This window comes from Hemicordylus capensis, chromosome 3, assembly GCF_027244095.1.
Source record: "Hemicordylus capensis ecotype Gifberg chromosome 3, rHemCap1.1.pri, whole genome shotgun sequence".
NCBI classification, from domain to species: Eukaryota; Metazoa; Chordata; class Lepidosauria; order Squamata; family Cordylidae; genus Hemicordylus; species Hemicordylus capensis.
Genome location: NC_069659.1, coordinates 254759602 through 254903780, shown reverse-complemented (window position 1 = coordinate 254903780; position 144179 = coordinate 254759602). Strand labels below are relative to the sequence as shown.

Sequence of the window (144179 nt, the reverse complement as noted above, 5' to 3'; positions counted from 1 at the left end):
GGCCAGGCCTGTTGGCTACTGAGCACGCATACCACACTCCTGTATTTATATCTAGAATATTTATATACAACTTTTCAACATAGAAGTTCTCAGAATGGTTTACATAGCAAAAGAATTTTATTTTTAAAATGGCTTCTTGTCACAAAGAGTTTCACAATCTAAAACAAAGACACAAGGGAGCAGCAAGCCCTTGAACAACTACTAGAAAAAAGTAGGGATGTGCCAAATTGCGATCCGGCTGCCAAATCGTGGGGCACATCCCTTTAAAACTAAGGGCTTCCACTGCCCCTTTAAAGTGGAGGAGAGCAGGTCCATACCTGCTCCTCCTTCACTCGCCAGCATTGCCCTCATCCTGGCACTTTCCCCAGCATGTGCTGGCATGCTGGCACTGCCGGCATTCAGGGGCAGCTGGGAGACGCCCCACTGACAGCCAAATCACGATTCGGCACATCCCTAAAAAGAACCTATGCTTGGATGAATAGGGACAACTGCTATCATGACTGTGCATGTAAGGAGAAGATCAGTCCATGACAGAGCAGCCTGTCTGCTCTTACTATACTTCTCATCAAGTATAAGCTTCCCAAACACTCCAGTGTTACTTCGAACACAGTTTGAAATCTACTAGGGTAAGACATTTATTTCCTCGCCACTGAACGCCAGTCCGTTGCCTCCCAAGCAACATCCTTTTGCATGCCCAGTACAACAGATGTGTATGGAGAAGCCTGTTTTCCATACTCCAGTCTGTTCATGCAGACTGCATTTCTTGCTCAGAGCATTTATGTACCAGAAGAACTATAGATGGTCATTTTACTGTAGATGGGGGAAGACAAGAGAAGGAGTGAGGGAAAAAGAATCTGCTGCCAAATTTCAAATTCATCAGGAAAAAAAGTGTAGAAGGGTCCAGGTTGTCTCAGATTTACTAATGCAATTGGTTCTGCATGTTTACTTACTGTCTTTGTGCTTAACATTGCCCATTGAGTGTGCAAGGGAAGTACTTCTGTAAATGTACATATTATATGGATCATTGACCTTCAACAGTGGAACTGTTGAAGCAACTGTCCGTTTATCTGGAAAATTACCACATGTTAAGATCACACTTGACAGTTTTACAAGGTCTGTTCCAGCAAGCGCCTATTACAGTTAGACACCGGACAACACACATTTCTCCACATTGATTATCACCAGCCCCTTTCTGCAACTAAATATCAGAAGAATGAAGGGCACTGAGGCTATAACCACTGTTACCCCCTTTTTATAAATCTTTAGATGTTCAAACATTCTAAATGACAGAACAGCTGCAATTCTAAATCTACATACTCTGTTGTGAGAAATATAAGCATAAAGATTTTGGTCATTATTCCAAGGAAAATATCCAAAGTTGCTACTCACAGAAATGGCTAGAGTAGGCTGTCAAATGGCAACATGGTTCTTTTCTACTTTATAGGGTTTGATGTTACATACCAGATCACAATCTGTTCAGGAGAAAAAGGTTTTTGATAGAAATTTCATATCTTGGGGCAGGGAGAATCCCAGTTGGAACTACAGGCCCTCAACAGGAAGATCTGTGTTTAACATTTTGGGAGGGGAAGGGAGATTTTACTGACATTTAGAAAAAATATCGAGGCAATGGTACCAACAGGAGCAGTAATATGATTCACAGGGGCTATGCATGCACAATTTGGGAGCAGTCTAGAAGCAACCAAAATCAAGATAAAGTCAATCAATCCAAACCCCAAAAGAGTGCCTTTTAAATTTTGATCTGATTTTAACTGATTAAAAATGTCTTTTAAATTGTTTTGTATAGTATTTTGTATTTTCTCTTCCCCCTCTGCTTTTTTGGTCTGTTATGATTTAATGTGTTGTGTGTTTTTATCTTATGTTTTAATGTTGTGTTGTAAGCCTCTTGGAGAACAATTTGTTATGGGATGATTAACAAAGTTTATTATCATTATAATTATAAAGTAGGTTTGGAGATAAAAACATATAGCACATTAAATCATAAATGGTACATGTACTATAAATGGTACATGTTTCTGTGACGTTTGCATGGTAAATGTACTATAAATGGTACATGTTTTGGTGCATCGGCTTGTCAGATCCAGCTTCTGTGCTGACACAAGCTGACACAGTCTTGATTAAATTAATTAATTATATTTGTTATAGTCAGCAAGAGTTGCTATCCTAACAGTTTAGACCAGCAAGCAAGGATCTGCTCTGGCCTATTTGTCTCTTGAATTTCCTCAATTGGTCATGGCTGGGAAATGGTACACAAACGGAATCCTTGTCACCAGTTCAAGACCAGTTGCAGCCTCAAGTTCTGATACTGCTGTAGGACATTACTATCTTCGGGGACTGTGGACTACTTCTTCAGGCCTAGCCCTACCATGCAGCAGAATGAAGTGAGTCATTTCAAGTGATGCATTTTGGAAGAGTGGCAGATTTCGAGCTGCTTGCTTATCAGTGCCATGGCTGGCATATCCCATCCATGAGATGGATCAGGTCCAGCATACCTGCCCATCTTCAATAGTCTGCAACATCAGATTTTGCAGACTGCCAAAGACCATTAAAAGGGTCCCCAGAAGTTTGCTTTCTTTTTCATTTTTAAATGGAAGCTGAAATTCTTTGGAAGCTGGATTCTGCACAATTTCTGCATTCCCCCCCACCCAAACACGGAGGCGGGGACGGGGGATGCAGAAATTGTGCAGTGGAACAACTGTGCAAAGTGGAATCCTGGAATACAAACACCAGTGATTACAGCAAGAAGACTCTGCAGCTTTATCTGCAGGCATAGAATCATTAAGATGGTTTTTATTCTAAGGAGCTAGGACAGTATTAACATACCTCAATCACTGTATATGATAATATATTATATTTACGTATAATGTTACGTAAAACGGGCTTGCAGTGTGCAAGCATTCCTCCTGTACCACGAAATGACCAGGCACTCTTCCTTCGCTGACTGCTAGTTGATGACCAGAAGAGTTTCTTTGTTTTAAGCACGTAATAGTCTTGCTGCCAAGAACCCCTAAAAAGAAAAATTCTAGGATATTGAATAAGATAGACAAAAGAAGATCTCTAGTGCAAAATTTTGTTTGGGCCTGGGAATTTCATGTCAGTAAGTGAGTGAGTGAGGAAGTGAGGCCCAAGCAGCTTTATATATAGTGATTATATGTCAGTGAAGCAAGTTTGCAAAGTTTTCGTGTGAAATTATTCAAAGGATCTCAGTGAGATGGAAAGATCTGAAGCTTTCAATTAACATTTGCACTTGAGTAATCCCACTGAAGAGCAAAATATGCTACCAAATTACCAGACCATAGCTGTTGGGGGGCTAGAGCAGGTACAGCCCCCTTAAAGTTTTCTCTGCCCCCTAAGGATTTTTTAAAACAAATAATATTAAATCACTAAATGTTGCTTGAATGTTATCTTTAAAAGGCCAGATAAGCTGGCCCCCTTCCTTTTTTTGGTACCCCCCTTTAGGCTTAGTGACCATGGATAATGGGGGGAGGATTGTCTCCCAGCTGCCAGGGCTGGTGGCTCTCCCTCGCCCTCAGCCAGGGTGCAACCAGCCAGAGAATAAAGTACTCGCTGGCTGGGAGCGTGAAGCATGAGCTCTTCTCCCCAGCCTGTGTTTGACTGAAATGCTGGGTGTGCTGGGGAGAAAAGCACAGCCAGCCAGTGTTTCAATGAAACACTGACTGGAGAGTGTTGGGGACACCTCCCCCCCAACATTAAACCCAGAATACCAACCCAGAATTGTGTAGGATTCAGGCCTGTGTCTGATTCCATTTCATCAAGAGTTTAATTAATTAATTAATTAATTAATTAGATTTCTATACCGCCCTTCCAAAAATGGCTCAGGGTGGTTTACAAAGAGAGATAACAAACAAATAAGATGGCTCCCTGTCTCCAAAGGGCTCACATTCTAAAAAGAAACATAAGACACACACCAGCAACAGTCACTGGAAGTACTGTGCTGGGGGTGGATAGGGCCTGTTACTCTCCCCCTGCTAAATAAAGAGAATCACCACGATAAAAGGTGCCTCTTTGCCCAGTTAGCAGGGGAATTAAATGCCTGAACTCAAGGTGAACTGACACCCAGGTCTCATGACTACCTCTGCTAACTGCTCTGTGAAAGAGGAGGCAATCCAGCATTGTATTGTGAAATGGGTACTCAAAGAAACACAAGGGCTAGGCCTGAGCTATCAATATGCTAAATTGTAACTCACTATTAGATAATGTCTGTGGAAGAGGCCAGAGGCTGAGCTCCTCTTTCCTGTTGCAAGAAGTCTATGTTAATCCTTGTCAATGATGGCTCTGCTCTTCCCAAAGGGGATACTCAATTGCTGTCTATAGAAATTCCACTCTAGGTAAATGCAAACAAAGAAAACACCTATAGATTTTAATTCTTATTTTACTAACACCTTTTAACACTTTCTGGGACCAGGCCCCAAATCTGGGGACAAGAGAAGATGCCCATTTGTAGCTCAGAGATGCAGATTTGCTTTGGGCAAAATAGAACTGTCCCCTCCCCAAGATAGCAGTTTACAGAAGATGGGATTAACATCTCCCTGGACTGCCTGAATAATTAAAAGACAATATCCAGAAGGTAACAGCAAACTGTCACCTTTTGGGGGACCCAAGAAGGGTGAGGATATTTTGAATAGACTCTATGGAGATCAAAGGAAGATACAACTATAAAGAATGAGGCTTACTGGACAGAGAGCTAGCAATCTTGCCTAACAAGCATACTTGCTCAAGAGCCATCTCACAGTTTGCTGCCAAAGCCGCAGGGCAACAAGCAGGAACTCTGTCCATGGACAGGAACTGTCTGTGACTTCTGCTGCACAGTAAGAAGTCAAGACTTCCCCAGCCATGGTACTCTCACTCTCTGCCTCACTCTGAGTGAACTGCCTGCTTGACCAGCCTGCTTGACTGCTAGAAGATTGCATTGCTCCCAAGCTGCTGTTCCCAGCTACAGCATCTCTCCTTCGGCTGAAAGCCCCACCGCTCTCAAGCCTCTGATCCTGGTAATATGCTGCCTTCACAAGCCTTGGATCCCTCTTTCCTCCTTTCTGCTAATCACTGCCAGCCCTCTCCTAAGCCCTCCCTTCTTCCTTCTTTCTCTGCTTCCCTCTAAATGTGTTATTAAGATTTCTTAGACTATTAGATCGCTGTAATTACTGATTGCACACACATATGTTAGTTAGGCACGTTACACTACACTTTGAATCGGAAACATGTTTTTAATGTGGATTATTTTATCCTGATGAGCAACTTTTTATAATAAAGCCCATTGAACTTTCTGAGTGTGTCTGTCTCTGTTTGCGCACCCAGATCCTACATGGTCACCGTCTCCAAGAACCAATTCAGTTTGTGTATGATGTGACTTTCCCTCTTTCCCTCTGAGCATATACAGAGTGCGAAAGCAGGTGTAGCTCACATCAAGAGGGATAGGAGAGGGTCCGATGGATCCTCTCCCAGGTATTGGCCCTGCCCCTGTATCTGATATCAGATGCCTCAAGGAGGCAGGGAAAGGAGCTCTTTTTAACTGATCCCATGAATGGTTGACAGGTGAAGGGAAGCTCTGCCGGGGCTGGCCTTGTTCTCATCATTAGCCCCACCCCTTGCATCTGATGTCAGACTCAAGGGGGAGGGGCTTGGGGCACACTTGCATTGTGTGCATGATGTTAAAACCTAGGGGTGGGGGAGTTTCTAGAGGACTTTGTGGTGAAGCTCCCTACTTGAGACTAACATGTACTTCACTCACTGCTCTGCTCTGCAATCTGCATTGCAAGGTGTTGTAATCGGTCAAAATATGGCTGAAGTTGCTCTAGTTGAGCATATGGCTATGCTTGCTGCTATGTAAGTGTGCTGCTGTGGCAGCTGTTGTGCCAATGATGTTACTTATGCCAGTGATGTTACTGCCACACAGGCAGAGTGGCTGGCAGCCGATTCTGGGTCAGTGATTCTTTTTTGGCCATTTTGGACTGTGCTTGAAATGTGTGTTCTGTGTTGGGAGGGACAGATTCCCTTTTACTTATGTGTGCTTCTGCAGTGTTTTTCAAGGCAGGGTTGCAAAATGTATTGCACATTGCAATGCAAACTTCTGTATAGTGCACTCTGTGATTGCAGCTTGTTCCAATATTCCATAGGGAACATTGGAGAAATTCAAAACACTTCATTGTTCCCCATGGGTAGCTCCTGTTGGGGATACCCTGACCCCAATATTTAAACCCAGAATTACCAACCCAGAATTGTGTAGAATTCAGGCCTGTGTCTGAATTCGATTTTATTAAGGAATTAATTAATGCCTGAATTCAGATGAACTGACCAGTGCATGACACCCAGACCTCATGACTGCCTGGTAAATGATTTGTGAAGGCAGGGGTAATCTAGCATTGTGTATCAGTGCTTGTGAAACTCACAAGAGACACAATGGGTCTGCTTAATTACCAGTCGCACACTGCTGAAATTAACATGCTTTCAGGTAATCCCCTACCTCCGCTGGAAAGGATGCTTCTGCCTTAGTAAAATGTATTGATTAACCAGCCTCAAACCATGCACCCCTTTGTTTGCTACTTTAAACATTTTTTTTTGTTATAATTACACACTAGATAGATGTATTCAAGAAGTAATTTAATTGCTGTCTCACACAAATAGATCTGATTCTTTCACTAACACCTCTGACTTTTAACATTCTTGGGACAAGGCAGGAGAAGATGTAGATTCGTTTCGGGGAATGACAATATAACAATACAATAGTGCAATATCCTGTGTTCCTTGACTGACCAAATATCCTGAGCTAATTTTGATAATTAAAAGACAATATCTAGAGGATGACAGGAATGGACATCAAAGGGGGAAGCAACTACAAAAATGGAGCTCACCAAACAGAGAGCCAGCAAGCTTTGCCTAACCAGCAGATCTGTGCTCAAGAGCCATCCCAGAGTTTGCTGCTGAAGCTGCAGGGCTAAAAGCAAGAACTCTTTCCATGGACAGGAACTGTCTGTGACTTCTGCTGCGCCGTGAGAAGTCCAGACTACCCAGCCATGGTGCTCCACTTCGCTCTGAGCAGCTACCCCCAGCCTGCTTGACTGTTTGAAGCTTGCACCCCAGGCTCCTGTTCTCCAGCACCTGCGTTTCTCCTCCATCTGAAGTCTGCATCGTTTCCAAGCTCCAGCAACAAACAAGTCCTTTGAAGCCTTCTTCATGAACCTGGTGAGATGCCTATTCAATGCTCAGCCTCGCCTGCTCCCCACTTCCCTTCTCTCTACTAATCACTGCCACCCCCTTCCTAAGCCTTCCCTTCCTCCTCCTCCTTTCTCTCTTTCTCTGTAAATGCTTTATTAGGATTTATTAGACAGCTGTTAATTATTGATGGCACACACATATGATAGCTAGGCACACTGCATTACACCATGAATCAGAGACATGTTTAATTTGGATGACCTGTTTGAATTTTATCCTGATGAGCAACTTTCTATAATAAAGAATTATTTAGGAGTGTTTTGGTCTTCTTTCTACCTTTGCACCCAGACTATACATGGACACCATATAAAAGAACTGGTCACTTTGTGACACTGGTGAAGCCAGCCGAATTTCATATGCTAGCTCCTGAGCATATCTAGTATACAAATCAGGCTTGGTTCACAACACTCCTAGGGACACCAGGGTAAGTTGGGTGGTAGGGTATGATGAGTGCTACCTACCAACCAACTCACAAAATGGGCAAGAAGGCAATTAACAAATCTTTAACCTTTCTCCAAAAGCTCAATAGGATCCTGTTGGGGTTTTGTGGAAAAGTTAAACATTTATTAAAAATCGCCCGCATGCCTATTGCTTTTCTGGGTTGGGTGGTAGTAGCACATATCATGCCCTACCATACAACCCACTTTGGTGTCTCTAGGAGTTACCTATGGGGTGTTTTGAGTTTCCCCATTGTTCCCTAGGTCAAAACACTCAAAGCATTTCAAGTTTGTTTCACTGAAACAACTGGGGTTGTTAACCGCTGTTTTGAAGAAATGTTTCAGCCAGTTGCATTTTGTTTCCAGCTTGAAACAAAGCGCAAAATCAGTTTCATGCACATCCCTAGTCCCTTGCTTTTGCTTTATTTTCCAATGAAAGCTTAGGTGAAAGGGTATGTGTTTCACAAACATTCTTGGGCAGTGTAGAAAAGTGTTCTTCTCTTTTACTAATGATTTTGGTAATCATGCTGAAAAGGGATAAAAGTGTGTATCTATTCAGAGTTAGGATAAAGCTTTGTGAAACTAGCATCAGTTGTCCTAAATAATGTCAGTACATAGCCAAATGTGATTGACTATATGATGTTGATTGACATAATTCTATTCACTATATGGAATGCTTACGATTCACTGATGCTCCTCTGTTGTCTAGGATCACCTGTGTAGCTGTTTCAGAAAACATTTTTCTCAGTATCAAATAGCTTTGTGTGCCTTCAAAGACATAATCATATTGCCAAATCTAATGGGTTACACTGCGTTTCAACACCATTCAATTCTCTATGTGATCCCTTATTGGCTTGGGTCACCTATGTGATTAATCTAGAAGGAGGAAGATATAGTAATAATAAGGAAAACACTTAAAAGAGCAGCAACCGGTGGAGTGAAAATGACAGTGAAAAGGATTTTTTTAAAGTGAACATTCTTAATTTAAGGGTTTTGGATATTTGGAAATATCCACTCCAAGTACTACTTTTTACTTGAAAATTGATATGGGAGAACACTGGCCCAGACGTATCTCCAGCCTGGCCATACCTTCAGCCAATCTATTATTTCTAGTGACTGGCTTCTTAATTTTTAATCTCTTAACCTTGACCATGCCTGTTTAATCTCTCTAGCTTTTTGCTTGCTCGAAGGAATTTTCACCTCTGACATTTCTAATGATCCTGTATACAGCTATGCTTTTGAGATGATGTCTTGGCCTCACATTTGCCATAACTAACTCTTGGCCCTGATTCTGCAAAGACTGCCACAATGGCTCAGATTCTTAAGCAAGAATGTAGTGTAATGTACTTTTGGGTTCAGTCCGAAGCCCATTAAAACCAATGGCAACATTCCTATTAAGGAGGCCTCTTTTCCCCAGCACCTCCATTACAGAACATATGTTGACCTTGCTGTTGGGCCCTAAAAATTTAGTTTTCCATGCCACATGGGTCTGCTAAATACTTTCAGGATTCTGTTATAGCATGTTGCATCCTATAACCTGCATGTGTCTTTCAATTTTTAATTTCTGTTTTAATTTGTTTTATATTGCTGTAAACCAACCAGAGACGGAGTTTTGGGGTGGTGCAGAAATATAACAAACAAACAAATAAATAAAACAAAAGGAATATTGATTAAAATCTACTACTACTACTATGAATATTTATATACCACTCTTCAATGAAAATTCTTAAAGCAGTTTACACAGAAAAACAAACAATACATAAATAAGATGGTCCCCTGTCCCCAAAGGGCTCACAATCTAAAAAGAAACATAAGGTTGACACCAGAAACAGCCACTGGAGGGATGCTGTGCCGGGGTTGGATTGGGCAAATTGCTCTCCCCCCCGCTAAATATAAGAGAATCACCACTTTAAAAGGGGTTACAAATCTAATAGTCATTCAACTATAATGCAACTCACTCAAAGGCTAATTACGTGTTCAAGATGTGCAATGGCTTTCAAGTGAACTTTTCCAACTGATGTTTGTGCCATATATATTTAAGGTTTTGAAATAACTAATGAGAGCCAGAATGTAAGAACCTACCAGGGTTTTGGCAGCACCTGGCTTCCCATCTTGTCTCTTTTATTGTGGACCAGAGAGCCTGTCCTGCTGTGGTTCTGGCACGATAGGGTTTTTTCCTCCAAATCCCATCTTTCTTGCTGGAGGTAAGGGAGATGTTTCTACTTGCTTTTAAACTTTTTTGCATCTGGTTTGACTCAGTCGCAAATATTTTGTCCAATACAGCTGGGTTGAGCTTAAAGAAGAATGTATGTAAGCACTCAGAAGACTGTCCTAATACAATAAAACTTTCCAAAGGCATGGCAGCAGTTTTACTGATCAAATTCTATTCACATAAGGAATATCTAAAACACAGTGTTTGTCTTGAGATTACAACCAAGAGCTGCAGTTTTATGTATAAGTGTGTAATCTTTAAATATTTGCATTTTATAAAGTCTCTGTGTATCTGAGGGTGAGATCAAGCTGAAGGAAGAGGCTATTTATTTTGTTAGGAAGAAGAGTTTTTAACAGGCTTCATTTTCTCTGAATAAACCAGCAGGTGATCTCTTATGCATCTGTTTTCCCTTGATCTTACTGTGTCAGCGACACTTGCTTTACACTAGCATTACCTGTCAAAATATTATTTAGCTAGTCTGTGCCTTAGAGCAAGTTTTATTAATAAAAAATAAAAAAATGTAGTGATAATTGAATCTCTTTATAGTCCCTATGTACCAGAAAGGGAGGAAGATGGTGCTCTGACCTAAGGGGAAAACACATCTGGATTTCCTCTTTGCCCTAAGATCATGTCCTCTCTCATACACTATAATAGCTTTGATTCACTATACCTTAGAGGGAAATAAAATTTGCAATGTGTGCATATGATCTCCGAAATGCAACAGCATCCCTCCATATCTTTCTTCTTTTACCCCTACAGGAATCACATTAAATAAATATATAGCAACCTGCAGTGTCGCAACAAGTAGACGTACAATTATGAGGCCAAATACCCAAAGGAAATCAACACAAGACTTATTAATATCCAGACCCTACAGAAGACAACTGTCAGACAATTGGTCAACAAGGTACATTGTATCTGTTAGGTACTGACTAACCCATTATGATCTTTATGGAGTGTCCTTTTGGGGTCTAGATCTTCAAATATGAGTTGCAAGACCCTTTTCTTTTATTAGTTGCTAAGCTCTTTATACTTTTACCATATTGCAGCAGGTTAGAAGTCTGAGCTTTATTGTCTTATGTTATTGAAAATCCAGATTCCCTCAGCCTTCTCCCTCAGGTCAAGATTTGTCTGCGAATACATTCTCATTTCTCCATGTACAAAGGCTGTCTGGAGAGAGGCAGAAAAAGATTATGACTGTAATATACTTAAATCCAATTTATTTGCCTGACTAGAAACTTCCACACTTCACAATTGCTTCCTACAGAAGATTTTGTACTTAATTCTTTCTTGGCAGTAAAGAGCAAGCCTGATTCTGCTCATCTGACAGGTATATACAAGGCCCACACCTGAGCCACATGGAAAGCACTGGAAGTGATGGGAACAAAATAGCAAATTTGCACATTTACCATGACATGTTCACACTTTATTTTAATTTAAGTACGATTAATTCACTTGGTAGAATAGCTTTTTAAAGCTCATGTGAAAAGCTGGTGTGATGGCAAGAGGGATGGCTTTTTAACTAGATAACCAGACACCGGACGCAAAGGAATTCCATACAGATGTACAACTGTTTGCATTTGGAACTGAACACAAACCTCTTCTCTTCTCTTCTCTTCTACAATGCAATACTCAGTTACTGCTGAATTTTCACTATGCCTTAAAGGAGTGCATCTATATCGCCTGTATTACATTCTAGAAAGGGGTGGGGGAAATGCTTTGAAAGGGATTAACCTGTCAAGAATACTGGAACTCAAACTGGGCCTGCAGACCTATCTGGAAGATGGTTTTCATCATGGATCCCAGCTCCAGGCCACAATGAAAGCTGTAATCTGATTGGCTGGCACCCACTTTTTAAGGTGACAGCGAGGATCTGTACCTCTGCAATGAGCTAATATTCTGTTGCTACTTGGGCTCTCTTATGCACCACTGTTCTAGCCTGGATGCTTCCATTGTTTAGATCTAGTTACTGTCAGAGGCGCTCTTACTCCAGGAATTCTGGGCGGAAGTTCAGGGCCTCCACACCCCTAAATCCTCTTTAGTCTGTCCCGGATGGTTTGTCTGTGCCTTGCTGCTGGCCTGCACTGCGCCGGGTGTGACTGTGACCTGTGCTGGACGACTGAATATGACCTCTGCTTTAGACACAGAGGGGGGAGTGGGGAAAGAAATATGTGGGATGGGAATATGTTAAGTTGCATGTTGAAATGTTTCTGCTAATGCATATCGGCATAAATATACCTGTTTTATATTCTTACATTCTTGTGAGTTCAGTTGCTGTTTGTGCCCTCAAGAACCCGTGTGTTAAAAATACTGTGTGTGTGTCATTTGTGTGTGTGTGTAGGGGATGATGCTTAACTTGCAGTCGGGGCTGGGGGCCCTCCAAAGGTCTTTAAATCCAGGCCCCAAAATTACCTAAGTGCACCTCTGGTTGCTGTTGTTAGCTTTTCTGATGCCTTTCCCTTTGCCTTCCTCTGCTTTTGTACTGCTCGACATATTTGGTGCTCATAAATTTGCTTATTTTCTACCTATCCAGACAGAGTTTTCTTTTGGAAATGATTGCTTAATTAGTCCATCATCTGATGTTGTTTTGATTTGATGAAGGAGAGCTGGTCTTGTGGTAGTGAGCATGGGTTGTCCCCTTTGCTAAGCAGGGCCCACCCTGGTTGCTTATGAATGGGAGAATATATGCATGAGCCACTGTAAGATATTCCCCTTAGGGGATGGAGCCACTCTAGGAATAGCAGAAGGTTCCAAGTTCCCTCCCTGGCATCTCCAAGATAGGGCTGAGAGAGACTCTTGCCTGCAACCTTGGAGAAGCTGCTGCTGGTCAGTGTTGCTCAACTTTGGCCCTCCTGCAGGTATTGGACTACGGTTCCCATAATCCCTTGCTATTGGCCACTGTAGCTGGGGATTATGGGAGTTGTAGTTAAAAAAACAGCTGGGAGGGGGCTAAGTTGAGCAAGCCTGGTGTAGACAATACTGAGCTAGATGGACCAATGGTCTAACTCACTATATGGCAGCTTCCTATGTCCCTATGCTATGATATGATACTGGACCTGCTCTTACCTGGACACACAATGAGCCTGGATTCAACATATATAACTGGTGCTAACTGAATATAACCCCTTCTAAGTGAGTAAAGAGACACCTTTTACACTGATGAATCTCTTATATTTAGCAGGGGGAGAACAACTGGGCCTATCCAACCCCAGCACAGCTTCCCTCCAGTGGCTGTTGCTGGTGTCTACCTTATGTTTCTTTTTCGAGCCCTTTGGGGACAGGAATCCATCTTATGTATGTATTGTTTATTTTTCTAGGTAAACCGCTTTGAGAACTTTGGTTCAAGAGCGGTATATAAATATTCATATTAGTAGTAGTAGTGGTAGTATAAATAAATAAAATTCAAGGTCGTCTGTTGGCACAAGCCTTGGAACAAAGACAAGCAGCCCTTTGCAGTCTATTATACTAACAGAGAACAACAAAAACTTGGCTATTTTTCTGAGTATGCTGAGGCATACAGGTGACTGTCTCTACTGTCTGGTCCAAAAATAGCTGGTACTACCAATACTAGAACCACATGGATATAAGGTTTGTTTTTAAAAACATGTCTAAAAAGTAGTTTTTAATTCTTATTGATCTGACTGGTAAATTTTAACCAGATAAAATAAAAATTGTGGATTAAGAGAAGGTCAAATTTAAATTGGTGGCTCTGAAATGGAAGGGCACACCACACTACCATACAAGCGGCACAAATATTTGATGAAAAAGAATAAAGATTTTTAAAAAGCATTTTAATTTAATTTAAAGATTCATTTACTTCCAGTTTAACTACCAACTTTAACTAGCGGAATTAGAGGCTCTCATGCATGCTTCCTTTAAGCTCTAGAACCCAGATATAACTGAGGCTGGCAATAGTTGAACCAATGCCAAGAAAATCTGGGTCTTCTTCTAGTGTATTGATGGGTCTTGAACTGATTTTTAAAAAAACAACGTCTGATGTGTTTCTATAATAATATGTCCGTACACTAACAACAATACTCACAAGAGAAGTGAATCATGTATTGGTATGCCAGCAGTATGGTTTATTTTTCTATGGTCATTGGCAGACATCTGTGTGCTAATTCAGTCTCAGAAAGCTAGTCACTGTGACTGTGAGCAGGGGACCACTGGACATGTAGATGCACCTGAGTGTGGTCAGTTAGGGTAGTAGGTCAGGTTGGGGTTGCAGGACCTGAGATCGCTTCACACTGGCAACTGACTCCAACAGTAGCCCTATTCATACATTAAGGTCATTCTCACGACCAAATGCAAGGAGCAGAAGGGAAGGAAGGCCCCTACCTTCCTGCTCTCACATGACATAAGCCTCCTCTGGGCTATGTCGCATGTATGCCCACATGAGTAGTGTGGTGGTGAGCTCCAGTGCTCTGATGGGGAGGGGGACATGTGCCGGGTCCTCCAGGATCCCATAATGCACTTGCGAGCAGCAGAGTGGCTGCCCTCAGCATTGTAGCAGCTCGACTCCCCCCCGCCCAGTTACCATGTCTGCCGGTCACCCAGGAGAAGTTCTGTAAGCGGCAGCAGTGCAGATGGCCAAAGGAGGAGGTAAGAAGGGCTTTGTTCCCCTCCTACCTTACTTTAAACCTGGGTAGCTGATCTGAGTTACCTAGGGATGGAGTTTCTGGGTCAGGTGGTGTAGCGGATTAAAACCTTTGTCTCAGAGCAAGCTCACATGAGGAAAAGAAATGCGGAATCATCCCTGCGGAGGTGCCTGACTAGGCTTCTCTTAAAACTCTTCTGTATTATCGGTAGGTACAAAAGGCTGCCACCACCACTCCTCTATTTGACAGAGCTTGAACCTCACTGGGCTTGGGGTGGAATTCCAGGGAAAACTCTCTTTATTTTGCTCTTGGATAAAAAATCGTGGTGAAAAAACTGATAGCTGCTGAACGTCTGAGGATGTTTTTGCACTAGAGAAAATCCCCCTTTGCCCCCCCTTTTCCTGAAAAATCAACTCAGAGAGGCTTGTAAAAAGAAAAAAACTTTTAAAAACCCAGTTTTATTTAATTACTACAGACTGCTTCTGTCTGAGGCTTTCTCAGCTTTTAGAGAAAGTTAAGAATACTTAGTAAGATTACAAAAATAGGTTGTCTTAGGCACGCTTAAATGTTTATAGAGTCTTTTGCAATGCCCTAGGTAGGGTTTGGCGTAAGCCAAAGCCCAGGCTTCCTTTCCTTGAACTCATCAAATTTCAGATGAGAATTCAAGCTTCCTGCCCACCTATCTTTCAAGGGTCTGTAGAGTCATTCTTCTGCAGCCAGCCTCCATGGCCACATGTCCTGCTGAGCACGTCCAGCCCAGCTTCTTCTCTCACAAAGAACTCCCCTCTTCCTGGCAACAGCTTTCTAGGTCCCACCCAGCTGGTGTGCTGATTGGCTGAGCCCTGGTGTTCACCAGCCTTTCAGTCAAGACAGCATTCAGCTCCAGTTAACTCTTTAGGGGGAAAGGAGGCTGGTCACTACAGGAGGCTGCTGGTGCCCCAGATGACCATAGAGTTACCTGGGATAACCCTCCCATTCCCAGGTACCTCTGGTCATGAGGATAACTCCATATTTTCAAAACTTGTGCAATCTATGGTACACAGGTTTAATTATTCACATGTTATGTTGAACACAGCGATACACTTCCTATCTGTACCATGCATTTGAGGAGGGCTGTACTCAGGTTCACTTTTAAAAGGTACGCAGGTACAGTCCTTCATACAAAAATATGTACAAATATATAGACATCTGTACATTCATACAACCCAATTTCTGAAGAGGGCTAATGTTTGAAGCTTATCTGAGGCCTTCCTTTGCTCTTGGGCCAGATGATCCCTCCCAGATGCCATCCCACCCGCTTCCTGAAGAGTAGTAGAGAGATTTAAAGGACAATCCTATGGACTATAAGCTAGCACTCTGTTGCTTCTCTGTCAGTGCTCGTCTAGTGTGTTGCCTCCACTAGAGAGGGAGCATTGTGGAGCATGAGGCCTCTGGTGTGGAGGTAAATTGGCTAAGAGGGCACAGGTTCTGAGCATCCCAGTTCAGGGCCTCTGGCTCAGATTCTAGTTTAGTTTTGGCTGGGTCCAGGTCCAGCATCTCTACAGCTTGCATTGCCTGGCTCTTCTAATCTGGCTGACTCTTCTCCTGTGTTAGAAACCTGCTGCTGCTGGCACAGTGGGGAAATGACTTGATTAGCAAGCCAGAGGTTGCCAGTTCGAATCCCCATTGGTATCTTTACCAGACTATGGTATCTTCCTATATTGGGCAGCTGTGATATAGGAAGATGCTGAAAGGCATAATCTCACTGCACGGGAGGAGGCAATGGCAAACCCCTCCTGTATTCTACCAAAGACAACCACAGGGCTCTGTGGTCACCAAGAGTCGACAGTGACTCACTTTACCTTTACTTTACTCAAAGTTTGGGTCATGACAGTATTCTTATTTACACGTTTCATAGAAATCCAGTCTCACTTCCCACACATATTTCCATTGGTTCTTTCTGCAGCCCCTCCCATTGTCTCCCAGTGCATTTCCAGGGAGTGGAAGGCCTTGGGGCAGATGAGAGGCTGCAGCAGAGTTTAGACCTCTGCTTGCTTCACTCTACCAATCGAAAAGAAAAAAATAACAGACATATGACAAATTCTACATATATTTCTTTAGAAATCTGCAGTTGTAATGCATACCTGTCAAGTGTCAACATGTCCCTATTTTCCCATTCAGGTGAATGGGAAAAAGGACATGTTGGCAGGTATGGTATGTAGATGAGAGCTATAGAGCCTATACTACGTATAAGGCCCCCTCTTGTGGTGACAGTACTACATGAGTGATTTGTGTGAAAGCTAAAATGATGAAAGATATGGATACAGAAGCAGGGATGCATCTTACCTCTTTCCTCTTTCACTCAGCAAACTTATAATGACAAAGGATTTCAATGGTTTTTATTATTTTTAGATGCTTACAGCCTTCATGTGAAGATGCAAAGGCTGTAAGTGTGATGGTGGGTCCGGGTGCTAGAGTTGGAGACTTGGGCACCCAAATCTCCCACTCACAGAAGCGTACATCAGAATGCTTTCTACTACTACTACTACTACCACTACTACTGATATTTATATACCACTTTTCAACAAGGTTTGCAAAGCGGTTTACATAGATAAATAAACAAACAGCCTTTGCTTCTTCAGATGAAGGCTGTAAGCTTGAGTGGTGTGTCAGGAGAAAGGGAGTGAGTGACACACTGGGCGGGACTTGTGGGCCTTTTCCAGAGGCTGTACTCAGGCATCGGTAAAGTAATGTCTGAATGAGGCTATTGTGACTTTTGATTCAGATAACATTTTGGCGTATGCATCAGGTCTGGGCTCGCAGCTGGCAGTTTGCTTTTTTGACCACGGACTCTCGCTCTTTAACCCGACCCCAGTGCCACATTGTAAATGCTGCATTGTTACTGTAAGTCTTCCGACAACTTCTAAGGGGAAGGGTGTTTCAAAAGTATGCGGGGGGCTGCTGGGCCATAAAAGGCATGTGATCAGGTTAAAGCAAGCAAGTCTCAGTCTTGCCAGTGCTTGGAAAGGAGACTGTGAGTTCTACTGAAGCCCTATTCGGACAGTATGTTGTACATGTGTTCAGATATCTGTATATATATGTACATGTTTTTGTATGAATATCTGTACCTGTGAATCTGGGTATGACTAATGATTATCAGGTGAACCTGAATATAGCTCCTTCAAATGTATGGTACAGATAGAAAGTATCCTGCTGAACATGCATTCAACAATAATGTGTGAATAACTGCAAAAGCCATCAAATCTGTATGTCTGTACACTACACAGATTGTACGTGTGTTGAACGTAATGTGTAAATAGGGCTCTAAGCTGCTTTGGGCATCTTGAAGGAAGAGGGGGCTGACTATATATGTGATAAATAACACAAGCAAAGGTCATATGCATGCATGAATCAGGTATACCAAACGTGAGCTTCTTAGATCATGGTCTAGGCCACAAACCTGCTAATATCTAGAGAGTCTTACCTCACATTTATTTCAATACTATTACTTTTATTTTATGTTCAGATTTTTCTATATCATGGGCATAGGTTAGACTATTTAACCAGCACAGACACAAGACAGAGGAAGAATCTGATACAGCATCTCTTATTTTGGACTTAAAGAAACTACCAAACTGCCACACAGATTTCCAGAAACATTTTCAGTATGCAAACAATGTTTTCATTTTTAAACGACAAACAGTGTGCTGATTAGTCTGCTAAGAGTGTTGCATTGCTAAGTTGTAGGCCCCTGGAGTCAGAATAAGACATTTGGAAACCTAAATGAACATTATTTACACATTGTTAAACAAAGTCAAGAACTTCAGACATTTGCTATTCTCTCACAAAAGCAGACAATGAAAACAAAGACATATTTGTAATCATACTTGGTACTCCACTTTATGTGAAGTAATTACGAAAATAATTCAGAGGCCTGGCTCAGATTATTAATGAAAATGATAGCCTGCAAAGGAATATAAGATGCATTCCCCATCTTTTGTAAAACAAGTCAGGAGACTGTATAATGTAATGAATAGCCCTGGGCTTGAACACTGCCAGAACTAACATTCTGAAATCTGTTGCCTCAGCTGATGAGGTCTAAAGGGAGCACAGCCAGAAGGAGCAGCACTGATTTGGTTGCACAGTAGATAGTGATCTTGAAATCTACACTTTCCACATGATGTACTGCTTCCCTTGCTTTGCAATTGTGTGGCACTCAGTGACTACCATATGGTTAGTGCTCAACAGGAAAATTTCTAAGAAGAGATATTTCTATAATTGGAAGAGACCATTGACCTAACACCTACTAGGTGCATACGTACAAGCCCCTGTTGATCTAACAGAATCATAGACACTTTGAGATCACTTGTGCATAGTGATTTTTTTTCCTGCATAGTGATTTTGCATGAACTTTTTGGGGGGTGGAATGTCATAGGTAATGATCAATGCATTTGGTTGTCATTGATTGTATATTAGGGGTGTGCACAAACCAAAAATCATGGTTCAGTTCGGTTTGAATTTGGACTGAATTTGAACTGAATCACCTGTTCCTGAAAGAGTCTGGTTGATCCGACCGGCCAGTGACCAAACTGATTCAGTTTTCGAGGGGGCTGTATTTGTAAAGGGGAATCTGGTGAGGATTTCCCTTTACAAGCAAAGGGATGGGGAAATCCTCTACAGGTGGCCGGGGGTGGCGGTGAGAGAAGTTCTTACTGGCATGGCTGCTGGCGTCGCACTCCCCCCCCCCCAAGGGGCACAGCCCAAGCATGCTGTGGTCCCTCTTCAGCAAGCCGCATGTACGACAGCAGTGCAGCTCGTTTCTGTGGATGCACTGAGGCCATCTGCTGAAGAGGTATAGCCACGTGCTTGGGCTGTGCATGGGGTGAGCAGTAGTGCCAGCAGCTGGTCTGGTCTGGTCTGGTCTGCTAAGACCTTTAAACTACTTCTCTCTCCGTCCCCTGGCCTTCCTTTTGATGCTGAAACAGTCCGCCTGAACTGGGCTTGGTTCAGTTCAATTGTGGGCTGAAGCACCTCTGGTTCAGTTCGCGATTGAACCACCAAACTGGCCCAGTTCTAGGTTAATCAGTTCAGCATTGAATGGTTTGTGCACTCCTCTATTGTACAGAAGTATAGAGAAATGCCATTGATTGTATACAATCAATGAGAAACCAATGGGTTTGGTTGCCATTGATTGTATAAATGCATTGAAATGTTACTATATAATATAAATGAAAAACATACACAGTGGTGTACTATATAATATTAATGAAAAACATACACAGTGGCTGATATCCTAACACTGTGCATGTGCAGCCAAAGGATATGCACTAGCAGTGACTGTGCTCCCGTTTTTGCATGGCGTGCAGGGAGGCATATTTTCTGATCTACCACTCCCCTGGAAATGCTCTGTGGAATGCACAAATATGTTCCTGAGGGCTGTGTGACCTTCAGGGACATATTTGTGGGTTGCACAGAGCAATTCCAAAGGAAGAGGAGATTGGCAAATATTGCCACTGCTTGCATGTGACTGCCCACATAACTGAAGCAGGAGTATAGCAACACTGATTAGGATGACAGCCAAAAGATTCATAATTTACCAAAGAACTTCAAACAATGATATTGTATGCCCTTGCTGTTTTGGCTGTTAGTAATTTTGTGCATGGGAGGAAGTCAAGATAATCGGTTGGGGGCTTTAGGCTATTGCAAAGCTGTTTACTTAGATTTTACTGATTTTTTAAAATAAATCCCAACTCTGTTTTCTGCATCAACTCTTTAGAAAAAGGGCAAGTTGCAGGAAGTCTGTGGTTTGGCCCTGCCTCACTGGAGATCAGATCCCGGGTAAAAAGGTAGCACTTTGTTTCTGAAGGTGAATCAACATCACTCGGCTCAGTAGCTGCAAGGGCCCAGGTCTCTAGAAGGTTGTCAGGAGTTGAGAGTTATTTTCTGGAGACCAGCCCTGCTCAACTTTGGGGGCCCCAGCTGTTTCTTGACTACAACACCCATAATCCCCACCCACAGTGACCAATAGCCAGGGATTATGGAAGTTGTAGGCCAACATTTGCAGGAGGGCTGAAGTTGAACAGCCCTGTTGTAGAGGAATCAATCATTGGCATCTGAGGTTATCAGAAAGGAGAGATTTCCATTAGTGGGTAATAAAGAGGGCTGGCTCCAGATTTCAAGGGGCCCCTGGCAAACTGCTCTGCATAGGCCCTCTCTTACCTGGGTGGATAAGAGATTAAACTCTTACCTGAGTTGGTCTGCTGTCACTACATGAAGGCTATGGGCACAATTAGTCTCAGGAATCAGCAATGGCCCCACATGAAGCTCCTGGGCCCTTGCAGCAGCCAAATGATTTTGATTCCTGAAGATGTCCCTGGCAATTTTCAAGTTCATTTTCAAGTCCAAATTCTAGTCCATGGATATCTTACATTTTTGTTACTCTCAATTATATGAGTTTTATTGTAAGGTGCCCCGAGCAGCAGTTTGCTGGAGGGATGGGATATAAATATTTTGAATGAATAAATGAATGAATCTTAGAAGGTGTCTAGGCTGATTATTATTATTATTATCACCATTTTTTTTTAAAAAAATGCTCTGTAAATAAACATTCCCATAGTCAAATAATAGGTTATCTCTTGCACACTAAATTGAAAGTTTCCTATTGATTTATATGGAACATTAATAATAGGTACAAGCCAGTCAAAGTTAAAAACTTTTCACTCCCAATAGGAGAGATTTGAGCACCCCTGCTAAATGAGCAAAGAGGCAGCTTTTAAAAGTGGTGATTCTTTTTATTTAGCAGGGGGAGAGCAACTGGCCCTATCCAATTCCAGCACAGCATCCCTCCCATGGTTGTTGTTGTTGGCTTTATTATGTTTCTTTTTTAGTGAAATAAACAGGAGTTGAACCTAAGTAATGTTGGCTGGATTGTGTCCAATTTTTCTACTGAAGTTTTAGAATTCTGCTAGATTTTTTTTAAATGATTGTATGGATGTTTAGCTATATTTAATCAACACTACTTGTAGTTCTCAATATTTATTTATTCATTTTAGAAAATGTATATCCCATCTTTCCAGGATTAAAACATTGATAATAAACCAAATAATTTTTTTTTTAACAATGCAGCAAAACAACAAAAATAAGAAAACATGAGAGCTAGCAAATAAATATCAACTAATAAAAAAGGCCTCTGAAAAAGCCAGGTCTTCAATAAAAATTTAAAGGTTGCCAGACAGAACACCATGTGGATCACCTGGGAATTCCAGCTCTTTGGGGCCACCACAAAGGAGGCCTTCTCAATACTTTTAATACATGTCTGAAGAGTTTTAATTCCAGTCTCACTTCAACTGCAGAGCCACAAATCATTGTTATGTGTAGAGATGACATGACTAAAAAGAATCAAAACATCCCAAAGAAAACCACATGTGAGATTTGGTCTTTCAGATCTGTGAAATGTAGAATGCAAATTCCATAGTCCCGTTTTTAATCCCTGCTTATTCCCTAATCTTATCAAATATACATCCACATATCCTGATACACACAAGCTTATTAGTGTTTATAAAGCACATTTTCTTAGTAAATCCAATTTCACAATTTTTTTCCTGGTGACATATTAGCTGGTGACATATTCTTTATACATTAGATGTTCTTATGCTGTTTCAGCTGAAGAAGACAGAACTGAGCTGCATAGCAAACACAGTGTAAGCTAATCACATTGCATTATTATTGTTCTGCAGGAAATGCTTTTTACTAGACATATACATAATGTTTTATGACATGCACCTGGTCTTTCCTCTTATGGCATAGGGAAATGTCTTACTCACTGATACCTATCGTCATGCTGTTTATCCCTCACAGTTACTTTGTGATATCACTGTTTACATCTGAATGGAGGTGCCTCAAGGTTCATAAATCTGTATGCAGTAGTATGGGTTCTCTAACAGCAATTCATTTTAATTATGTGTGACATAAAAGGACCACCTACAGATGAGACAATACAGTTGTAAGATTTTCAAGGTTGCTACAGGGAATACTTCATAACTGAAGTATGTTTTCCCCAAGGAGATATACTACCATTTGATTTAATTTTTAATTTTTACATTTTAATCAAAAATAGATCAAATGGTGCTGGTACCCCCTGGGAAACATACTTCAGATATGAAGCAGTTCGTGTTCCCTTTAAATATGTAAAGCTGCCATTTATGTATAACTCATGAATGACACCCTGTGTTGCAAGCAAATATCAAGCAGCGTTTTCTATACTGTTCCAGTAACAATAATATAATCACATACAAGTATAGCATGATTCAACAAAGAAGAAAAAATGCCACTCAAACATGTTAAGACAAGATTAAATTCAATACAAAGTTGGCCCTGACTGTGCAGCCATGTTTTATAGAAAGTCCAAAGACATACGCTAGGGTTTAATGCAACCCAGAACTTATGTCAAGTAAGCGTGCTTCTTTCTAAACATGTGCAGAACGTCATATATTCACTAATGAGTATCTACAATATGCTGCCCTCCCATATCAGGGTTTATAGGGTATGGCTTCCAGGCACTTTTGAGACCTGCCATTCTTTGTAAAAAAGGAAAATGAGCCCCTAAGCAGGTCCAGCCCATTTTGTTATTTCAAAATGTATTCCAACTCATATTCAGGCATTTCAGAAGATCACATGGCATATTTTGAAAAGCAGTGACTTCAAAAGTACTGTTTGGAGAAGCAGGCTGGAATTTAGACTCAAGGCAGCAGATATTTCAATAGTTAAACCCCAAACATATTTTCTCAGTATCATTTAACATATCTTATTGTTTATCAGGCACCATCAATGTACATGATGTTTAATGGCCCTGATCCTGGGAATGCAGCAGGAGACGACATACCCAGTGCTGTATTCACAGAACTCCTCCCTAACTTAAGATTTTATTGGCCTGTGGAGAAAAGTGTCTGAGTTGAATCTAGTGCCTGCTTACTCATTCCATGGCTTCATTTAATGACAAACACTGTCAGAACAAACTGGATTATTTCTCAAATGATGTGCCTGAGTGGTGCAGAAACACACTGAGGTTGTTCACACAACCTCATGCTGCCACTCAGGAAGGCTGGTGCGGAAGGCAGGAGCTCTTTGCCTCAGCCATGCAGCACGCCCACATGAGCAACAACTTGATGGAGGCCAAAGCTGGAATCGGGAGTTTCCCTGCATCCCAGAGAGCCCTGCACCAGCAGCACAGTGGCTGTTCTCATTCATTGCCTCAATACAATGCAACAATTTAAACCAATTACCTTTTAAAAAAACACAGCAACAATGAATAATGCATGCATAGCTTGCTCCCACCCCAGACCTATGCATTGGAGATAGAGTAATCTGTTACATCGATCAGGTATAATATATTTAGCACTGTAATGTTTTATTTTATTTCAAAGCATTTTAACCCTTCCTTTCAGCTGACAAGGCTTCCAAAGAAGCTTACATAAAATTAATGGCTGACATACTGAACAACATTCCGTCTGCCATCCATCATGAAACTGCATCTGTGCAGTTCTTGTGTTGCATGCAAGAACACTTTTGCACAACTGAACACATGTTCCAAGGCAAATAGAACATTGCACAGTATGTCAGTCAATGAAAACAATAACAAACCATTAAAACAGTAAAAAACATATTTTATCTTTAAAGAACTGGCTGTATAGCAGTTTGCCTCGCTGGCTCCATCTTTTCCTTCTCACAGGCCAGTTTGTTCTTCTTGCCTCTGTGGGATACGGGGCCGTAGCTCAGTGGAAGAGCATCTGTTTTGCATCCCTGGTAGTTTCCCACACTTGGCTTTTAGTTCGCATCTCCTCCGGAATTGAGGTGTGCGTTCCTATATTGGCCAAATTTGCCCCAAAGTCCCTGTGAGTTATGTGTTGGGAATTCTCTCTGGGAATTCTCTTCTAGTATAGCAGAGTGCACAGAGGCACCACACAGCGGAGTCTGCCCAGGCATGCGTGTATGCTAAGATTAAAATAACTTGTATCCAGTTCATAGTTTCAAATAAATATATGGAGTATTTATTAGTGAACTCCATTCTAGATAGTAAAATGGAGAGATAGTATCTCTAATCTAGCTAGCTAGCTGGATGCACATGGATGCATCTCTGCATACACGGTGCAGGGAGAGAGGAGCTTGCATGTTGCAAGGGAGAAGAAAGGAAAGAGAAGGAAGAGGAAGTGGCCAGGCAGGAAGTCCCTAAGAATAGCCATCTACATACCAAAGGGATAGTGTCAGAGCAGTAGAGAAGGGATGACCAATGTCTTGCCCTCTCTTGCCCTCTGAATCACTAGTCTGTCCCCCTCTGTCACTGAGACATGAGACAGCGCAAAGTCCTTCACTTCCAACACTATCAGGGAGCACTTTACACACAATTCAGGTTTTTCATTGTGTGTTAGAGTGTTGCCCGATTTATATCTGGGATTAAAAAAATCTACTTTTTGCGTTGGTTTGGGGGGGCAACTTCGAACTCGCAATAAAGCCTGCTGTCTGCGAAAGCTCCTGGCATTTCCAGGCAGGACTGGGAAAAACTTCTGTATGAAACCTGGGACAGTTGCTGCCAGTCAGAGTAGACAATACTGAGTGAGATGGTTAGAGTGGGCTGACTCAGTATAAGACGAGGAGAGGAGCCCATTCCAACTAGAGAAGCAGGTGGTGGTGGTGGCGGCGAGGTGGAGGTTGTACTTCATCTCATCTCACTAACTTCTTTTAGAATAATCAAAACACTGTGGCTGAGAATGAACTTCTCTTACTCACCTACTCTGGAATCATTCCTTGACAGGTACAATGCTAGAACTAGTGTTATAGCTGTTGTGCCTTCATTTCAAGTTTACATTGGAGGATAATGTGAAAACAGCATTCTCATCTGGCCACTTGGATTATGACAACTGCTATTTATGTAGTGTGCTGTACAACAGTAATTGTGACAACTGTTGCCATTTCTCTCCCACCCTCAGGTCCCCCAAATGCTATCATTCATAATTCAGGCTGGGCTACAAAAAGTAATTAGGCCCATTTAAAATTAGCCAAATAGCCATTAAACTCAGATGATAGGATACTGACAATTACACTTTCTTGGCATGTCTGATTTCAGAATGTGTCACTTACAAAGAGCAATGGTTTAATACCTAGGAATCAGATCTGAGGCCATAATATTCTTATAGGGGCACCTGGTAAAAGAAGAGGTGTTTGTATGCCACCAACAGGATGCTAAAGCAAACAACTGGCTTGTAGTGGATCTATCAATAGACTTGGGAATATGCTGACAAAACAAACCTCAAAAGAAAAAGTGGAGGCCTTAAATGGTGAAAAAAACTCTTTGAGGTCACATCTATTGCTCCAGGGAATTCAGTACAGGTCAATTCCTGGAGAAAGTGGATTGAGGAATGCAGGCTTGAGAAATTCTAGCCAGGCAAGAAGGAGCTAAAAAGGAAAACAAATGTAAGAAGTCGGGGAATGAAGTGGCCCTGTCATGAAACCTAAACCTCAGTCTTGCATATTTTTTCTTGTACACAAAGATGAGTATGGATGCCCTGATTTTTCTGCATTGAATAGTGGATTTTGGACTCTGTAAATACTATGCTTTGGACAAGCTGAAAAAGTTGTTTGCTAAATATGTGATGTCTGCAGAATCTATCACATTGTATGACCCACACATTAAGGGGCATGATCATATATGTCAGAGAAACCTCTCCCTATTGTAATTGTTTCTTGTCCTTATCCTGTGGAAAATCTGTCTGGTGGTGAGTGTGCCCCTTGCGGTTTATATTTAAGCACAGTGTAAAAAAAATAGTTCTGAAAACATGCAGTTACAATCGTAACCCTGGTTTATTTTAGGCGAAGGACATGGGGAAATACTAGCTGTCATCCAGACTAACATTGCACTAGTGAATGGATGATCTTCAATTAGGAATTGGCAGAAGGAGTGTAACTCTGTTTGGTCCTTTTGGACCTCTTGGTGGCCTTCGATACTAGCAATCATAGTATCCTTCTGGAGCATCTGAGGCAGTTGGTGGGGATGGAAGGCACTGCTTTGCAGTGGTTCCATTCCAACCTCTTGGACAGATTCCAGATGGTGTCTCATGGAAACTGTTGATCAAAATCTGAACTTTTATATGGTGTCACACAGGGCTCCATATTGTCTCCAATGCTCTTTAACGTCTACTTGAAACCACTGGGAGAGAGCATCAGGAAATTTGGTGCAGGGCATTAGTATGCTGATGTCTATTTCTCCATGTCATTGTCATAACATCCCTTGATTGTAAATTGATTGATTGTCATAACCTCCCTAAATGTTTGCCTAGAGATAGTGATGGGCTGGATGAGCAATATCAAAGTGAGACTGAATCTAGATGAGAAGGGAGGTACTTATTGTGTGGGGTCACGGGTCAGAACTCGGGAGACGATTTTGATCTGCTGGTTCTGGATGAGATCATGCATCCCCAGAAGGAACAGAGGGATCCAACCTATCCTGGATCCATGGTGTCTCAGGCTGAGGCAGTGGCCAGAGGTTCCTTCTATCAGCTTCGGTTGATATGCCAGCTGTGTCCATTTCTTGAGATAAACTAACTCAGAACAGTGGTATATATGCTTGCAACCTCCAGACTTGACTGCTCTCTATGTGGAGAACACATAGAGAATTCGCTCTATGTGAGGCTGCCTTTGTACATAGTCCGGAAACAGCAGCTGGTACAGAATGTGGCAGCCAGGTTGGTCTCTGGGTCATCTCGGAGAGACTCCTATACTAAAAGAACTACACTGGCTAGCAATAAGCTTCCAGGCAAAATACAAGATGCTGGTTATAACCTATAAAGGCCTAAACAGCTTAGGCCCTGGGTATTTAAGAGAACGTCATCTTCGTGATGAGCCTCACAACCCATTGAGATCATCTGGAGAGGTGTGTCTGCAGTTGGCATCAGTTTGTCTGGTAGCTATGCAGGGATGGGCCTTCTCTGTTGTTGCCCCGAGACTCTGGAATGCACTCCCTGTTGAAATAAGAGACTCCTCTGACAACTTTTTAAAAGTCTCTAAAGATTTATTTTTTCACTGTGGTTTTAAATTCTTTTAAGGTTTTTATTTTTAATCTGTTTTATGTTGTTGTATACCACTCAGAGATGGAAGTTTGGGGAGGTATACAAATTTGAAAAATAAAATAAAGACATGGAACAGCATCTATCTGTAAAAAAAGAGTGTAAAAACCAAACGTTGGGAGAAGATGAATATTAATGTTCTAAATATGTTAATAACCATTGACCTGGCTTTTTGAATGATAAATGAAATAAAACCAATGTCAGCCTTTAAAGTCAAAGTGCTATTTAATTTTCAACTTTCTATAAACTGTGCTTTACAAACCACAAAGATTTTAAAAGTTAAAAAAAAATCAAATTTATGAAATCTGAATTAAAAGTTATAAAAACATTATCTTACATTCATTAAAGAAGTAGTCATAGTTTGTGTACAAAAGGATCTGTATTACATAAAGCATCTAATAGATTTGCAAGGTTCCATCACTATAAAAGAAAAGTTTTTAACACTGGCATTTCCTAAAACACTTTTGTGTTAATTTCCCCCCCTTTTTAAAGTAGGGATTAAAAACAATATACAATACATTCATCATTAAAACGTTTTTAATAAACCTTCAATCCAAAATCAAATGTTTCTACTGTTTGTATACTGGCATATTTATGTAAACATTCTATGCTATATCAGGAAAAATAATTAGCATATAAACTCTAAAAATCATCCATAGCTTTCTAAAACAAAATTAGGGATTTCAAAAGCATAGGCATTATGGCCCTTAGGTGTAATAGTGTAATTCATTGTTTCCAAATTGTTTTGTGTTTTTTAAAATCCATTGTTTCCAAATAGGACATTTCACACAAAAATTAGCCTTTGTATTAGTCCAAATGTAAGGGCCTGTCCTCCTCCCAGAAAGGAATGGGAAAGTGACTTCATTTTTTTGCATGAACATTAGCATCCTAGGTAGAACTAAGTCAAAGCTGCGGATGCTCAGAAGTACATGATAAAATTGCATGTCTTACCCCTAGAAATATGAATGTTGGTCAAAGTTCTAGGATATATTCTTAGATATACAGAAGAATAGCCCTATTCATGTTATGTTCAATACACAGATAATCTATATACAGTGTACACACTCAAACAGCAGCATAAGAAAGAGAGGAGATTACCTCCAACGAGGTGTAGAATAATGTGCAGGATTCATTTAGGAAAAAGTAAACTTAATTTGCCCAACATCTTTCAGTGGCATAGGGTTGCACAAAATGAGAGGTCATGCTAATTCTGTAGGAAGCAGAACAACTTCTTGTCCCTGAAGAAGGTACATTCTATGAAATGTGTTGGGCAAATCAAGATTACATTTTCCCAAATGAGTCATACACATTATTCTGCAGCTTGTTGAATCTTCTCTCTCCTTTTTTTTTTTTGCTGCTCCTATGATGGCAATACAAAACATGCCTTTATTCACATTGTTTCCACATCTACATATTCTCTGATCACAGTGTTTAAGTGTGCACACAGACATGAACATCATTTGACAGGAAAACACGGTCCTTGCATCTAGATTCAACCTTATGTCTTAAAAGATGTGTGGGGGGAGCATTTATTACGAACAAAAACTATGCTAGGTGTTTCTTTAGACATTAATCTTGGGCCAATTTATAAACTTTCTCTCTGTGCTTCAACAGGTACGAAGCTTGTGCAGACATCCCTAGTGCTCATCACCAGTGAGAGATGCAATGTAACACATTGTATGCCTATGTGCTCAGAGAATATTTTGTTCCATACAGGAAGCTCCTGCATACATGAAGCTCTAAACTGTGTTCTTTAAGTAGTGGAATAAGGCTTTGGGAATGACTAAGGATGGGGAATGGCAAATGGGAGAAAATCTCTGTGCTCTGCTTTGTAATCTCCATCTCCCAATTCTTCCCTAATGTCTGTGCTTTGAAACTGGAAGCTTTCTGCCTAAGAACAGGAAAAGAGGATACTGCACGCCTGCACTTAACAGAATAGTAGTGTGGGAGCTTTCTGCTTTCACTGCATGAAGCATCCAACTGCTTGTTTGATAAGTCAGTGTGCCTTCTGTCCTGACCTCTCCCCCTCTGGGGCCTGGAACAAACACAAGTGATTTAAAATATTTTTATCCAGGATTGAACTAAACACTGTGGCTGTTCCACAAACAAAACAAAACAAAGCAGCACAGTGGGAATCTCTGCTCCTCCATATTCCTCCTTGCCTTTCCTAAACAGAGTGCAAAGGGACTGAAATTAAACCACAACTTCAACACTCTGTACTCCCTGGGTTGTAGAAGAAAGTCAATCCTGACTAAGCACTATTTAAATCAATGGGACAAGTAGTTGTGACTAACTAAAGTCCCATTAACTTCAATGGGATTTAGTTAGGATTAACTTTTCTTGAATGCAACCCCATGTGTTCCACCACTGCTGTGGGGAGGGGTGGAAAGGGGAAATTTCATTACTGCTCAATGTCTCTCATGAGGCAGTGTGTTCCAGAAATGACCTCAACACTTGGTACAAGTGAGTCCTAGACTGTACACTGTAGAATACAAATTACAAAAAAGAAAAGTATGTGAAACATGATTAACACTCTTATGCCCAGGGTTGTTAAAAATTTTTTTTTAAAAGGAGAGATTTATTTAATAGTGTATTCTAAAATAATTTCAGTAGCGCCAAGGACATTTTATGGCATTTCCAACAAACATGCAAATTAAAATAATGTTCACAAGCATCAAGCAAGGAACTACAGGCTAAATGAACCTTCTATTTTACTCCTTTTTGACTTGAAGAGAAATAAAGCACCCAGTCCTGATGTAACTCTAAGGCCCCCCGCCACCGCATATAGAAATTTATACATCTGGCTGCTAACAATATAGAAGGGTCTTACAGAATGATCAGCATGTACAATCCAGTGAATGAAGTACCACAAGTGCAGCTAGAGTTTTCCATTATCTGCTATGGAATGGCTTGCACACACAGATCTGTGACTTCTGACAGTGTGAGTGAGCTCCATGTGCGATTCACTGAATCACAGCCTCTGTCACAGATCCACTGCGTGTGATGCATTTTCAAAAGGGGTACCTGAAGGCATCATAAGAACAAAGATGGCCTATAAAGGTAGAAAATCAAAGCTATGTGAATGCAATCAGTAATCAATTCACTGTAACACACAGACATTCCCATCTGTGCATTATCTGAAATGTGGTGAATGATGATATACACAACATGTGAATGTTGACAATCCAAGACAAATGTTGTGAATTACTTAAAATTCATAAGATACATCCATGAATAGTGACCATCACCCAAATGTGATTGTCAATCTTCTTTTGTGTATGCCTTAAAAGTGCAGAAATAGATAACTAGTTGGGAGCCATTTACAAGATTCATCTGGGACAGTCAGTACTGACATACAAGAGTCGGCATTCAGCAGGTGCTTGACATTCATAGAAACTTGTCACTTCTTGGCTTTTTGGCGAAGATCAAGTGTAATAATATGAAAACAATTTCTACTTCCCTGTGTATGAATGGTTAACAACCCACATTTCTTTAAAATGTATGCATGTGTGTGCATGTTTTGCAGGGCACAGTCACTAGGCTGAACATTCTTTTGAAGAAATAAGATGTTTTAGAGTGCGAGTGTGAGTGTGTATATATTCTGATAACAGTTTAAAAAGTAACCATATACTGTAAATCTACATGGTTTAATAGGAGTGTAGAAAACAGCTGTTCATACATATTTTGTTACGGAGTATCAGTGCAATGATGTCCTTAGATCTTCTATAAACCCATAATATGACCAAAGTGTCCCTGAAATACACAGAATAAGGAATAAACAAACTGTAACAAAATCAGCAACCTGATAAACCTATTTGCCTATTGGGCTATTTGTCTAATCTGTCATTTGAGCTATCTAAGGTAATAACTAGAACTATATTTTATGGCAATTTTATTATGCTAACACATAACAGAATGAACCCTAATGCTTTCCATACAAACTAAAATCAGAGATGTCTGTGAAGGGTTCTTATTTGCCATTTACCTTTCCAGGGAATTTCTCTCATGAAGTGATGTATGATAGCTTACTTCAGATGTTAAGTGTAAATGCAAAAAGAAGCAGCAAGTGCTTATTTGTGCTTCTTTTTGCCTCTGCTTATCACAGAGTATGTATGATCAAGCGCACTTACTGTGCTTCCACTGGCTGCTGAGATACTGAAAGAGGAGAGAATCAATGGAGGACCAGCGGCTTCAGGGGCCTAACCACAAGATATACAGGTAAGATGTAAAAGGGATGGGAAGAAATCTATTTTGCAGTGGAAGAGACATTTGGCTGTGGCATTATTACTAATAGGAACCTCATCTGAGTTTATAGTAAATTAAATTGTGACCAAATATATAAGAGCCACTTTATGGGAATTAGTGGGTGCATAGCAGTGGTGTTCTCCATAGTATGTGACAGTTACGTCTTCATTTGGCCTCATCTACACTGCATGTATATGCTGCAGGCAGGGCACCGTAATTTTGTATAGAGTCCCACAGAATGCAAACAAGGTAAAGGGGGGGAAAAGGGAGTATGGATTTATATTTTAAATGGAAACATGCAAAAATATGAAGACATGTGCTTGAAATTGGTATAATGAGTTAAATAAAGCATTTGGATTATTATTATTTTATTATGTTTATATCCTGCTTTGCTTCCATCATGGAACTCATGGGGAAGAACATGGGTCCCAGGAGGACACCCATCCAGGCACTGACCAATCTAGATCTGCTTTAACCCAAGCAAGCCAATGTAATGGGTTTGTAATCCATAACATTGAAACTATATTATACAGACAAGCTCTGAACAAACATTACTTTGTACATGAGTACAAGACTGTACATTAGTACCTCTTTCTGTGTGAATGAAAGATACACGGGGAAATATATGGGTTTATTTTAAAACTGAACCTAGGTAAGGACCACTCTTCCCTCTAACAGAGATTCCCAGATGTTGTTCACTAAAATTCCCAGCATCCCCAGTTGCAATGGCCATTGGCTGAGGATTGTGGGAGTTGTAGTCAATAACATCTGGGAATCCCTGTTAGAGGGAACACTGGTATAGGCCCCCTGATGGAGTGTACTATCATACATACTTTGAACATAATATCTGAATAGGATTATAGCCTGATGTACAGTCAAGGAGACACTGGGTTTAAGTTAATCGATTTCATCCTGATCCAGGGATAAAGGTCCCTCTTCAACAGAGAAGACAGTGCTGCATGGGTAAAGATTTGCATGCACAAAGCTTCCTCCTCTACTGAAGTGAAGAGAGAAGCCTGTATTCATTTTACTCAAGACTGGGGACACAGTCTGACATTAAGAACAGCCTTCCAGTAGTGTGAGATGCACCAGTGTGAGGTAGAGCTTTCCTACTACTGCTCCAATTAAGAACACAAGAACAGCCCTGCTGGATCAGGCCCAAGGCCCATCTAGTCCAGCATCCTGTTTCACACAGTGGCCCACCAGATGCTGCTGGAAGCCACAGGCAGGAGTTGAGGGCATGCCTTCTCTCCTGCTGTTACTCTCTTGCAACTGGTACTCAGAGGCATCCTGCCTTTGAGGATAGAGGTTGCCTATAGCCCTCTGACTAGTAGCCGTTGATAGACCTCTCCTCCATGAAGTGATCCAAGCCCCTCTTAAAGCCATCCAGGTTGGAGGCTGTCACTACATCTCGTGGCAGAGAATTCCACAAGTTCATTATGCGTTGTGTGAAAAAGTACTTCCGTTTCTTGGTCCTAGATTTCCTGGCAATCAGTTTCATGGATGACCCCTGGTTATAGTGTTATGTGAGAGGGAGAAGAATTTCTCTCTCCACTTTCTCCACACCATGCATGATTTTAATAGACTTCTATCATGTCTCCCCGCAGTCTTTCTTCTAAACTAAATAGCCCCAGGTGTTGTAGCCTTGCATCATAAGGAAGGTGCTCTAGGTCCCTGATCATCTTGGGTGTGCATTAAGGATGAACACTGTTTGACTACTCACTCTGGCTCCAGGACTGCTCTGTATCACCTGAAAATGTGTCCCTGAGGGCTGTGCAACTCTCAGCAACACATTTTTGGATGACACTGGGCAATTCTGGAACCAGAGCAAATCATCAAATTTGCTACCTGCACGCCCGAGGCTGTGCAACGAGAGCAATACTGAGGAACTTCTCCCTTGTACCAGTGTGTTGTCTTTTCATGCTACAGGAAGGCTTTTCTGGATGTAAGCCATTGTCTTTCCCTGGAGTAATTCTACTTAGTCCTCAAAAACTTTAGCTAAACTGGGTTATGGATCTGACTGAAAATGACTAAAAGCACTTTGTATATCTAAAACCTCCCAAATATTTTGAGAACAGTTCTAAAAACCTGTCCATAAATATCAAATGTCTCCTAGCTGGACATACTCTTGGAAGAGAGTAAAGCTGTGCCTTTTTAACTTGAATTGAGATTCATTTATGTGACTAAACTCTGCTTTCTAGAGTGCATTTGAAAAATGGGCTCACCGTCTCTATATTTTCAACCTGATGCAGGAAACATATTAGTTTGCACTCTGCTAGCATACCAAGGAAAAGCTAAATCAATCTGCCTCTTTTATTTACATGCTTTATCCCTGAGAAATGTAATTGCGTTTTTTTTATTAACTTTATGTTTTATGGCTCCAATATTTAAGAACAAGTCTATCTTTTATGTCATAGTAAGAACGTTAATATACTTACAGGTTCTCCAGCAATACATCTTGGGCAAGGCTGAGAAGGAGTTCTGGTTTCATTATCCGGAAATATCTGATTAACAAGCACATACACAAAATTCTCAAAGAAACACTCATTGTTGGACATTTTTTATTATGAAATATATTAGCATCTTCTGCTAAAAGCATGGATTTGGATGGCATAAAACATACCATAGAAATTGGCTTTTCTTTCACAAACTGAGGACGAAACAATTCAGTGGGATCTTTCTGTTTCAAATCTTCATCCATATCCCAGTAATCCTTAACACACTTGCTTGGTGGGTGGCAAGCACTGATCTCCTGTGCAGCATTCTCCAAACGTCTACATACTCGTTTCTGAAGAGGGAAAAATGAAAGTGAAGGATTTCCCACTGCACAGACGTCTAATATATATGCATAGTGGCTGGAATGATGTGGATCTGGGAGTTCATCACAATTCAAGTCCTATTTGGGCCATAGGCTCATTGGGTGGCCACGAGCAGTTTACAATCGCCTCAGTCCCCTGCTGAAAAACTGGATGAACTACCTCAGTGTTGTGAGGATAGTAATGACAGAAGACCGTAAAACCCTTTTAACATTAAAATATGATATAAATGGTCAATAAACCATAATAGTGTTCATTTAAAAAATAATATATATATATATATATATATAAGTATTAAAATATGTAATGTAAGACTGCATATGTACCACTGAGAAATCATTTTGATCAAATACAGGAACAACAAAAAAGTCCCTAAAGCAGGGGTAGGCAATCTTGACACACCAGCTATTGTCAAACTACAACTTTCATCACCCCCAACCACAATAAATTGTGGCAGGGGATTATGGGAACAATAGCTGGAGTATGACGATTACATACCCCAGCTCTACAGCAACTCAATTCTGTTGGGCTTTACAAAAACATGCCAGGTATTGTGCTGCTAATGTGCTATCCATTTTCAGATGTCCATACTGGTCTGCTGTGGTGATCCCATGCATTCCTCTTCATGATATATCAACAATTGCCTGACATATGAAGGGACCAAAAAAAATAAAAAAATTAGAACTATGGAAAGAAAACATGTGAATGAGGAACTGCATCTTTGTGTACATAGACCTCATATTTTCCAGGGAGGTACATGTGTGCATGCAAAATGCTTCTGTGCACTCATGGGGATGGCTGTGAATGTATGGCCAGTGTTTACTTCTGAGGTCAGTTTCTCATGTGCTCACCATGGGGGCTGCTCCAGAAGGTCCCCGAACTTTGAGGGGAGCAGAAGAGCTCCAGGAAGCAGAAGCTGAAAAGCCCCTTGCAATGGGGAATGTCATACATTCCAACAATTCACCAATGAAAATAGAGACATATCTGTGAATGTGTAAGGAGCGTGGCCAAGCAACTTAGGTAGTGTGGTATGGTACAAGGCATAGGGGGCATGGCCAAGCAACTTGAGAGACATGACATACAGTTCGGACTAACAGCATCCCACAAATAGAAAGCAGATAATAAAGTGCATGCAAATCAAATTATTTCAGATTACCAAAGCAGATAAACCAATCCCATACCCTCCAACATTTTTCAGATGAAAATACACTTGTTATAACCAATTCTTGTACCAAGGATTAAAATCCCAAGACTCCCACCCGCTATTTTGAATTGCTAAAGACTGGATTCCATCTGCTGCATAGGACCTTAGTGTTGTGCACCTATTTACATGCAGGTGCATTAGAGACATGATGCATCCACCCAATCACTTAAAGATTTAATTCTAGAGACTCTAGGGAGGGTGTTGAATCCTGCAGAATTAATTCTAGTAACTCACATGAAAAAAAATAAATCCAAAAAGATATCCCTAAGAGACAAACATAGGGACAAAATGTGGACAGTGATTTATCAAGGGGGAAATTCTAGAAACTAGGGATTCTTCTTATTTACTAAGGACAGTAGGAGCCTATGAAATATTCTGGATGACACTTTGGATTCTGGCAATTCTGTATTCCATACCAATAAATAAGTGAACCATTTTCATGAATGAGTGGCTTGCTACCAAACTCTCGAAGCGTGGAAACTAAATTTAAAATTTGAATATAAACAAAGAATTCTGTTAGGTTAAAAACAAAGTGGGTCAAGACAAGAAGAATCTCCATGGAGAAAGGGGAAACAAAAACACTATTGAGACAGAAACAAAATATATCTAAAGGAAGTAAATCAGAAACAAAATATGTATTAAACTAAGAGTGTGCAAAATGTAATGATAAAAAAAACCTAAGAAAGTCCTCTGAAGGGAGGCTGCCTTCCACTGGGAAAACATCCGCCTCCTTTGTTACTGCAGAATTTGTCCTTTATTAAAAGCTATGGCATGCAAGTACAAGAAGAATAACTAGCAAGATGCATGAGATGAAGGATAAAAGGAAAAAGTGATTTACTACTATGCATTTGAAGAAATTTTGCTTATCAAAAATAAAATCAGACTATTGATTTGGTTCTAAGGTACTTAGTATCAGAGATAGAAGTTTAGCATACAGAGTAGCTGGCTAAGAATCTTAAAATAATGCAAGCAGAACTGTGGAGGTTTCTACAGAGAATTCCAAATTATTCTGAAATTTGATGGCTCTGGAAACATCCCATGGCACTGCAACAAGACCAACATAGAATTCAGAGCAAGGATGCTGCATTAATAACACAGCGAGGTCATGCACACCACCTTTTTTCTCGAAGCCAAGAAGGGATGGAGGGGGAAGGCAGGATTGCTTGCCGTGCTGCACTCGCAGAGGAGCGCTGATGTGGCAAGCAGCACAGCAGCAGGGAGGACAGGGGCGGGGCGGGAGGCCTCCCTATCTCCAGATATACCACAGTGCACCATGTGACACACAACACACTGTGCGACGAGCATGTTGCACTGGGGAATTCTCCCGAGTCGGGTGCTTGAGCTACATGCAGCCCGAGCACACACGCAACCCTGTACCTGAGTGCACTCGCACCCTTTAACCCAGGTTAAAGCCTGAGGTAAATTCCTGGGCTTATAGGGTAGGCAGTGCCGGGATCAGCATCGACCCTGATGCTTCACATGGGCAGCCAAACCCAGGCATGGCTGCCAAAACTTGGGCTTGGCTGCTTGTGTGAACAACCTAAGGCAAGGTCCAGCAGGGTCAGCTAGCTTCAGACATATATTCCTGTTACCGAATTTCATCAAAATGGTGCATGTGTCAACCCTGTTGTAATAGATCTTAAAAGTTCAAATATGTAAGGTAATTCTTCTGATATGGGGACAAGGACCTGGGACAAGATAACTAGGATACTGTAATGCCTGGTTAGTATGGAAAGATTATTCCAAAGATAAATATACAGATCTGCTTTCACTTCTGGGAACCTAGCAGCAAAAGCTTTTATATGGTACTCTATATGAACATATGGCAGCAGGTAAAGATAAAGTTCAGGCTTCACAAAATGAATGGAATGAATATATAGGAGAACAACAATTTTTCATAAACTATGAGGCTTTTCTCACATCCAGCCTAACCCTGCCTGGGTGGTCCCAAGGGTTAGGCTGCTCGTGAGAAGCGGTGGGATCCTCGCAGATCCCTCCCCTCCCCACACGCCTAACCCCCTTAATAGGCCTAGCTTTTATCCAAGGTTAAGGGTGCTCTTACACCCTTAACACAGCTACCGGGAATCATGCAATTCCTCAGGCTGTGTGCAGCCCAAGGAGTCACAGAGATGGACGGATAGAGCGCCCGTCAGAGAGGGGAAATCCCCAGTGCAATACCCGTGCTGTGTGTTGCTTTGAGGGATGCCTGGAGGCTGGAATCACAAGTTGTGGCCCCAGATCCCTCCGCTCTGCTCTGTGCTTTACGGAGCAGCAAGGAGCAGGGCTGTCCATGTGGGCGTGCAGGAGGCGCCCTGAAGCCGACTTGCTTGGTCATCTGGCAGGGGTGGGGGGAGGTAAATGAAAAGCAGCCTTCTCCCTGCGCTCTCCCCGCCTGCCCAAGGCAATTGTGAGAACTGCCCCTACATCAACAGCAGATATGCTAGGTAATAGTAACTACTGGTTTAAGTTTAAGGGCAAGTCTTGCCTCACTACCTTTTAGAGTTCTTTGAGAGCATCAACAGGCACGTGGGTAAAGGTGATCCAGTTGATATAGTATACTTGGACTTCCAAAACTTTTGACAGAGTTCCCCACCTTGTGTTCCCCACCCACAAGGCTCTTGAGTAAATTTAGCAGTTATGGGATAAGAGGACAGGTTCATCTGTGGATTGGTAACTGGTTGAAGGAGAGAAAACAAAGGGTAGGAATAAATGGATAGTTTTCACAATGGAGGGAAGTAAGAAGTGGGTCCCCCAGGGATCTGTACTGGGACCAGTGCTCTTTAACTTGTTCATAAATGATCTAGAAGTTTGGGTAAGCAGTGAAGTGGCCAAATTTGCACATGACACTAAAACTAAACTATTTAGGGTAGTAAAATCCAAAACAGACTGTGAGGAGCTCCAAAAGAATCTCTCCAGACTGGGTGAGTGGGCGACAAAATGGCAAATGAGGTTAAATGTAAGCAAGTTCAGGTGATGCATATTGGGACAAAAGCCCCCAACTTCACATATATGCTGATGGCATCTGAGCTGTCAGTGACTGACCAGGAGAGAGATCCTGGGGTCATGGTGGACAGTTCATTGAAAGTGTCGACTCAGTGAGCAGCAATGAAAAAGGCCAATTCCATTCTAGGGATCATTAGGAAGGAGACTGAAAATTATTATTATTATTTCTTGTTTACACTGTCAAACAGGTGTTATTGACTGGTTTGTTTTATCCAGACATCGAGTCCTTCCCAAGGACCTGGGATGGCTGAATTTTATTGTCAATGGTTATAGATATCGTCACAGAATATAGGCTGTTCCCAGTAAAGCTGCTTTTTGTAATTGGCTGATGGTGATTTCTGTGGCCCCTATGGTGTTGAGGTGTTCTTCAAGGTCTTTTGGGACTGCACCCAGGGCGCCAGTTACCACTGGGATTATTTTGGTCTTCTTCTGCCACAGCCTTTCAATTTCAATTTGTAGATCTTTGTATTTGGTGATTTTTTCTATTTCTTTTTCTTCTATTCTGCTATCCCCTGGTATTGCTATGTCGATTATTTTGACTTGTTTTTCTTTCTTCTCGACTACAGTGATATCTGGTGTATTGTGTAGCAGATGTTTGTCTGTTTGTAGTCGGAAGTCCCATAATATTTTTACATCTTCATTTTCTTCAACTGTTTCAATTTTATGGTCCCACCAATTTTTGGCTACAGGTAGCTTGTATTTTTTGCAGATGTTCCAGTGTATCATCCCTGCTACCTTGTCATGCCTTTGTTTGTAGTCAGTCTGTGCGATCTTTTTACAACAGTTGATTAGGTGGTCCACTGTTTCATCTGCTTCTTTACAAAGGCGGCACTTGCTGTTTGTTGTGGATTTTTCGACTTTTGCTCTTATTGCATTTGTTCTTAGTGCCTGTTCTTGTGCAGCCAGTATTAAACCCTCTGTTTCTTTCTTCAAGCAACCATTCTTAAGCCATTGCCAGGTCTTGGTGATGTCTGATTTCCCACTTATATTGTGCAAATATTGACCATGCAGGGGCTTATTTTTCCATTTTTCTGCTGGGTTCTTGACTTGTTCTTTCTTGTAGGGCTGCTTTGTTTCATTGGTGTTGAATAGTTTTGCGTTATTGACCATTTGAAGTGCATCTTCTTCACTGTCCTTGATATATTCTTCAAGGCCTCTTTTCTCCTCCTCTACTGTTTGATGGACTTGAAGCATTCCTCTTCCACCTGAGCTGTGAGGGAGGTATAGCCTATCGACATCACTGCGGGGGTGCAGAGCATGATTGATGGTCATGATTTTCCTGGTCTTACGATCCAGCGTCTCTAGCTCAGCCTGGGTCCAGTCTATTATTCCTGCAGTGTATCTGATAACAGGTGTAGCTCAGGTGTTTATGGCTTGTATGGTGTTCCCGCCATTGAGTTTGGACTTGAGGATTTTTCTAACTCTCCTGATGTATTCACTTCCAATTTTTCTTTTAACTTCAGTGTGTGCGATGTTATCAGCCTGGAGAATGCCCAAGTATTTGTAATGTTCTTTCTCTTCCAGGTTCTTGATCTTGCTTCCATTGGGCAGTTCTATTCCTTCTGTTTTTGTTATTTTCCCTCTGTTCATTATTAATGCAGCACACTTGTCTAGTCCAAACTCCATTGCTATATCGCTACTGAATATACGGACAGTGTTTAGCAGTGATTCGATTTCTGACTGGGACTTTCCATACAACTTCAGATCATCCATGAAGAGCAGATGTTTGATTTGACTTGATGTTTTAGATGTTTGGTATCCGAGGCCTGTTTTGTTGAGTATTTGTGAAAGTGGGGTCATGGCGATTACAAACAACAGAGGGGATAGTGAGTCCCCTTGGAAAATGCCTCTTCTAATGCTAACCTGTCCAAGTGTCTCGCCACTGATTGTTAACTGTGTTCTCCACATGCTCATTGCTTTTTTAATAAATATCTGAATGTTTTTGCTGACACCAGTTGTTTCTAAACATTTTAGTATCCATGTGTGAGGCAATGAATCGAAGGCTTTCTTGTAGTCAATCCATGCAACACTTAGATTGGTTTTTCTTCTCTTGCAATTTTCTAAAATCATTTTGTCAATCAGCAGCTGGTCTTTTGTGCCTCTGGTGTTCGGGCAATTTCCTTTCTGTTCAACTGGAAGCTGTTTGTTAGTTAATAAGTGTTGCATCACTTCATCTGCTATTATTCCAGTTAATAATTTGAACATGGTTGGCAGACAGGCTATCGGTCTATAATTACTTGGAACTGCACCTTTTGCTGGGTCTTTCATGATGAGATGAGTTTTCCCAGTTGTTAGCCATTGTTCAACATCACCGCCTTGCAAAATGTGATTGAACTGTTTTGACAGTTGTTTATGAAGGCTTGTTAGGTGTTTAAGCCAAAAGCCATGCAGTTCATCGTTGCCTGGCGCAGTCCAATTTTTAATTTTCTTTGCTCTTTCACTTATTAATTCTGGTGTTATTATTAGATCTTGCATTTGTTGGTTACATTTTTTGACCTCTTTCATCCAGCCTGCTTTTTTATTATAATCTATTGGATTGTCCCATAATTTCCCCCAGAAATGCACTGTTTCTTCTTTATTTGGTGTTTCTAGGTTTCTTGCAGTTTCTCCTTCTATGCTTTGGTAGAAACGTCTCTGATTCGACTGGAATTGGAGATTCTGCCTGTGTTGTGTAGTTCTGGCTTCATACCTGCTAATCTTCTTTGACACTGCTGTTATTTGCTGCTTTATTATTTCCAGGACTTCTCTAATTTTCCTTGAATCTAGGTGGTATTTTTGGATCAGATACTGTTTGGTGTTTTCATTCTTCAGCTTCTTGTCTTTCATATCTTTCAATTTACTAGCATCTGATCTAAGCCTGGAGATTTTATTTTCTAATCTAATCTTCCATTTAGGTGATGTACTACTTTCTTTTTTTACAGGTCCACTGATCTTATATCCGAACTCTTGTGTTGTTATTGTTGCTGCACTGTACATTAGTTGGTTTGTTTCTTGCAAATTCTTGGTTGTTATTTCTGCAAGTGCAGCTTTGACATCTTTAATGCCTGAGCAAGTTGGTTTTTGGCAACTGTTTTTAGAGCTGGAAGTCGAACCCTGGTGGTTGTTTGGTTCATGTGCTCAGTTATTTTTTGCTTTAGTTCTTGTTGCTTTTCTGTTAAATGGCATTTGGGTTTTTGAGGTGAAGGCAAAGGGGAAGTTGCCTGGTTTTGATTTTGAAACAGTTCAGTAACAGTGGCATCCTCGATTTCCAACAGCTCCTCCACCTGTGCCTGAGCAACTTCTTCAATTGGTGGTAATTCTTCTTCCATATCTTGAGCCTGTGTTGCTCTTTGCAGTTCTTCCAGCTCAACTCCTGTGAATACTTTATTTCTTATTATGAATCTTCTCTGGTCTGCTAGCCTTTGTTCTGTTATTTCTGTATCTGGATGCTTCTCTTTCCAAATTTGGTACATTCTTTTTAAATAACCTCTTCTAGTTGGAGTAGACTTGTAATAGCAGATCATTATTTCCTTGTTGGCATTTTTCGTATATTTTTTTCGGTTAAGCGACGTTTCTTCCAGTAACCTTGCAGTCTCCAGCCCTGGTTGCTCAACTGAAATCCTGAGTCCTGTTGCCCACTTGCCACCAGATGTCCAGGGACTATAGCACCTGGCGCGGTTATTAATTATTATTATTATTATTATTTTACATTTATATCCCTCTCTTCCTCCAAGGAGCCCAGAGCGGTGTACTACATACTTGAGTTTCTCTTTCACAACAACCCTGTGAAGTAGGCTAGGCTGAGAGAGAAGTGACTGGCCCAGAGTCACCCATGGAAGGCAGGTCTATCAATGGGTACTAGTCTTGTGGCTATAGGCCACCTCCAGCCTCAAGAGGCACAATACCTCTAAATACCAGTTGCAGGCGAGCAACAGCAAGAGAGAGGGCATGCCCTCACCTCTTGCTTGTGGGCTTTCCAGAAGCGTCTGTTGGGCCACTGTGTGAAACAGGGTGCTGGACTTGATAGACCTTAGGCCTGATCCAGCACGGCTGTTCTTATGTTCTTAAGTTAATACTATATATTTTAATCTTCATGCAGAAGATTAGACAAATTCCACTCCAAGGGCCACTTATTTTGTTTTTTATTGCATTATCAGTTATTTTTGCCCAATGTTCCAATATAAGAACGGAGGATCCAGAGTAACTGGTTCTTGTTTTCATGTGGAGAAACTGAGGCGAGTACCTTTCTTTTTAAAATGCAGCATTCTCTGTGTTCTTTATGCAGTGTTGCAAGTAATCATGGGACAGTGGTAATATTTATTTATTTGATTTATTTGTATACAGCCTTTCAAGCCAACTCAGGGAGGTTTAACATACCATTAAGAAAACCCCAAACTAAACTGATAGCCCTGGGAGGTTTACAGCTAATAAAACCACACATGCTTATAATCAATCAACATAACAATTAAAACACTTAATTTTAAAAAACAACAACATTGAAGGCCAGACTATTAAAAAAGGTCTTAAGGGTTCTCTTGAAGGCTGTTAGTGTTGCTAAACCTCAAATCCCTGTGGGGAGAACATTCCACAACTTAGGAGCAGCTGTGGAGAAGAACCAGTCCCAAGTCACCACCAGAGGAAGCAGTGGCAGCTAGAGACAGACCTCTCCTAATGAATATGCAATGGGGATCATGCAGAAGAAGGCACTCTCTTAAGTAATCCAGCCCTAAGCCATTTGTTAGGGATGCTGTAGCACAGGGCTGCACAACTTCAACCCTCCTGCAGATATTGGACTACAACTTCCAGTCATCCCTGGCTATTGGCTCCTTTGGCTGGGGAAGCTGGGGACTATAGTCCAACAACAGCTGAAGGGCCAAACATCTGCGAAGGCCTGCTGTAGCAGATTCTTACACTGAGCAAGGGATTGAACTAGAAGACCTCCAAGATCCCTTCAAACTCCAAAATTATGTGAAGTGAATGGACATTTTCAGACAACTAAACCCAATAACTTATGTTTAAATCAACTTATTCACATCAAACTGCTCAGTTCCAAGTGGCTTAGTTGAGCATATCTCAAGTAAGCCACTTGGAGTTAAGCTCATCCAGACGATTGCCAGCTCCTACCAGCAGCATGGAGGGTCAGGGCTGGGATGTGTCTTCCCAGCCCCCAGAACTCTTATAATGTACTCTGTGAGAGTGCGATGCATTAAAGGGATCCTCCTGGCACTGACCAGGAGGCTGCTCACATGTAAGTGCTGTGCTGAGCGCGGCACCATCTCACCAACAGTTAGTTCAGGTTAAGGGTGCCCTCGCGCCCAGAACCTGGGCTATGTGGCAGGCTCCCTAAGTGGGTTTGCCGCCACACCGCTGCTGGGAGCCGTGCAGTTCCTGGCGGTTCACACTTGCCAGTAAAACTGAGCTGGGTTTCCATAGCCTGGTTTTGCCTGCATGCGTTCAACCAAAATGTGAAGTCCATAGTGTCAACCTACTTGGCAGCGCAAATGTAAATGTTAATCAGTCAAGTCACATGAAAGTAGAGGCCTTTTGCACAACCTTTGTATTTCTGTGCATTACTGTTGATAAGGTATCATGCATTTTATGGCACCCATTAGCATATTCGCAGAACAAAATGAATCCACACCCAGATGAATCAGATGTGTCTCCTACAGGTCCTGGAATTATTCTTCTAACGGCCTATGTGCTTCCTTCTTAATGTGCAATATGTATAGGATATATATGTCTGTTCTGTCTTGTTGTTTAGAGGTATGATTCTTGGGTAAAAGAGGCCCCAGATTCATACAAGTCTTTCCAGAGGCATCAGGGTGGCTGTACCTTTGAATTCTTGGTTAGGAGTTGTAGCTCAATGGTACAGCACCTGCTTTACAGAAAGTTTCAGATTTAATTAATAAAAATGTAAGAAATGGTCTGGATCAGGCTCAGGCCTTTCTGTTTCCCATTCTGTTTCCCACAGAGGATGACCAACTAGGAACGCTTACTAACAGGCAATATCCCCTTTCTTGCTGTTGCTCCCTTGCAACTGATATTCAGTTGCATAGTTTCTGAATGTGGATAGTACTAGCCATCAAGACCACCAATAGCCCCATCTTCCATTAATTTGTCTATGCCCCTTTTAAAGCTAAGCTACTTATCATCACATCTGGTGGTAGTGAATCTGTGTCTACAGAAGCTCTTGATTGTTCCATTGTGGGCCATCATCTGACTGGCTGCGGATATCTATTTTAATTGTGTTCCTTATGATATTTGCTAGTTTTAAAAAGTTATGTTCATACTCAGGGCTTGACAAATCCTGGGTACCAGGGACCCATGGTACCTAGAAATTTAACCATGGCACTTAGACTTGGGTATTCAGGGGTAGAGTTATTTCATAAAATCTGTATTTGTCCTAAGCAACCCTGTTTCTGCTCTAAGTAAAGAAGCTCATTTACCCTCCCTCTCCACAATGTCCATCAGTCTGGTAATTTTGTCAAGTGTCCATTGTTGGGCTCCTAAATCCAAAGAAACGTTGTCAAGGCCTGTTCATACTTGCAACTGTTTTAGCTCCTTTATTTACTAATCACCTTTCTTCCAGCCTTTTATTTTTCCTAACCCAGGAAACTGGGGTTCAGTAATAGGTCGTTTGCGATATAAAATAAAGTTCCCTTATTTGGAATTCCAGACAATGCTTCATATAGCTGCACACAATAGAGAGTATGCTAAGGTTGAAGGCTCATCTAATAGTGTTTAGCAACCCTTCTGTACTTCTCTTTGCACTAAGACAAAAACTTGTTTTGTTATTTCTGGAAGCTATCATGAACTTCATCAGTTTGTTTCCAGCTTGATATTTTTGGTGTGGTTACTTCTTTATAGAATATACTGTTGACCCAAGGGAGCAGCTAGCCTAGGTAGTTTGCACTCACACTCTGGCATAGCACATTACCATATGGCTGGGAGTACTTTCTTAGCTAAGTATATCAGTGGGATAAAAATTAAAGGAGACACCAATTACCAACTCTGATCTCAAAAGCTGCAGATAAGACCAATCACCCCTTAAGGGTGATATTAAAACTCACTCTACTGAATATAAAGCATTAAAGAAGATGGCCTTTAGACAGACACTGAAAATGAGGATGGCATTAACTTACATTATTCTGATCAGCACAGCCAACAAATCCAATTCTCCGTAGAAATGCTATTAGTGTCACGACAAGAGAAAGAAAGAAAGAGAAAGAAAGAAAGAAAAAGAAAAGGGGGGTGGGTGGAAGGCTTTGTGTAAAGTCTCTGAAGAAAAAGCAGCAACTAATGTCATTAATGCGTTAACAGCCTCTGGTCACTTAACAGAGTGGTTTTAATAGGCTCTGGAGGGGAAACATGTCCAGCCCTTTTCAGCCAAAGGGAAGGTTAGAGCTGTGTGTGGGTTTTGAAGATAGTGGGTTAAATTCCTGGGGGATTTGTCTGCCTTGTTGTATATTTGCAAATGTCCTTTTAATAAAGCAAATGATGGCTAACTACAATTAAGTACCAAAGGTGGCTCTTTTAACAAGCACATACCATTGCACTGATAGCTTTAATTACACCATAAAGCTCACTGGAAAACACTTCAGGAAAAAGATATAGGGGCATCAAGCTTTGCAAAATTAGTGTATAACAAATCACTGGTGATTTCAGCTTCCTGTCATGAGTATGCTGCTGCATTTAAATGCTGAATTATATTCAAAGCCTCTTTTTTAAAAAAACACTGGATTTTGCTCACAAAGAAATTAAGAAGCTCTTTAAATTAAGGGCTTTTCCTTCAGAATTTGGATAGTTTCACATAAGCTAAAGTACTTGCCTGTGAAGGACTGGGCTCAGTAATGTTTAACCATTAACACTAGAGGGCTAAGACAAAAATCTAATATTTAGTAAATTAATTCTCAGAAGCAAGAAACAGATTAATATTTTAAACACATAAAAGCAGTTTACAGGTGTCAGAAAGCTCTTTGCTTTCAGAATCTACCAAAGTCAATTGCTGCTTACTTTTAATAAATGTTATTTAATTGAAGCTTCGAATATATTTTTCCCCCAGTTTGGGAAGGAGTAGATTGGTGAACACTCAAGTCAGTGAAGAAGAGACGTAAGGTCATCCACACAATCAAAAACTATGTTCTACCCAGGTTTGGGAGCTGTGTGTGCTCCCAATTTTCAGTTGTGTGGAAGCAAGGTAAGAGGAAAACTTGGGTAGAAGTGATTGAGTCATGAAGTGATTGAGTCATGAGCAGCTAAGACCAGGCTAGGGCAGCTAAACCCATGCTTGGCTTCCTGTAGGAATTGCTGGGAGCCGATAGGCTTCCAGCGGTGCCTTGGTGGCAAACCCGGCTAATAAACTGGGCTCTTAAATGAATGAGCACTCCCTTAATGATAAAGCTTAATAAGGTTAAGGGAGTGTTCCATTTTCATTCACCTGACCGTGTGTCAGCATCAGCTGCTTTCAGCTGGCGCTAAAACACTGACAGATACCTGCCTGTCATTGGGGAGATCTCCACAATGCACTGTGCACATTATGCGGTGCATTGTAGGATTTCCAGGACCTGGGATTATGTTTCCTGACCCCTGCACCTCCATGCTGCCTGTTGCCCATCTGGACACGTGATCCGTGCCCCCAGACACCCCCCCCCCCGGATTGTCTGTGGGGAAGGCAAACTTCTGCTGTTTTATCCGCTGCCCAACCCAAGCCCTCTCACGTAAACATGAGAAAGGGCTCATTGTGTAGAAGAAAAGTATGCTTTTCCTCCTACCTTGCTTTCACACCGTGGGGCTATTCTGACGATCAGCAAAAATCAGGCTAGCCTCCACTAGCATGATTTTTACTGATCGTCAGAACCACCGGGCTCGCAGCCGAGCCCGGTGGTTCTGGAGTGGCTAACCCGCTCTGGAACCCCTGCTAAAAAGCAGGTTTGTGGAGTGAGCGCTCTGCAAACCTGCTTTTTACAATCGTGGGTAGCCGCGGTGCACCTTCGCGCCGCGTCTATTCATGAGTAGACCGCCGGCTGGGAGGCGAAAAGCCGCCTCCCGGCTCGGGGGTCTCCCCAGTATGCCCTGCGCACTCGTGTAGGGCATACTAGGGCTTGTGGGGGCCACGCGGCCCCCGAACTCCCCAACCCCCGCCGGCTCCGTCTCAGAGCTGGCAATCGTGTGGGTGGACGATTCGGCCGCCCAGGGCTCCCTTTCCACTCGTGAATGAGGAGAGCGGGCTTAGCCCACTCTCCCCGCTCACCCAAAGAAACCGGGTCTCACAGATTGTGAGACCCGGCTCAGTCACTTCTACCCAGGTGTTCCTCTTACCTTGCTTCCACACAACTGAAAATTGAAGCACACACTGCTCCCAAACCTCGGTAGAACAGTTTTTGATTGTGTGAATGACCCCTTTATCTTTTACAGCAGGAGTGAGCAAACCTGGCTCTCTGTTGTTGAACTTCAACTCTCACCATTCCGAGCCACAATTTATTGCAACTGAATATTTTTCCAGCTTTGAACAACACCTTCTCTTCAGTGCACATAATCTACTGCATGACTTTTTTTCAGCCCCACAGCATCAGCTTCATCCCATCACCTCTGAATCAATAGATATTAATCTACTTCACCGGTTGTTGTGAAAGAGAAACTCAAGTATGTAATACACCGCTCTGGGCTCCTTGAAGGAAGAGCGGGATATAAATGTAATAATAGGGCATTATGTCAAAAGCATCTACCATCTAAATTGATAACCAGGCAATAGTTTTGGACATTTATATATATCCAAACTGCTACATCTTTCTCCATTCTCATGTCCATGACAGCTCATGAATGCTGCTTCCCGCCTCCGCTCCCGAGCGGTGGGCGGGGTTGTGTGCCTGAACTGAGAAGCAGGCACGCCAGCGCCATCTTGGCCCCCTCCACATGGCCAGTGGCCTGGCCAGTCAGGAGAGGGGGCGGGGGAAGGAGCTAGCCTCCTCACGGGCAGTCTCTAAGGTATATGTCAAGGATGTTTTTGGTCTATGAACCCCTGCATTGGTGTGGGAGGCTGAAGTTTATGATTCAGGCTCTTAAAATAATTAGCTCTGAAGTCACATGAGCCAAAAGAAAAACACATCCTTACCCCCACAAATGTTTGACTTGCACTCAAATAGTAAAAAATTACTATATCTTGAGGAAAAGACAGAAAGCGTCAAGAGAAAAAAACCTAATGTGGTTGCTAGCAGTTACTGCTAGGGATATGCACAGAACCGATCTGACAGCAGCGGGGGTCTATCTTTAAGAGCGGGGGAGGGTGCACTTACCCCTACTGTGGCTTTCACCCCGCTGGCATCCATTTTTGTAACAGCTAATTGGGGTGGCAGCGTACCTCCCTGCTGATCCATTGCCCCCGTTGGCTGGATATGGCTGGAAGTTCCAGACGTGCCTGCATGTGCTGGTATGTGTGTGGGTGACGCGCACGCACCCATGTGTGCAAGAGTGCTGGAACTTCCGGCCATATCCGGCCAACAGGGGCAATGGGGCGGCAGGGAGGTACGCTGCCACCCCAATTAGCTGTTACAAAAACAGATGTCAGTGGGAGAAAATCGGTGGGAGGAGTAAATGCACCCTCCCCCGCTCTTAAAGCAGCATCCCTTCGAGCCTCCCTGCCGTGGTTCCGTGCACATCCCTAGTTACTGCTACTAATAATCTATGTGTAGCCACCTTTCTGAGTGTATGGACACAGAAAGTGAAGAATTAGGGGGTTCTGCAGGTCTGTCTCCATGGCAGAAACCCCTTCCCTGCTGAAAAACAACATGTGCGTGCTCTGATCCCATTGCTTCAAAATGCCACAGACTCAGGGTTGCACATGTGCCTCTTCACATGGAGTGCATAGATGCGCTTTGCTTTGGCTGGAAATTTGGGGTGCTCATGGCCACTTGCCTATGAAAATGACACTATGACATGTTGGGGCCTCACCCTTTAACTCTCAATCTATCTCGGTGACATGTCTTGGATGCCAGGAATAAATGTGACTTGCTGTGTTTATCTGCTTAGGCCGTTAGCGATGATGGCCTTAAAGCTGAAGAGGAGGGAGAGCAAGTTCATCACCCTCCCACCTTTCAGTACCAAATCCAATATGTGGTGGGGGTGGGCAAAGGGCTCTGAGGGGACTCAACAGCCAATGCCATGTTAGGAGAGCATTTGGTATGCAGTGCTGGCTTTCTGAGACTCTCCTTTCCTGCTGGAAGAAGGGCAAGAATACCCAATTCTCTTCTACCTATTGCAAGTTTATTTATTATTATTATTATTTATTTAAAATATTTACACCCCAGCCCTCCAGTACACTACTGCTCAGGGTGACTCACAACAATAACATAGACACAGATACAATAAAAGTAGTAAAATTAACTATTTTTTAAAAAAAAGTCAGCTTAAAAACCACAATTATTAGGTTCAAATTAAAACTGAAAATTATAAAAAGCTAAAGAAGCTAAAGAACCTAGCAGATATAACAAAACAATAATGCAGCATTAAAAAGTCTCCTTAAAAAGGTGCACTTTGAGATGTTTTTTTTAAAAACACTGAGGGAGGGAGCATGGCGAAGCTCTTCAGGGAGGGCGTTCCAAAGCCGAGGAGCCACAACTGAAAAGCCCCTGTCTCTAGCCCCCGCCAAACGGATCTCTGTTAGTGGCGGGATCATGAGCAGAGCCTGAGATGATGAGTGGAGGGCCCTGGCAGATTCATATGGGCGAATGCAGTCCAACAGGCATAGGCGTAACTATAGGGGGGGCAGGGGGGGCACGTGCCCCGGGCGCCACTTGGCAGGGGGCGCCAAAAAGTGCCCCCGCCGATTTGACAAAAAAAATATTTTTTTAATTTTTTATTTTTTGCAGAGCAATTAACCAGACTGAAAATCAGATGAACAGAGAATGTTTTAATGAAAGGTGGTATATAAATTTAACAATAAGTAAAATTATCATTAGGAGCAATTAGCGATTACTTAAACATTGGTGCTGCCAAGCAATTTGTAAATAAAACTAGAAGCCCTTTGAAAATAAGCTGGAATTAATTGTAGGTTGGGCAGAGGGTGAAAGTATATACTTCTAAACATTTATTGTTAAATTTATATACCACCTGTCATTAAAAACAACCCCAAAGTGGTTTGGTTTTAGTCATGGATTTTAATTTTAATTGCTCTTTTTGTCAATGTGATGAAGATTAGTTAAATCTGAGTGGTCTTAGGCAACCAATGTTGCATCTGAAATGCCATTTCATTTTTTATTGTCATAAATACTCTCCAACCAATTTAAATAGCAAAGGTGTATATTATCTCTTTATTCAATTGCAGGGAATCTAAAAAAAGCAGGATTTGCAACTAAGGCAGTGCATATCTTCTCTAAAATGGCCCTTTTATAGTTTTTCTAACTTTGAAATCGTAACATAAAACAAAGCATAAATGGTCCCCCCTCCATTTGAAACCTTTTCTGGTGTAAATAGCGTGCAGTTTTGGAAGGGGAGTCTTTCTTTAACAGCGGGAGAATAAGGAGTCTTTAGCACTATCACCCCAGTCCCTCGAATTACTTTGGAGTCCTTTGTTTTCGTTTTGTTAAAATACAGTCACTCACAAGGGAAAGTCAGGAACAGAACCAGGGCGTGAGGGAGGGGCATCATAATCATAATAATCATCATTGCATCATAATTCTGATGTTTGAGATACAAGCCAACTTCACAGGGTTGTTGTGAGGAAAAACCTAAGTATGTAGTGCATTTTGAAATTTTTGGTAATTTTTGTAATTTTTAAAATAAAAGTTTTCTGAAACATGTGTGTCAGTCAGATGTATGTTGGATGGTGGTGGTGGGGGCGTGGCGGGGGGGGGCGCAATTTCAGTGCTTGCCCCGGGCGCCGTTTTCCCTAGTTACGCCTCTGCCAACAGGTATCCCGGCCTCAAGCCATGTAGGGCTTTAAAGGTCAACACCAGCACCTTGAATCTAGCCTGGAAGTGGACCGGTAGCCAATGAAGCTGACGCAGGATGGGTGTAATACTTGTGAAGCGACTTGCACCCACGAGCAGCAGTGTTCTGAACCAGCTGAAGCTTCCAAAGAGTTTTAAAGGGCAGCCCCATGTACAGCGCATTGCAGTAGTCCAATCTGGATGTTACTAATGCATGAGTGACTGAGGTCAGGTCCGACTTCTCCAAGTAGGGTCGCAGCTGGCATACCAGCTGTAGTTGGTAAAAGGTGCTTCTGCACACTGCCACCATCTGTGACTCCCTCTGCTTCCCCCCCCCCGCTTTCCCCCTTTACTGAGCATGAGTGGAGGGAGGGGTGAAAGCGGAGGTAGGGGTAAGTGCAACCTTCCCCGCCATTAAAGAGGAACCCCCACCAGCTTCAAACCAGCCCCGTGTTCGAACCTGTTCGGAGGCCATAAAAGGGCCTCCGAACAGGTTCGTGCACATCCCTAAGCAGATGGAAACATTTCTCTCTCTCGCCTTACCTATTCATTATGTAGTCCTTTAGATTAGGATTAGGTCTTTCCTATCCAAGCATACTTAACCAATAAATACTTAATATTTAGTTCTACAAGAATCTCTGTGTGTTTTCTCTAAATAGCTGCAACAACTAAAGAGCTACCTACTCTCTAACTGGAATGTGTGTGCTCTCTTCCCTAGTGCTCTGCTGTTTACCTACTGGGGGGTAAAATTAACAACCCCCAACAACAATGACCTGCACAAGCTAAGCTACTAGAAGTACTCAGTATAAAGTTAAAATAAGTTATGCCACTTCACACAGAATGAGGCTCCTTCAAAGAATCTGAAGAACAAGCCAAATAACTACTACACAGTGTTATACAGGCAGATTTAGAGATGGACCATAAATGGTAGAAGAACCCACACGTAAACCGACATCAAATTTTAGTTGCGTAGGAAAGAGGCATAATATTCCGGCTCATCATAACTCCTTTTACCAGCTCAGCCGTTGCTTCAGATACGAGTGCGGCCAGAATGCTCTTGCCTGGGCACCGTAGAGCACTGTGCCTTAAAAAAGAAAAAGCGATGCCTGGGAAAGAGCTGCGAAGACTCGTTCGGGGTACTAGCCGCCACTCCAACATGCTTACTAAGTCTCGCGGAGTTCGATGGAGCTTGTTTCGGAGTTTGCTTGTCATTGCACTCCGTGGCTGTGAACAAGGGTACTTAACTTCCTCTCATTCCTTAAGTTCGTTTCCTAGTATCCCCTCCCTCGGTCCTGCTTTTCTAGCCCTATCGTCTCCCTCCCGGCTGGAGGTGCTGAATTCAGCAGCTCCGGCTGAAGTTTTGCAGGCAGCAACAGTATGCATCCCTCGTCACGTCTCCCTTGGAGAACAGGCAGCAAACTCTCCTCCCAAGCGAGGGCACAGAGAGATTGAGAAAGTGAGGGCCGCGGCTTCGGCGGCTGCGACGGAGCATGCTCACGCCAAGACTTGTCAGGCCGAGCAGCAGCTCCGACACACGCGCAGCCCTTGAGCGGGATACTCACGCGCTCCGGCTCGGGCAGGTGGAGCTCCTCCCTCCGCCGGCGCCGTTCTGCCACCAGGTTCATGGCTACCTGGTCCCGGACCGTCCTGCGTCTCAGCGCTGTTGCTCCCTCCGCCCGCGGGCTCAGGTCTCCCACCGCCCTGCTCCTCTTGGGGCTACGCACCCGGCGCTCCACCCCTTTCTCTCCCGTAGCCACTCCCGCTAAGCTAGCCGCGGAAGGAAAGACGGCGCGTTCGTAGCTCGCGGGTGGCTTCCTCCGGCCCACCCATTACAAGGCCAGCGATTGGGAGCCTTTGCAGCTGGCTCACAGCGCCTAGATGGTGCCGGAGTCCACCGGCCCGCAGGAGCTGCGCCAGATACGCAGCAGGGAGCTTGATCTTAAGCCCAGTTCTACCCTTAGAGCTGTTGTCAGACCTAGCCTGCTGGGGCACAATCCTGAAACGTGGGAGATAATCTTAATGAGGGTATTTCTTTGGCAGGGGTTTGTTTATTTATCGCATTATTATTATAATATTATTATTATTATTTACATTTTCTATCCCACTCTTCCTCCAAGGAGCCCAGAGTGGTGTACTACATACTTAAGTTTATCCTCACAACAACACTGTGAAGTAGGTTAGGCTGAAAGAGAAGTGACTGGCCTAGAGGCACCCAGCTAGTATTATGGCTGAGTGAGGATTTGAACTTGGGTCTCCTGGTCCTAGTCTAGCACTCTATAACCACTACACCATGCTGGCTTCACCATATGCCACCTGATATGTTAATCTCTAGGGGGTGTACATAAGTTAAAATACAACCAATGTAAAACAGACTTTAAAACCCCCAATTACAACAGTGTGACAGAATAAAAACAATTAAACAGTTTAAAATTAATTTTAACTAAAAGCCTGAGAAAACAAGAGCATCTTGAAGGTCTTTTAAAAAGCAATCGGAGGTGGAGAAATTCTTATTTTAAGAGGGAGTGTATTCCAAAGCCCTGGAAGATCAGCAGAGAAGGCCTGCTCCCAAGTAGCCATTCCACATGCTTAAAATCCAGGAATACTCTATGGTGGGGAGCTGGGCCCCAGTATGTAACTCCCCCCCCCCATATATAATGTGGAATGAGTATACGGGGCCCGGAATGTTGCATATCCATCCATTACTGGTGTACTCATGTATGACCGTGTTACATCATACAGTGGAGTTGGGGCATACATGCCAAGCATGCATACAGTACTGATGGATTTCAAATGGGAACTAACCAGAGCTATCACAGCTGTCTGGGATATAAAGGAGAATACATCCAATGCGCTCTACATGGGGCTGCCCTTGAAGACAGTTCGGAAACTTCAGCTGGTCCAGAATGCTGCTGAAAGGATGCTCGTGGGTGCAAGTTGCTTCCTGAATATCACACTCATCCTGCGGCAGCTTCATTGGTTACTGGACTGCTTCCAGGCTAGATTCAAGGTGCTGGTTTTGATCTTTAAAGCTCTACACGGCTTGGGGCCGGGGTTCCTATAGGACCGCATTCACTCACACAAACCTGCCAGGGTCCTGCGCTCAGCATCTCAGGCCCTGCTCATGGTCCTGCCACTAAATGAGATCCAGTTAGCGGGGACTAGAGACAGGGCCTTTTTGGTTGTGGCCCCTTGGTTTTGGAACACCCCTGCTGAAGAGCTTCACCATGCTCCCTCCCTCAGTGTTTTTTTAAAAAAATTTGAAAACATCTTTTTAAAGAGGCTTTTTATTGTTCCATCTGTTTATATCTGGTAGGTTATTTAATTTTTATTGTTCTTAGTTTTTAGCTTTTAAAATAACTTTTTATGTGAAACTTTAAAAAAAAATTGTAATTGTAAGTGGGGTTTTAATTTAAATTTGGTTAACTTTATTAGTCTTATTTTACATTGTATCTTTTCATTATGTTGTGAGCCACCCCAAGCAGTAGTGTACTGCGGGGTGGAGTAGAGCATAAATACTTTAAATAAATAAATAAATATACATTACTGAACTCAGATACTTCTGAGTAGACATGCTTAGGAGCAGGCTGTGTCACAGCCTGATAGGCACTGCAAAGCATATTGAAATCAATGAGCTTAAAGCCAAATTAGACAATGATCAGCAGGATCATTTGACACAGCTCTTGGTGGACTGTACCACTTCGAACTGGGGATGGAGGATTACATATTTGAATACTCTCCCACATCATGAAAAATTTTCTGTGCAGAAAAAACTGGCATGAGTATTGAAAAACATTTCCCAAACATGCAACTTTTCATGATCAGAGCAGGTTTTTTGTTTTTTGTTTTTAAAGGCTATGTGCAATCTGTTCTGCAGTGGTACAGTTTAGGATGAACTGTACTTTATGATGTTTTGAACATATAAGGCTCTCAGAGATGTGGATTTACTGCTACATGAGATATAATTTTGTACACAACAGGCCACTGCATCAGATGCATGAAGTAGACTGAAAGATTGTAAATATACCTGCACATGATGTACATGAAAGGTCAAACCAAATTAACAAGGTGAGAACTAAAGATAAAGTCTAACATAGTCTTCTAGAATTTTTACTGGAAAAGTTCAACAGATTATGTTTCCTTTTGTAGACTGAATCTAATTGATCACTATGTGATCAACTAAGGAAACAGCAGTACTGATAAAAATATAAAATCCAAAATAATGACTTCCTTTCACCTTTTTGCTATCTTTTACACCACTCATATGCTATATTCGGGATTTGAATAACCATGCTAAATAGGAGTCTTCTCCTAGCAGAAAGGGGTAGGAATCTGGGTTTGTACAGTTACTGGACCCACTTGCGGTTTTGGGTAGGATTGCCAGAACACCAAAATCCACATTATGTATGTATAGGTGAAACTCGAAAAATTAGAATATCGTGCAAAAGTTCATTAATTTCAGTAATGCAAATTAAAAGGTGAAACTGATATATGAGATAGACGTATTACATGCAAAGCGAGATAAGTCAAGCCTTAATTTGTTATAATTGTGATGATCATGGCGTACAGCTCATGAGAACCCCAAATCCACAATCCCAGAAAATTAGAATATTACATGAAACCAATAAAACAAGGATTGTAAATAGAACAATATCGGACTTCTGAAAAGTATAAGCATGCATATGTATTCAGTACTTGGTTTGGGCCCCTTTTGCAGCAATTACTGCCTCAATGCGGCGTGGCATGGATGCTATCAGCCTGTGGCACTGCTGAGGTGTTATGGAAGACCAGGATGCTTCAATAGCGGCCTTCAGCTCTTCTGCATTGTTTGGTCTCATGTCTCTCATCCTTCTCTTGGCAATGCCCCATAGATTCTCTATGGGGCTCAGGTCAGGCGAGTTTGCTGGCCAATCAAGCACAGTAATCCCATGGTCATTGAACCAGGTTTTGGTACTTTTGGCAGTGTGGGCAGGTGCCAAGTCCTGCTGGAAAATGAAGTCAGCATCCCGATACAGCTCATCTGCGGAAGGAAGCATGAAGTGCTCCAAAATCTCCTGATAGACAGCTGCGTTGACCCTGGACTTAATGAAGCACAGTGGACCAACACCAGCAGATGACATGGCTCCCCAAATCAACACAGACTGTGGAAACTGTGGAAACTTCACACTGGAGTTCAAGCATCTTGCATTGTGTGCCTCTCCATTCTTCCTCCAGACTCTGGGTCCTTGGTTTCCAAATGAGATGCAAAAGTTGCTCTCATCAGAAAAGAGGACTTTGGACCACTGAGCAACAGACCAGTTCTTTTTTTCTTGAGCCCAGGTAAGATGCTTCTGACGTTGTTTGTTGTTCAGGAGCGGCTTGACAAGAGGAATATGACATTTGAAGCCCATGTCCAGGATCCGTCTGTGTGTGGTAGCTCTTGATGCACTAACTCCAGCCTCAGTCCACTCCTTGTGAAAGTCCCCAACACTTTTGAATGGCCTTTTCCTGACAATCCTCTCCAGGCTGCGGTCATCCCTGCTGCTTGTGCACTGTTTTCTTCCACACTTTTCCCTTCCACATAACTTTCTATTAATGTGCTTTGATACAGCACTTTGAGAACATCCAACTTCTTTTGCAATTACCTTTTGAGGCTCAGGAACCCTTTGCAGGTGTTATGGATTGATTAGCTGATTGGACTGGGACACCTGGAGCCTAGACTGTTGAACCTTTTCACAATATTCTAATTTTCTGGGATTGTGGATTTGGGGTTCTCATGAGCTGTATGCCATGATCATCACAATGATAACAAATTAAGGCTTGACTTATCTCGCTTTGCATGTAATGCGTCTGTCTCATATATCAGTTTCACCTTTTAATTTGCATTACTGAAATTAATGGACTTTTGCACGATATTCTAATTTTCCGAGTTTCACCTATATGTATCGTAGTACGGTATGCTAGTATGGTATTGTCACACTCAAGAATTGGATGATGAAAAGGAAAAAGGAAAGATTGTGCCGTTGAGTCAGTGTTGACTCCTGGTGACAACAGAGCCATGTGGCTTTCTTGGTAGAATACAGGAGCGGTTTTACCATTGCCTTCTCCCACACAGTATGAGATGATGCCTTTCAGTATCTTCCTATATCGCTGCTGCCCGATATAGGAGTTTCCCATATTCTGGGAAAACACACTAGTGGGGATTTGAACCAACAGCGTCCTGCTCTCTAGGCAGGTTGCTTCCCCACTATGCCATTAGGTGGCCTGGATGATGAAAGAGACCCTTAATGGGGCTTGTCTCATTTAAGAAACTGAGTATTCCTCACCTCTCTCTGCAGATAGAATATGAAGTTAAGATAGTATATTGTAGTATGAAGTCCTTAAATTTGCAGTGTCCAGCCCTTCACATTATGGTTTTTAAATTCTGAATTTGATTCAGAAGACCACGAGAAGACAGATGTATATGACTGCATATATTTATTTCTGTAATATATATATAGATTGGCAACCCACATCTGTGCTGATGTGGCCAAACAGCATCCTAAGCTTAGCAACTGAGCAGAGCCATTCAGTGCAGTTCTTTCCTGACTGCTTAGTTGTGTGAAATCCAGGCACTCCAAGAAGGGTACATGTACAAGATTACTTAAACACCATTTAGATATTCCTAAACATGTTGTATTCACAATTTGGATAGCTGAATGCAAAAGGCCCCGTTTAGACATGCTTATGCAGACGCAATTCGCGCCAACCAAAAATGCTTTTTTGCCACTCGCACCGCCATTGCATAGGTCTTCAAATGGGTTCTATGCTGCATCCTGTCAGATTCGAGCCGAGTTCTCCTCCACCTGTGTTCCAGTCGCCTACCAAGCCACTTCATCCCCTGCAATTCCTCCGTATACCAGGGGGCCATCTTAGAAGCAGGCCTGGAGGGACGCTTAGGAGCAATATTATCTACTGCCCTGGTGAGTTCTCTATTCCATGTTCCCACCAGGGCATTGACAGAATCACCGGCCGCACCAACATCGAAACCCTCCAAGGCCTTTTTGGAAACCCGCTGGGTCCAGCAGCCTTTTTGGATGGACCATCCTAATAGGTCCGTCACCCCTGCAGGGGTGGATTGTGGCCGTGATACCAACCTTAACCAGGTGGTGATCCGTCCATGACAATGGGGTAACCACCGGATTCCCCACCCACGGAACACCCCCCTGATCCGAACAGAAGACCAAGTCCAGTGCGTGGCCGGCAACATGAGTTGGTTCAGAAATTAATTGGGATAGGCCCATAGTTGTCACGGCCGCTATGAATTCCTGAGCAGCACCAGACAAGCCAGCCCCAAAGTGGATATTGAAGTCCCCCAGCACCAAGAGCCTGGGAGACTCCAACACCAACTCCGCGACCATCTCCGTCAGCTCAGTTAGGGAGTCAGCTGGGCAGCAGGGTGAGCGGTACACCAACAGAATCCCCAATCTATCCCTAGTTCCCAGCCTCAAAAATACACACTCAATATAGGTCAACTGTCTCACAGGGGCCCTGGTAAGGGAGATAGTATTTTTATGGACCACAGCCGCTCCACCCCCCCGCCTACTTCCCCATACCTGCTCCACAACAGAATAACCTGGAGGGATAAGCTGAGCTCACACTGGGCCACTCGCTTCCCCCAACCAGGTCTCAGTTATACATGCCAGGTCAGCTCCCTCATCCATGATTAAATCATGAACAATTTCGGTCTTATTTTGAACCGACCTGGCATTACAAAGGAGCAAGGTCAGGCTCTGTGGGTAACTGGTGCTGCTCCCCAAGGCCTGAGAGTTGTCAGCACAGTTGGAAGTAGAAATAGTTACTAAATTACTGATTTCTCTTCCCCTGTAACGGCCAGCTGTTCTGCCAGCGCCGATTCTTCTATTTCCCACCATTACAGCAATAACTGCCCCCAGGCTGCCAGGCGCACCCCCCGCATCCGCCCCCTCAGGAGAGCCCAAACACATCCTGTCAACTAGGCCTGGCACAACTCAGACAATAATAAAACACTTACCACCCACCCCCCACCCCCAGAAAAAGAAAATCCACCCACAAGCAGCCCTCAGTCCCGGCCCCAAGGGCTGGCCGCCTACAGCATGTCTTCAGCAGTATTTATAAGACTCTAAATCTACCCAGCAGCCCCCTCTGCCACAAAGGGCTGCTGGCTGACACAGGTGTTAGTTGTCAGGCTTTCTGAAGACAGCAGGCTGGTAGGCAGCTCCTCCTCAGGGTAAGATAGATGGAAACACAAACCCAGAGGGGCCAGATGTAAAGTCTGGGTGGGGGAGGGGAGGGAGGGAAGGACAGCCAAACCCTCAAACCTTCTTCAACTCCTCTTTCAAATATTGTAAACTACTCAGCACATCCTATCTCCATCTCACCAAGATGGACTTCAGAATCTTCTTCCATAATAAGATACCCTGAGGAAGAATAATTTTTCCACCTGTGATTTCTCGCCATGTAAATTTAAAGTGCATTCTACTTCTATCGGCCTTGAGCAGAAGATGGTAGTGTCTGTTCTTGGAACCTGGAAAAAGAATTTTATTTATGAGGTAGGTTAATGTTAAGTACAACTCTAGTTTTCCAAAAAGGATAGGAATTACCCAGTAATATCAATAATAATGATGGGGCAAAATGAGATCCCATAATTTCCTAGAGTATTTGAGAAAAGGTTCATGGAGGTTCCAGGGATCTACCTGTTTGGAAAACCTACCTTCTGTTGCTCCCGTCTCCTGATGTCAGTCCTCTACCACTTACTACAGAGAAGTGCAGTGCTGACAAAATTAATTTTTTATTCATCCATTATATTATTATACGGAATATTATTCCAGAAGCCTTGTGGGTCATTCAGATGCCCAGAATCATCCAGAATGGGCCATACAGAATCAAAAATTGAACTTTTTGGACACAATTACAACTGTTTTGTTTGGTGAAAACCAAGCACTGCCTTCCAGAGTAAGAACCTCATCCCAGCTGTCAAGCATGTTGATGGAGGCATCAGGATTTGGGGCTGCTTTGCTGCATGAGGATCTGGACAGCTTGCCATCATTGATGGAACTATGAATCGCTGTTTCAAAACGTTTCGGCATGGGGTGAGGGGTTCCCTTAGGAGGTGGGCAGGTCCTACCTGCGCATCCTCCAAGCCCCCACCACCTCTCCATGGTGCTGTTTACATAGAAACCCCTCAGTGTAAGTGGCAGCTTGTGCCACTTGCCCCTTTAAAATGCTGTGCTGCAGTGATGGGATGCATCCCCCGGCATCCCTTGTGTGGCATTGGCATGTAAATGGCGGTCCATGCGCTGACGCCATTTATGTGCTGGCGAGAGATGCCGGGGGACGCATTCCATCACCGTGGCATTCTAAAGGGACAAACGGCACAAGCTGCTGCTTGCACAGAGGTATTTCCATTTAAACAGCGCCATGGTGGGCCGGCAGGGCTTGGAGGATGGGCAGGACCTGCCTGCCTCCTCTTAAGGGTACCCCTCGCCGCCCTTGGATGTGCACCAAAGCAATTTGGTGCACATCCCTACTAAACATCATTGTCAGTTCAAGTAAATCTACCACAAAATGGCTGAAGAAGAAGATATTTCATGTTTTGGAGTGGCCAGGTGAAAGTCCTGACCTAAACCCTATTGAAATGTGGCAAGACCTGAAGTGATCTGTTCATGCAAGGAAGCCCTCAAATGTCACAGAGCTGAGACAGTTTTGTATGGAAGAATGGGCCAAGATTCCTCCAAGATGATGTGAGAGACTGATCACCAGTTACAGGAAATGTTTAGTTGCAGTTATTGCTGATCAAAAAGGTGCCACCAGTTACTGAATGAAGGGTTCACAAGGTTGTTTGTTGTTGACCCATTCTGTTGAGTGAATATTCAAAATATATCCTTTCTCCCTGAGTTACTTATTCATCGGGGTTGCCTTTCTCTTTTACCAGGTTTTAGCTTAGGATCCAACCATGTTTTGAATAAGAATTGTGCTAACATACAGGCCATCCTAGGGGGTTCACAATCCTTTCCTCAGCACTTTATATACATGGGCCCTTCCCTCTTGCCTGACACGCCACTGCAAGTGCTGGCTAGATTATCTTGGTTTTTACAGCCTGGCTGCCACAGTGGTCCTTACAGGTGGATGTCATCCTGGACTGCAAGCCTGATCAACCAAGCTGTCACAGAATCCTTGTGACTGGATGCCCTCCTAGGAGGACATGCTTCATGGCCACTATTACTGAAGTGGAGGTGGCTAGTCTGAGTGAGAAGTCTGCAGTCCCTTCCTGCTAAATAGTGGAGTTGTTTGAGAGACTTCTTCCCATAAATTGCAATGAACAGAAATCTTTAGAGTGGTACAAAAAGAAAGAAAGAAAGAACAAACCTGTATGGCAGTAAAACACCACATTGTTTCATACTAGAAGGCATGAATGATGGGAAGGGATGCTTCTAGCCTCCTGACATCAAAATATTTTAAGCCCAGCCTTCTAGCCTTCTGACATAAGAGCACAGCAGTTAACCCATCCCTGGCTGCCCTTTGTCACTAGATGAGAATGGGAATTTAACATCCCAAGTGGAAAGGCATAAACAAGTAGCCTTTTAAAAAAAGATATGCTAGACATTGGTAGTTTGCTAAAGCACTATGTTCATTTTTGCTACACGTATGCTCATGTCTGCTGCTATTCCTGTTTCATAACAATGTGCTGCTGATATGCAGTTCAACAACAGTATCCTTAAGTTTCAGCTCTGATCATAATAGTGTTTAGATAACATCTCTTGTGGCTTTCAACATTTTTCTACCAACCGGAACACAGGTTATGGTGGTGGTTGTTTCTAGGGCTGCTTTGTTTTAAAGAGATATGTGGATTGTAGTTTCTCCCATGCTGCTTTTTTTCTCCACTGGCAGACATACATTTAACAAATTAAAAAACAACCAACCAACTCTAAAACTGGTTTTAGCGAGGGGAAACCCCTAAACAAACCTTTGCTAACATAGAGCCTAAAGAGGCTTTGTGTTGTGTTACTAGCTGAGCTTATTCTGCCCAGCTCCCAGAAGCCTCCCTGTCTACAGCTGCATCTCCAGGCTTGGAGATTTCACTTTTGCTATGCTCAGGCGTTGCACCGCAATGTGAGCTCCCAGTTTATGTTATACATGGGGGCAAGTTGTTTAGTTGGCAGTGGACTGTTTGCCCCTAGTTTTGGGCTGCAAGTAACACAAATTGCAAAGAGGATTAGCTTCACACACCCTCTAAGCAGAGTCCAGAACTAGCTATTGCAAGTTGTCTGGCATCTGAGGTCATTTTGGACTTAGGATGAACTCTAAAACTCCTCTCATTCTCTCACAAAAGAGATAACACCTGTTGCTAATGAAGCAATTAGGCTAGGAAGGGAAAGCAGATAAGACCGGTGCTGCAGCATCCTCCATCACAAAAGGGGTGAGTCAGTGGCGTAACTTTGAAAGTATGCCTATTGAAACTTTTGATAGAATTATTGGGAGAGTCAGTCCCAACACAGGATATTCTGTGACACACCTGTACACTCTAGTTTTCATTACAATCAGCCTTGCATACAATAGGCTATTCACACCCCGTCCTACTCAGACACAATACATTTCATGCCAGTCCGTCCGGGCTTTTCTGTTCAGCAAAGCATGACAACAGCAAAATGCCTCCAAGGCATGTTTTGGGATATAAGTATCCCTGACTCCATGACCCAGTATGTTCCCCTTTCCAACCTACTGGGGACTCCATTGTGTGCTTCCTCATGTGTTACACGTGGGACTCCACTGCAACAAGGCCTTCAGCAAGACCATCTTTGTGCTGCCACCTCAAAAGAGCCTGAAATCACTACCTGGTTCGGTCTATGTGCCCTTCTAGCCAGCGTCCCTAGCAGGCGTAGGGAGCTGAGTCCACTGAAACACCTATCTCATGGGCATCTATCTTTTAACTAACCTCTGCAACCCTCCTACCTTCCACCTCGCTGTCCCTGAAGAACATGAGTCTCCCACTGCTTGAAGCCCCATTGCCTAGAGACAGGTACAGTATGGCGGTTGTCCAGCTCTCAGGACCCCAGTCTATCACTTTGATTCAAACTTCCCCCTTCCCGCTCTCTTAGCATCTCTCTCTTGCCCGCCTGGGAACTTACACATAATCGGGAACTTTAAGCTAAATGTGCCTTACAATAGTCTGTTTTAAAACATACTTGTATTGCTTTTACATTAGGACCACCTAGTAACTTAGTCTTACTACTTTTATTATTTTTCTTTCAATAAACTCCTTTTTTTAATTAAAACCTCTCTCGCAAGCCAGTTTTCTTGAGTTCAGACACTAGCACAAATTAAAGCTGCTTGGAACGGTCTCCCCTTTTTAGCTAAATTCCCCACATTTGCCCGAACTGGGAGTTCCAGCTAATCACCCCTGTGGCAGTTCCATCAACAGTTGTGATGGCTTCCAGTAAAGGTGTTTTTTTGGATCAGATTATTTACCTCCAATCAGTTGTGTTGCTCTAAAGTTACAGAAGGCTCAGAGTAGGCTCAATGCAGGAGAATTTCATTACATAAAAAATTAATGAAGAGTTAAATAGAAGTTTATGGTACTGTATCAGAGTAAATCTTTTGAGCACAGAAACAATTGTAATTCCACAGTATGGGAGAGCATCAACTTTGTATGTATTAAGACCCCAGGTTCACTTCTTGGCAGGGCTGAAAATAACCAAGACTTTGGAGAACAGTAGCCAATCAGGTGACTAATACTGTTCTAGATGGTCCAGTGGCCTGATTCAGTATAAGGCAGCTCCATCTGTTTATATAAAACACTGTGAAGCTCTTACGACCCGTGAGAAGAGCTTCTGTCGGGTCTGTGGGGAGAGCGGGTTTAGCCTGCCCTCCCTGCAGATGATCCTGCCCAGAGCCCTGGGCGGCTGTATTGGCCACCCACATGATTGCTGGCTCCATCACGGAGTCAGCGGGAGGGGGGGATTGGGAGCTGCCTGCCCCCATGGAAGTTCCAGCATGCCCTGTGCAAACACATGGGGCATCCTGGAGAGACTCCCGAGGCCGGGAGTCTGCTTGCAGGGGGGCGGGGGTCTACTCATGCGTTGCAACACATGAGCAACAAAATGAGGTTAATGGAGCACTTGTTCCGTAACCTCATTTAAGGGTGGTTTAGACGGGCTAGCCACCTTGGGAGTACCGGGTTCGCCCGTGAGCCCGGTGGTTCCCACAATCAATGGAAAGTGGGCTAAGCCTTTCCCTTAGCCTGCTTTCTGTTGATTGTGGGAATAGCCTCAGTGACAGACCGTTCTTATGCACAGTCTAACCCAAGCTAGGGCAGTCCAGCCTGGGTTAGGCTGCATGTGAGAACCGCTGGGATCTGGCCTGATCCCAGTGTGGCAGTGCTACCTATTCCAGCTTTTAAACCTGGCTTTTAGCCAGGGTTAAAGTCTTAAGTGAGCCCTTAACCTGGGCTCTGGGATCGTGTGTTCGCTGGGGTTGACTTCAGTCCCAGCGGACACAGAGACAGGTGCCTAGAGCGCCCATCTCCTGCGGGAATCCCCCAATGCACTGTGCATATCATGCGGTGCATTGTGGGATACCCAGAGGCTGGGATGCAGCGCACATTGTCTGGGAGCACAGTCCATGCTCCCAGGAACATTGCATTGATCGTCTAAGGGGAACATGGGTTGGACCAGCCTTCCCCCTCCCCCGCCTGGTCATATGAATGGCCCCCAAGAATACTATAATCTAGAGCAGAGGTAGACAACCTTGGTTCTCCAGCAGTTGTTGAATTACAACTCTCATCACCTCTAGCTACAATTTATTGTGACAGCAGACTAGCCCAGGGGCTAGTGCTTCATTGATGTTAGGAGCACACACACTTTGTTTGTGTCAAACAACAGGATGTCAACCACTGATTTGATTAGATAGAGATAAATAAAGCACATTTACCTTTTAAATGAGGATGAATTTGCTTGCACCTACTTAGTTTTTCAAACTAAGTTTTTTTTATGTTTGAGACTGCCAATCTAGTTTTGGGCTCCAAGTTATTTTCACTAGTTTTTTGCTCATTTCAGCAGCAACTACATAAATCTCTGATTCACACAGGTAGGAATCAAGCAAAGGGAGTCAGTATTTTCATGGCTTTCTCACTTAATTTTTGTACTCCACTTGCACACTAATCCAAAATGTAGGAAGAGACACTGTTGAGATGGTAAAACAAAGAACTGCTCAGATGTTTCCAAGGCATGGGGAGGTGTTTCCAAGTAGGGATGTGCACGAATGGTCTTTGGCACCGATGTGGGTAGTACTTTAAGTGCGGGGGAGGGTGTACTCACCCCCCCGCTGCGTTTCCCCTGCCGGCACTCTGTAAATTTCAAGCCCCTTTGGGGATTAGCGTTCCTCCCTGCCACCCCGTTCCCCCCGTTGGCCGGAAGTTGGAAGCCGGAAGTTGGCCGGAAGGGCGTTCCTCCCTGCCACCCCGTTCCCCCGTTGGAAGTTGCGAGCGCGCGTGCGCCCATCTGCTGTGTGCGCACGCATGATGGGCGCACGCGTGCTCGCAACTTCCAGCCACTTCTGGCCGACAGGGGGAACGGGGCGGCAGTGAGGAATGCTGCCGCCCCGAGGGGCTTGAAATTTACAGAGCGCCGGCGGGGGAAACGCGGTGGGGGGGGTGAGTACACCCTCCCCCGCCCTTAAAGTACTACCCCCGTCGGTGCCGAAACACCGAATACCACCCCAGCGCCGAAACATTTCGGAGGCCTTTACAATGGCTTCTGAAACATTTCGGGCACATGCCTATTTCCAAGGCATGGGGAGCACTGGAACTGAAAGCCATCCAGCATCTCTGCTACTCAGAATAGGGGTGTGCATGAACCAAAACTCATGGTTTGGTTTGAAATGAATTCGAATCAAATTCGAACTGTATGCTTCTGAACCAGTTTGGTTAAACTAACTGGCAGGTCCAGTCCATATGACTGGACTTGTTTGGTGGTTTGGCTATACTTGTAAAGGGGAATCCAGTGAGGAATTCCTTTTACAAGTAAAGGGGTGGGGAAGGAAATCTACAAAGGAGCTGGTGGGAGTGGCAGTGAGGAAAAAGTAACATTAAAGTACTCCTTACTGGCTGATGCAGCTGTCAGCGCCAGCGCTTGTCCCCTCCCCGGCACTGCTCAAGTGTATGGAGGTCTGTATTTACCAAGCCATCTGCGTGGCATGGTTGTGGCCTCCACTCATGCCCTGAGGCCATTTGTGTTGTCTCCACCCATTTGTGTGGCTATGCAAATGGCCTCTGTCTATGCACAGAGGCAACACAAATGGCCTTGGGCATGCGCAGAGGCTGGAACTGTGCTGCCATGGCACGGGTGGCTTCGTAAATATGGACCTCTGTGCACTTGGGCAGCGTTGTGGGGGCGGGGAGTGGCAGTGTTGGCAGCCATGCTGGCCGGTAAGGAGTACTTGGTTCAGTTCAATCATAGACTGAAACAGCCCTAGTTCTGTCTGCGACAGAACCACTGAATTGCCCCGATTATAAACCGGTTTTACTTTGAATGGTTCTTGCATACCCCTAACTCAGAAAGCCAAGGACAGGCACAGCAATGACACTTCTTCAGCCATTCGTAAGATGAGCTCTAGTGAATGTCTCCCGAGAGAGAACTCTCCCCTGGACCAATAGCCAACAAAGTGTTACTGCTGTGCCTGCTTTTGGCTTTGTGAGCTGTGGAGGAGCAAAGTAGTTTCTGTCTCCATCTGCCTCCCATCATCGCTGACCATCTCCACACCTTGGGCATGTCAGGTGAGGCTCCTGCCCTCCTGAAAGCTCCCTCCTGAGTTGTTTGGGACCCCTCTGGTTCAGTTGATTGGGACCAGTGTTTCCTCTAACAGAATCCCAGATTTTGTTGACTACAACTCCCATAATCCCCAAGCAAAAGCTATTCCAGCTGGGGATTCTGGGAGCTGTAGTCAACAGCATCTGGGAATCTCTGTTAGAGGGAACACTGATTGGGACCCCAATCCCCAGTTTGAGAATCGTGCATTAGTTAATGCAGAAATGACTAAGCAAGGCCACAACATTGTTTTAGGAGTGTTCAGTGTCTATAGCAATCCTTTCCAAATCAGTTGGGCCGTTCCTCTATAACAGGCTTCCCCAACCTGCAGCCCTCCAAATGTTGCTGAACTATAACTCTCAGCATCCCTAGCCACAATTTATTGTGGCCGGGTATGCTGGGAGTTGTAGTTCAGCAACATCTGGAGGGCTGCAGGTGCTCTATAATGTAACCATATTCTCCATTAAGCCACATCTACAGAGTAGGTTGTCATGGAAACTCTATGTAGGTTATTTAAATATGCTGTTACCTTGTATGATAGTTGAACAAGAACCAAAGGCAATGGGAAAACAAGCTTGTGTATTTAATGGTGGTTTGATTGTCCACAAAATGAGTTTGTCAAACGTGAAACAAAAACTGCCTTTTGCTGTGCTGATCTGGGCTGGAGATAATTTATTTATTTTGGCCCACAAAAGGGGTTTTTTGGGTGGGAGGGGGGAGAATCTGGTGCAGAAACAACACGAGCAAATCAGAGGAAAGAGGAACTTTCAGACCCAAATCAAATATCAGTCCAGAGAGATCATTATTTAGAACTATTTAGAATTCCAGAACTGAATACTGTAATTACAGTGTCAGCCAAGGAGATCAAGTACATCTTTGGAGGTGGTGGACTGTGCTTTGAATTCTAGTACGACAGATGGTTTTGTTGTGATTGTTTATATATACAATAAATTCTGGAGATAGTATTATTTTTTTAAGATGGAGATTCACTTATCATTAATAGTGGTTTATTCCCATTAAAGTTGATGGGATATACCAATATATGCAGCCAGTGAATTACCCCATAAATAACCAAGCTCATACCTTGTCAGTACAGAATATAGTCAACTCTCCACTACTGTATGTAGGATTATATATTCAATGGGACCGACTCTTGTAAACAGATTTATAAAGCAAAATTATGTTTTGTTGAATAAAACAATATCTAACAATAATCAGACTTTAATCCATATAACTAGTCTGAATACATAATTACTGATGGCTACTATTCTTTCTGTACTAGTACTGAATATTTTCATAATCTTTGCTGATACTCTGTAAGTGCCATTTGATTCTACAAAAATGTGCTTTTAAGAAAGCACAAGATAAAAAGTCTGGTCATACTCTGAGATTTATATTAATTTCTAACTTTTTTATCCCTCTAGAACACCTAATAATAATAAAAAGCTTTAAGAGCAAGAGATAGTTGATTTCTTCAGAGGCTGTTGATGCCATCTACAGACAAGCAGCTATCTTTACAACTTGGACTTGTGAAAAAGACTTATTTCTGAGAAATATTTTACAAGCCTAATTACAGCATGACTCTGTTGGTTGAACAGGAAATTGTGGGATGGTTAAGAAGCATTTTCTTTACCAAGGATGAGAAGGTTAAAGGATTTACAAAATTCTAATCCTGGACTTTGGAGTGAAGGAAAGAAAGACAGACTTGATAAAGATATTGCATACTGAATAGCATGGCATAGAACTATATCTGTACCACATTTTGACATCTAGTGTAAAGTTAAGTTGTGCAGTCGAGTTGATATCGACTCCTGACGGCCACTCCTCCTGGCTTTCTGAACTTTTCATCTTGTCTTGTAGCTTTTTAATTTCTTTTCTTGTGTCCTGACTTTTTCTGGGCTTGTTTGGGATTTGGAAGCTGTCACAGAATTATCTGGGCAGGGGAAGCTGGATTCTTTGCAATTTCCATTTTTAAAAAATGGAGCAGTTCTCAGGGGCTCTACTGTTGGGCAGCAGGGCAAAGAGGAATCCTTCCCAAAACAGCTGGCCTCAGTCCAATCTTGGGAACAGAGCAGATAATGTCTGGTTTAGGTTCTTCCACAGACAACTAGCTTGATGGAAGTTAGAATCCTCACAGGAGGGGCTTAGTGTAATTGATCTCATACCTTGCTGATATTAGCGGTGGTTCTGGCTTTCTTCATCCAATTTCTCTCCAATGGGGCAAAGAGAAAGCCCTCCTCAGAAGCACCCACCCTACTTGCTGGTTGGAACCTATCTGTCCTTCATTTCAGATCTTAATAAAAGATGTTGGGTTTTGAACTGCAAATAGGGTGGACTATGCCAAGATTTGTGGGTTCATACGACATACCCCATCTTGACATATCCTTTCTGACGCTGGAAGTCAGGTATGCGTGTGAATCCAGGTCTCCAGATGCTCAGCTGCACCAGCAGTTTGCCATGACATATGAAGCTGCCCTTTGACTCAAGTACTATGTCACTTTTTGTGACCATCTTATTTCTGTTTCAGCAAATGGGGAGACATTTACAAGACTATGGAAGCATTAGAAGAACTGAGGAAAGATTACAAGGCGTCTTCTTCACTTTGTGGTGTGACTTATGTGCTTAAAATGATTGAGTAAATTCAGTGAAAATCAAACTTCAAAGTGTGCAATTATGCCTGGGTCAAACACAGACCTCATAGAGGTGAAAAAAGCTTTGTTTGCATGCCTACATTTTACATGCCATTCTTTGTAAAATAAATTATGTGTTTGGTTTCATAAAATAATTGCACCTTTCTCACTTGCTTTGTAGAGTACTATTTTTTTTTCTCAAACAGAAAAGAAGAGGAGGAGGAGGAGTGGCACCCTGATCTTAAGAACATTATCTTGGAAATAAATGTCATTTGAATTTACTTCCAAATAAATGTACATAGGATTGCAACCTTGTCATGGCTGTTGGAAGCGGGCTGTTCACAGTGCAAGAGAGTGCAAGCTTCCATTGTAAGAAATACTAAATGTTTGCATATTCTGTATAGAATAAATAGGTTTAAGTTCCAAAACAATGAATAAAACACAGCATTTTGAAGCTGCTAATTAAATATTAGTGTTAATTGCCTTGAAAAGAATATATCCAAACTACAAGTATTTTAGAAGTGATTTGTATACTGTACTATCATATTATCAGCAACTGAAAAAATACACAATATTTTTCTGGCAAAATATTACAATACTTTGTTCATAAAAAGTTTGTATATATGAGCTCTCCAACCCAATTAATACATAATAAACAGTTGCTGATGTTCCCCAAAGTACTACAATTTCCCAGATCTGGAAAAGGGTATACCAGAGGAAAAAATGGGGGAAAGAGTTTTAAGTATTCCTTGTAGACATTTGGTTAAATTTTTATGTATTTTATTATACAGCAATGGAGAAATAAAAATCATGTAAAGAATTTAACCTTGTGTTTGCCTTAAATAAATTCTAACTTTGTTGTCGTGCATGTTCCCTTGACTTCAATCATTTCTCTTTTGTGATCTGGAAAGACATGTCCTCTGTCCACTGCAATGACTTTGACTAGCTGTGTGGGAGGAAAGCGGTTTTAAGGCCAAAGAGCTTAAAGAAGTAAATCCTATTTTCCTTCTTCCGATAAAAATAGTGGTTCCAAAGGGAGTACGAAAACATAATTCTGTTTAACTGTGTTAATTTTTAATGCGAGAAATTCTCCTGTGAATTCAATGAAATAAAAACTGAGTTTGTCAGGAATATGTTTTAACTGATTCCACCAAAATATTATACCGGACCTTCTTAGATCATTTGCAGTTTTGCAGCATTCACTTTTTGAGACATTGTTGATTAGATATGCTTTGATGATACAGTCATTGATGATAAAGAAACAAAAAGGGTTACTATCGAGCAGTCTCAGGAACTCCAACTAGACTACTCAGGTGTAAATGACTACAGAACTGAAGTGATGGGCCATGTGGTTCTCAAGATATTTGTATTTTAATGCATCTTACCTTAGATTTGGATATGGATTCCATAATCAGATCCCTTTTAACTTGTGGTGAGTACCTGCACATCTGGAAACTGGTTTTCATACTCAAGGAGCTGCGTTTGCTGCTGCCCCATTCATTTCAGCGGGGCTTGTATTGGCTGAGCGGTTGGAGGATTATACTGTCTGGGATGTTTGCCAGATTAATTTGGCCTGCTGCCTGTTGTTCAATCTGGAGCCACTGAAGCCCTCGGTTTCTCTGGGACCCTGCTGCCAGATATTCCATATGGGATGCCCAGAAATATAGCCTAACATTAGGGAGATTTAGTTCTCCCATGTCTCGATGGGCCTATACATTTTTAATGACAATTCTTGTTTTTTGCCTACCAAATGAACCTTGAAAAGGTCTTGTGGAGCTTATTAAAGTGTGAGGTTTTAAATTCTCTGAAACAGTTGTAGTTGATATAAGAGACTAGGGAGGGTATTTATTTTAGGAAGCGGTATTCTTTCCATAATTGGTGCAGGGAGATTCATCCACCTATCCAGATGATCCTTAACATTCAGTGGCATCAGGTTTGTGCTGGGTTGTTGAATGGTCTCATTAGTATCTTAGAACTCCAATAAGGGCATGTACTATAAGGGCTTAAATGGTTTGTGGATCATAGTTGCAGTGTACTACAAACAAATTACAGCAGGGGATTGAAATAGTATTTGCTGATAGATGCCTAACACCGCAATCCTACACACATTGCTTGGAAAGAAGTTCTACTCCTTTCAGTGCTATTTACGTTTATATATGATTATCACAACCCTGCAAAGGGAACCATCTTTCCCTGTGCCTAGAGTTTTACATTTCAACATAGACCCCTAAAACTTTTTCCTCCAAGTGAGGGAAAGCTGCTTGTATACCAGTGTATGGTTTGGTCAAACAGCAAGAGAAAAGGTTAAGCAGTGCTTTCCTCCCACTCAGGCTGGCATGCTTCACTAACATTTTGCACTAAAAGAAATGGATGTGGGGTGGGAAGAATCATACAACTGATCCCTTACCTGTGGTTTGGGCCCCAAGATCTCCAGCTGCTAGTTCCCTGTCTCTGTGTATAAGGCACAGACCGCACTTTTCTTAAAAGTAACCTATTTTTCACTCTAATAGTTATTTTTCTTCCTCTTAAAGGAAGAACTCTTGCATATTAGACAATGCATGTACTACAGTGTAAAATATAGCCATTCTGCACAACAGAATGTCAGCATAAGGGACCTGCCAGGGCTGCTGTGCAATGTGAAAGGCAGATCTAAACTTAAAACAGCTCTTGGGCAATTGCACAGTGCTACTTCCATTGTTTCCTGTCACCCAACACCATGAGGGCTGCCTTTCATGTTGTGCAGGAGCCCTGGCAGGTCCCTAACGTCAATATTCTGCTGAGTAGAATGTCGGCCACTATATCTAAACAAACAAGGCAGTGGCCTGGGGTTCAAAAAGCAGTCTGAGGATTTGGTACCAGAGCAGTTTAAAGAGAAACTGGTATATGCACATTACTTCCCTTGGCACATGCATCCTCACTAGGATGGACTGAAAACTGGCAATTTGTATCAACATGAAAAAAAGACTGACAATTCATGTAATCAAATTTATCCATATATATTATTTAGATAGTCCTAAAAACAGAGCATACTAACTGGTTGCTATAACCATTAAATAGAGTTATGCTGTTTCATTCTGACAACCAGGCCTTGCATCCTTTTGTTACATTTGCCACACTTTTTTTTTTTTTTTTGGTGAGCAAATGAATTTCTTCCAAATATTCCCAAATAGGGATGTCAAATACTAAATATTTAACCATTAAGATCAATCTTACTAGTAAGAAACTGCATTAGGCCTGGCTTTCCAGGCCTAGCCTTCCAGGGTTTTTAATTTGTTGTAAATGGTTTTTAACTGCTGTAAGTATTTGGCCTGTTTCTCTAGGGTTTTTAACTGTTTAAATGTTTTAACTGTTAATTAGATTTATGCTGTTTTTATAGTTTTGATTTTAATTGTTAATTGATCTTAATTTTTACTTTGATGTAAACCACCCTGAGCCATTCTTGGAAGGCGGTATATAAATCAAATGAATAAATAAATAATAAATAAATAGATGATTAAACATTTACAAAAGGATTTGGAAAATAGGTCAGTGTGACTCAGGGAGATAGTCCTGAGATAGATCCATTAGGACCTAATGGAAAATGTAACAAAAGTCACAACCTAGCAAGTAGCTCCAACTCAGAGAACACAGGAACTTATGACAACAAGAGGAGCCTTCTGGGCAGAGGAAGAGAAGTTAGCCTTATATACTTTAAGCACTGAAACAGATTATTTATTAAGCAATATTTATGTCCCTATTCCCAAATAGGACATCTTTTGCAACCTGTGCCCATAATGGGTGTTTGCAGACAGCTACTAGTTGGATCAGCCCTAGAAAGTGCTTCTTCTTGTGTTACTTTCTTTTAGTCTTCACTTTCTCTTTTATCATACAATTGCCCCATCCTAAAAAAGAAGTTACTGGGTAGATTAGTGTTATCCATGAGACTCTAGGTAAACATCCGTGTTCTCTGATGGAGAGGCTGGGTTCAGACATAGGGGCTGTTTTCATGAGCAGCCAAGCTTGGGCTGGCTTGGCTGTCTGTGAGAACTGCTGGGATCCACCTGGATCCCTGCGGTCCTGCAGCGCCAAACCCAGTGCTGAAGCCCAGCTTTTATCTGAGGTTAAGGGTGCAAATGTGGGAATTCAGGGGACGGGCAGCTTGCGCTGACAATGAGATTGGGCATCTAGAGCACGTGGTGAACTGTTGGATACCCGGAAGCCGGGATAACGAGTCCTGGCCTCTGTTGATCCATGCTGCCGGGAGCAGTGTGGGTCATGTGGGTGCATGGCTTGTGCAGTGGAAGAGTGGTTGTATGGGGGAAGGTAGGTTGAACCCTGCCTTCCTCCCCTGTCTGCCCACGTGGTCGTGTGAATAGCACCACAATGTGAAACCATGTTTTGTTCTAAGGGCTGAACCCAAGCCTGCCCACAAATCATGATTAGTTGGGGGTCCACAAACCTGGATCTGAAACCACAGTTTAAAGGTGGCTTGTAAACCACAGTTTGTGGCTGTGTTTGCTGAGACCTTTGCTCTGCTTCAGGAGGCTGCTGCACTATGAAAATGGGATTGAATTTATGACTTCATGAAGCTGAGTCCTGGGCAGATGAAAAACAAGCAGACAAAAAACTCTTAACTTATAAGGCTAGATCCATGTGTAGAGCTTGAATGGGGTTTGTGGGGAGAGCGGGTTTGACCTCTCCCACAAACGAGCAGGGAGCCCTCCCTGGGAGGCCGGATCGGCCACCCAGACGATTACCAGTTCCATCATGAAGCCAGTTGGTGCGGCGGGATTTGGGGGCCTCCTGGTCCCCGGAAGTCCCATAAGTGCAAGTGTGTGGGGCATTCTGGGGAGCCTCCCGATGCTGGAAGGCTTGTTGTAGCCTCCCACTTGGGAGGCTACTCATGAGTCTCTGCAGCGCAGAGTCTCCTTTTAACCTGCTGACCTAACGATCTTTTAACCCGCTGAAACATGGTTAAGTGGTTGGGTCCGTAAGCAGGCTTGCCGCCGCGCCGCCAATGGGAGCCATGAGGCTGCTGTTGCAGCACACGAGCAGCAGGGAACAGGCTGGGCTCCCTAAGCCTGGTTCCTGGCTGCTGCTCGTGAGAATAGCCTCCATGTCTTACCGGTTTCTCATCTGGAAGCTCAAAGCATGTGTGGGTTCTTAGCTTTAGTTAGCACAAACCACAGTTTTGTATTATGTCTGAACCTTGCCACTGAGGTGTACATATTTATAATTAGAGTACTGACTCTGAACAGAGATAGGTAGTTACTAGAAATAAAACAGGATTGAAAGGTCATTTGGATGACACTTGTAGCAACTTACCAGTTCCTAGCCCCCAGTGTAAAGCACTTGAACTTATGCAGTATGATGACTGACATGTTTCTCCCAATTCTTTCTTTTTTCTTTTTACTGATGAGAACATGCTTTCATAAGAGGATCATAAATTCATTGTTAAGAAATAATATATTTGCATTAAGTTTGGATTTTATTTTAAATTGGGTTATTTTAAAAAGAGCAATTTTGGCTACATTATTCTTATTCTACATTAAAATTATTCTTTGATTGAATATCCCTGGTAGAATATCCCTGGTAGATGGGTATGCTTCTTTTCTGTTAGCAGACTGTAGTGAATGTATACTTAACGTGGCTAAATTTTGTGCAGCAGCAGCAGCAGCAGCAGTTAGGATTATATCTAAATTGTTTGAGTAAATGGTATTAGAATGATTTGGTTAAAAAAATATCCCCTCCCCCGCAACCTTTTGTATTCTGTCAAACGAGTTGTATTGTTTTGTTTTGTTTCTGTATTGGGTCATTGACCGTAATAAAGATTCATTCATTCATTTAAAACTATATAAATATATCATTTTTTTAAAAAATCAAATGTGTTTGTTTGTTTGTTTTTATCCACTCTGGCTGCATGAGTAATGGTTTCTGTCTGAACTGCTCCTGGACTAAGGCTGCAAACCTAAACACATTAAAAGAGAGAGTAAGTCCCACTGAAAGTTGAGGAAATTAATTCTGAATAAATATGTTTAGGACTGTGCTGTAAATCTCCTGATTGCTTTTAAAATTCAGAGAGATTTGTGGAGGTGGAGGTGGAGAAAGAACAGCTGAAAAGGAAATGTAAAAAATAATTAAAGGGTACACACAACCCTATGAATTGCAGTCATTTAGTGAGACACAGAGAAATTTAGACATATTTAACCCATTGTAATAAACAGGAATTCAGGTAAGCATTCAAGTAAGCAAGTCCCAAAGATACATGTAACTTTGTCTTATCTATTAAGGAGCAACAATATAGTGGGCAGCATCCAGATGACATTAGTCATAACAAAGTCCCAAAGGGACTCATTTATTTATTTAATTTAACATATTTTTATACTGCCCAAAACTTACGTCTCTGTCATTACGTAAGTTATGACAAATGTTGTCTGGATTCTGCTTCCTGTGTCCCTGCTCCTTAATCATGTTTCAATAGTGCTTAGTCATGACTAATTTGGTCTAGAACCTGTTCAGCGCTTGTGACAATGGATCCACTTCAACTGGAATATGACTTTCCCTGACTTCAGTGGAACTACTCTAGTGAAAGAACAGGAACTGAGGTCAGTGAAAATGAAAAATTAATTGAACTTCTAATACCCCAAATATTTTGCTGTTAGTTTATGCTTAGAGACTAAGACATCCATAGAGGTCATTCACAAAATCAAAAACTGGTGTAATTCACACAATCAAAGGGGCCATTCACATGACCTACTAGGCAAGTGAGTGGAAGGCTTCCAAAACCTTCCCTCCCCTCCCCCCCAGACGATCATGCTGTGCCTGGTGGGAGCGTGGAGCATGCTCCCACACCATCAGCACTACACCGTGCAGTGCAGAGCAGGTCAGATTGCTCTGAGGCCAGGACTCGTTGTCCTGGCTTCCAGGTATCTCACAGTGTACCACGCATTGAGCACGGTACACTGGGGGATTCCCCCAGGGGACAGGCAATCTAGGTCCCCGTCTCTGTGTCAGTGTGAGCTCCAAGCAGTCCGTGATGATACACGATCCTGGCAGCCGGTATTTGGCAATTGGCTAAGAGCCAGGCTTCAGCACTGGGTTTGGTTCTGTGGCACCACCGCGACCCCCATGGATCCCAGTGGTTATCATGGGTGGCCAATCCCAGGCTTGGATGCTAGTGAGAACAGCCTTAAAAACTGTGTACTGTCCGGGATTGGGAGTTCTGTGTGCTCCCAATTTTCGGTCGTGTGGAAGCAAGGCAGGAGGAAAGCCTGGGTAGAAATGATTGTGTGGAAGCAAGGCAGGAGGAAAATCTGGGTAGCTTTTCCTCCTACCTTGCTTCCACACAACAGAAAACTGGGAACACACACAACTCCCAAACCGGGTAGAACAGTTTTTGATTGTGTGAATTACCTCTGTGAATTACCCCTCATTCATTCATAAATGTGTTAATTATATTATGGTGCATCAGGACTCTTTGGATTTTTTTGTTACATGAGATTAATGTGGCTACATGGAATTAATGCTAGGGGAAGGGTTGGTAGGCTCCAGCATAGAGATTATTCCTGCCAATTTACAAGCTCAGATGCATTAATAGAGCATTTTGCAGCAGCAGCTCCTCAAACAAGCAGGACTCTAGTTGCACTCCCCAAAAAAATAGCTAGTGAAGGGTCGTTGAAGCCATGAGATGGGAAGTGCCATTTGCTGCATAAACTGTTTCAAAGCTTTTATAGGTAGAGGTTCTGGGGTGGAACCCGCAAGTCTAACTAATGATATCAGACTGCCATAAAAATTAAATGTCCTGGTTTCAGAAAAGGCTGAGGAACAAGAGACATCATTGCTGATGCACGCTGGATAATTGAGAAAGCCAAAGAATACCAAAAAGAAGTCAATATGTGCTTTATTGACTACAGAATAGTCTTTGATTGCATCAACCATGTCAAGTTGTGGAATATCCTTAGGAGAATGGGCATCCCAGAACAGTGTTCTCATGAGAAATCTATACTCAGGACAAGAAGCCACAGTCCAGATGGAACATGGTGAAACAGATTGGTTGCAGATCGGCAAAGGAGTAAGGCAAGGCTGTATACTTTCTCCTTATTCAACTTATATGCTGAACATATACTGAGAGAAGCTGAACTGGAAGAAGAAGAGTGTGGTTTTAAAGTTGGAAGAAGATACATCACTAACCTGCACTACACTGATGACACCACTCTGATAGCTGAGAATGTGGATGATCGACAAGCTCTAGTAATGAAAGTCAAGGAGCATAGTGAAAAAATGGGACTACAACTAAATGTAAAGAAGACTAAACTAATGACAATGGGTACAGCAACCAGCCTCAGAACTGACAATGAGGGCACTGAAGTGGTGGAAAGCTTCTGCCTTTTTGGATCGCCCATCAACAGTAAAGGATCCAGCAGTCAAGAAATACGACACAGACTAGCAGTTGGTAGGGTTGCAATGAAGGCCTTGGAAAGGATATTTAGATGTCGTGATATGTCTATACCTACCAAGATTAGAATCGTTCAGACAATGGTTTTTCCCGTGACACTCTATGGATGAGAAAGCTGGACTTTGAAGAAGCAAGATAGAAAAAGTATTGACGCTTCAGAATTTTGGTGCTAGAGAAGACTTTTGAGGATACCATGGACAGCCAGGAAAACAAAATAATGGATCATATTACAAATCAATCCAGGATTCTCACTCGAGGCACAAATGGCCAGGCTCAAATTATCATACTTTGGACACATTATACGAAGATCCAGCTCCCTTGAGAAGTCCGTAATGCTGGGAAAAGTTGAAGGAAATAGAAGAAGAAGACATCCAGCAGCAAGGTGGGTGGACTCGATTACAATAACAATGAATGCAACACTGGGAGATCTTAAAGGCCAAGTTGAAGACAGATCATCCTGGAGAGAATTTATCTATGTGGTTGCTAAGAGTCGACACGGACTTGATGGCACTTAATTAATCAATAGTCCGATAATAGTAAGAATAATACTAGGCATCCCATTACATTTTTTTAAAAAATCCAGATGCAGAACATCGGGAGGAGAGCGGCTCTTGTGGCAGTAGCCAGCATGAATTTTCCCTTTGTTAAGCAGAATCTGTCTTGGTTTGCATTTGGATGGGAGACAAGGGTATTCACACACGCAGCCTAACCTAGGCTAACCCCCGCGCCAAACCCGAATTTTTTACCTGGCGTTTAGCCAGGGTTAAGTGAACCTCTAAGATAAATGCCCTGATCTGCGAATAAGTTCTATTAACTTCAGCGGTACCACTTCTGAATAAGCTCTGGCTGCAGGAACGGCTAGGTGTTGCGGGCAGAAAAACCAACAGAATCTTGCGAAGGGCTTCACTTTTCCTTAACCCGCATGCGCGAGACTTCAAGCTTCGCTCTCGAGATTGAGGTTGTAATTTATTTATTAAAAAAAAACCAAAAACGAGCATGCGTGGTGAGGCAGTCCAGAGGTGGTAGGCTGGGTAATAGCATGTGTTCCTAGCACCTCCCCGTTCTCTTCCCCTTCTCTCCCCCCCCGCCCCTTCCTTCTTGGCCGCGGCGCGGGGATCAACACCAGCTATGGCGGCGATGGCGGAAGGAGGAACGACTGCCTTGATGGAAGTGGCATCCGCCGGCCAACTCCAGGACCTCCTGCAGCAACCGAGCAGGTACGTGGGGGCCGCCGTCGCCGCCGTTCCCCTGCTCTGCTAGAGGCCACTCTGTGCCTCCGGAGCTGGTGGGAAGGAAGAGGCGCTACCACTGAAGGCATCCGCAGCAGCATCTGTTGTCAGGCCGCTTCTCCACACTTGGGCGGCATACACACGATCACTTACCGGCAGTTTCCAGCTCAGTGCTGCCCATGTTTACTGGGTCCAGTGGGATTCTCGAGTCAGTTTGCATAGGGCTACAGCCTTGCAGTGCAACTCTGCACACATTTACTTGGAAGCAAGACCCGTTGGCGCTGAACTCAATTGGGCACACAGCAGGAAGGCTTGTATGGGTTGGTAGCCTAAGTTACGTTGTTTACCCCATTTTTAAGTCTCTCTGCCGCACACACGGTCAGGTGATTAAAGGCCGGTATCCTCACCACCTTCCTTGTGCATACTTATCTGAGCATAAACGATTCATTCCAGCTACGGCTCCAGAAGCAGTGGTTTATTTTATTATTATTTTTAAATTTATATCCCGCTCTTCCTCCAAGGAGCCCAGAGCGGTGTACTACACACTTAAGTTTCTTCTCACAATAACCCTGTGAAGTAGGTTAGGCTGAGAGAGAAGTGACTGGCCCAGAGTCACCCAGCTAGTATTATGGCTGAATGGGGATTTGAACTCGGGTCTCCCTGGTCCTAGTCCAGCACTCTAACCACTACACCACGCTGGCTCTCTAAGGTTCTAATTTGAGCTTGGATCAGGGCTGGACTGGGGGCATTGAGAGGGTGGTGGAATGCATGTGGGAAGGGCGCCAGGTTTTGAGCAGAATGAGTAATTAAGGGTGCTGCCTTAATTCACTGCTGCCGAGTGCAGTGGGGCGCAGGGGTGCCCCACGGATGGGGCGCACCAGGAATATGCTCTGTAGCCCTGTGGGCCAGTCCGAGCCTGGCTTGGATTTAGCTTCTGAGTTCTTTTTTGCTGTTAATTTCTGGGGCCAGTCTATGAACATGGCAAACAGTAGAGAAAGCTGTCTCTGAGAGTGTGCATCATGTCTTTTGCTGCTCCATAGAATTAGGCTAAAGGAGCAGGCCAGATGACATGGCATCAAGTTACGTCTGAGTCCCAGCACTTCTCTTTTTAGAATTTTTTCCCCTCTCCCTGTAAAGGTAAAATGTGCCATCAAGTTGATTTTGACTCCTGGTGCCCACAGAGGCCTGTGGTTTTCTTTGGTAGAATACAGGAAGGGTTTACCATTGCCTCCTTCCACACAATATGAGATGATGCCTTTCTGTATCTTCCTGTACCGCTGCTGCCTGGGAAACATACCAGCGGGGATTTGAACCATCAACCTTCTGCTTGTTAGTCAAGCATTTCCCTGCTGTGCACAAGAATGGGGAATGTGGCACAATTTGTGGCAATGACAGCTCCTCTCTTCCAGGGGGAGAATGTGCAAACTGCCTTTGCTAGGATTCCTTATCTCCAAATCTTCCACACACCCATCTCTTCCTCTAATTGCTTGTGAGATATCTTTAAACTTCTAAAATGGCTTTCTTTTTCTGAAGGAAAGTTAAAGTAAGATTGCCAGAGGCAGGCAAGCTCTGTTGTCTATGAACAATAAAAGCAGTGTAGGGATTCCTGATCTTTAGCAGAATAAGACTTTGAGTTTAGAGAGATGTTGGAAGGAGAACTAATGAATGAGTGGGTGAACACCTGTACAGTGTATATATACCTAGGGTGTTGTCTAACTTTTATTTTGGATAGTCCTACCTGTCATGGAAATCCATAGTTGGCTCTGGGTTCCCATCACATGTTCATGCAGTATATGTACACAGTTCCCCTGGTTTCTCAGGTTGAGGTAATGGCCAGGAGTGCTTTTTATCAGCTTTGGCTGATACATCAGCTACGTCTATTTCTAAAGGTGAATGACCCTAAAACAGTGGTACATATGCTGGTAACTTCCAGGCTTGACTACTGTAATGCACTCTACATGGTGGTGCTGCCTTTGTATGAAGTCCAGAAACTACAATTGGTAAAGAATGAGGCAGCCAGATTGGTCTCTGGGACAACATGAAGGGACCACATAACACCAATTTTAAAAGAAATGCAATGGCTGCCAATATGTTTCCGGGTGAAATACAAAGTGCTGGTTATTACCTATAAAGCCCTTAATGGCTTGTGTCCAGGCTATTTAAGAGAGCACCTCCTTTGTCATAAACTCTACTGCCTGTTACAATCTTCTGGAGAGGTCTGGTTACGGTTGCTGCCACCTTGTTTGGTGGCGACCCAATACTGGGCTTTCTCTGTGGCTGCTCCGGGGCTTTGGAATATGCTCCCTGCTGAAATAAGAGCATCTACCGTATTTTTTGGACCATAAGACGCACTCCCCCCCCAAAAAAGTGGGGGGGAAATGAGGGTGTGTCTTATGGTCCGAATGCTGTCCCCCGCCGCCCCCCCTGATTAGGGGCCAAATCGGCCCAAGCTAACTGCCGTCGCAGCCACCCCCGCCGCCGCCCGCCCGCCCGGATTAGGGGCCGAATCGGCCCAAGCTACGGTAACTGCCGCTGTGGCCGCCCCCGCCCCTGCCCGCGCCCGCCCTCCCAGCTGCCCAGTCCTAACCTTCTAAGCCCGATCAGGGACCCATACCGGTAACTGGAGAAGGAGAGAGGAGCTCGCAAGCAGAGCTCCTCTCTCTGCAAAGCCTCGGCCTGAACTGGCGCTTTGGCCGCAAAGGACGCCTGGGGATGTACATATGAGGCGGTATAAAAATATGATAAATAAATAATAATAAATAAGTAATGGAGAATGCTGTGGGAAGAAATAGTATACAAGTGTGTACTTGCTAAATTCTGTAGTATGTAGAACAGCCCATAGAAAAATCTGTTGATCTACAACCAATTATGTGTGCTCTTTATCTCCAGCCATCACAGTGTCACAGAATGTAATTGAAGCCCCTGCTTTAAAGAACAGTAGCTCCACTGAAATGATATATTGTTTTGCATGATGATAACTTTTGTGTTCTTTAGTTTATATATAGATTTCCTGTGTAAATACCAGTATAATGCAGGGAAGGGTAAACCACCTTATGTTGTCATGAAGTCAATGTATTTCTTAGGGTATTTCTGCTATTATAAGGGACTACCTTATCCCATATCAACCTGCCTGGGCTTTGAGATAAGCTACAGAGACCATAGCCACCTAATGGTACAGCAGGAAATGACTTGACTAGCATGCCAGAGGTTGCCGGTTTGAATCCCCGCTGGTACGTTTCCCAGAATATGGGAAACACCTATATCGGGCAGCACAGCAGCGATATAGGAAGATGCTGAAAGGCATCATCTCATACTGTGTGGGAGATGGCAAAGGTGAACTCCTCCTGTATTCTACCAAAGACAACCACAGGGCTCTGTGGTTGCCAGGAGTCGACACTGACTCGACGGCACACTTTACCTTACAGAGACCCTGCTGAGATATGTTTTGCAGGTACCAGAGGCAGGGCTTTTTCAGTGGTGGCACCATAGTTGTGGAACTCTCCTTCTAGAGGCTTCCTCTCTGACAGGGTGGATTTGATTTAAATCAAACTGATTTAAATCACGATTTAAATCACTAGCAGGGTGGATAAAAATAAAAAAAAATCTGATTTAAATAAAAAAATCCGATTTAAATCAAAAAATTGGATTTTTGATTTAAATCAGATTTTTGATTTAAATCGGATTTTTTTGATTTTTATCCACCCTGCTAGTGATTTAAATTGTGATTTAAATCGTGATTTAAATCAGTTTGATTTAAATCAAATCCACCCTGCTTTCTGAAGACTTTATGTGAAAGCTGAAGTGTTTCTATTTCTGAAAGCATTCTTCCAGTGATTGAATACTTTCTGTTGCAGATCAATTTATAGTTTATCCTTGCTATTTTAAATTGCTGCTATTTATGACTATTTTGTGGAGGTGTGCTTAAAACTGATTTTATTATAAATGATTGAAACTTTATTAAAAATGAGGTGAAAATTCAGTACATAGTTTGATTCTGGAATTTTAGCTGTCTGAATGCATAGGTATAGGAGGAAAGAGTTGGGTTGATGGATCATAACTTCATAGACGAGAAGCACTCAGTTCCTGTTTGGAAGTCTGGTTTATTGTGAAGTAAGAATTGCCTCTTTAGGAATGGATGTTGGAAGGAGAGATGGAGATAATAAGGGCCATGCCTCACTTCTGAGAAAGCAAAACACATAGAGTCCGAACTGTAGCCTGCAACCATCCCTACATGCAATACCGCTCGAGACCACAGCGCAGACATGCTCTTCCCAACATCACTCAAAGATGTGCTGACATGATCACGGTACATCCTTTAACCATGTGTTTAAACAGGGGTTTTTGGCACATGTAGAGGGGTGATTTGAGTGATCACCCCTCACATGTGATTAAAGAATGTGCCATGATCACGTCAGCATGTTCTTGAGTGATGTTGATTTGTGCCGCGGCCCCAGCGTTGTGTGTAGAGGCAACTATGGGCTGAGGTTATTCTGAACTGGCCCATACAAACTATGCTACAGAACAATTGTTCACTTTCCCTTCTCTAGAACTTATTTTGGAACTCTTCTGCTTGTACTGTAATTCATTGGGATAAGGGATTATCTTTCATTCAAAAGATGTTAGAAGGAATTTTTGACGCATTCTTTCTCTAAGGTTACTTAAGAAACCTCATAAAGAGAGAGAGGATGCTTCAACTGTCACAGCTTAATGCCTGTGACGGGGTCTGTAAATTCCTGCTTTTTAAACTATTTAACATTATTATTCCCAACTGTCGATTTGTGTTCTGGAACATTAGGAAGCAATTCCCAACTGATCGCCTTGTGTTCTGGAACATTAGGGAGCAAAGTTCTTGATTCTACTGTTTCTAATTTTGAAACTTAATGCCTGATCAGTAAAAGTCAAATCGTTTAATAAGAAATCTGGTTGCTCTTGTAGTTCCCTCTGGATTCCTTCCCTGTCACCTCAAGACAGAAATAATCTGTAAAGCACTTTTGTTAAAGGATTTTTAGTCAAGGCATTTCTGTAGAGCTAGTTTTTGTTGCTGAGTAAGGAAGCCTTGACATCAAATGCTGACCTTGCTGAACAGGGTGTTTGGCCCTGAGGAAGTCTTGCAGTCTAGGACTATGTTTGGAATTACACAAGCACACACTGAGGAAGATAAGGGCACCATCTCTTCCACATTAAGGGAAGAGAGGTGGGAAAGAACACAAAGCTGAAATATAACTTTGAGAAATCAGTTTTGCTACTGATTTCAATAGGACAAAGGTTTAACCCAAACTTAATGGCTTGTTTGATTTGGGTTCCTTACCAAACTTTGCTTATATGTGCATGCACGTATGTGCGTATGCATGTGCACACATGCGCTCTCTCGCGCTCTCTCTCTCTCTCTCTCTCTCCCTCTTAAAAAATCTGCACAAATTGATTTCCCAGCACCTATGGGAATTCCAAAAGAACAATGTGCGGTACTAGTCATGCTCAGGAATACATGATAGGTTTTTCAAAGGGTATTAAATAGCCCATCCTGACCGCTTATTTACCTTCACAGCAAGTTTGGAACTTCTTGCTACATGTAGTTCCAGGATTCCTTGTTTAGATGTTACCTTTAAACAGCCAGTCTGACTGCAGTTTGAAGTGAAGTCTGGTGCAGGTGGAGAAGGGCTTCTGAACTTTTCCTTTCATGCTGTTTGTCCAGGAAATTGCACATTTCCCACAACCTGCTTTTATCCACAGTGGGGAAAAGATAGAGGTAGCAAGCAGTGGTCCCTCTAATTTTTTTCATCTCTGTGCGGAATGAGTTTTGTTCTGGGCAGCAGTATCAGCGCATTGTGTGCGCACCTACATTCAGAGAGCAGCCTTCCTGATTCAGCTGAGCAGGATCTAAAATTAACTGAGCGAACATTGAAAAACTTGTGAGCATGTGCATGTGTGCATGCCTTAGTGGTAGCAAGGTGTGTTGGCATTTTAAAATGTGTTTGCAGCTTTTAAAAGGAAAGCCCAGAACATGTGTCTCTTTCTCTAGAGGACTGGTCTGTGTTCTGTCTTTGATGTGGTATCATAATGTGGTGCCAGAAGTTACTGTGGAATGAGATTGTTTTCATTCATTCATTCATTCGATTTATATAGCACACTTCCTAAAGTGGCTCAGGGCAGTTTACATAAAAATCAAAAACACATAATAAAACAATTACACTTGAACCAGATTAAAATTAAAACTAGATATCATTAAAAGCCAGGCTAAAAAGATGGGTCTTTAAGGCTCTCCTGAAGGCCTCCAAGGAAGGTCATCCTCTCCTGCCCATGGGGAGCATGTTCCACAACCTAGAAGCGACAACTGAGAAGGCCCAATCCAAGGTCGCCATCAGATGAACTGGTAGCACCTGAAGACAGACTCCTCCTGATTATTTCAGTGAATGGTGGGGATCTTGTAGGGAAAGGTGCTCTCTCAGGTAACCTAGACCTAAGTTATTCAGGGCTTTAAAGGTAATAACTAGTACTCTGTTCTTTGCCTGGAAACATATAGGTGGCCAGTGAAATTGTTTAAGAACAGGCATAATGTGATCTGTCCAGGATACCCCAGAGACCAATCTGGCTGCCGCATTTTGGACTAACTGAAGTTTCTGAACTATGTCCAAAGGCAGCCCTACATAGAGTGCATTGCAGTAGTCCAACCTGGAGGATACCAGCTGGTGTACCATTGTTTTTAGGTCATTCCTCAAGAAACAGGTGGAGTTGTCAAATCTATCACAGCTGGTAAAAAGCACTCCTGGCCACAGCCTCAGCCTGAGGCACCAGGATGAGACCCAGATCTAAGGGCACTCCCAATTTATGAACCTGTTCTTTCTGCGCGAGTGCAACCTTGTCTAGAACAGGAAGTTCTATCCCATCTTGCAGATTATGACCCCAACAATAAGCACCTCCGTCTTGCTTGGATTCAACTTCAGTTTATTATCCCTCATCCAGCCCATTACTGCCTGTAGGCAGTCATTTAAGGGGCTAAAATCATTTCCTGATATTGATGACAAGAAGCAATAGATTTGGGTGTCATCAGCATATTGATAACACCCAACACCAAATCCCTTGATGTCCTCAAGGGACATCATTTCTTGTAGATATTAAAAAGTGTTGGTGACAGAATGGATCCCTGAGACTCCATATAGTAGCTCCTGTTTAGAAGAGCAACTGTCACCAAGTGCCACCATCTGAAATCTGCCTGAGACATAGGAGTGGAACCATTGTAAAGCAGTGCCTCCTATCGCCAGATCCTTCAGGCAATCCAGAAGGATACCATGGCTGATTGTATCAAAAGGTGCTGAGAGATCCAAAAGAACTAGCAAAATTACACTCCCTCTGTCAACTCTCTGGTGAAGGCCATTTATGAAGCTGACTAAGACCATCTCAACCTCATAGCCTGCCCTAAAGCCAGTATGAAATGGGTCCAGATAGTCAGTTTTCTCCAAGGCCGCTCGGAGCTGGGCCACATCGATCCTCTCAGACATCTTACCCAAACATGGGAGGTTGGAGACTGGCCTATAACTATCCATTACCAGAGGATCCAGAGGGCTTTTTCAGTGGATCTAACCCCTACCTCTTTCAAACAAGGTGGCACCCTGTCCTCGCTCAGTGAGGTATTGATGATATCAATTAGGCCAGCTCCAACAACCTCCCTGCAAGATGAAATCAGCAAGGATCCAAAGAAAAGGTGGTAGGCTGTACCAGGCAGCTTGTCCACATCCTCAGGAATCACAAACTGAAACAGACCCAATCTAATCTCCCGAGAGGATTGCTGGACGTCTCCCTAACTGGCACTACAGAAATATTGGAGTCCAGATCAGCCCGAATGCAAGAGATTTTATCTGCAAAGAACTAATTGACTGAGTCACAGTGAGACATTGTTTCCGGAAACAGATTTGAAACAGAAGGGGCTTAATTTAAACCCCTAACAACTCGGACCAGCTATGCTGGATGAGAACTTGCAGACGCAATCTGGGCAGAATAAAATCATTTCCTTGCTGCATGTATTGCTACGGCATAGGCCTTCAGATGGGCTCTATGCTGTGTCTTATCGATTTCAAGATGAGTCTTCCATTTGTGCTTCAGTCTTCTGCCTTGCTGCTTCTGCTCCCATGGCTCTTCTGTATACCATGGAGCTAATTTTGAAGTGGTCCAGAGAGGATGCTAAGGGGTGATTGTTTCTACTGCCCTGGTAAGTACCTTGTTCCAGGTTCCACCAGTGCATTGACAGAATCACCAGCAGAACCAACTCCAAAACCCTCCAAGTCCCTTTGGAATCCTGCTAGATCTAACAGCCTTCTTGGGTGGACCATTCTAATAGGTCTACCACCCCTGCAGGGGTCAGACATGACTTTGAGACCAATCTTAACCAGGAAGTGTACATGACCATGATTGTAGTTTTCCATGGGGAAATGACAGGAGACCCCACCCACAGAACACCCCCCCCCCCAAGCAAAAGACCAAATCCAGTAACCAGCAACATGTGTAGGTCCTAATTGGGATAGGCCCATAGATGTCATGATGATAATTTTTAGCATTTGTGTAATATTTATGAATGTTCAAAGCACTTTACATGAATTATCTTGTAATCTTTTTAATAGTTCTATAAAGTAAATAAGCACAATAAGAGACCAAGCTGCAAACTGGGAGTTCCTGGTTCAACCCTCATCTCAACCAACTTGTCAGGTGACTTTAGGCAAGCCACTCCCTCTCAGTCTCAGCTTCCCAGCTGCCTGTATAGTATTGCATCTTGGGAGCTGAGACTGAGAGGAAGTGGCTTGCCTAAGATCTCCTGAAGAGTTGATTGAGATGAGATTTGAACCAGGGAAGTCCTGATTTGCAACTTTGTCTCTGTACAGCCACCTAATGGTGCAGCAGGGAAATGACTTGATTATTAAGCCAGAGGTTGCTAGTTTGAATCCCCGCTGGAAGCACCTATATCAGGCAGCGGTGATATAGAAAGATGCTGAAAGGCATCATCTCAAACTGCACAGGAGGAGGCAATGGTAGACCCCTACTGTATTCTACCAATGACAACCACAGGGCTTTGTGGTTGCCAGGAGTCGAAACCGACTCGACGCCACATTTTACTTTACTTTTACTCTTCACCAGTATGCTACACTAGCCCGGATGGTCATACAGGGAACTGCTGGGTTGGAGAGTTTTGGCATGCAGTCTACTCTCTGAAGAGCATCTGATCACAATGGCCTTGTGAATTCTGTAGTGGCTGTAAATGGGATGTCGAAGCAACTCTGAGTATGAGTTGAACTGGAATCTTTCTCCAGTCCTGGGTCAACAGAAGACAGACCACAGGAAATATAAGGACTTGGCACATACAGTTCTCACAAGCAGCCAAGTGCAGGCATAGGCAGCCAAGCTTGGGCTTGGCTTCCCATGAGAACTGCTGGGATCCTTGTGGAACCTGGTGGTGCCAGACCCAGTGCTGAAGCCCGGCTCTTAGCCCAGGTTAAGGGCACATGCGTGTTCTTAACCTGTCTACTGGGATCGTGTGTCAGTGCAGACTGCTTACGGCTCGCACTGACACAGAGACGGGGGCCTAGAGCTCCCGTCTCCTGGAGGAATCCCCCAGTGCACTGTGCTCAGTGTGTTGTGGGATACCCAGAGGCTGGGGCAATGAGTCCTGGCCTCAGAGCAATCCATGCTGCACGGAGCAGCGCGGATCATGTGGGAGTGCGGAGCCAAGCACAGCATGATCATCTGGGGGGTAGGCAAGGTTTGCGAAGCCACCTGCCCGGTAGGGTCAAATGAATGGCCCCATAGAGTCTGGTCATTGGTTCATTTAGCCTGCTACTGTCTACCATGACTGGCTGTGGTACTCCAATATCCTTACCAGCCCTCCTGCTTGAATCTCTTAATGACAGAGACCAGGACTTTAATCTGGATCCTTATACTGTCGTTTCAGTTGCTTTTATTTCATGTTGTTTTGTTGATCTTAAACTGTTCTGGGAAAAACAAACACAAAAGAGACTTCTGTGTTTTTTCTGTTTTGTCACAGGTCTTTAGTGGTGGTTCATTTTTGGGCCCCATGGGCTCCTCAGTGTGTCCAAATGAACAGTGTCATGGCTGAACTAGCTAAGGAGCATCCGCGAGTTACATTTGTGAAAGTAAGTTGAACTGTCAAAGTGTATATGTTTTAGTCTAGTAGTATGATTGCCAACAGTGTTCCTTCAGCATCTGAGGAGAAGGGAAAGATGGAAGAGTGGCTTATTTAATTATTCCATCTGTTCCAAATTGTCTAAAATTTTGAAGTGGGACAGCTCAGGTCTATTTCTGCCCTGTGTTTGATCCTTTGTCCTCTCTCTTTGGTGGAAGGCTGTATTTATCTTTCTCCAGTACTATAGAAGTGAATGGCCTTCTTTGACTTCTTTTGAAACCAAAGCAAGTCCATTAAAATTAATTGGGGGCCCAGTTGATGTAAAGGCAATGCTCTCCAGTCCAGAAAATGGAAGTTCCATATACTTATCCCATAAAGGAACTGCTCTCTGTTGCTATTAGGTGAATGTGGCTCTCTCCCAATCACTATATCTGTGTCATACTAGATTTCCAATGTGTGTATGCCCTCCACAGGAAAGAAGAAAGCATCACACTGAAAGTTAAACATGTCCAAAACTAATCAAAGTGGAATTTAGAGAAAGATAGGAATACCATTTGGGATACAAGTGGAAAACTATATCTCTCTTTCATGTGTAACCCCCTCCCCCCGGCAGTCTGCTAGAGGTGGAAAGAGTTGAGCTAGACCTTGAAAACTGGGCTTGCACCTTGGTAGAGATGCTGGCCTAAATGATGCAGAGGGGAGAAATTACTAAGATACCTGGGTATGTGGGGAGACTCTCAGCTTGCTTGCTTATGTGCCATAGCATTGGACAGAAGATATTGAACTGTTTGAAAAAGAATAGCTACTCTTCAGGAAGAAGCTGAAGAGTTCCATGTGGTTCAATTTTACTGTGAGCTTTTCTCAATCTGGCAGCCAGCTACTAGCCTGCTTCCCCCAACTGAGCAATAATTGCTTCAGGGCTGGAAATACTTTGTTCAATCAGGGTATTTAATATTGAGGGTGTGTGTCTGTTGGGGGCGGGAGCATTCTTGGTAAAATCATTGTACAGGTGGCCCTTGCTGTTTGTGCAGGTTCCGTTCTTGCCTACAACCGCAGATAATGAAACCTTAAGTCAATGGGAATTGTGGGGTTAGGTTCCAGAGCCCAGGAAAATGACTTGAAAATCACCAAAAAGACAGTAAAGGCAGAAATAAGGATGGAGCACAGCACTGTACCTTGGCTGCTTCAGCTCTCCCACTCTCCAGCTCCTCCAACAATGTGTAATCATGATGTTTCCTCAACCCACTGTTGAAGTCCAGCACTAGCAGCACAAGCCGCTTGGCCTGGATTGCTTGGTAGGCTGGCCAGAGGCAGCATAAAATTAAATCCAATTCAACAAAACACTCTCAGAGGAGTGTGTGGGAATCAAGGAGTGAGAGGAGAATCAACTTTCAATGGATAATTAAAATCAATTTTTGATTTTAACTTAAATTGAATTTTAATTGCAATTTAATTTAAATATCAAAATTAAATTTTTTTTAAATTAAAACATAAAATTTCATCAAAATTAAAATTTTATAACAGTGATAATTAGCATCTTACGAGGGCAGCACAATGTTCCAAGAGGCTCCAGAAAATGGCTCCAAGAAGCTCCATGGGAATGGCTTCAAAAAGGCTCCCAAAGGCTCCACAGGAATGGCCCCCAAAAGCCTCCAAAAGCTTCAGAGCAATGGCTCCCGAAGGCTCCCTAAGGATACCCAATGCTACCAAAGATGGCTTTTAGAAGCATAAAACACTCTGAACATGCAGACCAAAGCACTCCACTGTCGTCCTCCAAACTCTTCTCACAACCCATGAGTACGTGCAGCAAGAGCACGGCCATGTAAGGGCAGAACTGCAGTGCTGAAAATTGCAGATATGCAAAGCCGTGTACCTCGGATAACAAGGTTGGGTATGTATTGCCTGACAGCAGATATGCGAAACATTGAGTGCTGAGACTGCAGATAGCAAGGGCCACCTGTATTTATCAGTTTATTGTTTCAGTGTTCTCTGGTAAACAAGTGACGCACCTTGTTTTCACACTGTAGTTGATCAACCGGCACTCTCTGATCCTTCCTTAGGCATGATCTGGGTGGATTATTTTTTGTGGTTTGTGTTTTTTATGTACTGTACAGCTACTGAACCACTTTAAGTGGTGCAGTGGGAAATGCTTGACTTACAAGCAGAAGGTTTCTGGTTCCAATCCCCGATGGTACTATATTGGGCAGCAGTGATATAGGAAGATGCTGAAAGGCATCTTCTCATACTGCGCGGGAAGAGGTAATGGTAAACACCTCCTGTATTCTACCAAAGAAACCACAAGGCTCTGTGGGCTCCAGGAGTCGAAATCGACTTGACGGCACACTTTACTTATAGCTATTGAGGCTTCAGTTTGCAGTAGGAGACTGGTGTGCAGGAGACAGGGGTTTCTTAGCTTTCCCCCATCATGCCTTTCCCCTCCTTTGCCATTTGGTCTTCCACTTCAAATTCCAGCCTCCTTGCTTGTATTGTTTACACAATAAACAAATGTCTGAAAAGAAGAATGTTGGAACAGTGTAAAATGTAGCTCAGTCCTCTAACATATTAATAATGTTAAGAGGATGAAGTCCTCTAACATTACAGTAATGTAATGTTGTTGCCAAGGAAGACTTCTGTGCTGTTAGTGCTCCATGTGGAATGAGTCTGATCAGCTTCCTATGTGGATTGTGTGGAAGTTTCCATGCCAGCAACAAATTGCTCCAAGCCTGCAGCATGAAGTTTGGGTCATGTGCTTTTTTCACTGTCAATATTCAGCCAATGCAATTGGTTGATCTGATATAAGGAAATAGAAGTTGGTTGGACTGAAGAGGGTACATTATGCCGTATCTAGGGGCTCTGAGTGGTAGTGGTTAGGAAGATCAGTGGGTCAAGTGGAAAGTGAGCTCATGAGCAGAAATATGCTGGAATTATAAATATGATGGGAGGAACCTCACAAGAATGTAGGGTCACACTGTTTGTAGTAAGGTGCTACAAATCATGCTATCTGTAATAAAGGAAAATGATAGAAAAATGTCTGTAAACTGACACCCTAGATTTCAAGCAGCTTGTGGGAAATTGACTGTAAATGACCAGCCAAATATCTAGTTAAATATTAGCGCTTCTTCCTTCTAGTTACTTGAACTAGCAGTTCCAGTATGTAACTCACAGTGGCTTTTCCCATGTAATTTAACTGGCAGTTTGGTTAAATCCTGATCTTTTTATCCTACGGATTTGAGATTAAGATAGTAATACTGTTCTTTTAAAGTTCTTACTACTTATTTGATTTGACGTAAGAGTGCTAAGTATCTCCTAATTTTTTTTCAGTTCATAAATGAGAATACATCCTTGGCTTTACATAAATATTTCAGCTGTATGGATGTACTAAGCTGAATATTAGTTTGGAGTTGGCATTTGTGTAAGACTACTTACAGGTCCCAGTAGCAGAACTGCGGAGGGCAAGAAAAAATGAACATGCTAGATTTAAATGCTTTGTATTGTAAAAGCATTGTCCCTTTATAAATGATATGTATTTTAAATTATTACTATAGGGAGCAACAGGATAATCAGGGGTGTGTGTGCACGTGCCCTATTAGCTGTGTGTTTTCATGTATTTCAGTAGGGTGTGGGCCCTGATTGTTTGCTCTGCTCCACCCCCTCCAAGTGAGTGCTGTATGAGAACAGGCAGCAGCACCTGGGGGAAGGGAGAAGAGTGCCGTTTGGAGGGACCCTGACTTCTTGCTCCACCCCCTTCAGGTGATTGCTGTATGAGAACAGGCTGTGCCAGGGGTGTGCTCTCGCAAAGGGTGAGAGCACAAGGGCTCAGATTGGGGCCTTGGAAGAAAAAATGGAATTTCCCTTTCAATGGAATTTCAACAAAGTTGGCAAGTGCAATATAGAGCTACTAGCCAACCACGCACAGAGCATCTGTGTGGCGCTTTGGGGTCGGCTGTTTCCCCCTCCCTCTTCCTCCTGCCCCGGTCTCTCCTCTCTTCCCCTTCCCTCCAGCCTGCGCTCTTCAGCCCTCCTCCCCTCCTGTTCCTCCCCCCACACAGAGCCGTGGCGGGTGGCCAAGAAGGGCCTCGCTGCTGCCGTTTTCTCTCCCTCCCTCCCTCCCTCCCTCCCCCCAGCCCACCGCCGCCTTTTTCTCCCCCCAGCCCGCCGCCCAGTGGCCACTGCCGGCACTTTCTTCCCCCTGTCCTCCTCAGTCCTCACTTTGGAACTCTCGCAGCGTGTCGCGAGAGTTCCGCTGCCAAATCCTGGGCACGCATGTCCCAAGAGAATTAAATATATAGATTTGGCATGACTGAGGAAGTTGTGGGCCTGCAGTTACTGAAACAGAGTTGCTGGGGGTGGTTGGGCTGGGGACATGTCTCTAGGAAAGCAAAAGAGTGGGGATGACCTGAGGGTGGTGACTTAATGCATAGCGGGCAGAGGGAGATGTGGTGGTGGGAGTTTCATGGTCTCCATGGCAACCATGGTTTTAGCTCAGTTGGTCTTGGGCCCTACCCACATGGCAGGCCATACTCTAGATCTGGTTTTTGTGGAAAGGAATAAATGAACTGGAGGCGGGGGAGTTTGAGATAACCCCATTGTCATGGACAGACCATCCTCTGGTGATATTTCGTTTGACTGCTTCGTCTATCCTCTTCAGGTTGTTGGACCAATTAGAATGGTTGGTGCTGTTGGTCATTAGGAGGGCGTCATCAGGATAAGGGGACAGCTTGGGGGTATTGCTGGACTCAGTTCTGCTTTGGGAAGCTCAGGTGGAGGTGGTGGCCAGGGGTTCCCTATGCACAGCTTCAGCTAGTGCACCAGTTGCATCCCTTTCTCAAGAAAGCAGATCTGGCCACAGTTACCCATGCTTTAATCACATCATGGCTGGATTACTGTATTATGCTTTACGTGGGGCTGACCTTGAAGAATATTTGGACACTGCAGCTAGAGCAGAATGCAGCCGCTAGGATGCCTGCTGGGATCACATTACATCATAGGGACATAGGAAACTGCCATATACTGAGTCAGACCATTGGTCCCTCTAGCTCAGTATTGTCTTCACAGACTGGCAGCGGCTTCTCCAAGGTTGCAGGCAGGAATCTCTCTCAGCCCTATCTTGGAGAAGCCAGGGAGGGAACTTGAAACCTTCTGCTCTTCCCAGAGCGGCTTCATCCCTTGAGGGGAATATTTTGCAGTGCTCACACATCAAGTCTCCCATTCATATGCAACCAGGGTGGACCCTGCTTAGCTATGGGGACAACTCATCCTTGCTACCACAAGACCAGTTCTCCTCTGTTTTGAAAGAGCTACACTGGCTGCCAATTTGTTTTCAGGTCCAGTTCAAGGTGTTGGTTTTGACATTTAAAGCCCTTAATGGTTTGGGCCCTAGATATCTGATGGACCGCCTGCTCCCAAGCGTTTCTGCCTGCTTGACAAGGTCATTGGAGGGGCTGTGCTCTGCATGCTGACAATTCTTTCCAGTCTGGCATCCAGCCTGGATACGGGATGGAAACTGCCTTGGTCACCCTGGTGATGACCTACCCTGGGAGACAGACAGAGACAGTGTGACTTTGTTGATTCTCCTGGACCTCTCAGTGGCTTCTGATACCATCAACCATGGTATCCTTCTGGGTCGTCTCTCTGGGTTGGGACTTAGGAGCACAGTTATATGGTGGCTCTACTCCTATCTAGAGGGTCATACTCGGAAAGTGGTGCTGGGGCATGCCTTTTCCACCCTTTGGCCTATGGGGTGCCACAGGGATTTGTTATGTCTCCAGTCTACATGAAACCTCTGGGAGACGTCATCCATTGGTTGTGGGTTGTGGTGGCATCAGTATGTTGATGACACCCAGCTCTACCTATTTTTTAAGTCGGAAGATAATAGGAAATCAGTGGATGCTCTGAACTGGGGTTTGGAGGCTGTTCTGCACTGGATAGGGGCAAGCAAGCTGAAACTTAATCCAGTTAAGACAGAAGTGCTCTGGGTTGGTAAAACTGATGATATGAGAAGTAAGGTAAATCTGGTCTTGGATGGATCAAACTTCCTCTGCAGCTTGGGGGTGTGTGTGTTTCTGGACCTGATGCTGTCCTTGGTGGCACAGGTGGCAGCGGTGTGCAGAGGTGCTTTTATATGCCAGCTTTTATATGCTTTTATATGCCAGCTGTGACTGTACTTGGAGAAGTCTGACCTGACCTCAGTCATTCATGCTTTTGGTAACATCCAGATTGGACTACTGCAATGTGTTTTATGTGGGGCTGCCCTTGAAGATGGTTCAGAAGTTTCAGCTGGCCCAGCACTCTGCTGCAAGGATGCTCATGGGCGTAAGTTGCTTTGTGAGTGTCACAACTATCCTGCAGCAGCGTCATTGGTTACTGGTCCGCTTCTGGGCTAGATTCAAGGCTCTGGTCTTGACCTTTAAACACTACACGGCTTGGGGCCAGATTATATGTTGGACTGCATTTGCCCATATGAATCTGTTAGGGCCTTCTGCTCACCATCTCAGGCCCTACTCATGGCCCTATCACTAATGGAGAATCTGCTGCTTATATATCTGGTAGGTTTTTTTAGTTTTTAGTTTTAGTTTTTTAACTTTTATTAGCTTTTAATTTGAAACTTATAAAATTTGTAATTTTAATTTACATTGTATGTATTTTGTTGATGTCGTGAGTTACCCTGAGCAATAGTATACTGGAGGGGCGGGGTATAAATATCTTAAAAGATGATGATGATGATGATGATGAGGGAGGCTCGGTTTTCATGCACGTGGTACAGGGCCTTCCCAGTTACTGCCTCCAGACTTTGGAATGCTCTCCCAATGGGCATCTATTCCCAATGGGCATCCACTTTAAAAAGCAAGTGAAATCTTGGTTTTTTACTCAGGCTTTTATGAGTGTTGTTTTTTTGCTGCTGCTCTGTATTTTCTGGTCTTGGTGTATGTTTTAAAAAACTTTTAGATTTGTATTTTTATATTGCAATTTAATATTTTTATTGTGTAGTTGTCATATAGTTTTTTATTGTGTTAAATGCTTTGTAAACTGCCTTGAGATTACTTTAATAAAAGATGGTTGAATGAAAAGTCTAACTATCAATCTATCAATCGTTGCTTGGGACATCTTGTAGAAAAGAAAAGCATGGATCTTGATTTTCAAAGCAGCTTTCCAGAGATTCCTCAAACTGTTTTGAGGTTTTGGAAATGGCAGTGGGTTGTACACAATGGAATAAGATTGGAGCACTTTACCTTGTACATGATGATATAAACGACATAATACTATTAACCAAACTTAAAGTCTACAACTGATCATCCCATATTCCAGTTCCAGAAGTGGATGTATCTGTTTGGGTTTAAAAACAATAACAGTGAAATCTAATTCTATTTACATGGAAGTGCCTTTACTTTCAGTGGAACAAACTTTCAAAGGAGTGTGCTTGCTATGGTTTCAGTATTTCCTCCAAATAATGGGAACACTAAAATTTTATTGAAGGAATGAGTAGAATTACCACTCTTACTCGATCATGTTCAAGAACTGGTGCGTTATGTGCCCTCTTCCCCACGCAGCTTGAGTGGGGCTTAACTATCTGTAACAGAGTGCAGTGTTTCAGCCAAGGAATTTTAGTCTTGATGAATCGTATGGACCAGAACTAATATTATTATAATAGTAGTGTAACTTGAGTTGAGTAATACTACATTAGATTATTATAAATAACTGTTAGCCTCAGTGGTAAAGTTACATTATCTTGCAAGTCTATAACTGTATTGCCTGAAGTCAAATTAATTATAAAATTAATCTGTTTGCATACTAATGGTAGAGATTAGCAGAGAATTGATGGGGTTTTAGAATGAATTATGAGGAGGAGGGAAGAAACATGAAAGTACAGCACTGGTGATGTAAAATTGATTCATAACTTGGAAAGAGACCTTATGGACCTCATTTGCCATGTAACAAGAACTGATTAACACCCCAGACAATAAACAAAAAAATGACTAAAATGATCTATCCTGGAAAACTTGCCTAAATAAAAAACAAAAACAGAACACATGCATTCTGAGTGGTACAGTTATGTGAGAGTGTAGTACTTCATGAGTGTCTATGCATTTGAGTACATTTACATTGGGACAGAAGGAGTTGCCTTATATAGAGTCAAACTATTGATCCATCTAGCTCAGTACAGTCTACACTGACTGGCAGTGGCTCTCTAAGGATTCAGGCAGGAGTTTATCACAGCCCTACCTGAAGATGCTAGGGGTTGAACCTGGGACTTCTGGCATGCAAAGCAGCTGTTCTGCCCACTGATCTATGGCTCCATTTGATAAGTGAATTCTGATTTGACTAAGGCATTGCATTACTTTGGAAATGGGGGCCATTGGGTTCAGAAATGTGGAAATGGAGTAGTACAAGTGCAGACCAACCAGGATGACGATGAGTATAAGGCATATAGTACAAAATATTCTGGACTGCCTTATTTAGTAACAGCCCTTTACATTATTTCTCCCTGTGTTCACTGAATATGTGGAGGGGAAACTGCACCTATTGGCCTCGCCACCTGATTGATTTATTTGGGGGTCACATGTTCAGCATTTCTGAGCAAGGGGGACACTCATGTACATCATGCCAGCAGAAACCCTGGCTGGTCAGGGTGTCCTCCTGTTGTGGTGTTTGCGATATGCCTTCTTGCTCATGAACATCCAATATGCACCTGTCAGTGGGCATGGCCAGTGGGCATATTGGACAGGGACAGTGTCCGACATCCAGATTAGCTTGCGCTAGTGTAATGCTGTTGCACAAGTATAAGACATAGCACAGCAATGTTGCACAACGAAAGGGATGTCTGTTCCAGATTAGGTCTTGTGCAGCATGTCAACATCTTCCTTAATGCAGAGCATTGCTCAGCCTTGTATGTATCCCAGGGAAGTTCTTCCATTAGCAGTGCTCTGCAGTGTTTGGCAACCACAGCTTCATGTAGCTTTGCAAACGAGTGCACACAACTTCTCTCCTTGCACTAGTGCAAGGATTTCCAACCTTGGGTCCCCAGATGTTGTTGACCTTCGGCCGTTGTGAGTGACAGCATCAGGAGACTCAAGACCCCTGTGCTAACGCAGCTGTAGTTTGGATGCCAGCCATAAAGTGCAGCTCTGCTCCCTACTTTTACTGAACATGGGGAGCACTAATGAAAAGAGGCTGGAAAATGAAGGAACTTAGAACTAGAAAGCCTATCCAGTATCATCAATTTTCTGCATATTCCACACAGCTTTCATATTTCCTATTACAAAGCAGTTGATGAGTGGAAAATTGATCCTTTGGGTGCTGATCCTGTGAAGATCTAATATACGGTTTCAGCTAGAATTGGGTTTAATAAACTACACCTATATGCAAGATGTAATGGTGGGGGGAAGCCTGAACATGAAGTTATGTGGCTTCTTGTTAAATGTTTACATAAACACTTCTAATTGCTCCATAGATTCTCCTGAAAGCTGGAAATGCATCTTCTGTCAGTCTCTCTTCACACCCAGCTTCCTATTAAATGCTTGCTAATGATATGCATGTTTGCTTTAATATTCAAATTGTACCTTTCGCTTCATATTAGCCACATAATACGTCTACATATATACATAATACAGTGTACATATGTGAATGTTTACAATCCCTGATAAATCTGGTGAATGTTCAAAACCGTTAATACGCCAATGAATGTTGATAGTCTCCTTACAGTGATCAGTGGGATAAAATATATCTGTTTGCAGCAGGGTGGATTTGATTTAAATCAAACTGATTTAAATCACGATTTAAATCACTAGCAGGGTGGATAAAAATAAAAAAAATCTGATTTAAATTTTAAAAAATCCAATATAAATAAGAAAAATTCAATTTAAATTAAAAAAAATCTGATTTAAATCAAGAAAAGCAGATTTTTTTGATTTAAATCGGATTTTTTTGATTTTTATCCACCCTGCTAGTGATTTAAATCGTGATTTAAATCAGTTTGATTTAAATCAAATCCACCCTGGTTTGCAGGCATTCACAAAATGCATCTGGGGCTCTCAGCATTCACATGTTAATGTGGACATGCACCAGCATTTTAGTGTTCATAGTAAAACATATAAAAAATACACACATCTCCACACACGCAAATCCACCAATTTAAGACCAGAATTAATGTGTTGCCAACTCTTAAGCAAGCTGCCCTTATTACTTCTGATTGCCCAACTCTTCAAAAGTTTAGTAGATCAATTCCAGGTGTGAATGAATATATCCAATCATATGTGAATGGAGAACTGTTTGCTCTTTACATCTTCTTTATCAGTCTCAGATTTGATAATCTACTTAGGTTTCTGGGTCAGTAGTATACCAATATCTGGCAGCCTCGTAGGAGTTAAAAAAACTAAAACTTAGCAGGCATCAATAGTTTATTGAAGAAATACTCCTTTTTTGCTTCATAATTTGCAGAAGGCTGCAAATGTCAGTCATGATGTACTGCCTCTTGAAATTAGTCAATAGAGCAAACAGCAAGAATTGCTGTGGGCAGAAAATAAGCACTGTAATCATGACATAACTGGGGTCAGTGATTTATGGATTTCAATATAGTAGTAGCTGCATATGATTGAAAATTTACTAGGTCACTAGTGCACCAAAAATTTTATTCACAGCCTCCAGGCATCTTTTGAAATGTGCAACAAAATAAAAACCTCTGAACCTGTTTTGACACTGCAGGCTCAGTGGATGACAAGCCTGCCCTGTGAGTTTCATTTAAATGCAAATGTGTCACAAACTTTTGCACTGAAGTCCTTTTTAAACATTTAACATGACTAAAAGTACAGTGTAGACGAAATCAGCCAGTGGAATCTAAGCTATAAATAAGAATATGAAAATAAAACTGTATTTTATACTTTTTTTCCAAAAAATAAAAAAGCTGGAGGCTGAAGCAGTTCCTGAGGTGTCTGAAAAATATGAAATCACTTCTGTTCCAACTTTCTTATTTTTTAAGGTAAGCTTATTTTAGTTTTACTTACTTGCATGAACACCTGCTGGGTATAAGAGGATGCTTAAAAGGGTATGCTTCACTGCTTCCAGTATAGGTAAGGGGGATTTTGTTGTAATCTTTTAATTTAGAAATGCTAGAATTGAATATGTTAGACTGGTATTGCTTTCCTTGGGACTAAGGCCCACTTTAAATATTGGAGGCTCTCCTCTGCCGAAACTCAAACGTTTTGCTGGGAACTGCAAGTTATACCATTCAACTGTTTCTCAATCTGCATTACTCGAATATTGCTGCTTCTATCTGTACTGTTGATAAATGATGTGGAAATGATTATTGATTGACTCCTAAGTAGGTTGTGGTGTAAACATATCCAAAATACTTTTTCAGGTAATTTATTATTACTGTATTAGAGCAAGCTTTTACATAGTTACGTTCATCACATTAACCAATCCACTACCTCTGCATGCTGTGTATATATGCTCCCTAATGGTAACCCCCTTCTGTATTCTACCAAAAGAAAACCACATGGCTCTGTGGTCGCCAGGAGTCGACACCGACTCAATGGCACAACTTTACATTTTAGGTTTCTGCTAGTATTGCCAGGTAGATCTGATCATAAGCTTTAGTCTAATCCTGTAATGGAATGTTATAACAAGGTGAACAGAATGGAGATGTCTCCTGAATCTCATATAGTAGTTTTAGTAGTATTACTCCATCAAGCAGCTCACCATTACGTAGTGTTGTGATCTCGCCGCCCACCCCCGGCCTGACCTACATGAAGTAGTTCTTTTAAAAACCTGTTTAAAGATTCACATTTCCCTGGCATGGCAAGAACACTCTCCCATGGGTTGAGGTGATTATGACATTAGCACTGTGCAGCCTCCCTTTTCAGGGCAGGCCAGAAGCCTCACCAATCCTCTCTCTGGCTTGTTTTGCACAGATGCCTTAAAATAACGGAAAACAATTAGTGAAAGGTAATTCAGGAAATCTGCCATTTGCAGATTCCTGCATGATAGCATGTTTGCTGTCAATGAAGATTACATAGGAGTGGAAGTGAGGGGAGTGAAGACCACAAGGTTAGTATTAGAGCTGGTTTTATAACTAAAAAATCCCCCCTCCTACGTGGCATGCCAGTATAGGATAAATTTTTTTTACTTTGAGTCCCCCCCTTTGAAAAAGAGAATGACTGTGTGGTGAAGGAAGGAGGAGCAAACACTGGCTGGTCAGTGTCCCCCCCCCTCTTTTTTTGGCAGAGGCAGGGGTCTTTAGCCCTGGAAACAGCTGAGAAGGGTTTATGTCAGGGCTGGTGAAATCTCCACCCCTTCCCACACCCCAGGGAAGGAGATATCACTTGAAAATAAAAGGCAACAATTTCACTTGAATGGTTTAATTAATATCTGAGACAGATTGGGCCTGTTCCCTATCACATAGGTCTTGGATCCTTAACCGTTGGTAGTGTGGCTACTTCTGACAGTGGCTGCCTCCTTAATTTTTGCTTCATTTTACCTCAGAACTGCTAGGCTGTTGATATTCTGCCTGTACTTCAGCTGCACAACAGCCAAAACTTCAACTGGTGAAGTTCCCATCTCCAAATGTTGGGGGGAAATGCCACCTACTGAGTTTCTGCTTGCTGTTCTGTGTCTAACAGCTGGATGACAGGCAGAAACTCAGTAGGTGGTATTTCCTCAGCTTTTGGAGATGGGAATCATCAGTTAAAGTTCTGGCTGTTTTGCAGGTTAAGTACAGGCAGAATATCAACAGGTGCTGCTTCTGCCCTCATATGCTAGGTGAAGAATATTTGGACACTGTAGCTAGAGCAAAATGTGCATAACTTAACCATGTTGTGGAGAATAAGCATTGTATAAGTTGTTTGTACTAACAGTGACATGGTCCTGACACATGAACACCACAGATTTCTCACTGAGCGACTTTCCCCTTCTCATAGCATCTACCCAGGCTTTCTGTTGCTTCTTTCCTTAGAGGGAGACAGATATTTTTTCCAGTGTACTTTTTGCTGTACTTTTGCACAATGGTACTATACTTGTACCTTTTGGATTTTATTTTTTTTTAAATCAGTTTTTGGTCAAAATATTATAGGAAACTTCACTCTCTGTGCTTATTAATCAAGCTTCAGGGAAAGGCAATAGGTGTGATGTCACAGCAGAGCCAACAAGGCTGCTATCTGTTTTTGGGAATGTGGCCAAATAAGAACTTAAAACTTTGATTCCACTTGCCTATGAGCAGCGTTCGGGGGAAAAAAAAAGGGAATATCAGGTATATCTCACTTTCTGGTGAGAACTGAACAGTAACTTTTTTTTTAAAAAAAGTATTTTCTCTCTCACTATTTTTTGCTTCCAGTAGTTTGTCTTTAAAAGTTGGTTTGTGTGGTGTGCATTACATTTACCAGAGCTGCTGTTCTCTGTTGATAGAATTCCCAAAGAGTTGATCGGTTAGATGGTGCTCATGCACCAGAATTGACCAAAAAGGTTCAGCGCCATGCATCTAGCTCAACTGTCCCAGCTGGTTCGAATGATGGTGTTAAAGAGGACCTAAACATGCGACTCAAAAAACTGACCAGTGCTGCGCCTTGCATGTTGTTTATGAAAGGAACACCTCAGGAACCTCGTTGTGGTAAGACTTGTTTCAAATTGCTATTTTATTCAGCAGGACTTGTATTACACTAGGAGGAGAAGCAAATCATTTTATTTATAAGCTTCATAGCTAGTCTCCGCGTGGCTCGGTGTTGCTGAGATGCTGTTCTTTGCAGTGTTGCTGGTTCACATGTTGGGTGAATGAGACTCTTGTCCTAGGCACCAGAGTTTGCCAGCAGGGTAACTGACTGATGCATTCTTCCCTTTCTGTGTTATCTTAGTTCCAGCTAGATTCAGCCATGCTGCACCCTGGTTTGGCTTGCTGTTTTACTAAGCTTGGGAAAGGATTACTAGGTAGCATTGGTCACCTCAGTGGACCTAAAGGTTCTGGGAGAGGGGCAGGTAATAATGGCAGCATATTGTAAAACTAGACTGGCTTGATGCACAGAAATATGCACAGGCTCAGGTAGGGTACTGATATACCCAGGAGGAGGAGGAAGTAACCTGTCCCTGTTTATTTGCTCAGTCCTCCTGGTTGTGTCAGTCCATTGCTTAGCTTACATTTCCATGATGAGCGTGTTCCTGGGAATTGTTGAGTCCTGTGCTATTGAATCATAAGCAGGTAAACGTGATTGTAATGTGTATGTAAAAGTTATGCAAAAATCGCATGTTGGCTCGCGGTATAAGGTTATAGAGTGAGCAAGCACTTGCATTCTGAATTTTTACAACCAACATTTCTTAGAACTTCAGTTGGAAGGTACATAGTCCAATCCCCACTCAGGCAAGCAATCTGCTATAGTATCCCTGACGGATGGCTGCCTAGCCACTGTTTGAAAACCTCTATGAAGGAAAGCCCACCGCTGTCAAACAGCTCTTACAGTTAGGCAATTCCGTCAAACATCTAATCTGAATCTGCTTCCTTGTAATATCAACTGATTGGTTCTAGTTCTGCCTCAGGTCCAACAGAAGACAAGCCTGCTTCATCTTCAGCATTATGGCCCTTCAGATATTTGAAAGTGGCTCTCATGTTTCCTCTTTATCATCTCATTTCCAGGCTAAACATAGCCTATTCTTTTTAACCGTTTTTCATAGGACTTGGTTTTCAGACCCCTCATTATCTTTGCTGCCTTCCTCGGTGTCCAGAACTGTAATGCTTTGCATATGTGAATGTGTCCCTGTGAAGAGTTGCATATGTAACTCAATGAAGTGCTGTGATGTTTAATAGCCTGCTGTGGTGATTGCACATGCCGGGTGTGCAGTTTACCTCTATTAAAGGGAACTGGAACTCCATGTGTACCCTGACAAAGTTGTGTTAAGGCAGTGCTCGGGACCTGTTATATTGCGCTCTCTCTCTCTCTCTCTCGAGTCAGACAGAGAGAACACATGTTTCCAATGTGGACCAGTGCTCCCTCTAAAATGCGTGCGCTCCCATGTATTTTGTTCGCTCAGTTAATTTTAGATCCCACTCAGGTTGAATTAGGAAAGCCCCACTCTGCATGCATGTGTGCACATACTGCCTTAATACTGCCACCCAGAACAAAATTCGTTCCTCACACAGATGAAGAAAACTGCTACTTGTACCAGATAAGTGGCAAATTATAAGGCTAGTATAATTTGTATATTTTGATTTAGGATTATTCGAACGAGCGTAAGCTTGAATGAAAGGCTGCTAAACTGTTTTCTTATAAGTTACATTTAGAACTAACTGCTTTGGCTTGGACATTACCTTGATGGACCACAAAGAGATTTGCTTTGTCTGGACTGTGTGTTTTGACAGGCACCTTAATGACCATCCTCTTCATACTGTGCCTCAGTTCTCATCTACTTTTCACAAAATGACAAACCCACAATTGGTTGGTCTTTGTTTCCTCAGATCCTTGTAGGGAGCCAAAGGGCAGCTGTGATGGTAACTAGAGAGGGTTAACTGTAGCCTTGGGAGAAGGAAGCAGCCCCTTCTCCCCTAGCTCCCTGAAGTCTTCTGGTGAGGTTCAGCCCACTCAGCATATCTGTGCTTGCAAAGCAGTTCTAGGCTCAGGAGAGGTCAGCTGGGAGATTCTGCACACTGCAGCTTGTGCAGAAGAAGTTCCTGATGGATTGTGTCCAGACTAATTTTCATACTAATAACAGAATGTCAATTGTAACAGAGTGTAATTGGATCTTGGTATGGAATCAGAAATCCTTGTTATGTTTCGTATTTCTCCACTTCCTATGGAAAGCCAATTCATAACCATGTTAAATGAGGTCTATCCCCTTGGCTCCATGTTCACAGGCTTGTTGCTTGCTTACATCATTAGTATTATAATTGTACTTAGCTTTCTATCACTAGCAGTGCAGTATCCACATTTCTCTTGTAGTGGTTTGCATGTTCACATATGTGCACTTCAGTTGTGCCTTCATTAGCTTTTGTATTGCTCAGATGGTGTATGTTCAGAAAGTCAGCCTAAATCTTTTGTTATGGGAATAAAGCAGTGTTGGCACTTTATCCCTAAGCATAACATTTCCAGTCTGCTACTTTAACCCTTAAAAATGAAACACCACCAATCAATCTTTCTTGTCTGCATGTAGTTGCCTACAGCTAAAATAAAGCGCTCTCTCTCTCTCTCAGCCTCTTACAGTAGAAATGAGTTAATATATTGGCAGCAGAATAACCATCAGCAATCAGCCTGTAGCTGTTTACTAATGAACTCCCAGATGAATGGGGGGATGGGAAATTCAGGATCCTTGTTTCACTCGAGGCTATACAAGAACTTAATGCTTCAGTTGTGGGAAGAAAAGCAACTTAGATGCCATATAAATAAATGCTAGTTGCTTTTGGCTCAAAATGCAGATTATGGAGACCTCAAGCTATAGTACAAATCAAAAGTAATGGATGAATTTGCCAGACAGAAATCATATAAAGGTTCTTTTGTGTGTACATTGCTAAAACTTTTTAAAAATCTGTCACTTTAAATCCCATTTATTAGAACCTTTTTTGAAAACTGACTGATGTTCTTCAGCAGTTGGCAGTCAAAGCTACTTTGATTTATATATTTTGTTTCCTGAAGAAGACTTTTTTTGAGGCGGGGGAGAGAAATTGATAACCCTAGACCAGGAGATAATTCAAGACAGCATGGGTTTTCAGTTCAAACATTGCATTGTTATGATATTTATGCAGTTTAACTGGGGAAGAGGTAAATCTTGCAGTTTATATGAATCTTGCACAAGTGTCACTGGTTCCATGTAAAACATTGTGCAGACTTAGAGATATGGGGCAAGCAATGCTTCAGACAGTTCAGTATCAAAACAGCATATTATGGTTATGAAATTAGATTTTATTCATACATTGAGCTGGAGCCCTAAAGACACTTATTTGGAAGCAAATTCTATTAAAATTGATGGAACTTAATTCCAACTAGATATGGTTAGCATTGGCATGCCATAATGTATTTTCTTGAAATGGAAATTCAGAAAGCATTTCCTGCAGAAAATCTTGTGCTATAGAAGAAACTGAAACTGGATGAGAGTTGTATTAAGTGGTATCTTCCTCTTGGATTTCAAAATTATGCAACTTAATGCTTTGAGCAAGGGCTTTCCACACATGACATGCTGCATCATGTGATCTTGATGGATTAGATCTATGCAGTTCTCTAACATAGGTGACAGGTGCAGTCAAGTTGATCACACTGTGAAGAGAATGGTGAGTTGGAATACAAATCTGCAGATTATCATATTTACCCAAATAAAAGATGACTTTGAATTTAAGATGACCCCCTTAAAAGGTAGAGGTTAAATACAGGTTATACTTGCATTTACTTGAAAGGAACAGGACTCTGAATTTAAGACAACCTCCTCATATTAAAAAACTTGGAAGAAACTTAGTGTTGGATTCATGTAAATACAGTACACTCTTTAGACTAGGCAACTTGGGCAACGTTGGTCACCTGTATAATGTGTTTGTGGGGTTCACAAAACTACATTTAATATAATAGGTAATATGTACACTGGAATATTGCTTTATTTAAAGAGGGTACAGCCTTATTAAAGTATGTGCCTTTCTTTCTTCTCCAGGCTTCAGCAGACAAATAGTGGGAATTCTTAACAAACATAATGTTGTGTATAGTAGCTTCGATATATTTTCGGACGAAGAAGTACGTCAAGGGCTGAAAACCTATTCAAGCTGGCCTACGTATCCACAGTTATATGTAGCTGGAGAACTTATAGGTGGACTGGATATTGTTAAGGTCAGAAAATGCAAGCTCTGCAATTAAACTTACTACTACTAGTTTTATTTTAAAATGGCATGTGATCTTTCTTAGTTTATGAACTCAAAGCAAGTTTATTTTCAGGAGCTTGAGGCTTCTGGAGAACTGGATACCATCTGTCCCAAGGCACACAAATTAGATGAAAGGTATGATTTTTTTAATCTTCCACTGGTTTATTATCATGACTGGAAATTGCATGTATATGGAATATAGGCTAAGCCAGTAGAAGATTGGGGGGTGGGGTCAAATTGGGAAGTTTGTGGGGTACAAAATCCTACAACCTCTCAATTTAGGTTGGGCTTTGTGTCCAGAAAACAAAACAATGCAAATGATGGAAGTGAATTCAGATCACAAACTTCTAACTGAACTTGTTTAAGACAACAGCCTTTCCTTTTTCAGTAGCTGGGTTCTCATATTTCATGGAGCCAAAGCTTATTTTTAAAAAACCAGAATTGGTGCCATATATGAAAACTAAAACGTGTTCTGTTTAGCTGCACCATTTTTTTGAGGCCCTACTCCCCTCTGTTCCAAGGTGTCTAGATTCTGTCCCAGCCTACTTACCCTTCTCCTACTCTCTCTCACTCTTGGTCCCAATCGGGGAGGGTGTGAACTCCACAAACTTCTTAGAAACACAGAAGCTAGTGATCCCAGATATGCTGACCAAGGAAAGTTAACAATTTCCCTAACAACTGTACTGTGGAGTAGATTTTTCCAATTTAAACTATTCTGCAGACAGTGGGTAAGTTGCAAGTTTCTGGGACAATCTTGCGGGGGTGGTGGGAGTGCTCAGTTGATTCCAGGGAGGGGAAGGAGATGTCTTTTAAACAATCTCCTTTTGGAATCAACTGAATACCTCTTCCCCAGTCCTGCACAAGTTTGTCTAGATATAGTACTCGCAATATTCCCATATCCTGACTCTTTAGAAACAGTGAGCAGGATCCTCACTAATTCTGCTTGAGGGGAAGAACCCACATAATGTTAGTGGGGTGACTTTTGTGCAGCAGAAAGAAGGGAAGGTCGCCAAAAATCACCCTGTTCCCACTGGTGTGAAACTTTCTTCCCTTTAAGCAGCATTAATCTGGATCCTGTTCAGGGTATGTAGATTTAATAATAAAAACCTTCCGCTTACAATTCCTTTATTAATCCCTTCTGTGCCACCTTTGTTTCAAAGGTTAAATGCCTTTGATTGTGTTACATTTGTTTGAGTCTCTCTGTGTTAGATTGTCTCTTTGTAAACCTCTTTGGAAACTTTTGTTGAAAAGCGGTATATAAATATTTGTGTTTGTTGAGTGAGATAAGTAATAAGAATGGCCTCATCTGTAGCTAGGCAGACTAGAAATACATGATGTTCAGAGTGAGTGGCAGAGAGAGGTGCTTGTTGCCTAGAGTGGCTTTGTTTCCTGGCTTGCATCTCAGTGGCTTATGGTCCAGAGTGGGCAGTGTTACTGAAACTTGATTTAAACTTGGATTGTAGGTTCAGACATCACATGATGTCAACATAAGCACAAACGGAGATTCACAAACAAATTTCAAATCTAGGGTTCAAATCCTTGGTTTGATGGCCTGAAATAAAACTTGTTTTGTTGCTGGCTTGGATTCAGATGAGCAAAAAACAAAAGTTGTGACGTATACCTACATTCCATGTTATGTGGGAACCTGCCCAGTCCAACAAACTAACCTGTTTTGTCCTTGCTGCACCTTACAACTGAGTGTTGGGATGAGCATGTGCCCAATTCTCAAACATGGGAGGAGTTAGCAGAATTCATCCTAAGCATAGTACCTGAATTCTAAAAGTGAAAAGCTTCCGTCTCAGCCTTTCTTAGCTCTAATGTGCCTTGACTTTAGGATTCCCAGGTACACGAGGGTCTTTTGGTTTTGCTTGTTTCTGATAATATATGCTTTTAAGAGCAATGCAGGTGCTCCCTGAAAATTCTTATTAGTGATTAACTGGGACTTCTGCTTCTTTGCACTTAAGGTTTCCTAACACAAGCAGGACCCTGATGAGAATCTCTCAGAGGGGGGTGGATTGGTTGTTATGCAGTAATGCATTGTATCTGTGATTCACATTGTTGTCCAGCTGCTAAGGGCCCTCAAAAGGGTGTATGTATTACCAGACCACATTTGTGCTCACAGCCTCTGTGTGGCAGTGGAGGGACATGGTCAGGATCTTGGTCAGTAGAGGTGCTCTGTTGTATTTTCCTTCTCCCATACCATCTGCTGGTGTAACCCATCACAAACCTAATGGGACACTTAGAGGATGTTTGCCAAGATCCCTGTGAAATTAGTCTTTATAACATCTGTTGGCTTGCAAGCTTTAGGACGTTATAGAATGCAAACATATTTGAAAGTTGGTGGGAACAAACAATCTTTAAGGTCATCCAAACAATCTTTAAGGTGATCCTCACAAAATAACCCCTGCAGAACAATTCTTCAGCTTCTCAAAGTGCTCTTGGCTCTGTCCACTGCGCATGAGGCATGTCATTTATTTTCGGCAGTTGGAGCACTTGTTACTCAGTTCCTTCTCAACCACTGTGGCATTCACTTTGTGAAGGATTGGCTTCTTGACCGACCTCTGTTCCTGTGGGAGATTATTGGTATACTTTTACCCTGGCTTTTGGACTTGGGCAATTTAACATTTCTCTTTTGGATCACGATTAGGACAATATATATATTTTAAATGTATTTAATTTGTTTGGGTGGACATCGTAATGTTAGAGCAGGCCTGCACAACTCAAATGACGTGGTGGGCCGAAACTGACCGTGACTTGGTTCATGGGGGCCGAGGTCAATTTTTAGGGTGCTCATTATCAAAGTAGCACTAAATATCAATCAATTAATTAAATCAAATTAAAGTGAAATTAATTAAAATGAATTTAATCAAAATTTAAATTTGAAGCTCTGGCATTAAAATAAAATAAAATAAAATGAATTGAATTAAAAATTTTAATAAAATAAATTCAATACAATCTGTACAAAATGCATAACAATAAAACACATTGTTCTTCCTTTCCATATCTGTCAAATTATCACACTTAACACGGAACACTTTTAAGGAAAAAATTAGAGAAATTTTTCTATTTTTGATAAGAAGGTTACACTTTGATGCTTCACCACACAGGCTTTTATGAGGGAAGTGAGATGAGAAAAAGGGGCAGGCTTGGCTTGAGAAAGAGAATGGGGCAGACTTGGAAGAGCGAGCGAGAGGAGAACACACGACAGGTTTGGCTTGAGAAAGAGAATGGGGCAGACTTGGAGGAGGAGAGAGAGAGAGAGCGAGAGAAGGAGAACATGGGGCAGGCTTGGCTTGAGAAAGAGAATGGGGCAGACTTGGTGAGAGAGAGAAAGAAAGTTTTAAAAGAAACTTGTTGGAAATAGCTACCCCACTGCACATGGTCTGCATTACGGAGAGCTTCTCAGCACCAGGAAATCACTAATCTGCTTCCGAGATAAGAACGGGAAGGGACTCAAGAATGCAACTTGGCCCTTTCTGCTTTGTTGGCCAAACACTTACCGCACACGCAGCAAAGGTAGGCTGCTGCAAATGTTCTGAGGTGCTGCAGCAGCGGCTGACCTCAAAGGTGTTGTGGGAATTGAGGCTGATGTCCATGAAGGCCAGAGGGGAGCCCAAGCAAGGGAGAGTCCTGGTTGGGGAAGCCGGGCTCTCAGCTTCCTCAGAAGCAGGTGAAGAAGGGCTCACTTAGGAAGAGGAGGAATGCGAAGGTGATATGGCAGGAGCGGTGGCCACGGCGGCCCCAGTCAAACTGCAGCTCTTCAGCGGCTCCTCGAGAGCCACCACACTGCTCCCTCCCCCACTGCCCTGGGCCCCCAGCAGGAAAAAGGCACAGCCCCCGTTGTGGAGCTTCTCTTTCCTGTGCTCCGGAGCTGGCAGCCCAGGCAGGTCCTGGAAGCTCGGCAGGTCCTCCTGAGGTGGCGGCAGCAACAGGAAGCCGCCTCTTGCTAAGTAGCGCTGCAGGCGGGCCCCGGTGCCCTCTTGGCTCCCATACCACTCATTGTCCTTCTCCGATGCCGCCGCCGCCTCCTCCTGGCCCGAGGGAAGCAAGGCTGCCCCAGCTAATGAGCAAGGCAAGAGGGGTGTGTGTGCGCGCGCCCAGGCAGGGTACATGTGCTGGACTTGCTCCTGCCTCGCTCTCGCTGTCCTGCCTGGAGCCAGATATTGGAGAGGGGGCAGGAAAGCGAGCAAGGGAAAAGGAAAGGCTCCTCCACCTCAGGGGAAAGCCGCACAGGCGCTCCTTGGCCATGCGGTGGCTAGAGTTGGAATTTTTTTTAAAAAAAAATCACGGAGGTTCGCAGCAGGGAGAATGGCCCAGTGGGCCAGGAAAAAAGGCCACGCGGGCCGCATGTTGTGCAGACCTGTGTTAGAGCCTGCAAGATTTGTTTGTCATTCTTGAAACAAGAAAAAGCAGGGGACTCAGAGTGGCTTTATATGAAAACACATCAAGACCTCCGACACTGATGCCACGGTCACTGCTGCTTTCGACTTTGACATCTTCAGTGTCTATCGATAATCGACCCTCGGGATCGAGTTTGACGTTGGAGTGTTCACCAAAGGGAGAATCTCGGACCCACCTCTCAGAGAAAAAGTGCTCTGAGTGTAAGAGGCCCACATATGTCAGCAAAGACAGTCATCATTGACATAATAAAAAACAGAAGCATCAGAGGGATGGTTTGTCTAACCACTCAGGGTCGAAGCATAGAAATATCTTGACACAGACACCTGACCCCACATTGAAGGGCAGTCTTCATTTCACGTCTTTGGAATTAGATTCCAGTATGGAGATTACCACATTGGCTACAACACTGACAGTGGGTTCGGGGAAATCTCCCCATAACCCCTTACCATCTGCAGTTCAAGTCTTTGCAACAGAACCAAAGAACGCAAGTATCCCCTCGAACATCGGCATCATGATTTGTATCAGGTGCAATTTCAATATTCAACCCCGATATCGACTGCTGCTACTTATAGCTCACTGCTTTCAATATAGATGACATTGACACCAACTTTGAAGATCCTCGTTTGAAGATCCAAGTTCATCTACTTTAATTCCGAAGACACAGGCAACCCCACCCTGGTGGCAAAGGGGTGTTGCATGCACCTCCCATGCTTCACCTATCCTTGTGGATTTCTGGCCTGAGAATTCCCCAACCAATTCTGACCAGAACAAAGGTTCTAATTCAAGTAGAAAATGACATTCGTCTAAACATGCCTTCCTGGCTGTACCTGTGCCAGGTAAGATTACTTAAAAGAACCTGGAGGCATTGAGGGGTTCAACACAATCTACCGCATTGGGATCCACCTTCAGAGGTTTCTCAATGCATGGTTTAGATGGAGGTGAAGAAATGGAAGCAACTCCTATCCCAAAAACTCCTTTGGCATCTCCAGCTAGAGTGACACCTATGTCCCCTTCCTTATATACACCAACCTTTTGTGGGAGGGAGAGAGAGATTACTACTACTCAGTTCCAACCTATTCGTCCATGGGACACCCAGTGAATTATTGGAGTTCACTGGGGGCACTAGACCCTGACTCTATACGTGGCTTTAGGTAGTTCAGGGATCCACTTTCTCCTCTAAGGCGTGCATGCGCTCACAAGTTTTTGGATGTCCTCTCAGTTCATTTTAGATCCCACTCAGGTTGAATCAGGAATGCCCCATTCTGAGTGCGCGTGTGCACACACTGCCTTGATACTGCTGCCCAGAACAAATCTTATTCCGCACAGAGATGAAAAAAAAAAATTAGAAGAACAGCTGCAGGGATCCCCATTGTTTTCCATCATCAGGAGTCCCTTATAACTTCAATGAATAAGACTGTGGAAATCTAAGAGATTAAGAGGAAGCTGAGAAAAAACGATAGCTTGAAAGATCCTAGACAACCAAAAAGCCCAAACAGGGATTCTTATTTTAAAAGACTCAAACTTTAAAAGGTTCTTATTTTACCAGCTCAGCCATAATGTCCTGTGAAAGAAATGTCTCAAGATGGTCAAACTCACTGTAAAAGCCCTGATGTGGAACTCATCCATCACTCTCCAGCACCTTTGGAAAATCTCCTGATAAGGAAAAGGAAAATTCAGATGATTTTGATGAGGGTTCTGCCCAAACAGAAAACCCCTCAGATCCATCACCAGATGAACATGTACCCAACCAACTATCTAACTAAACTAAGGAAGAAACAAAATCTTGCTGTCCAGGTGGCAGAAATAGCTACAATTCTGGGTTTGGAATTGGAAACTCCAACCCAGGAGGGTGAAAGATCCAGTCTATGACTTCATGCCCTGTTCTGTACAACCAGCATTGCTACCTTTTTGTTGCCGGTTCTGACAAATGCACCTAAATTGGCTTGGGAGACCCAATCAACCTCTATCTCAACTTCCAAAAGATTAGAAAGCTTTTTTTAGGATTCAGGAAGAATCGTGCCCTTTTCATTTAAGTGATGGATTGTGCCATGGGCAGTAAATTGGAGAAAAATTCAGCCCCAGTAGACATGGATACTGGAAGTGGCCTGTGCGTGTCACACACGTGGGAGGGCCACTTCCAGTATTACACTGACAGGGGCGGCAAGAGGGTATACAGCTGCCCTGCGCCCGTGGTTTTTGAAGCAGCACTGGAAGGGGAAGCGTGGTGGGGGAGGTAAGGACACCCTCATCATGCCTTAAAGAAGCCCCTGCCCTGTCTTCGAACCAGTTCGAATGCCGGTTTCTGAACCAGTTTGGCATTCTAGGAATAGAACACCAAACTGGTTCGTGCACATCACTACTCCAGCGGCAGAGGCCAACTTTGATCAGGCATTTCTAAAGAAGGTTCTATAACTACATCCTATCACCTGCCATAATTCAGGTGAGGTTTTGTGAGGGAACATGGATCACCTTAAAGATAAACAGGTTGCTTACCTGTAACAGGTGATCTTCTGGTGATCCATGTTCGCTCACAAGACCCGCCTAACCTTCCCCACTGCTAGGATGTTTCCACAGTATCAATCACTTACTTGTCCTCCATCCACATTTCATTGATCCTCACAGCGGTCATTCAGGAACTGAGCAACAGGTGCTCAAACTTCCAAGAATAATGGGCATGCCTCATGCGTGGTGGGCAGGAGCTCCTTGAAGAGCTGAAGAATTCTTCTGTGGGGGTTACTGCACAGCAGGGTAGATAAAAATAGATTATTTTAAAATTTTAAACCAGAACTTTTTTTGATTTAAATTTATTGCTTAAAAATTATAAAGGTCAAAGATATCATGAATATTAATCATAACTAATTATATTGCTTGTTAACAGCAATATATAGGGATGAGATATAACAGACCTGATTGGTCCTATTCTGTAGGTGGTGTACATGCAGCACATGAATTCTCTCTTTCACACACATATATTCTCTCTCTCAAGCCTTTGTTTCACCCCACTCCACAAGTGTAAAGAAAAAGGTCAAGAATGAATAGAGGACTGAGGATTTGGGGGGGATGGAGTAGATCTGAGCAAGGAGGAGTAGTCTCGATATAAATGCATGGAATGGGGAGGGAAATAGAAAGTGAAACCATAGTGAACAGAACATATTCATGCAGGAAACATTTTCTGAGTTTATCCTCCATTGTTGAAGCGAAACACCTATCATGGCAGCAGACCGTAAAATAGACCCCATTTGGGGATATTTTAATGAAGTTCCTTTCTTGTGAGTAAGAAAGGCATACCTGCGAAATGCAAACAGTGCAACAGCGAAATGCAAGGCCTCGTAGCCTGAATGAAACATCGTTGTTTGTTTTAGTCTATACCACCCCACACAAAGTCCCTGGGTGGTTCACAATCTAAAAACAACCATTAAAACATTAATACAATTAAAGCAATTTAAAATACAAATACAAACTCGGACCCAAAGCTTTAAAACTATAAACCAAAAGCTTGGCTAAATTCGAAGAGGGGGGAACTCTAATTTCATTAGGAAGTATGTTCCAGAGTACTGGGGCAACTCTAGAAAACGCCCAGTTTCAAGTCGCTACCGACCGAGTCTCTGTCAACTGCAACCGGACTCCCCAGGTGATCTTAATTGGCTGTTGATGAAGATGGCGTTCTCTTAAATACCTTGGACCTAAGCTGTTCAGGGCTTTATAGGTAATAACCAGCACTTTGTATTTTGCCTGGAAACCTTTTGGCAGCCAGTGTAGTTTGGCAGCCATGGGCGTAATATGATCTCTTCAGGCAACCCCAGAGACCAACCTGGCTGCTGCATTCCATACTAACTGCAGTTTATGAATTATGTACAGAGGCAGTCCAATATAGAGTGCATTGCAGTGGTCAAGTCTGGATTTTACCAGCATATGCAGCACTGTAGTGTAATTGGGGCGGCAAGATAGCTCCCTGCCGCCCCTTCCCCGCTGTGGCTCGGCAAAGCTCCCAGTAATGCTTTGCGCGCGTGCACGTCAGTGACATGAAGCGCGCACACGACGTGCGCGCGCGCAAAGCATTACTGGGAGCTTTGCCGAGCTGCAGCGGGGAAGGGGCGGCAGAGAGCTATCCTGCTGCCCTAATTACAGCGTCACAGCGGAAAGCAGCGGGAGGGGTAAGTAAACCCTCCCGCCGCTCTTAAAGCGACCCCCCACCCCAGTGCCGGACTGCAGTGTGGCGGTTCCGTGCACACCCCTAATTAGGATACAATCAAAGAGCTTGGTAATCAAAACTGCTTTCCTGCAGGATGCAATTTTTCTAGTATGTTAATGAAAAATGTATCCAATTATCCATGATATAAACTTGTATACTGTTCTAGAAACTGATTTAAAACCAGGAAACTGGGGAAAGTTCAGTGAAGCCATAAAGTGGTTTTAGATTGCAGACTAAGTTTGTAGAGTTATGAGAAAATCTGTTTGAAAATGTTAGTGTTTGTCTTTGTGACCCTAGTCTAGCATGGATCAAAATCCATTGACAGCACTGGGCTTAACCATGCTGTCCATGTTGGATAATGGTCCTTCTCTTTAGAACTGTTGCTACTTATGTGTAGGTGCATGACTATGATATTCGTTTTGATGATGATCAAAAGTTGATAAGTAAGGGGAACTGTATTATATCTTGAGGATATTCAGTTGCCTTATCTGCATTCTAAAAGTTAATGTAGTCCTTAATTGTAATTCGAATACTCCAAATATCAATTTTCAGTGCTTTCAGAATATCGGTTTCTGTTTAGCAAACTTTTTTCCTGATGTGTCTGATAACCTTTTAAACCTAGAAAAATAAATCCTTGATTTTAAAAGCAAGATCACTGTTTAGGAGGAATGTACATAAATGCAGTTCTTGATAGTATTTTTACATGCATTGGCAGAAACTCCTGAACTATTTTTTTCATACACTTTTATTTTTAAGAATTTATAACCTGCTTTTCTCAAAGTTGATTCATGATGGCTTAAACATCATTCAGTTTCAAGGCAAATTATGTTTTTTTGTCATATGTTTATCAAAGATTGTTTTGTTTCATCAGTATTTTTCTCCATCTGCTCTAGACTTAAAGACCTGATGAATAAAGCTTCCGTGATGCTATTTATGAAAGGAAATAAGCAGGTATGATATTTTTGAAATAACATTTTGCTGTGTATAGCAAATTGACATTTTTTACTTGATTTAATACATGGTTTTTATTAAATCAAGGATGATCCACACTAAGTGTGGTTGTGTACACAGCCAATTAGGGTGTGAACCGTGCTGATGCTCACATGGGGAGCTGGCAACCTTGGTTCATTTTGTGAGATTTTACTGTTTTCTGATGTGTTAAATTATTTGAATAAATATTGTCTAAATAAAATATTTTATTTTTAAAAATATTTTAATATTAAAGTTTGAAAATATACATACAGAACATATAAACACAAGACCTGAAGATTCCTGGTTTTCAGTTCTGTTTCTCTTGTTTGGTGAGAGTGGAAAGAGCCAGCTAGGGCTGTGAGGTGAGTCACACTGGTGGAAAAGGCCACATTCTTGTTCAGTTTGAAACCTACTCTCTATATGAGACATTGGCCAGGGAAATTAGCAAACAGGGTCATTGGAGTTTGGGATGGGAAGTGTGTGGGGGAGTTCAGAAGAGGCCCCTTGATCAAAAGGAACCCAGCAGGAAGAGGAGGTAAGTACTATTCTCTCATTTCTCGGGAAAGAAAGTTTAAACTGTTAAATAGCTTATAACTACAGCTAAGGCCTAACTTTCAAAAAACAATCTCCAAATACTCTAAACAACCAACAAAAAGAGTTATGAAAATAGAAAGCCAGCAGGGAAGGGGGCGCTTCCCAGTTTATTGCACAGTGTTGCATATATGACTATCTGCTCGATGGGCAGAAGTCATGGGTGTGTGTTCAGTTCAAGGAGCTCCTGGCTCTTGGGGAACAGGTTCGTTCCCTCGAAACCAAGGTGTTGGATCTGGAGAAGCTCAGAGAGTCAGAGGTACATGGACAAGATCTTCAGGGATGTGATAGAAGCATCCCACTCCCAGGCTGATGGCTCCTCTGCTCCCACGGAGAATGAAGGTCTCAGGGAAGGAGGAAATATTTCTGAGAATGAGGGAAATGCTCCCATAGAAGGGACCCCTTCCGTGAACGATGAGCCCATATCCTTTTGCATCGGGGATACTCCTCTGCGGGGTGGGGGCTTTGTAGTAGTGGGTGATTCAATCATTAGGAGTATAGAGAGATAGGTCTGTAACTCACATGCAGACTACACAGTGACTTACCTACCTGGTGTAAAGATTGTGGACATCACATGGCATCTAGATAGGCTGTTAGGCAGCGCTGGGGAGACGTCAGCTGTAATGGTGCACGTCAGCACCAATGATGATGGGAAATGCAGCCGGGAAGTCCTGGAAGCCAAATTTAGGTTGCTAGGTAGCAGATTGAAGTCCAGGACCCCAAGGTAGCATTCTCAGAAATGCTACCTGTTCACGCGCAGGGCCAGCGAGACAGGCAGAGCTGAGGAGTCTTAATGTGTGGATGAGATGGTGGTGCCTGGAGGAGGGGTTTAGATTTATTAGGCACTGGGATACATTTTGGGACAAGGCAAGCCTGTACAAAAGAGATGGACTCCATTTGAATCAAGATGGAACCAGACTGCTGGCATTTAAAATAAAAAAGGTCTCAGAGCAGCTTTTAAAATCATGCTTGACAGGAGCTGGGTAGTATCCGGTTAGGCAAATGCCATCCCTTAAGGTAGATGCTTCAGATAAACCTAAAGGGGATAACGTAGAGCCAGATGAAAAGCAGACAGAAATATGTGCTAGCTTGTCAAAGAGATCAAATGGCCGAAAGAAAGATAGTACACACCAGGTAAGAAATTCAGCGTATAGATGCTTGCATGCAAGCATCCGAGCCAAGATGGGCGAGCTGGAGTGCTTGGTTGCTATTGAAAACATAGAGGGCATAACAGAAACATGGTGGAACAGTGAGAACCAGTGGGACACGGTTATACCTGGATAAGAACTCTATATAGAAAAAACAGGAAGGGGCAAATTGCGCGTGGAGTCGCACTGTAGAAGGGATAGAATCTCAAAAGCTAGAAAACCTAGGAAGACCAGAGTCCTCCAAAGAAACTCTGTGGGTGACAATACGAAGGCCTGAAAGGAAATGTGATACTAGAGATGTGCTATCACCCTCCTGATCAAAATGCTGACAGTGACTGGGAGTTGCACAAATAAATCAGGGAGGCATCAAAGACAGAGTGGTAATAATGGGTGACTTCGATTACCCGCACATAGACTGGGTAAATTCATAGTCGGGTAATGGCAAAGAGGCCACATTTCTAGACATGCTGAATGACTGTACTCTAGAACAGTTGGTCATGGAACCAACCAGAGAAGGTGACCTTGGACTTAATCTTGAGTGGTGTACAGTACCTTCTATGAGATGTTGGTGTCGTGAGACCTTTTGGGAACAGTGACCATAGTGTGATCAAATTCAGCATACATGTGGGGAGAGAATTGCCAAGGAAGTCTAACACAGACACTTTGAATTTCAGAACAGGAAACTTCTCCAAAATGAGGAGTTTGGTGAGAAGAAAACTGAAAGGGAAAATCAGGAGAGTCACTTTGCTCTAGAATGTATGGAGTTTATTTAAAACCACAATAATAGAAGCCCAGTTAAAATGTATACCAAAAAGGAGGAAAGGTACTACCAAGTCCGGGAGGATGCCAGCATGGCTAATAAGTAAAGTCAAGGAAGTTATAAAGGTGAAGAATTGGAAGGCCTACCTAACTGACCAAAGAGGTCAGTTAGAAGTGGTGATTCTCTTTATTGAGCAGGGGGAGAGCAACTGGCCCTATCCAACCCCAGCACAGCATCCCTCCAGTGGCTGATGCTGGTGGTTATCTTATGTTGTTGGTGTCTGTCTTCTGTTTCTTTTTAGATTGTGAGCCATTTGAGGTCAGGGATCCATCTTTATTTATTTATATTTCTCTATGTAAACTGCTTTGGCAACAGTTGAAAAGCCGCATATAAATATCCGTTGTTGTCATTGCCCAAAAGAAGAGAACAGAAAGGAACACAAACTCTGGCAAAAGAAATGCAAGGACACAATGCATTTGGGAGAGGAGAGCTGGTCTTGTGGTAGCAAGCATGACTTGTCCCCATAGCTAAGCAGGGTCTGCCCTGGTTGCATATGAATGGGAAACTTGATGTGTGAGCACTGCAAGATATTCCCCTCAAGGGATGAAGCTGCTCTTGGAAGAGCAGAAGGTTTCAAGTTCCCTCCCTGGCTTCTCCAAGATAGGGCTGAGAGAGATTCCTGCCTGCAACCTTGGAGAAGCTGCTGCCAGTCTGTGAAGACAATACTGAGCTAGATAGACCAATGGTCTGAGTCAGTATATGGCAGTTTCCTATGTACCTATGTTCCTATGACAATAAGGGGGTGAAAAGAGTTTGAGGAACATTTAGCTAAAAGCATCAAGGCGAATAACAAAAACTTATTTAAATACATCAGAAGCAGGAAACCTGTCAGGGAGGCTGTTGGACCATTAGATGAGAGAATAAAAGGGATTATTAAGGAGGATATAGAAATTGCAGAAAAGCTAAATGAGTTCTTTGCACCTGTCTTCCTGGCAGAGCATGCTGAGGGTATACCTGTGCCTGAACTGAGCTTTTCATGGGCAGAGGCTAAAGAACTGAGTGAGTTAGAGGTGATGAGAGGCAATGTTCTAAACTGTCTGAAAAATTTAAAAATTAACAAATTGCCAGGGCCAGATGGCATCCACCCAAGAATCTTTAAAGAACTCAAATGTGAGATTGCAACCTCCTTTCACCAAAAAAGAAAAAGAAGGGGGGGGGGAAGTGTGTGTGTGGGGGGGAGTAACACAATCAGGCTCTGTACCAGAGGACTGGAAAGTGGCCAATGCAGCACTGATTTTGAAAAAGGGATCCAGGGGGAATCTGGGAAATTGCTGGCCGCTTAGCTTAACATCTGTTGCAGGCAAATTGATGGAAAGCATTCTTGGGGATAAAATTGTTAAGCATATAGAAGAACAGACCCTGCTGAAGGAGAACCAGCATGGCTTCTGCAAACGGCTTCTTGCTTCACCAACCTTTGAGAGTGTCAACAGGCATCTGGATAAAGGTGATCCAGTTGACAGTATACCTGGACTTTCAAAAAGCTTTGTCAGAGTTCCTCATCAAAGACTCTTGAGAAAACGTAGGAGTCATGGGATAAGGGGACAGGTTCATGTGTGGTTTGCTAACTGGTTGAAGGAGAGCAGCTGTGAAAAAGGCCAATTCCATACTAGGGAAATTTAGGAAGGAAATAAAATTGCTAGTATTATAATGTCCTTATACAAAACTATGGTGGGGCCACATTTGGAGTACTGTATGCAGTTCAGGAGGGCAGCCAAGATGATCAGAGGCCTAGAGCAAGGGCTTTTTACAACACTTGGAGGCTTTTTAGTTTAGAAAAAAAGACTTAGAGGAGACATGATAGAGCTCTATAAAATCATGCATGGTGTGGAGAAAGTAGATAGAGCTTTTTTTCCTCCCTCTCGCTTAGAATCTAGAACCAGGGGTCATCCCATGAAACTGATTGCCAAGAAATTTAGGACTGACAAAAGGAAGTACTTTTCACACAATGCATAATCAACCTATGGAATTCTGTACCACAAGATGTAGTGATAGCCAATAGCCTGGATGGCTTTAGGAGAGATTTAGATAAATTCATGGAAGACAGGTCTATCAATGGCTACTAGTCATTGGCCAGCCTCAGAGGCAAGATGCCTCTAAATACTATTTGCTGGGCAGAAGCAGTAGGAGAGAGTGCATTCCCTCAGCTTTTGCCTTTGGGCTTCCCAGAGGCATCTGGTAGTCACTGTGTGAAACAGGATGCTGGACTAGATAGGCCTTGGGCCTAATCCAGCAGGGCTTTTCTTACATCTTATGAAAGAAGAAAGTTCTCATCCAAATCACAAGTGGACAATTTGTCAGTGATAAACCATTGGCTAGATGCATTTTGCCCTTTCCCAGTTTTCCTGGAAAATCAATGAGTTGTATCGGAGTCTACAGACACACACGTGCTCTACTTCTGATTTGCATCAGTAATCACTCCTTGCAACAATTTCTCTGCCCTGTAAGAACAGTCCTTTCCATTGTCAATTGCCATGCATTTCGAGTCTCTTGAGACTTGAAAGTAGTCATCACAGTGAAGAGAAGTATCATTTTGTCACTTTGAAATTTGTCTGTTTATATACAGGCACTCCCCAACATACAAATGTCTGACTTACGATCCAAGCTTCATAATGTATTTTTAAAATCCTGGCATATGTATGGCAACCTGCACATGCGAACAAGTTGTGCCTCTGGCTGCAGGAGCACAGCATAGGTCCTGGCTGCTTCTGCTTAAAAAGGACCACTTGGTGTCTTAAGAATCTGGTACGCTCCTTTGTTGGCAACCAGCAGCACAGATTGCATGATGTTGCTGCTGTCCTCCAAAAACAGCATGCTCCAAGTTGCTATTCAGTCATATTTCCTTGCTCAGTGGCCAGCACCATGGACTGAGTGATGTTGCTGCCACTCCCTTCCAAAGATGATGGTCAGGTGGTATGAGCTCCTCTAAGCGACTGCTCAGTCTTGCCACGCTGTGTTGCTGCCTAGGCCCCAGTGGTTGTGGCAAGCCCTGTACCAAATTCTTCACATCAGCCTTCACTTCCTTCGCTTTCCCCATCTGTTTCCTTTTCTTGCAGCCACCTGCACAGCATTCTCCATTAGGAATTGCTCTGTGAGTGCTTTGGTAGCAGCTTGTAAGAAAGGAAGTTCTCCCAGGCTGTGTGGAGCCAGCCACAGCAGCATGAAAGCAGTCACTGCGTGCGAAGACGTGGCTTTCAGAAAGAGATTACTTAGGGGCCCAACACAACCACTGGGGTCTGGGCAGCAGCATGGTGGAGATATGACTGAGCACTGTCTCTGTGGGGCTCATGTGACCTAGCCCTCGACTTTGGAGCATGATTGAGCAGCAGCTCAGATGAGCATGCTGTCTTTGGAGAGTAGCAACAGCAGCATCACTCAGTCCACACTGCCAGCCACCGAGGAAAGGGGGTCTCAGACTCTCACACTTGAGGAGGTCCCTTTTAGCAGAGAAAAGACAGGACTTCAAAAGGGAGGTGGTGGGGACTGCCCCAGCTACGGAGGCAGGTGAAATTACAGCATGGAGTGCTGTGATCCTTTGCAGTCGCCCAGGGGAAGATACTTGGGTTTTTTTGTTTTCTACTGCAGTAGTTTTAATTGCAAATGTATATTAGTTTAGCTACATTAGGGATTAAATAGGCTTCTGTGGGCTGATCTGGGATCCTAACCACTATTTATAACATTGTTTCTATGGAATCATTCATTCATAGTTCCAAACAACCAACTTAGAAACTAACTTTTGGAATACAACCCATTTGTAAGTTGGGGACTTCCGTAACGTCCTGCTTTAAAGTGCTTTGGCAAATAGATTGCCACATGCCAGTTTAGAAGCTATGTGTGTATCTTGCTTAATGCTCTGGAAAGCAATGATTTTTAGAATTTGTTTTATTTTTAGATGGCAAAGTGTGGATTCAGCAAGCAAATTATAGAAATCTTAAACAATACTGGGTATGTAAGTATAGTTTCTGTTTGTCTTAAACTTCTCTCTTTATTTTAATACAATGAGAAAGCAAACTTTCCATTTGGCTTGTATTAATTAAAACTGCCCTATATTGCTTCTCCGTGGCTTCTCAGTCCCAATAACACTGCCTCTCCTTTCCCATGCCCACCTGTTGTGGCTCCTTAGTGTATGGTGTTTGCTTGGGAATTTGTATTTCTGCTTCTGCTAAGGAATCTTCATGCATAGCAGAAGATTGCACCCATGTGGCTGCACTTGCCTTTAATTTTTGTTGGGCAGGCTGATTATAGGGGAGGAATCAGAGCACCTGTACTGACTGTTGCTGCCCCTCAACAGGTGATTGGCATTACTAATTTTCACAATATTGTATACCTGCTGTTCATTGTAAGGTAAAGTGTGCCATTGAGTCAATGCCGACTCTTGGCAACCACAGAGCCCCGTGGTTGTCTTTGGTAGAATACAGGAAGAGTTTAGCATTGCCTCCTCCCGCGTAGTATGAGATGATGCCTTTCAGCATCTTCTTATTTCACTGCTGCCCGATATAGTATCAGCGGGGATTTGAACTGGCAACCTTCTGCTTGTTAGTCAAACATTTCCCTGCTGCGCCACTTAAGGTGACTGCTGGACATTGTACTTGGTACAAAATCTGCACTTTGTTTCACCTCTAACTGGGGATTCAGAGCAGGGGGTTCTTTCCATTTTCTCCCTCTCCACATTTATTCTGATCAAGGAGCAGATCTATGCTTAGTATTCTTACATATGGTAATGGGTTATAGATTTTTGCACATCTTCTGTACTTTCCTGTGTTTTTTTCTTTCTTTGAATATTTCAGTAACATGTACAGTTTAACAGTTTACAAACCCTTATCTTTTATACTTTTAAATTTGGTTAAATATGAGCATGATGGTTGAATGTTCCTCATCTGCATAGTTAAACTATGTTTAATTATGAGCTAACATAACATAGTGGTTAGCGTGTTGGACTTGGAAGACCCGAGTTTGAATCTCCATTCAACCATGAAACTCACTGGGTGACTCTGGGCCAGTCATGTATCTCTCAGCCTAACTGACCTCACAGGGTTGTTGTGAAGATAAAAATAACCTTATACACTGCTCTGAGCTCATTGGAGGAAGAGCGAGATAGAAATGTAACAAACCTTGTTTATTTGTGGTTTTTTTAGTGTTGATTATGAGACATTTGATATATTGGAAGATGAAGAGGTATGTTGTTCCATTGGCCTTCTACTAATCAGTTGTTACAACATGTCGGGCAAGACTTGTGTACTAAAGGTCCTTTGTAGCAAGGGCTTCCCATGTGCAGATGTGGGAACGATACAATCAGGGACAACAAGCTTCTAATGTAAAATATTCAACATTTATTGAAAAGCAATCAAAATATACAGTCTCATTTGGGGAATCAGTGAAATAAGTTTCTGATGGTAATACTAGTAAACCAAATTAAAATGGGGAATTTGATAGACTGAACTTGCTTGCATGAATAGTAACACAGAAAAGCAATGCAGTCCATCATTGAAATGAATGAGGTAACCATAGAGGTTTGGGGTGAGTATCCTTGGGTATACAACTGACTGCTAGCATGGTAATGCTACATGGGATAGTTTCTGAGACAGGTGGGCAGTTAATTGACAAGAAAAACACCAAACTGGGAGAGCAGGCTTGTTAAAAACGGATTGGATAGGAAAAACAAGTTAATTCACTGCAGCTGCAATCGAGGTAGACCAGGCAACTTAAATTGGCAGTGGCTGCACACTGGTTTGTGAGAGAAGACTAACGTGAGAGGGCAATCTTCCTGGGTTGGTCACTATAATTTAGGGTGTTGGTGAAATGCATCAGGATGGGGATTTTTAAAAAGATAATTAAGACAAACTTTGGGCATAGTTGGAGAAACCTATTCATGAATAAGGATCTCTATTATGCTAGCCTTGGGAGATTACATAGATTGTTTTTTGTTCTCTTGCAGACAAAGGCTTGTACTGGTGGCCCTCATTATTTGCAGGGGTTGCCACAAATAAATTTGCCTCTCACCTATTTCCGTGGATAACGAAACTGCAAATAAAGAGACCTTGACTCTATGGGGGTTGGGTTCCTAAGCACACTGAAGTGTGCTGAAAATCATAAGAAAAACAGCAGGGAGCAGAAATAAGCACAGTACCTTGCTTTTCAGCTGCCCAATAATGCCCCCCAAAATTCCAAATCCTCTGACTTTTGTTCTTTTTTTGAGTGTTTTCTACCCATTTAAAAAGCCACAAAATGGCTCAGCACCTCGAAATGTCATCAGAAGTCATTTCCAGCCACTCAAGAACTGTGGACAGGTGAAAATTACCCTATTTTTGTCCTGCAAAGAAAGAAACTGGGTCCCTAGGACCCAACTGCAGATACGTGAAACCGGGTGCCATGGATAACAAGGGCCTACTGTATAGCTCTAGGTTAGACTCCTAACTGAGACTTAGTCCAAACGAATTAAGGGGCTCCCTGGTCAGGAACTCCACTATACTGGTAAAGGTAGGAGGGGAAGAGTAATCCGTGCCCTAAAGTGGGTGATTGTGATTGGGTTATATCTACCTGTCCTCTTTCCTGGGCTGAAATGATAAGGTTGGAGATCCTCTTGGTGACGGGGAACTCTGGGCAGCTAGGCTGAAGTTGCAGACATAATGTCAAGGGATCCAAAATAGTGAGAGCAACTCAAAAATGATGAAATCATCTCTTTGAACCAGAGACTTTCAGAATTGGGAATCTTTGGGACTCAACCACAGAACACACATCTGGGCTTTGCAATTGGGTGGATGATCAAAGTAATAAAAATCAGGGCGGGAACAGCTCCGTGAATGATGTGTAGATGGATCTCCTAACTGTATCAGATGCTGTACAAAGTACTAAAACTGATGGGGGGCAGTTTATACTCTAAAATCAAGTATATTTGACAAAAGGATTGAATACCTTCCACCTTATTCCTATTCAGGAAGGGGGAGTAAGATTGCTTTTTCTAAACTGAGACTTTCTATCTGAGTGTAGAGGTTACTATAGATGTGAGGTTCAGTGATCTGTTCATAAGGTGCTAGTCATCAGGATTAATTCAGTCAGTAGTAAGAAATAGTTTTCATGCTTCAGGGGTGGAATTGCTCTTAGCTGAGGAATTTCTTTACTTGGGATTTTTTAATCTTTAATTTCCTTGGGGAAGGTATTTTAGTATATGCACACCAAACCTATTTGCTGCTGTTAGTTTCCTCCAGGGTCTTCCCAAGTCATTTGATTTACTTAAAGACCTGATCAGCCCTTTTGTTATCAATATCAAGCATAGGAGAGGGGCGCTGATGCACACCTTCTCCTGCATTCAGTTACAAAGTGTCTTTTTCAGTTTTGGCCAATGTGGACCTAAAAAGTCCTGGTACTGCCTGGGAGACCCATAAGCATACAGTTTGGTCTGAAAGCAGCAGCGGGGGGTACTCTGAAAACAACTTAGAAATCTATTCCATGGAATGTTGACTCTGATTGTTTTTCTTAGGTGCGGCAAGGATTAAAAAAGTTTTCAAACTGGCCAACCTACCCACAGTTATATGTGAAAGGTGAACTTGTTGGCGGGCTGGATATTGTTAAGGTAAGAAATTCCATTAGTCAACTGGTATCCGGTATTCTAATTTGAATTAAACAACAACAAATAACTTGTTATGCTTTGTTCATGACTTCCATACTCTGACCTCATCTGTGGATCATCCACATTGGTATAATAAGCATCGATTTCCCTGTTATTTACTCTAGTATGCTGTTATGTGCTCCTTCACTACTCAGGCACCTTTTGTCTACCAGACTCCTGGCATACAGTATATTTAGTTTTTCTTGTTCTTCTTTGTCCGGACTATTGTAGCCTCTGTGCTTACTGTGAGCAGCCTCTGTGCTCACAGCTGATCCCAGTTTTTAAAATTTAATGTGCAGAACCTTTTTCTTGATTCCATTTTTGATTTTGAAACTGAACGACTTAGTTGGCTTTTCCTTGGTTACGTCATTAGCTTAATATACTAGTGAAAGGAGCCCTAAATCTCCAGTGTTCAGCTGCATTGCCTGATAATGTAGCGCCTAAATGTATTTTCTTGACAGCAGTCAGTTATCTGCCTATAAGAACCATTTTCCCCCTGTGGGTGCATTTACAGCTTTCATTTGCTTCTTAGTTTTAGATTTTGACACTGGTTTTTCTCAAAAAAGGTGATGACATTTTACCTAGCAAACTGTCTCATTCCTTAGGGAAAGGTAAGGTTTTATTGTATACTTCTTGAAAAGGCCCCAAAGCAACAAAAATAGATCTGCATTTGTTACTGCATCTTCTGATATTTTGTGTGAGTGTGTATAACAGAACAAGCACTGGCTTCTAAATCCAAATACTCTTGAGCCTATTCTTGTCTTGAATGTTTTATAGCCAATACCATAGGCATTGTAACTCCTGGGAAGACAGAATCAATAAATCTCATTAGGTTTTAAAAATAAGTTGGTGTTACTTAGCTTGTGTAGCTGATTTTGTGTTAAAAATACGTATTTAGCAACATAGTAGATTCAATGGTTACTTTTATGACCTGTATAGGTTTAGATTGTAAAAATTAGCAATTTTTCATGCACACCGGTTTCTCTTGTAAAATTTACTTTTTGTGGGGTGAGGACTGTGAATGTTGGTGTTAAGTTTAATACTGCCCTGTTAAATAGGCTACTGATATGTTGAGATCTCATCAGTCCAGTGTGTGTGGGGTTAAAGCTCACATTTGATTCAGTTTGGAAACTTTTGGTGTGTCTGATAGTATTTTTTTTTAAACTAGAAAAGGATTGCTTCACATACTTGTGAACATACCCAGTTAAGAACAAACTTTCTGTCTACCATCTACTCTGGCCTCCTTGCTTGTGTTTGACTTAATAAGATTTTTGAAAATGTCATATTTTAAAAGTTTAGTTCAGGTCAGGCCTATCCTGGCTGCTGCCCAAGACAAGTAGACCTGTATGTCCTCTTCTCCAATTTTAGCAGGGCAAAACGTGACTGTGTTGTGAGTTTCTCTGCCCAGTCCCAGGCAAGCCACCAGTGTAGTAGAGATGGGAAACCTGCAAAGCTTTGCTGCCACACCTCATGTTTTGTCTAGCTAAATATTAGTTGGGAGAGGAGGAAGAGACATTTGCCAGTGCTTTTGTGAACACCCACACACCAGCTGTAAAGTGTCGTATCAGCCTCCAGTTAACCTATTTAAAAAAGATGGGCGAACATCAGCAGCATATATTTGTTTTCCTAAGTTTTTCCAGCTTTGAGGGGGGCATGCTGACTTGAGAAGAAAATATTGGGAAAGGAGGGATAGTGAGCAAGGCCTAAGTTGAGAGCTAGAAGTTACAAGCCAGAATCCTTCCTACTGGGAATAACACAAGGAGTAATCTCTACAAATAACTTAACATTCTTCATGTATGCTTCCACGGCGGCCAGAATAGTATATGCACAGAAATGGAAGAGTAATGAATTGCCTTCAAAAGAGGATTGGCTGATAAAATTTTTGGAATATGCGGAGATGGCAAAACTTACAACACTGATAAGAGACCAAAACTTAGAATGTTTTAAAGAAGATTGGAAACCACTTTTGTTGTATCTAAAAAATTACTTTCCTACTATGGATCTTGCAGCAGGATTTGAAATTAAAAAAAAAATGCAGGTTGGGTAGACTAACTGTGTTTGTAAGGGTTTAAATTTATGTTTTGAATTATTATTATAGCAAGGGTAAATTTTATAGTTGATCATTCATGAAGAGAGGTGTGCGGGAAGTCCATTTTCATTTATTCTGTTTGTTATGAATGATAATATTATTGTTAAAATCAATAAAAATTGAATTTGAAAAAAAAAAAAGAGAGAGAGCTAGAAGTTACAGAACCTTGGTCCCTTTCTACTACAGGTTGACACTGTGGGACTTGAGAACTAACATTTGCCTCATCTGGTATCGAGCTTCTTTTTTGTTTCCCTTCTAAAACGTTTGTCATCTTGGGTGACTCTGCCCCAAATACACAGAGTTGCAAGAACACAGAATCCTGTGCACTCCCACTTCTTGGAACAATTGGTGCTACTTGCTCCTCAACACCACTACTACCAGCAACAAAGCACTTTCATTTTGCTGAAATGATTTCTTGTTGGCAGCAGCAGATATCTGACCTCAGGGAACTACCAGAAAGGTGGCTGTTCTCCTCTTCTGCCCTGATTCTGCTTTGAACCAGGCAGTTTCCAGTGGCAGGACTGGTGAACTCATGGGGATTCCTAGGGCTAACAGGAATTATGTTCTGTATGAAATCACTATTTTTATCTCTTTATGAATTTTAAATGTTTTATATTTATATTATGTTCTAATTCTGTGCACCGCTTAAGAGATTTCTATATTAGGCAGTATATAAATAAAATAAAGAGGTGAGAGTGATTAATTGAGAGTGGGGAAAATGATGCATCAGTAGTTCAATTAGTCAAGTCTGTGAATTATTGTCTATAGATATACAGTAGCTATAGATATTTTTACTGTAACATCAGCATCTGAATGTTTTCTCCCCTTCCTCCTTTTCCAGGAACTGAATGAAAATGGTGAATTGCCATCTATTCTGAAAGGAGAAAATTAAGACAAGTTAATGGAGATAATTGAAATACAAAAAGTATGATCATTAATTGCACTGGAATAATTCATGACTTGGCATTGATGGAAGGAATAGAACACGGGCTTCTGACTTTCTCTTTGTACATCACAAGGCCATGCTAGAGCTTTATGTAAATGTAGGTTTTCACACAAATGTAAGGTTGTAAACATCTTCAAATTGAATTAAAGTCTGAGTGTTCAAGTGTGTGTGTTTGTGTGTCCTTGTATAATTTTGAGTTCCTTCTGTGAACAAAAGTGTTCAGTGGCCTTAAATACTTAGATAACTGGTCTTTCAGTCACTATAAAGACTCCTGTGGCCTTTGATCCTTCTTTCCTGCTCTGGGTTTACTGGGATAGATTCAGTGACCTCAGGAATAAAAACAGGTAAGGAAGCGCTCAAAATGCAAATTCCAACAAATTAGATTCAAGAACAAGAATGTCAGCTGACCCAGAAGTGATCCAGTATGGGTTTATAGCAGATACCAAGTTTGTGATGCAGAGCTACTGACTGTGTTTGGACAGAACACTCCAGCTCATCTTCAGTCATGTAGCTGCCTGCCCTAGAGACTGTCTGGCGGCCCTCTGGGAAAAAGAGAGAGAGAAGCTGCCGCAGAATTAGTTGACAAGCTTAGAGGTCTGCTACCTCCTGCTTTGGGAGAGACTACATTCTGCTGGTAGAAAACAAGAGTTTGTGGAACACGGTTCAATCTTTTATGCCTTCTGGTGCAATTCCTATAGCTACCTTGTTAAAAAAAGAAAAAGTACAGTTTCAGCACTCTCTGAGCAGTATAGAATGTGGGGTACAAATAACAAATCATAACACCTTTCTCGGGCATACTGCATATTTTGTCACATAAAAGACAGGATTGTAGTGATTAATTGTACTATATACTGATATATTTATTTTTGGCTGAGTTTGATTTTGGGGTTTGAGGAGGTATAAGTTCCCTTCTCTGTTCCATAATTCTATTAAAAACTTCAAGAACATGTGTTATTGGAATCAATATTTATTGACCCCACAGGATAGTGGGAAATAAGCATGGATTTTCAGTCAGAATATTACTTTGATGCCCCCATTTATATCCGTTACCTTTTTGGTTTATCCATAGACCAGTGTTCTTCACTGTAAGGCCCAAGGGCCAGTGGTGACCCCCATCAATCTTGAGTGTGGTCCTCTGACTAATTTTTATTGGGCCTATGTGAAGCTTTGGTGGAAACTGAATAGTCTGCCCAGTCTCCCTGGCACCATGTGGAGATGGATATTCTCATTGTGCATGCTGCACTTTGCCCAGTCTGGGGGGTGGGGGCTCCTTTAAGGAAAACTGAGCCCCCTTGAGCCTCTGTGGCGTCTTGGAAGGGGTGTGCATTGGGCTGGCTACTGTAGCCCTTCCCAGCCCTTTCCCCATAAGGCTCTTAAGAGAGGGCTCCCATCTCTTAAGGAGCCCTCTCAGTACAGAGACAAGCACAGTGCTGTTCAGAGGTCAGCATAGTGAGAAATTGTATTGTAACTGAACTGCGAACTTGGGTGTCTTCCATATAGTGTAGTATTTGTAACAGATGTGTGGTTTTAAAAGATGGCGCAGCATGTTTAGTTCATCGCATTGCTTTCAACATATTTATACTCTTGCTGGAGAATGGCCAAGCTGAGCATGCATTTGCCATAGATGACTTTGGTATCAAATGGTGCATTTCTGAAATTGCAAAGGTATGGGTTTTCCTTTTAGAAGAAATGTATGGGTGAAAACTGGACGTTGGTCTACAACATACTTGTAGAAGAAAAGGGAAAGAAAGAAACAACCTCAAGCCTGCATGCTAATGGATCGCACTGGGAAGAACATTGTGATAAGGAACAAGTGTTACAGGCCATCAGAATAGTTGCTGTATACTTTCTGAAGCAACTCACTAAGGGTGTTTCACCTTGTAGTATGTGCACATTACCTATTAAGAGCTGATGTACATTTTTATCTTGTCATAGGGTATCCTGCTAGTTCTTATATGGGCATGGGGCTGTAACTCCGTAGAATAGCATGCTTTTTACTGAAAATGCAGGCAGAACTGGGAGAGACCTCAGTCAAACTTTGAAGAGCAGCTGCCAGACCAGTCAATTGTAAATGATCAAAAGTCTGATCAAAGGCAGCTTTCTACCTCCTCTAATCATCTGATTTCCAATCAACTGTTCAAAACTGCCAGGACTCTGCATTCAAGCAACTTCTTAAATATACCCTCATTGTCATGCACTGTTTGTGGGCTTCCCAGAGGCATGTGCTTGGCTATTATGTGAAACAGGATGCAGGACTTGATGTACTCTTGAACTGACCCAGCTGTTGAAACCAGAGTGGTAAAATCTCAAGAGTATCGTAAATCGTAGTCATACAGCTCTCAACAATACATGTGTGTATGTGTTCCTCTTCACCAAGGGTTGGATCACTGGTCTTTGCAATACAAGTTCTCCATCAGTATCACTATATCTGAAAGTGATTGTGGTGACTGCTGTAGAGAAACTATTATTGGTGAAGGACCCAGCTCATATCATGTTCTCCCCATGAGTGTGTCACCAGGTGCAGTTGAGATGATTGCATGAAGGAATATTTTCATTGTGTGAACTAACATTTAACTCTACAGAGCTATTCACATGACCTATTGGGCAGGCAGGCGGAAGGCTCCTAAAACCTTGCCTCCCCCCCCCCCACCAGACAATCATCCTGTGCTTGGTGGGAGTGCACTCTGTGTTCCCACATGATGCACATTGCTCTGTGAAGCATAGAGCAGGGCTGATCGCTCTGAGGCCAGGACTCGTTATCCTGGCCTCCAGGTATCCCAAAGTGCAACATGTGCTGAGCGCAGTGCACTAGGTAATTCCCCTAGAGGGAACGGGTATTTTAGGTGCCTGTCTCTGTCAGCGTGAGTTGCAAGCAGCTTGCTGACACAATCCTGGCAGTTGGGGTAAGGGTGACTTTGCGCCTTTAACCTTGGTGAAGAGCTGGGCTTTAGTGCTGGGTTTGGCACTGCAGCACCCCTGGGATCCATGTGGATCCCAGCAGTCATCACAGGCAGCCAAGCCTAGGCTTGGCTTCTTGTGAGAACAGCCTGTACCTGTGTACTCATATATGTCACACACAGGCACACACACTGAAAATTCATGGATGAGTCCCTTCATGGAATACCCAGTAGTGTAGGGAAGGTGTAGGCAGCCCATGTTCAGCCACCTGCCCCCTTCCAATGCAGCAGCAGTGCCCCCCCTTCTTCCTACCGCATGCATGGTTCTCCCCTTCTCTCCTCATTGTGCACAGTGGTGGTGGGCTGCTCCCATAGAGAGGCTGCTGGCATGTGAGGTGGGAGGAAAAGGGGGCAATTACAGCTCGGCCCCGGGAAATACCTTCTCCATACCCAGTCCCAAATATACATGGACACTTTCATATGTCACAAAATCACACAGATACTGCTTTCTTTCCGGCATGCTTGTTTGCTTGCTCACTCTCATGTTCAGCTTAAGAAATGATCACCGCTGCGATAGTGCTGCTTACTCCTCTGCAGCCCTCCTTGCCACCAATGTGGCTCTTTCTAGTCTCTCTGTGGCGACTGTTAGAATGTCTTCAAGCAGTTTATGACATTGCAGGAGCTCAGACTACATTTACAATTCACAGGTGCTATGACTGCTGCAGTAATCAAAACCTGTATAGGGGTGTCTCCAGGTGGTTAGTCACTTTAATAGTTACTGATGGCCAGGGTAAATCATAACCAAATCTGGACAACCCCTCTAAAATGATGGGGTTTCCAAGGCATGGTTCAAACTGTCTTCAACCACAGATAATCCCTTCAGGCAACTGCATAGTATGGTGTTCTTCATTATAAGGCTTGGGGGCCAGTGATGGTTCCCATCAACCCTATGTATGACCTCTTACAAAAACTGTTTGGGCCTGTGTGAAGCTTTGGCAAAAACTGAATGCTCTGCATGGTCCTCTGGCACCATGAGCAGCCAACTATTGCTACAATGCAGTGCTGCACTCCAGTGCTTGGGTGGGGGCGGCGGCATTAAGGGAGACTGCTGCCTCACATCATCTTGAAAAACGTGCACAAAGTGCTGGGAAGTGTAGTCCTCTTCAGTGGGTTTTTTGTTTTTGTTTTTTGTTTTGCCAAAGTGGTCTCACTTGAAAGATAATGAAGATCGCTGCTATAGCGGGTGGGTGTAGAAGATGAGATATCCAAGTATGTGCATATACTTGCACATTGTGTCTGGGGATAATGTAGGCCATTGTGTCTGGGGATGATGGGAATTGTAGTCCAGCATCTGGGGACTCAAGTTCGGGAACCCCGGCTTTATATATGGATGTATAGAGGTATAAGTGATGGTAGAAGTCATGCTAAGAGCAAGTGTAGTGATAGTAAGGCTTTAGGAGAGAACTAGGCCTCACCCAAAATAACTGCTTGGAAGTTGGGCCTTTCCTAATAAGGAAGAAAGCCCAGGAAAATCAAAACTCAAGGACCAATCCAGAGTGAAGGACAAGGTTTACTGGACAACAGCCTACAGAGGAATTTGAAGAGTTTCTGTTCTGGAAACACTTTCCTGGAGGCCTCTCAGCAGCAGGTTCAGAAGCTGTTGAGGGGAAAAGGAGTCCAACAACCTTGGCTGGGAATCAACTGGGAGTTCCTTACCTAGGAGTATGCAGGAAGGATAGGGGACCAGTTTAGTCAGATGCGTCAGGGAATTATGTATGTTTAATTGCTTGGATCTGTGTTGTAGCTTTATTGTAATTCTTTGGGGGCGGGTGCTGTCTGAAAGGAGGCTGGCTTTGCTGAAGCCTTCTGCATTTTCCCTTATCACTGTATTTTTAAAAAATAAATCCTTGTTGTTGTTTAGTTTCACTCCTCATTGGGTCCTGCCTAGTTACATGTCCTTGAAAGCCCAAGACTGCTCAGTTTTGCTTGTAAGGGAGGAGTTTCCCAACTTACTCTCCCAGGATATCCCCAGAAGGGTGAATTTCCCTGCCTGGAAAGTGGATGGTGGCATCTACTGAGAACTCCCTGCAGCTTACCTCTGGGCTCCTTGGGAGCATCTGGTGGACCACTGTGTGAAACAGGATGCTGGACTAGATAGGCCTTGGGCCTGATCCAGTTCTTATGTTCAGATAAGGGAGGGACTTCTCCTTTGATCGCCACAGCCAGGGAGGATTCACAGACTGAAGGGTGCTTTAACCTTTTGGTATCTGTGTTTGGGTGAGTGGACCATATTGGTAAACCCTCTGCCAATATCTACGTATGCTGTGCTAACATTCCGTATTTTACGGAGTATAAGATGCACTTTTTTCCTTGAAAAATATCCCCCCAAATTCAGGTGCGTCTTATACTCCGATTGGCCGGGGAGAAGTTGAAAGTTTAGGGCTTGTTGGGAAAGAGAGGGGGAGGAGGAGGAAGGATTGGGGTGGGGGGTTCTATTAAGGGTGGGGGAGGGTTTACTTATCCCTCCCGCGCTTTCCCCACTCCGGCGCCGTATTTCCTTTACAAATCGGGCGGCAGGATACCTCCCTGCCACCCCTTTCTCTTTGTTCTGTTCAAATCGGGGGGCAGGATACTTCCCTGCCACCCCCTTCCCCGCTGGGCTCCTTTTAGAAATCGGGCGGCAGGATACTTCCCTGCCGCCCCTTTCCAGGCTTGGCTGCCAAAGGAAAGCCTTTTACAGCCAAGCAGGGAAAGGGGCAGCAGGGAGGTATCCTGCCACCCAATCTCTAAAAGGAGCCCAGCGGGGAAGGGGGCGGCATGGAGGTCCCTGCCGCCCCTTTTCCACTGGGCTCCTTTCCAAAATTGGGCAGCAGGATATCTCCCTGCTGCCCCTTTCCCTGCGTGGCTGCAAAAGGCTTTAAGAAGCCTTTTGTAGCCAAGCCTGGAAAGGGGCGGCACGAGCCCGTGCAGGCGAGCGCCAGCCCGCAGGAGCCGCCGGAGGCACAAGGTGAAGGAGGTCCCGAGCAACAACTAGCAGCCGCCGCCACCGCTGTGGGTCACCAACGTGGGCTCACTGCTGCTGGCAGGAGGGAAAGGACAGAGCGGGGCTCGGTGGGAGGGCTTGGAGGGGAGATGGAGGCGAGAGGAGAAGGAAAGCTCGAAAACTCAAAAACTGGATGAAAATTTAAAGTGCGTCTTATAGTCTGTAGCGTCTTATAGTCCGTAAAATACGGTATTTACTCAAAGATAAACCCCATGATCTTAATAATACTTACTCCCAGATAAGTACATAGATTGCAGTCTTAATCTGAGACCTTACTCACTTCTCCACAATTATCACATACCATAATAATCATTCCCAAAACTGTGTTTCATATAGATGTTCAACCAGGATATTAATTTGTATGGATATATCTATAGATATTCTTGTACTGTCTTCCAGTAAACATAATATAAGGTGGCATTTTTAATTAGATGTTTTAATTTTTTTGTTTATTCCTGAATGTTAGGCAAGATACAGGTGTCCACATTGTTTGTGAAACAAGTAAACTAAAATATGTACAGGCTGAGCTGATACAGTTCTCATGTTTCAAAATTCAAACACAATTTATTATAAAAACTTATCAAGCCAAAATACTGGAAAATACAAATCTAAAACTTTGGGGTTTGGTTTTTTGGGGGGTTTAAGATCACTAGTTCATAAGAGAAGAAAAAGGCTATGGGGTGAGGGCAAGGGGGAAAGTGCATGATGTGACAAGGAGTATATGATGCATTATAATATACAAACATATTCTGAAATATTTATGGTGTTTAATTACATGTGATTATTATCAAATACATTTTGTAAGTATATAAGTCTTTGTTCTCCTATTTCTATCAGATTTGTTTCAAAACATTCAGTTATCTATAATCTTAAGTTTTTCTTTCTTGTGAACCTTTTTTATACCTGAAACAATTTATATTGTTAAATACCAGTAAAATATTTGCTGGTGAACAAATATGCTGTATCTCCACAAGAGGGAGCTGCATACCACCATTCCAGGAGCATTCTCAAAATATAGCCCAAGCATGCAAACATGTCTTTTACCACACAGTGTCAGCAAAGGACTATGTGTGTCTTAAATGCTGGCTGCCTTGGGTGCCAGACAAAATCAAGTACTGTATCTCTACTTTAAAATTTGAGGTTGTCTTTTGCTTTGACCATAACAGTGTGCTACCAAGAGAAGGGCGAACGCAAAGGTAGATGCTATTCGTGCCCCATGTGCATCAAGGTTAACTAGGATCTGTGTGCACTGTGACTGCTTCTGCAGTAGCCATTTATCTGGAACTGACATCATTCACTCACTCAGGTTTTACAGACAGTCCAGATGATGTTGCTTGCAAACAGTTTCATTCCAGTTTGCCCTTGCTGCAAACTCTGGGCAAACAGAGTTTTTAAAGATCTTTTTAAAGAGCTGGTTTCCTGGTTTTTTTGGTTGTTGTTTTTTTGGACATGCTTTTCTTTTGGAGGGTGATGTTTAAATTTTTAATTGAAGAAATCTTATTAACATTGCTGTTGACTTACTCGGCACAGAGGAAAGATCTGTGAAGCAGTTGGAAGCATGGTTGATGAAGATCTGCTTTTCTGCATTGCGTGCCCTGCATTTCCTGATTGCACTGCCACTGTTAAATCCCCTTCAAACAGGTTAGAATTTCACAGGAAAGCTGTTTGAGGCGGATGGCAGAGACCTAGATACAACTTTCCCCCTTTCCAAGTAGGTACCTGCTGGGATTTTAGCCTGTGTGGCTACTTGCATTTCTGCCATTATATGTCTGCAATGTGGTCCCTTCTGCCTCTACTATAACAGTCAATGTTTACTTTCCATTGTTAATCTTTATACATATTACTTTGTGTTCATACTAGTGCACACATTCAGCAAAAGTAAGGCGACACAAATTAATCTGCAAAATGTAGGAACAAATGTTCAAACTTGTTTAGTGTGGGGTTAACATAAGAACAGCCCTGCTGGGTCAGGCCCAAGGCCTATCAGGTCCAGCATCCTGTTTCACACAGTGGCCCACCAGATGCCTCTGGGCAGCGCACAAGCAAGAGGTGAAGGCATGCCATCTCTCACTGTGGCTCACCTTCAACTGGTATTGAGAGGCATCATGCCTCTGCAGCTGGAGGTGGCTTATAGTGCCCCCTCTTCTCTGGAACACTCTCCCTCCCTCCAGATTTGTTCAGCCCCCTCCCTGGCTGCTTTTAAGGCCCTTCTTACGACCCACCTGTTCCGCCAGGTGTTTGCCCTTTAATAATTTTTTTTAATTGATTGTTGATATTTCTATTGTTCACTGCCTAGCGTCTTTGGAGGAGGCAGTATATAAGAAGTTTCAATAAATAAATAAATTAAATAGCCACCAGACTAGAAAAAGCAGGTAGCCACAGGTACCCCAGAAGGGTACCTGTGGCTGCTGTTATAGTAATACACTACCTGCTTTTTCTATGGGGACTGGAATAACAGCATTATAACAGGGGATGTAGTGTGCTTGTAGCTGTGTGTGAAAGCGCAATGCCTCAGAAGCATAAAGGCCTATATCCTCAATTGCTGAATTACTTTGTAAGATAAAAGCCTACATCAACTATTTCTCACAGCACATGCAGAGCGGCTGGCTTACTCCCACCACAAAGCACTTCCAGTGGTGCCTCTAACAATATTCCAAATTGTAAAGACAAAAACTCTGGTTATGCAAGAGATAATTCCATGTTTCTTTCACATTTGAACTATTAGTAATATATAGGACCCAACTAGCATTTTTCCTTGGAGATGTTAATCCCATTTCCTTCTAAAAATCTTTGTTACAATATGTAGTTCTTGAATCAGCAGGGGGAGCTTTAGCAAAGACCTCATCTGGCTTGTGTAATAAGGAGTGTGATGATATACAGTTATGGGTCAAAGGTCAAGAGGAAATGGCAGCAGTAGTTCAGAAAATAGTTGCTGGAACATGATGATGATGATGATGATGATGATATTATTTATAAATCCTATCTAATAAAAGGCTTGGTGTCCGTCCGTGGACGGACACCAAGTGTGTGTCCGTGCCTCCCTGGCCTCTTCTGGGCATGCGCGAAGCGCATGGCCAGAAGGAGCCAGGGAGGCAGGACCGCGAGCACCCGGCGGCCATCTTGGGCGGCCAGGAGCGGCCGCCCCGAAGAAGCCGGGTAAGCAGTGGCGGGGGACACTGGCCGAGGCGGCGGCAAAGCCGCCGCCTCGGCCAGAGGAGGCGGTGCGGCCGAGGAGGCGGCAGAGCCATGGCCGAGGCCTGGCCGTGCCGCCGCTTACCCGGCTTCTTCGGGGCGGCCGCTTCTGGCCGCCCAGGATGGCCGCCGGACGAGGCGGCAGACAAAACAATGCGGCGTGGGCCCAGGCAGCGGTGGGCCAGGCCGGGGCGGCGGTGGTAGGTGGCGGGCCCGGCCGGAGCCGCGGGCGGCAGTGAGTGGCGGGCCCGGCCGGAGCCCCGGGCGCCGGGGGGTGGCGGGAGAGGGAATGGCGGCGAACGTCTGGAGCGCAGAGCTCCACTAGCGCCCGTTAACCAACGGGCTACAAAACCACTAGTTATATATAAATTAGAACAAGGTCTCTGTTGTATCTCTTCAAATTTAGTTTCTGCTCATTGAGAGTCAAATGAAATGGTTTCTATGGAGTGTCCTCCATAGAAACCATTTCATTTGACTCTCAATGAGCAGAAAGTAATGAGCAAAAAGAAAGTTTGTAAAGATAAAACAAGTAGGTCTAAGTAGAATTAATGGATCCTACTTTCTGCTTTCTTTTATTTATTTATTTTATTTATTTTTACATTTATATCCTGCTCTTCCTCCAAGGAGCCCAGAGCGGTGTGCTACATACTTAAGTTTCTCTTTCAAAACAATCCTGTGAAGTAGGATAGGCTGAAAGAGAAGTGACTGGCCCAGAGTCACCCAGCTAGTATCATGGCTGAATGGGGATTTGAACTTGGGTCTCTCCGGTCCTAGTCCAGCACTCTAACCACTACACCACGCTGGCTTTTAATAAAGTAATTCTTACCAGGGGACAGGTGCTGTGAATCTGCTTTGTGTCAGTCTCAGATCATAGGCTACAAAGGGGTGTTGCCTACGTTTTAAGTGGCCGCCATCCTAAAACAACATGGGAAAGTGACAAGATAATCCCTTGTTAGGGTCTACAGGACCCTCTCCCATGGGCTGTGGATTTGGATTGCATTGAACTATAAATGCAGAAGTTACTAGAGGGACAAATGTGGACATGGTGACCTCATAAGCCAGCTTTTGTGTGTCACATAGGGACATAGGAAACTGCCATATACTGAGTCAGACCATTGGTCTATCTAGCTCAGTATTGTCTTCACAGACTGGCAGCGGCTTCTCCAAGGTTGCAGGCAGGAATCTCTCTCAGCCCTATCTGTGTGACTGTGTGTGTGTCTGTTGACCAGCCATTTTACTCTTAACAATATGACTCATTGGAAGAGTTGGTGTGCTCCCCATGCCCATTACACCTGCTAAACAGCTGATATACATACACCCCCAATGCACCAAAGCAGAAGATAGGGTTCTATTACAGAGTAACAGATGCTGCCCAGTGTGTATATGTTGAGACACATGTCTTGGACTTTAATTTTTCTTTTGGATGACTTGTGACAGATTCTACAGCAGGCTTTCTCCTTACTCATTGGGCTATGGAGCTGGTTGACTGTTGTGACTGGAGTCACAACTCCTGTTGTGATTAGAATACCAGTTGCAGGGGAGCAACAGCAGGAGAGAGGGCATGAACATACCTCTTGCCTGTGGGCTCCCCAGAGGGATCTCTTGGGCCACTGTGTGAAACAGGATGCTGGACTAGATGTGCCTTGTGCCCATTTTCCCCCCTTAATTTGTTTCATCTGTGTGCAGAATGAATTTTGTTCTGGGCGGCAGTATCAAGGCAGTGTGTGCACACATGCATTGAGAGTGAGGCATTCCTGATTCAACCTGAGCAGGATCTAAAATTAAAACAAAACAAAACTTGTGAGCGTGCACACGTGCAAACACCTTAGATGGAACTCTGCTTGTGTCTGATCCAGCAGGGCTGTTATGAATCACAATCCTCCCTACCCGGTCTGGTCCTGTCATTTTTCCTGGCAAAAAGATAATTGTTTAGACAGCTGCTGTTTGAGCAGTGGTGTTTGCTCCTGGGACACTCATTCAGAATTACACCCTCCCCAGTTTAATGTATGAAACTTTGACTTCTTTTTGTAGAATTAAGTGCCTTGTCTATTTTAATAATAATTAATATCATCATCATCAATTCGATTTCTATACTGCCCTTCCAAAAAATGGCTCAGGGCAGTTTACACAGAGAATGAATGAATGAATGAATGAATGAACGAATGAAATCAGATGGCTCCCTGTCCCCAAAGGGCTCACAGTCTAAAAGGAAATGTAAGATAGACACTAGCAACAGTCACTGGAGGTACTGTGCTGGGGGTGGATAGGGCCACTTACTCTCCCCACTGCTAAATAAAGAGAATCACCACATTAAAAGGTGTCTCTTTGCCAAGTTACATATCCATGTAATATTGGATATGTAATACTGAGTATTCTTCATTCCTAAAGAGAAGAAGAGGACGACCAGCAGTAAGGTGGATGGACTCGATTACGACAACAATGAACGCACCACTGAGATGAAGACAGATCATCATGGAGATCTATCTATGTGGTTGCTAAGATTCGGCCCTGACTTGACGGCACTTAATCAATCAATATGTAATACATAGGTTTGAGATGAAATAGTCTGTGCAAATAGTATACACATTGAGATGAAATAGTAAATAAGATTTCAAGAATAAGATGCAATGTAACTAGGTCTTAAAAACTTGATTCAATCATTTCTTAAATTTGAGCTCACCTGAGTTGAGAACATATATTCCATGTGCGCCACTTGCTAAGCAAGGTTCACCTTGGTTTGCATTTGGATGGGTCACCACATGTGAGCTCTGTCTTTTGCACGATATTCCCTTTAGGGGATGGGGCCATAGCTCAGTGGTAGAGCATTTGCTTGCATGCAGAAGCTCCCAGTTTCAGTTCCTGGCATCTCCAGGTAGGGCTGAGAAAGAATCTTGTCTAAACCTTGAACAATCATTGCCAGTCAGAGTAGAAAATATTGAGTTAGATGGACCAAAGTTCTGACTCGGTATAAGGCAGCTTCCTATGTTAATAGTGGATACATATAACATATAAGCATGTTTTCTATTATAATATAGGCAAGCATAACAGTGTTTAGTAAATTAGTTTGGCATGAGTCACCAAGAACTGGCTCCCCAAACAGAGAGTATCTTCCATACTTAAAGTCTTTCCTCCTAGAGAAGTAGATGTTTTCCTCTACTTGTCAGTGAGCATTGTACATGGATACCTTTTTAGCCTCTCTCTGTGAGGCCACAGTGACCTGATCAGGGATATCTGCCTCTTGTTTCTGCAAAGTTTTGAAATCTCCTTGAATCTCCTCCCTTGAAGAGTTACGTCTTACGTGAGCAGTAAGTAGGCATTTAGGTTGTGTAATGCTGGTAGCTGTAGGATTCTTTGTACTATGCAGCATCAGCTTGCTTTTAATCATCACAGTTCAGTCTTCTACTTAAAAAAGAAAGAAAGGTCTAACCCATTTACCTAAATGAATAGACAGAAATTGGCAACTCCTATCATACAGGGCCAAGCTGCCTGTTGGTCCTAAATTAACATTAAGCAGTACTAACAGAATGTGATGGTGTATGTGGGTCGGGCATCATTATTTGTCCTGATATATTTGTACAATTTAATTGCATTTAATATAAGAGTGTTGATTCGTGAGGGGATGTTGTCTCTCAGCTGTCATATGACACAGTGTGGTGAAAAATTGATTACTATGTCTGTCATTAAAAATGGATGACGTTTTTAACAATTATTCTAAACTTGTTCACTCTGCTTATATTCAGTTTGGAATAAATATGAGCAACATTGGGGCTATCAATGCTCTGGTTCGAGCTGTCAGAGTGAATATATTTTTTCATTTGGGAAGCAAAACAGGAGGGAAAGTAAGTACTCCCAGAGTAGAATGGTTCCTGACATAAGGAATGACTGTTCTCATAGGAAAGATAATGCTATAGCCATATCCTTCATAAACAAATAAAGGGAGAATTATATTGCTGAGAACTTTCCTGTGCCTATATGAACTTAAAATGTGAGATGCCAAGTATTTATGAATAATCAGTTCTGCTACACATACCACACACAAGTGCTTTCCAGTCTTTACTTCCTTCACCTACAAAACTAACCTCCAAAGTAGATGAATATAACTCTCACTTTATACATGAGGAACTGAGGTTGTAACAGCAACTTCTTTCTAGCTGGGCTAGGATTTGGGCAAGCTGAAGGTCTATGCTGTGAGTCCAGCAATTCACCCAAACAGTTCTCTTTGTACTAAGAAAATGAACCAGTACCGTTGCCCCAGTCCAGCAATTTGTAGAGGGATTCTGACTCTACCAGCCATGCTTGCTACATCATTTTGTAGCCACATTTTGTAGCAACTTAGCCACTTTCTTTCCCTTGCCTACTTGAAAGAAAAACAGTGACTGCATTCCACGTATAAAGTTATTCTGACTTGACCATTCCCTATGGTGCCTTTTAGGTCACTTGCAAATGACTATAATTGACTAAAGGAAATGCCCTTCTCTGATTGCATCCGAGGATAGACAGC

General features: G+C 42.9%; 2 protein-coding genes and 1 long non-coding RNA gene across 5 annotated transcripts; 2 read left to right on the top strand and 1 right to left on the bottom strand.

The window, feature by feature from the left end:
• Positions 1 to 27795: 27795 nt before the first annotated feature.
• Positions 27796 to 53621, bottom strand: C3H10orf143 (chromosome 3 C10orf143 homolog). Of its 2 annotated transcripts, none has more exons than XM_053313048.1 (4): positions 53322 to 53621; positions 34458 to 34622; positions 34273 to 34338; positions 27796 to 31342 (listed from the first exon to the last, which is right to left on the bottom strand). In XM_053313048.1, exons 1-4 carry the CDS (start codon positions 53382 to 53384, stop codon positions 31313 to 31315), a joined length of 324 nt encoding a protein of 107 aa, XP_053169023.1. In that variant the 5' UTR covers positions 53385 to 53621; the 3' UTR covers positions 27796 to 31312. The 2 variants fall into 2 exon arrangements, with proteins under 2 accessions (XP_053169023.1, XP_053169025.1); XM_053313050.1 differs by lacking the exon at positions 53322 to 53621 and adding an exon at positions 52924 to 53285.
• Positions 53622 to 60133: 6512 nt separating this feature from the next.
• LOC128351279 (uncharacterized) lies at positions 60134 to 71054 on the top strand. 2 transcript variants are annotated; one of them, XR_008319684.1, is made up of 3 exons: positions 60134 to 60305; positions 70084 to 70259; positions 70368 to 71054. It is a non-coding gene; the product is annotated as an uncharacterized LOC128351279 (long non-coding RNA). The 2 variants fall into 2 exon arrangements; XR_008319682.1 differs by lacking the exon at positions 60134 to 60305 and having other exon boundaries at positions 68872 to 70259.
• Positions 71055 to 79603: 8549 nt separating this feature from the next.
• GLRX3 (glutaredoxin 3) lies at positions 79604 to 130713 on the top strand. Its single transcript, XM_053310577.1, has 11 exons — positions 79604 to 79837; positions 89877 to 89985; positions 100873 to 100947; positions 103371 to 103572; positions 107580 to 107752; positions 107858 to 107919; positions 117271 to 117328; positions 123798 to 123850; positions 125041 to 125080; positions 127383 to 127475; positions 130442 to 130713. Exons 1-11 carry the CDS (start codon positions 79749 to 79751, stop codon positions 130490 to 130492), a joined length of 1005 nt encoding a protein of 334 aa, XP_053166552.1. The 5' UTR covers positions 79604 to 79748; the 3' UTR covers positions 130493 to 130713.
• The last annotated feature ends 13466 nt before the right edge of the window (positions 130714 to 144179 follow it).

Coding starts and splice junctions, on each gene's coding strand:
- C3H10orf143 (XM_053313048.1), bottom strand. CDS start 53,384: ATGAACCTGGTGGCAGAACGGCGCCGGCGGAGGGAGGAGCTCCACCTG. Junction 34,623..53,321: donor ACCTGCCCGAGCCGGAGCGC/GTGAGTATCCCG, acceptor TTCCCTCTTCAG/AAACGAGTATGTAGACGTTT. Junction 34,339..34,457: donor AAGAAAAGCCAATTTCTATG/GTATGTTTTATG, acceptor CTTGTTAATCAG/ATATTTCCGGATAATGAAAC.
- GLRX3 (XM_053310577.1), top strand. CDS start 79,749: ATGGCGGCGATGGCGGAAGGAGGAACGACTGCCTTGATGGAAGTGGCA. Junction 103,573..107,579: donor ACCTCAGGAACCTCGTTGTG/GTAAGACTTGTT, acceptor TTTCTTCTCCAG/GCTTCAGCAGACAAATAGTG. Junction 117,329..123,797: donor TTATGAAAGGAAATAAGCAG/GTATGATATTTT, acceptor TTTTATTTTTAG/ATGGCAAAGTGTGGATTCAG.